This window comes from Nothobranchius furzeri, chromosome 10 (assembly GCF_043380555.1).
Source record: "Nothobranchius furzeri strain GRZ-AD chromosome 10, NfurGRZ-RIMD1, whole genome shotgun sequence".
NCBI classification, from domain to species: domain Eukaryota; kingdom Metazoa; phylum Chordata; class Actinopteri; order Cyprinodontiformes; family Nothobranchiidae; genus Nothobranchius; species Nothobranchius furzeri.
The window spans coordinates 72,838,011-72,982,189 of record NC_091750.1 but is presented as its reverse complement, the minus strand read 5'-3'; the positions used below and the strand labels follow the sequence as shown (position 1 = coordinate 72,982,189).

Genomic DNA, 144,179 nt, shown 5'->3' with positions numbered 1-144,179 from the left:
CGCAGTTTACAGCATTGACAGAAACCAGGGAGGCTGAGGTTCCTGCAGCAGGACGGATCAGCTGTGTCAAAGCCACAAGACCGGAAGTGTTTCCATCACTTTGGAGCTGAAGTTAAAACACAGTTAATGCATTTTTGATGAGCTACCTCATTTGTTGAGCGAGGAAGCGTTGGTGAGCTTTGAGCTGACAGGAAGATTAAAAATAGGAATGCAGTTAGAAGTTAAACATGATAAAAGCTTCAAAAGATCTGAGAGATGGAAAAAAGGACTTGGATAAGAAAGTTAGAAGTTATAATAAATGTGATTACACAAAAAGCTGCTGGGTGAAAAGTAGCAGCAGCTCTGATGGTCCCACTGGGGAATGTTGATGGTTCTACTGGACCTGAGACACGAGGAGGTCCAAACCACCTCACTTCCTGTTTAAAGTTGTGATGGAAGCCAGTGGGAACTGGACTGTAGACTGGAAGAGAGCCTCACATTCCAACACATCTGTGTGACATCATCTTCTGGCAGGTGAACGTTCTACAGGTGAACGTTCGATCTGAAAACTATCAACGAGATCAGAACACCAGTTCAGTCATGGCAAGTCTAGCTTCCTGTGACCCGTTTAGACTCTGGCTGATGGGAAAGTCTACCTGGGCGTGGGCGGGGCTGCCTCACCTGTTGATGTCTAGGGGAACAGTTCCATTATTCACGCGTTTAAACGGAACCAAAAGTCGGAGACCGCCAGCCTTGATTGAGCCTTTTAGCATCAAGCTTAAATGATGGCGTCATTCTTTGCTTGCATGACAACAAGAGAGGAACACGATGACTCGTGGCTCCAATGTGAATCTGTGTGTTCGATTTCCCTCTGGTGTCAGAATGGCTTTGTGAACAAACGTGATCGAATAAACATGAATCCTAAAGTGTGTGGTCCCTGAGAGAGAGCTGCTGCCATTCTGTAATTTGCTCCTGACCTGTTGCTTCTTGGCAGAAAATCTCCCTGACCGTGCCCGGCCAGCACAAGGGTGTGACTTTTTATTCTGCACCCCAATTAGATTTCTCTAATTTCCCTCTGGGATTAATAAAGTATCCTTGAATTGAATTAGATAGATAGATAGATAGATAGATAGATAGATAGATAGATAGATAGATAGATAGATAGATAGATAGATAGATAGATAGATAGATAGATAGATAGATAGATGATAGATAGATGATAGATAGATAGATAGATAGATAGATAGATAGATAGATAGATAGATGATAGATAGATAGATAGATAGATAGATAGATAGATAGATAGATAGATAGATAGATAGATAGATAGATAGATAGATAGATAGATAGATAGATGATAGATAGATAGATAGATAGATAGATAGATAGATAGATAGATAGATAGATAGATAGATAGATAGATAGATGATAGATAGATAGATAGATAGATAGATAGATAGATAGATAGATATTTTTCTCAGTCAACAACAACAATTTATCAATTTTACATAAACGTAATCAAGAACCCAAAAAAAGGAATAGGTTGAAGCCCAGTGGCAAATGCGTAGCCTATCCTTAACTCCCAGAGATAATCAAATCCTTAACCAGGACAAAAGAAAAAGAAAAGTAGGGAGGATATATAAGATGCATAACATTTAAAGAAAAAGCAATGATAAATCAAGAAATCAAATCAACACAAGGTTAGACATCAAACTAAGTTTCTATAACTTTGGAAGATGCAATTCTTTAAAAATTTCTTGAAAAATGACAAAGAATAACACATCTTCAGTTCATCATTAAGTCCATTCCATAACTTCACTCTCAAAACCGACATACATCTATACCTAGCATTAGTTCTCACTTTAGGTGTTTCAAACATATAAGACCCCCTCAAATCATATTTTCCGTCTCTTAGTTTAAACATACTTAAAATACAAATTGGAACATTCTTTGTCACCACTATATCATCATTTCTAAAGTTTTAAGATGTATAATGTCCTTAAATTTTAACGTAGATGATCCTACAAAAAATTGGTTTGTGGACTCCTTGTATCCAGCTTTATTTATTATTCTAATGGCTCTTTTTTGCTATTTAAAAACTGAATCTAAATATATTTTGTATGTTTTCCCCCAAATTTCCACACAATAACTTATATAAGGCAAGCAAAGGGACGTGTACAGTAAATTAAGGCAGCTCTTGTGCAATAAATCTCTTGTTTTATAAAGAATAGAAATAGACTTAGATAATTTCCATTTCACATGATCTATGTGAGACTTCCAACAAAGTTTATCATCAATTTTTACTCCTAAAACTTTATTCTCACATACTCTTTCAATTTCAATCTTTAGATGTGATGTGCTGCTGCTTGGCTCGTGATTGAGACAGATGACCTGGGTGAAGTTTTTCCATAAACATGACAGCGTGGTAAACAAACGCTCATGAGGCTGAAAGCCACCTGGCACTTTATGGGCCACCATCAGACAGTGAGCAGCCTAGCTGGGTGCCTGTACCCATCCTACAGGACCATTCCACGGCAGCAGCCTGAATTCTAGGTACTTCAGTAATGAGGTCAACTATTCTCCTTCTATCTCAACATGTTAACCCCCACAACCCCACAGCAGCGACACGTTTATGTTTGGTCATCACTGTCACGTTGTGGGTGTGGAGATGATGGACCAAGTGTGGTGGAGCAGCTCGGGAGGCAAAGATGCAGGCTCGGATAAAGCAAAAATGATTTTTAATTACAGAACGGGAACTGCAGGAACAAACACAACGGTGACTACAAACAACAATGATCTGACACAGGACATACGAGACGGGAGGTATAAATACACTGGGAAAAATCAGGAACACCTGGGCATGTTAACAAGGGCAGGTGAAACCAATAAACAACTAATCAGGGCAGGAGAGGAACACAGTCAGGAAAGCAGGGGCAGATCATGACAATGACAGCAAAACAATGGCAGAAAGACAAACATCCTGTTTATAAAAATGAAGTTTTCAGTGAATCAAAGTTTTTTTTCAGGTTACCTGCCTCCAGCCAGAGTCCTGTTACTAACTCACATTTGTAGGGACTACTAACCTACTGATTTACATTTTTTAGTATTGATTTACACCTCTATCTTTTAATAGGCAAACTTGTCTCTTCATTGAACTGAAACACAGACCCACGGATATTATTGACAGTTTATCGATGAAAACAACCTTTGAGTTTTCTTAAAACTATAAAATTTGGTTATTAATTTATTAAAATTAATATCTCAAATTAATATGTAGAATGGTTCCTCTTTCATAAAAGAGCATAAACCATTACTCTACATTAATTGGAAGAGCCTACCCAGGTTCACTACACATGCTAACTCCACACATTTACGGAGAGAACATGCTAACTCCACATGTCTGAAAAGAACATGCTAACTCCACACATGCATGACAAGAACATGCTAACTCCACATGTGTGAGAACACGCTAACTGCACACATGCATGAAGAGAACATGCTATCTCCACACATGAATGAGGAGAACATGCTAACACCACACATGCATAAGGAGAACATGCTAACACCACACATGCATGAGGAGAACATGCTAACTCCACAAATGTATGAGGAGAACATGCCAACTCCACACATGCATGAGGAGAACATGCTAACTCCACACATGTATGAGGACAACATGCTAACTCCACACATGCATGAGGAGAACATGCTAACTCCACACATTTACGGAGAGAACATGCTAACTCCACATGTCTGAAAAGAACATGCTAACTCCACACATGCATGACAAGAACATGCTAACTCCACATGTGTGAGAACACACTAACTGCACACATGCATGAAGAGAACATGCTATCTCCACACATGAATGAGGAGAACATGCTAACACCACACATGCATAAGGAGAACATGCTAACACCACACATGCATGAGGAGAACATGCTAACTCCACAAATGTATGAGGAGAACATGCCAACTCCACACATGCATGAGGAGAACATGCTAACTCCACACATGTATGAGGACAACATGCTAACTCCACACATGCATGAGGAGAACATGGTAACTCCACACATGCATGAGGAGAACTTGATAACTCCACACATGTAGGAGGAGAACATGCTAACTCCACACATGCATGAGGAGAACATGCTAATTCCACATGTGTGTGAAAAGAACATGCTAGCTTCACATGTGTGTGAAAAGAACATGCTAACTCCACACATGTATGAGGAGAACAAGCTAACTCCACATGTCTGTGAAAAGAACATGCTAGCTTCACATGTGTGTGAAAAGAACATGCTAACTCCGCACATGCATGAGGAGAACATGCTAACTCCACACAGGCATGAGGAGAACAAGCTAATTCCACACATGTATGAGGAGAACATGCTAACTCCACACACGCATGAGGAGAACATGCAAGCTCCACACATGTATGAGGAGAACATGCTAACTCCACACACGCATGAGGAGAACATGCTAATTCCACACATGCATGAGAACATGCTAACTCCACACATGTATGAGGAGAACATGCTAACTCCACACATGTATGAGGAGAACATGCTAACTCCACACATGCATGAGGAGAACATGCTAACTTCACACATGCATGAGGAGTACATGCTAACTCCACACATGTATGAGGAGAACATGCTAACTCCACACATGCATGAGGAGAACATGCTAACTTCAAACATGCATGAGGAGAACATGCTAACTCCACACATGTATGAGGAGAACACGCTAACTTCACACATGTATGAGGAGAACATGCTAACTCCACACATGTAGGAGGAGAACATGCTAACTCCACACATGCATGAGGAGAACATGCTAACTTAACACATGCATGAGGAGAACATGCTAACTCCACACATGTATGAGGAGAACCTGCTAACTCCACACATGCATGAGGAGAACATGCCAACACCACACATGCATGAGGAGAACATGCTAACTCCACATGTGTGTGAAAAGAACCTTTTAGCTTCACATGTGTGTGAAAAGAACATGCTAACTCCACACATGCATGAGGAGAACATGCTAACTCCACACATGCATGAGGAGAACACGCTAGATCCACACATGTATGAGAACATGCTAACTCCACACATGCATGAGGAGAACATGCAAGCTCCACACATGTATGAGGAGAACATGCTAACTCCACACATGCATGAGGAGAACATGCTAATTCCACACATGCATGAGAACATGCTAACTCCACACATGTATGAGGAGAACATGCTAACTCCACACATGTATGAGGAGAACATGCTAACTCCACACATGCATGAGGAGAACATGCTAACTTCACACATGCATGAGGAGAACATGCTAACTCCACACATGTATGAGGAGAACATGCTAACACCACAAATGTGAAAAGAACATGCTAACTCCACACGTTCATGAGGAGAACTCCACATGTGTGTGAAAAGAACATGCTAGCTTCACATGTGTGTGAAAAGAACATGCTAACTCCACACATGCATGAGGAGAACATGCTAACTCCACACAGGCATGAGGAGAACAAGCTAATTCCACACATGTATGAGGAGAACATGCTAACTCCACACACGCATGAGGAGAACATGCAAGCTCCACACATGTATGAGGAGAACATGCTAACTCCACACACGCATGAGGACAACATGCTAATTCCACACATGCATGAGAACATGCTAACTCCACACATGTATGAGGAGAACATGCTAACTCCACACATGTATGAGGAGAACATGCTAACTCCACACATGCATGAGGAGAACATGCTAACTTCACACATGCATGAGGAGAACATGCTAACTCCACACATGTATGAGGAGAACATGGTAACTCCACACATGCATGAGGAGAACATGCTAACTTCAAACATGCATGAGGAGAACATGCTAACTCCACACATGTATGAGGAGAACACGCTAACTTCACACATGCATGAGGAGAACATGCTAACTCCCCACATGTATGAGGAGAACATGCTAACTCCACACATGCATGAGGAGAACATGCTAACTTAACACATGCATGAGGAGAACATGCTAACTCCACACATGTATGAGGAGAACATGCTAACTCCACACATGCATGAGGAGAACATGCCAACACCACACATGCATGAGGAGAACATGCTAACTCCACATGTGTGTGAAAAGAACATGTTAGCTTCACATGTGTGTGTGAAAAGAACATGCTAACTCCACACATGCATGAGGAGAACATGCTAACTCCACACATGCATGAGGAGAACACGCTAGATCCACACATGTATGAGAACATGCTAACTCCACACTTGCATGAGGAGAACATGCAAGCTCCACACATGTATGAGAAGAACATGCTAACTCCACACATGCATGAGGAGAACATGCTAATTCCACACATGCATGAGAACATGCTAACTCCACACATGTATGAGGAGAACATGCTAACTCCACACATGAATGAGGAGAACATGCTAACTCCACACATGCATGAGGAGAACATGCTAACTTCACACATGCACGAGGAGAACATGCTAACTCCACACATGTATGAGGAGAACATGCTAACTCCACACATGCATGAGGAGAACATGCTAACTTCACACATGCATGAGGAGAACATGCTAACTTCACACATGCATGAGGAGAACATGCTAACTCCACACATGTATGAGGAGAACATGCTAACTCCACACATGCATGAGGATAACACGCTAACTCCACATATGCATGAGGAGAACATGCTAACTCCACACATGTATGCGGAGAACATGCTAACTCCACACATGCATGAGTAGAACACGCTAATTTCACACATGCATGAGGAGAACATGCTATCTCCACACATGTATGAGGAGAACATGCTAACTCCACACATGCATGAGGAGAACATGCCAACTCCATACATGCATGAGGAGAACATGCTAACTTCACACATGCATGAGGAGAACATGCTAACTCCACACATGTATGAGGAGATCATGCTAACTCCACACATGCATGAGTATAACACGCTAACTCCACACATGCATGAGGAGAACATGCTAACTCCACACATGTATGAGGAGAACATGCTAACTCCACACATGTATGAGGAGAACATGCTAACTTCACACATGCATGAGGAGAACATGCTAACTCCACACATGTATGAGGAGAACATGCTAACTCCACACATGCATGAGGAGAACATGCCAACTCCACACATGCATTAGGAGAACATGCTAACACCACAAATGTGAAAAGAACATGCTAACTCCACACGTTCATGAGGAGAACATGCTAACTCCACACATGTATGAGGAGAACATGCTAACTCCACACATGCATGAAGAGAACATGCTAACTCCACACATGCATGAGGAGAACATGCTAACATCACAAATGTGAAAAGAACATGCTAACTCCACACGTTCATGAGGAGAACATGCTAACTCCACACATGTAGGAGGAGAACATGCTAACTCAACATATGCATGAGGAGAACATGCTAACATCACACATGCATGAGGAGAACATGCTAACTACACACATGTATGAGGAGAACATGCTAACTCCACACATGTATGAGGAGAACAGGCTAACTCCACACATGCATGAGGAGAACATGCTAACTTCACACATGCATGAGGAGAACATGCTAACTCCATACATGTATGAGGAGAACATGCTAACTCCACACATGCATGAGGAGAACATGCTAACACCACACATGCATGAGGAGAACGTGCTAACTCCACATACGCATGAGGAGAACATGCTAACTCCATACATGTATGAGGAGAACATGCTAACTCCACACACGCATGAGGAGAACATGCTAACACCACACATGCATGAGGAGAACGTGCTAACTCCACATACGCATGAGGAGAACATACCAACTCCACACACGCATGAGGAGAACATGCTAACACCACACGTGAAAAGAACATGCTAACTTCACACATGCATGAGGAGAACACAGAATGGCCAAAGGTTAACTCGTCATAAAAGCTTATGATGTGAAGACCTTCAGTCATTTTTAACTTCTATATTCAGATTGTTGTTGCATGAGGATATTTTCTTTATGTCTGAATTTATTATCAGTGCCAGTGATTAAAGCAGGTTGTCTCCTTCTCATTTATCACATACTAAAATGTTTTCTTTTTCTAAATGGATAAAAAAACTCACACTGAAATAAAACCTGGGCAGGTTGGGTCTTCAGCACGGGTTGCCATGGTGACGTTGAAGCAAATACCTTAAGAGCTGGAGATTTAATCCTGTTTAATCTCTTAGATTCCTCGGACCAGGAAGTGAGGTGGTTTGTTATTTTTATTTATGTTTATGACTTCTCCAAATGATCACAACCTGTCTAAAATGAAATAATGCACGTGTGTGACATGCACATACACAACCCAGCCCTAATTGTTATATCAGAGCAGAGAAAACCTAAAGCATGACATCAGCGTTTAGTAAGGAGACAAACATTTGGCAGCTGATTTAAAACCAGCAGGAAACGTGCTGAACGGAGACAAAAAGCCACTTGTGTTCACCCCCTCTGGAGCTGCAGCAGAAAGCAGAAGTGAGATAAATCCATGGACGAGTCGGTGGGAGGCGAAAGGCAGAGAAACAGATGTGACATGTCGTGTTATTGTTGTTGTACCCACACGTGTGGCTGTCAGTTCATGTCAAGGCCGCGGATGAGATCCGAGCCACAGAGCTGAATAAAACGCTATGGGCAGCAAATGGAGAGCATCTGTCTTTATCCTTGGAAGGCTTATCCATCTTTTATCATGTCTCATACCTCCTCCACCTGGATTTATTCCGTCTCTTCTCCCAGATTGATCTGGAGTCTGGAGGTGAAAACAAAATGTTTGTTGGAATTTGAACAAGAAATGTAAAACCGAGCAGGACCTCAAAAGGGTTTTTAAAACAAGAGCTGATTAATAATGGACTGAGGAGTGTGTGTGTGCGTGCATAGGCGTAGATCCCAGGGGGGACGGGGGGGAGGCCCCCCCCACACACACACACACAAAGTTGGCCCCCCCACAAAAGTTATTGTAAACACATAAATGCTATCAGTAAACCTGTATTGTCTTCTTAAACCACAACGTAAAAGTTAGTCTGCAAATACAAAACAATGTGTTTTTAATTGTTGAGAAATTATAGTCCACCCCCCACCCCCCCAATTCCTCAAGTTGGTACGGTCGGTCCACACGCGCTGTTTCCAAGGGGCGGGGCTGCCGGCTCTGCCCCGCTCACAGCTTCACAGCAGCCCGCCGGCTCACAGGAGGCGGGAATCAAAAAGTCAGCGGTTTCCAGCAGTAAGTCAATTATCACACGCTTGTTCAACAAACTTAAATATGTATGTCAAATGTGGTCATAAATGTCAAACATAGACACCGATTATCTTTAGATTTTGATCACCGGTCGGAGATCTCTTTATGACAGACCACCACCACCACAGTAAAAAAAAGTTGTCACTTCATGTTCTCTGGTCATTCCAGGATTATTCCGCTATTATTATTCCATTCACTAAGATGATCAAAAGTTCCTTTATCCAGACACGTACGCTTTCACGGTCTGCCCCTGGAATCTGCGGAACATTTATAGATCGATGAAAATGTCCGTGTTTCATCCTATTTAGCTGATGAATATGGTAGAATCAAAACTAACTGGTCCGATGTATGGAAAACCACAATGTTTAACCGCTCTTATCCCGTCTTCCCCAGGCTCTGCAGCTGTTTACAACATGTCAAAGTGCAGGTGCACCGTGCAGCTTAGGGATGAACTGGTTGCAGCAAATGTGTGGTGGAGGCACGTTGCTCAAAGCTCTCAGTGTAAAACATAGAGCCAAAGATCCCGTTGGCCACAGACCCAAAAACAGGCACATGCAGAGGGGGGTGCGGAGGGTGCTTGAGACCCTGCCCCTTTTGTCCGAAGTGCCCAAAGTGCCCTTTTTCCGGTCGTTCGTCAGATTTTACCGTACAAAACTCTTATACTGTGATACATATCGGGCACTAGGACCATGCGGAGGCAGCCGCCTCAAGCTGAAGGCTATTTTCCCTTAGACCCGCCTACAAGCTCACTGATTGGCTCTGCCGCATCATACTAACGTGTGATTGGTTGTCCTTGCTGTCACTCTACCTTGTAGCCATGGAGACGACAGACCGGTGTTTTCCCTGCGGACAGGAGTCTGCGTTCATCTACCTGTAAGTTTTTTTTCTGCCTGCTTCACGTCAGCTGGATAGATTTTAATATCAGAGCTTTTGTTTACGTGTGTTTGAGTCCGTGGTTAGTGTGTGTGGAGCTGAGTCAGGTAGCTGCATGTCTGGGACAGAAAATGAGACATGAGAGAGACTTCTCCTGAAGTGTTGCAGAAACTCACAAAGAATCACGGTCTCACTCTAGATTCTCCGGGTCATAACTTCTGAATTACTATTAGAATAAAAATAATTCAAACGGATTCTAAAAGTACATTAAACGAGCTTTCCAAAAATCGCTATTAGAGGGAAACCAGCTTTGCAGCGTCACAGAAAGAAACGGTGTGGACCGCGACGGGAGAGCGAGAACCGAAGGGAGGAGATGATCTGATCATCTTCATCAGCAGCTTTTATAAAGTTATGGAAACGTCACAAATAAAATCCACCTGGTTGGTCAGGTGTCCCAGAAGGCTGTTTCTGTAGATGGTGACATGAGGAGGGACAGATAACAGTCACACTGGTTTTTATTTGAACACTCAACTGTTTACTAAATGATTCAGCTTCATTCCAGCATTATTTATACGTACAATAAATATTTATTTAGCTGAAAATATAATGTTATCAGTGCAGAATTTTATTAGTTGACTTTTTGTAATGAAATGTTTACATTTAACCTTTTATCTGCTTATTGATCTTCATAATGCTGGTAGAAATGTAGCTACAGCTGTGAAGTAGCCCATGAGTGTTATTTTATGATACCTAGTATTTATTTTACTGTATCCCGTTCTCTGGACCAGAGCGTAGACCTGTGGTCACAGACAGGCTGCAGTCATTAAACTGGTTAACATGAGGTCAGGGGTCATACTGTTTTCTGAGTGTTTGCAACACAGTTCTGAGTTTAAATACCGGTAGTTCTTTTGACATAGTTTGCTCAAGTCATTTTGAAGTTCCTGTTTAGTAATAAATGTAAAGAAAATTCAAATCTGTTTTTTTTTCATTTAAGCTGCAGTTTTACAGACTTTAATAAACATAAACACAAATACAAACCAGACACTGAAAGCTGAGGTTGTTCTGATAAAAGGAGCAGAGTTACAAACATTTTACACTTTTATTACAATTTTAAAGTCATAAAACAAAAACAAAACAAAACAAAACAAAAAACAGTTATATTTATGGTCATAAGAGGGTTAAACGTGATAAATGTTCCACCTCCCACAAAGAGATGGTAAAAGTGAATGTGAGCATAATTATATACGTTTTATTACTTTATTATGTATTTTTTATTATTGACTATTACTCCATAGAGTTCAAATGAAGGCAACTGGACTTCTCTGGTTTCTTTAAAACATTTCACTTCTCCTCTGAGGAGCTTTGTCAGTTCTAACTGGAATATGGGAGTCAAGCTCATAAGCTGTAGCCGTCTGTTGTTATTTAAAGAGCAGAAACTACTCTGAGTACCCCGCCTCTCCATCTCCTGATGAGTCATTAGCCTCTATTGATGGTGAGTCATCGTGTTGATTAGATGCAGGAAGGTGTGACCTAGACTGAAACTGAATGAGATTAAAAAAAAGTTCTAATCTTTTAAACAACGCTGTTGGTCCTCTTGGTCCTTGTTCTGGTTTTCTAAAATCCTGTGTTAAAAACCTTGGTGTGTTTTTAGACGGTTCTTTTAATCTTTACAGACAGGTGAGTGCAGTGGTCCAATCAGGTTTTTATCATTTAAGGCAGATAGCAAAGGTGAAGCCATACCTTCCTGCTAATGTCCTCGAACATGTCATCCACCTGTTCGTGTCTTGCCAATTGGACTACTGCAGCTCCCTGTATTCTGGCCTGGACCAGTCCTCCCCACACCGACATCAGCTGGTCCAAAATGCAGCGGCTCGCTTGCTGACTGGAACCACCAAGTGGGATCACATAACCCCGGTTCTGGCCTATCTCCATTGGCTTCCTGTCTCTTACAGGATCCGTTTCAAAATTTTACTTTTTGTTTTTAAATCCCTTCATGGCCTGGCCCCAGTTTACATCTCTGAGCTGCTATCCGCTTACGTCCCTGCCAGAACCATGAGGTCCAGCTCTCAAGCTCTTTTAACAGTTCCAAAAACCCGCCACAAGACTCGCGGCGACAGAGTGTTCTCTTTGGTTGGGCTCAAACTGTGGAACAAGCTACCTCTCAACATCAGGACCACACAGAATCTAGAGCATTTTAAATCCCTTCTTAAGATGCAATTTTTTGATTTGGCTTTTAATGCAGGTTGACTTGAGCATCTTAATAGTTTTTAACAGTTTTTATCATAGATTGTGACTGCTGTGTGCTCATCTTATTTTAGGTTTTTATTGTTGATTTGCTGTATCTTGATTTGTTTTACCTTGTACAGCGCTTTGGTGTAGCTTTGCTGCTGTAAATGCGCTCTGTAAGTAAACTTGACCTTGACCAAAGCTGCATTATAGGTACTGGAAAGGTGAAATCTAAGCCCCGCCCCTAATTAAAGTGGGGTTTTCACATTTTTACATAGATAGCTTCTTTTACTCCTCTCTCAAATCATCTATCTTCTCTGTCCAGAATGTGGACTTTGTCATCTTCAAAGGTGTGTCCCTTGTCCTTCAGGTGAAGGTGGACTGCAGAGTTTTCACCTGAAGAAGTGGCTCTCCTGTGTTGTGTTATGTTCTTGTGTAATTGTTGTTTAGTTTCTCTAATGTAAACATCTGGACAGTGCTCCTACACTGGACTGCATAAACGACCCCACTGAGCTTCTGTTTGGGTGTTTTGTCTTCTGGATGGACCAGGTTCTGTCTGAGGGTGCTGTTGGGGTTAAAGTTTACCGGGATGTTGTGCTTGGAGAAGATTCTTCTAAGTTTCTCTGCGACTCCTGCCACGTATGTGATGATGGTGCCTTTGCCCAAAGGGTGTTGTTGTTGGGTTGGTAGCAGAGCTCTCATGTTTAGTATGTTTCCTTTTTCTGTTTGCCTCTATGTGTTTTTGTTATCAGTTTCCTTTGTTTCATTCTCGCTGCTCACAGCTTTGCTCTCACTACCAGATTTGCACTTACACTTTCTGGCTTTCTCCTTTGCAATCCCTGAGTTTTTGGTTGCAATTCTGACACAACCCTTTCGGGTGGGTGGGACTTCTGAGAAGTCCTCTCCCATAGGACAGTGGTTTCTCTTGAGTGACTTTTTTTTTCCACCTCGGTCATCAACATGAATTTTGAGCCCTAAACACAATATTTCTGCTGTCTGTGGTGTCTACTGAGGATCTAAAGTGATAATATATTTTATCTTTTCTTAGTTAATCTGTAAGTGAAGCCACTTTTAAGTTGGTTTTAACCAGACGTTAGCTAACTAGCTAGCTGCTAAGCAAGCCATTGTGCTAGCCTCAGGACAATGGTCTATTGTTCCAGAGAGACGCATTAAAAACTCATCTTAATATATTCATTACTGGTTTCAAAGAAATAATTATTGCAGTTTATGTTAATAAGTTTGCTACTTTTTCAGGAACCTGTGGAACATCAGAGACTTTGCAGCTACTGGAGCTAATGTGTGGACTGCTAACTCGCTACAGAGGAAGCAGCAGAAAGCAGAGCTAACAGGCTGTTTTGCAGGTAAATACTCTTTTAGTGGAACTGCAGGATTTTTATGGTATAACTCAGACAGAATCTACATGAGCTATTGTGGGAAGACATTTAAACTACATTTACATACAGATACATGTATTTTTTATTCCATGTTACTTCAACGGGCTAAACAAGTTCATAGTTCTGCCTGTTCCTTTTTCAGTGAAACGAATGGATTATATGATGTAAGTCTGACTGAATAATTATCTATGTGAGTATAGAAAAGGGGCTGGCCTTTGTCACTGGTTCTGTTCATTACCTTTATGGACAGAATTTCTAGACGCAGCCGTGGTGTGGAGTGTGTCGAGTTTGGTGGCAGGAGAATCTCATCTCTGCTTTTTACGGAAGATGTGGTCCTCCTAGCTTCATCCAGCCCTGACCTTCAGCTCTTGCTGGGTAGGTTCGTGGCCAAGTGTGAAGCGGCTGGGATGAGGATCAGCACCTCCAAATCTGAGACCATGGTTCTCGACCGGAAAAGGGTGGCTTGCCAACTCCGGGTCGGGGGAGAGGTCCTACCTCAAGTGGAGGAGTTTAAGTATCTCGGGGTCTTGTTCTCGAGTGAGGGTAGGAGGGATCGGGACATCGACGGGCGGATTGGTTCAGCGTCTGCAGTGATGCGGGCGCTGAGCCGATCTGTCGTGGTGAAGAGGGAGCTGAGCCAGAAAGCCAGGCTCTCGATTTACCGATCGATCTACGTCCCAATCCTCACCTATGGTCATGAGCTTTGGGTAATGACCGAAAGAACGAGATCACGCATACAAGCGGCCGAAATGAGTTTCCTCCGTAGGGTGGCCGGGCTCAGCCTTAGAGATAGGGTGAGGAGGTCGGACATTTGGGAGGGACTCGGAATAGAACTGCTGCTCCTCCGGATCGAAAGGAGCCAGTTGAGGTGGTTTGGGCATCTGGTCAGGATGCCTCCTGGACGCCTCCCTGGGGAGGTGTTTCGGGCATGTCCTGCCGGCAGGAGGCCCACGGGTCGACCCAGGACACGTTGGAGAGGTTACGTCTCCAATCTGGCTCGGGAACACCTTGGGGTCCTGCCGGAGGAGCTGGTGGAGGTGGCTGGGGAGAAGATGGTCTGGAGCTCCCTAGTTGGGATGCTGCCCCCGCGACCCGGACCCGGATAAGCGGAGGAAGATGATGACCACTGCTGTAAGTTTCTGGAAAAGTTTCGAATGTTAACATACATTGATGAAGAAATTCCCGTACCTGGCCGAACTCACCCCGGTAAGTGTCCGATGGAGAGGACTCCGGGACCCGGAAATGCAAACGGGGTGATGTAAGAGCTTGAACCGGAAGTTCTAGAGAGGCTGATGGAGGGACGGGAGGGGTGGACACAGTGAGCTTGTCGTTTAACTGCCGGATAATGGATTCAAGCTGGAATAAATGCTGCTTAGTTTTTGACTGATAATCGAGGAGGGACTGGATGGAATTTTCATGTTTGGACAAGGTCGTGGCGAGGCCAGGCGGAAGAGATTCTTCGAGTGGGCCAGATTTATGGCCGGATGATTCTGTCATGTTGGGTTGTATTTTTTTGACCTACAGCATGCAGAGTCACACAAGAGGCAGAAGGTAAGCAAAAATATTTATTTTTGTTTGGTGGAGGTGTAGATGAAGGTCGGGGTTCGAGTGGTTCCGATGGTGTTCTGAAGCAGAAACAGGAGTGAGTAGTTGCAGATCAGCGGCATAAAGCATAATGAGAATTGGCTTTCGGTTTCCTGGTTGTTGGGGGAAGCTTTGAGAGGAGGGTAAGTCAAGGCTGGCTGAGCTGGTCGGGTGAGAGGCAGAAGTAATGGCTGGGAGCTGAGCACCGGAGTCCAAGATGTCCAGGTTGGCAGGTGGGGGTGGAGAGCAGGCGGTCAGGGCCGAGCGACCGGGCTGGCAGGCAGGGTTGATCCGTGAGTCTATTTCTTTGACGATGGAAGCAGGCTGGTGGACGAGAAGTACCTGAGGAGGTTGGAGGAAACAGGGCAGATAAGTACGGGAAAGCAAGGTACACAGGAGATAAACGAGCTAGAGACAGGCAAGGTACTGGCGAGAATACTACCCAATACTGAGTAATCATCCGGCACTGATGAGTTGTCCCGAAACTCCTTAAATCCCCTGACCACTGATGAGCAGATCTACAGCAGCTGCTCTCCGGGCACACCCACATGCACACAGAAGGACTCGGCGCAAAACAGAAGTTAACTCAGCACAGACCATGACAGCATAGAAGGAACACAGCATTTCAGACAAACAACATCACACCAGCAGTAAAATATGGTGGTGATAGTGTGATGGTCTGGGGTTGTTTTGCTGCTTCAGGAACTGGAAGGCTTGCTGTGATAAATGGAACCATGAATTCATCTATCTACCAAAACATCCTGAAGGAGAATGTCCGGCCATCTGTTCGTCAACTAAAGCTGAAGCGATCTTGGGGGTTGCAGCAGGACAATGACCCAAAACACACCAGCAAATCCACCTCTGAATGGCTGAAGAACAACAAAATGAAGACTTTGGAGTGGCCTAGTCAATGTCCTGACCTGAATCCTATTGAGATGCTATGGCATGACCTTAAAAAGGCGGTTCATGCTAGAAAACCCTCAAATAAAGCTTAAGTACAACAATTCTGCAAAGATGAGTGGGCCAAAATTCCTCCAGAGTACTGTAAAAGACTCGTAGCAAGTTATCGCAAACGCTTGATTGCAGTTATTGCTGCTAAGGGAGGCCCAACCAGTTATTAGGTTCAGGGGGCAATTACTTTTTCACACAGGGCAATGTAGGTTTGTATTTTGGTCTCTCCCTAAATAATAAAAACCATCATTTCAAAACTGCATTTTGTGTTTACTTGTGTTATCTTTGACTAATGGTTCAATGTGTTTGATGATCAGAAACATTTTGTGTGACAAACTTGCAAAAGAATAAGAAATCAGGAAGGGGGCAAATAGTTTTTCACACCACTGTAGTTTTCAAATAAACAATACACATAGCAACTTCTGATCAATCCATATCAATTTCAGACTTAAAGTAATATATTGATGTAAACCACACCCACTTCCAGTTAAATCATGCCCGCTTCTGGGTTATGCCACGCCCACTCCGAGTACAGATACAGATAATTTAGATGGTTAAACAGATACAGATAGTGGTGTACTCACTCGCCTCTAGTCTTCAGGGTCATTTACATGGTGGTCCAAGGGAGGAGAACCAGGTTGGTTGTTGACTGGTCCAATAGAAGATCGTCTAAAGATCACATCAGTGTTGGTGAATGACTGTTGTGTTATAAAGCACCTTGGGGGGGTTCTAGGATGTGCTATATAAAAACAGGTTATTCACCATTCACCTTTTGACCCCCCCAGCGGGAACACCATCCTACAGGTGGAGATAGAGGCGGCAAACCAGAAGTCCACCTGTTTGTTCTGCCTCTCACCAGTACAGAGAAGACCAACCCTCAAGGACTTGGGTTCCATAGCTAAAGATACTGTATGAGTGAGAGAGTCTGATAGGTGGGATCACTCAGCGTTTTCCATCAGCTCCAGTTACTCCCCACCAAAAGGTGATGTTCCGAATCCCAGTCCCCAAGAGGATGATGTCACTCTTACAGACAGATGCTGGACTGTTTCCCAATAGTGCAAGCATCGTCAGAGGTATCGTCCTACTCAAGGCCGGATTATAATATGGGCAAACAGGGCACAGGCCCAGGGGCCCACAGCCACAAGGGGGCCCACGCAAGCAGCAGTCTTTTTTTTTTTTTGTGCAGCAGTCTTAACGTTGGAGAAAAATGTTGAGAAGTAATTAAAATTTTGCCAACATTTTCTAAGTTAACACACATTTCTTTTAACAACGTTAGTGTTTGCATCTTTATTGTTCCTGGTTCAGCCCCCCGCGCAGCGGCCGCAAACTCACTGATGCGCCTGCAGCCACTCAAAGTTCCTGCTGATCTAAACATTGAAAGAATCATTTAATTTTCTGTTCCTCACCTCTGATTACCTTCAATGGTGTCTGTTTGTTGCAACCACCAAAAACTAACTTGTTTTATTTGACTATTTTTCTGTCCTGTCTGTTTATTATCTTCCTGCATCTCCTCTCAGTCCTAAAGAAAAACTGCTACCTGGCTTCATATATATTCACCTTATGAGTTACCTTTGAACTGCAGTTAAAAAAAGATCTACCGACCGCAAATACAGTGGCGTGCGCGCTGCGCGCCGGCCGCTCCCAGGAAGGTTACATCACCGGAGGATGAAACAGGCTATCCGCTCCGCATCAGTAAAACACATTGGGCACAAATAAAAGACAGAAAATATAAAAGGATATGAGCCGACATAAACGATCGCGTGTGCCACATTGTGCCAAGGGGCCCCTGCAATGATGATCCAGCCCTGGTCCTACTTCACATCTATGGTGGACCGTTCTGCTGCTCTACATGTCGCTAGAGTCCTTTTCTGCTGAATACCAGCTCTACAGCCCCACATCCAGAGCCTGAACATCTGATCCGGGCTTCCAGAGCCTGCCCGTGGTTTCTGTGACTGGCAGACACGATTCCACCTTTACCAAACAAAGATGAGGGCTCACGCCTCGGCAGATTAAAAACAAAGACATCTGTGGCCGTCTGGGCATGTTCAGCATGTTTTGCCAGGGGATGCTGTTGTTGCTGCCAGATGTGTCTGAGCTCGGATTTCTCCCGGGAAGACTGGCTGCTGCGGTTTCCATAAATCACGTCGGCTTCAGACGGAGATTAAAGACTGCCTGATTGGCCTGGCCTGTTTGTTTTGACTCAGTCGTGTTTTTGTCCCACGCCAAAAAACAAAACAAACAAAAAAAAAAACGTTTTCTGATCATTTTCTAATATTCCAGATAAAAAATAAGACTAATCAGTTAATTGTCATGTTTTATGGAGTTCAACGTCAATGCCTTATTGATTCTTACAGTCATCCAGCCGGGCTGCACCGTGGTGCTGTGGTTAAAGCTGTTGCCGTGCAGCAAGAAGGTCCTGCGGTCATTCTGGAAGGAGTTTGCATGCTCTCCCTGTGCAGGCATGGGTTCTCTCCGGGTGCTCGGGCTTCCTCCCACAGTCCAGAACAACGTGACTGTCAGGTTGATTCGTCTGTCTGAATCCAAACTTTTCAAGACGAGGGCCGAAATCCTGAAGTTAAAACTCCTCACAGGCAACAAAAAAATTACTTCTTAAAAAAAGCAAACATTATTTTATATTTTTCATTTGTTCTGCTCAAAAAATGCCTAAAATAGATTTATTTGTGCAAATTTGAACTAAATGATTTAAATATATGAATTAATTTCAACAGCCTCTTGGAGAGGCCGTACTTTGGACACACCTGGTCTAAACTGTCCTCAGGTGTGTGTTTGCGTGGTTGGTTGTCCTGTGTGTCTTCATGTTGCCTAGCAACGGACTGGCGACCTGTCCAGGGTGTACCCCTTTTAATCACCATTAGTATTATTTTTCTCATTTTAAACATATTTTAATCATTTTCATACTTAATAAAAATGTTTTTGTTTCTGTGAAGCACATCGTGATTTTTATCCTGAGAGGCGCTTCTGTTTATAAAAGATGGTTTTCTTTCTTACCTCGCCTGTTTGCCCCGAGACTGATGGAGGTGCACCAGCCCCCTGCGTGGATAAGTGGGTACAGAAAATGGATGGGTGGATGTCCATCCAGCTGTCTGTCTAACACCTCCAGGCAGATTCCAAAGCATTCCCAAGGTGGAGAATATTTATGCCCAGAAAACCTCCAGAGGAAATCAGCCAGGATGGATTCTGGTCAGGAGCCCAAACCACCTCCTCTGTCTCTTCTAGGATGAGGAGTAGTGGCTCTACTCTGATTCCATCCCAGTAAAAGTAAACAAGAGGGTCGTCTTCCTCCTTCCTCCCATCATGCAGGAACCTTCTGGAACGTTCCATCGTCCTCAGGTTTGGAGCTGTGGCCTCATAAAACATCCTCTCTGAAGGTTTGAGATTCAGATGAACGTCACATTGTTCTCCCGGTCAGCTAAACGTCCCTCTGGGTGACTGAAGTTAAGAGATGAGCTGCATCAGACCCGGTTCTCTCCAGACTTCCTGTTTAGATGCGATCTGTTGGGTGAAAGTAAAAACATTCACACATCGTGTTGTTTTGCTTTTATCAGCCGGAGACAATTCCTTCCACCGCCCCGCTGTTGTAAACCAGAGCAACGGTGATGAATGTTGTTATCATTTCTGCACAAAGCTGCAGGATAATCGATGTGGAGTCAGGTGAGACGGCCGTTTGCATCCCAGACTCAACGCAGACAAAAGGACCGGAGCGTGGGAACCGCCAGGGGCCTCGTTCGTCAATCAGCAGTGGCAGAAAGAATAAAATCAATCCTGCATCGGTATTTCTCAGGGGGTAATGGTTCTGGAAATAAATGTTCTGACCTTTGTTCAATCAATGCCAGGATGGAAAACTCCTTTCTCGTCAGTAAAACCTTAAGCTGTCTGTTCTGCAGCATCACGGCTGTTTAAAAACCTCCACTGATAACTTAATTGTGTTAAAGCGACGCCTGACTGTGAGTGAACAGAAACAAGATGTTAGGAATCCTTTCTAAAGGGGAAACTCACCAGAAACGTCCACGTTTGATGTACCTGATCAGGAGAAATGTTAATGCAGCTGCCAGTGGCTCATTAGGAACACCATGGTGATAGACAGTGGCCAAAACACAGCTTTTTGGATGAAGTATCTTTGAAGAGAAAAACAAAGTTGTTGTTGTGACCCTCGGAACTCCGGAGGGAAATCTTAACATTCACATCCGAGACGCGGTCGGAGAGATCGGCTGAGAGGAGAGACGTGGACAAGAGCTGAGCTTTACTTTTCGATTAGGAAGCAGCAGAGAGGAAGGAGAAGTTTCACCTCTAATGATGGAGCGTCTCATCCCAAGCTCGCTGCTGATTTTAATTTCACACGGACACCCGGCGGAGCGCCGAGCTTGTTAGTTTAGTCCGCTGTCGGACTGCTCTCCGCTGAGCCGAGATAACAAGGCTGGAGCTGAGAGGGAAGTGAGACGATATAACAACAAACAGCATGGCTTCTCCTGTCTGGATGATTCAGCCCCGCTGAAGAAGCTCTTTTTGTTTGGGTGTGAACCGGGTTTGACTTCACAGACAACAGAACCTCCTCTTGGTTTCTTCGGCTCTTCCTGGGATCAGAAGACTTTCCTCCCTCCAGCCTCCTGAAGGGTTAAAGTCACCTGCAACACCTCCGAAGCTCCGCCTCCGTTTACTGGAGGACCCTGTTGGCCTGCCTGCCGACAGAGAGGATTATGGGAACAATTGGACCGGCTTTCCTTTTTATTGTGGCGCTGATCCTAATAAAGAAACTTAATGGAGACGTTTAAAGGAATGTCGTGCTAATAGCCTGATCCCTGTCCCAGCTACAGCTTGCGAGTCGCTAATTATCTGGTAATTAACCAGAAATAAATCTCAACTGCTGAAAAATAACCTTCTACTGACTCTCCTGCTGCTTATCTGGAAATGTATTAATGCAAATAAGTAAATTAAAGCTCTGTTTAATTATAGCAGAGAGCTAAAGCGGCGTGTTGACTCAGACTGTGTAAAGCTCCGGCAACATGGAGGCTATGGAGCCAACACCCAAACCCAAACCAACAGCAAAAGCAATATCGGTCCTGCAAAAAATAAATGACAGAAAGCCGGGAGAGCTTCAGCGCTGCCGGGGGAACTATGATTATGGGATTAACGTTTTTGGAAAGTGTGTTTTTGCACCATCAGTCGTGGAGGCGGTTAGCGCGATACAAAACGCAACAAGAAGTGACAAGAGGAGAAAATTAGAAAGCTGCAGGCAGCAGACTTATTAAGGAGAGATGATGGAGGCTGGAATGAACAGAGGCATCCTCCACCTGCTGCTCCAGCGTCTCATCAGGAGGTCATCGGGCCTGGTGGCATCACAGAGAAGTCGTAATGAAAAACGTGGTTTTTAATCGTCAAACAGGACAAATCTGAATAATTGTGTTCATTAGTTTTGGAGTGCATGAAACAGGTCTTCCATCTTCAGGTGCAAATGAAAGACCAATGGACTCCAGGTGGCTTGTGATTGGTCCATGACAGTTCAGAACCACCTTAGAGGATTGATGTGGTACCTGAATGGTCCTGTGTGGAGCACGGAGGCAGCATAACCATGAGCTGGGACCTCTACGGTCAGGATTTCTGTTTTCATGCCGTTCTGCATCAAACCTACTAACCGAGCTCACCTGTGCTCCTCACAGCTACAGCTCTATTAAAACCCTTTTATAATAATAATAATAATAATAATAATAATAATAACCTTCATCGTCTCTTTAACAGATGATGTTTCTGTCTTAAACCCACTTTTAGTTCTTAATAAATCACCAAAAAACAGATTTTCATCTAAATATAGAAACTTTTATTTTACAGTTTCAGCAAAAATATCAAACATCTCCAGTTTCATTGCAGTTTGTTAAATACCTAAATACACGTTTACAGCAGCAGTAGAAAATATAGCACATCTGTTTTCAGATACAAAACACACACACACACACACACACACACACACACACACACACACAGAGGCATGGACGCAATTTTCACTTTAGAAGTGGGGATGGGGGGGGGGGGGGGGGTTCTAATGGGAAACCGGCTTCAACACAAACGGTTGTTTTCTGCTTGGTCCTAGAGCTCAACCGGTCTCAATTTAATATAAAGTAATGTTGTTTTTGGATGGTAAAAAGTGCAGGGGTCAAAACTTGACTTTGGAAAAAGTGGGGGGGACATGTTCCCCCCTGCCCCCCCCAAAATTACGTCCGTGCACACAGGATAAACAACACACACACACACACGCGCGCGCGGATGAAACTGAAGACGATGTTAAATGAAAGGATGGCTGTGAGTCGGACCTTCTGACTGAGGAAGCTGACATTTGTGCACTTGGAACATTTTTATGCAATGGGAATTATTTCATGCACCTGGGATGCCAGCCGTCACCATGGAGACCCAGACAGCAGTGAGACGCTCCCATCAGGAAGGAAAAACAGAAACAGCTGCACCTTTAGCATCAGAACGTGAACGCGGCAACGACGCTGAAACACCGTCGCCCCTGTGGTGGTGAAATAGAGAAACGCCTCCTCGGTCGGCTGGAGGATCTGTTTTAGCCACTTAAGTAGAGAAGAGCTTAACAAATGTGCTCGTTGTCCGGTGTGTATCCGTTGTTTAGCTAATCTGTTCCCTCCCAACACGGAGAACACACTCCGCTCCTAAAGCTGTTAAACCTTCCTGCTGCAGGGCCGCCGTGAAGCTCACGCTGGATTTACGAAAGCCGCTTCGTCTGCAGCTTCAGATGAATCCTGAAGCTTTCCTCTGCTGTAATCAACCTCGAAGCTTTCTGCCTTTCAACCTAATTAAAGGTACAATCTGCAGTTTTCCCCGTCAGGAATCAAGTACGACTATTGTAGAAACCTGTAAAAGCGACGCCCCGTCCCGTATGGACGCCAAACACAGAGCCAGCGTGAGCGTTTGAGGACGTACCGAGGCAGATGCTGAGTTGGGCCTTTTTCACAGCCTTCAAAATAAAGCTCTTTTCAAAATAAAAGTGTTTGATAAATAGCTATTGTAGTGATTTAGTATTTTTGCATTGATGACCGCATGAGCGACGTACAGTTCTGTCCCATTTCCCTCATAAAGCTAAAGGAATCCTGTCCGGCTCGGTCCTTCCTCCATGTTTTTGGCTTCTGACCCAGACCTTCTGGGTCTCTGCCCAGTTTGGGAAAAGCTGCAGCGGTTTCAGCGAGAGCTTCCCAAACCAAACGGTGGTTAGCTGGAGGCTTTTACCTGGAGTCTAGCAGTGATTGCACATGAAACAAAGATTTTACTTTTCCTAGAAAAGTCCCTTAATCAAACATTATAACACTTTTCTGATTCACTTATGGGCTTACGAAAGAAAACGTGATTTTATTCATAAGTATTCCTTTTCCTGATGTTAAATCTTTGCGATGCATATCTGGAAAGTTCCTGGACTCTTACAAACAAAGCTCAGAATGAAATATAAAAACAAAACCACCCCTGGAGTAAAGAGGTGGAAGCTGTTATTCCCGTTAATCCCCAAACCCAAAATTAAAATAAAATACAACAAAATCAGTTTAGAGGAGTGATGATCAGCAGTTACTCCTCTTCCTCTGGAGAAAAAAAACAACACGGAGTCAAAGTGCAGACAGGAAGTGACTAAGGGCTGTGTTTAAAGGCAGGAGCAACAATGGTGGAAAAAAATCCTGGATCTTTTAGTCCAGGGGTCTTGGATTCCAGGCCGGGAGGTCTGGTCCAGCACGTTTTGGTTTTAATTCGGTTCCAACACACCTGATTTCACTCAGCAGGTGATAAACCGGCTTCTGTAGAGCCCGATGAGCTGCTGCACAGGTGAGCCAAGTGCTTTGAAGCAGAGAAACCACTAAAACTGGCTTGATACTGAACCTCCAGGCCCGGAAGGGAACACCCCCAATTCAGTCCCTCAGAAAACCGGTGGTGCGTTCGCTGTCCCACCGGACGTCTCGGCTTCAGATCATAAAACTCAGAAAGTCACAGAAAATCTCCAGCAAAGACGATTGGATCCAAGAAAAGAGCTCCAGCAGAAACGCAACATCAGGTCCAACAAGGCACTAAAGGTTCTGTCAGGTTCTGGAGTTACGACCCGACCGCTTCCGTCCAACCAGCTGCTACGGAGGCGAGGCGGCATGGGGCAGTCGGACAGGAAAGCCTCCTCAGGGGGAGGGGTCAGAGGGTTCTCGCTCTGATCAAGATGACCTTTAGAGACGCAACAGGAACCCGGTCCAAGTGCACCAGAACCAGACCAGCATTGGACCGCCTTCGCCTCACAAAGACACAATGTGGCACAGTGACAAGTCTGAGAGCGACTTGTGGATTTGGGGGAGGAGGGGGAGGGTATTGGGTGGAGGTAGGGGGAGGGGGAGGGACACACCGACACCATCTGAGCATGTGCAAAAGGCCGTAGGCTCTTCCCCTCATCAGCCAGCGAGGCCACACCCGGGGAAAGTAGGGAACCCATTTCCTGGTTCTGCCTGGATTCACCGAGCATCACTTTGATTCAAACCCCCCCCAGTCAGAGAGACTTAAGAGGCAGAGAGTGGAAAGAGTGGGTAAAGGCGGTCATGGAGGTGGATAGGAAGGGGCGGGCGGGGGGTGCTCTCACAAAACCAAAAATCCACATCCATCAGAGATGAACCGTCAGCCTCCCACGCCGTATCCCAGCATGACCCTCCCACCTCCCAGGAGCGGCGCCGCCTCAGAGGGCTTCATGGTTGAAGCTGTCCAGGACGGTGGCGTTGGTCCGCTCAAACAGCCACTGCTGGCCGGGGGAGGTGGGGTCACACGTGCTCATGAAGACACGCCTCTCCGTGGGACTGCTGTCTACACAGCTGTTGCTGATGGGGTGGTACAGACTCTTGTCCTGGGGAGGAGGAGATGGGTCAGGGAGTGTGTGTGTGTGATGTGAGGACCCGGTCCAGCTGTGACACGTACCTGTCTGTAGCGCCACAGCTGGTTCCCCTTCATGCCATGACAATCGTACAGCGTGACGGGGCTGCTGTGAGAAACTGCGTCAAAGCAGACCTTCTTGGCGTGCATAGGGTCTCCGACACGGATGTCCTCTCTCCAGCCAAACGTGAACACCTGCAGCAGAGAAGGTCCACATGAGTAAAACCAGAACCGCTCTGATGTTCTGGTCCTGGGTCCTTCAGGAACCCCCCGAGGCCGGACCAAAGAGCACCGACCAAAACAGCAGACGATTAGCAGCAAATCCATTCATCTCTCTGGCGCTAAGGACAGATCGCCACGGCAACACAAATTCAACTCTGAAGCATCATCGGACAAAAGCAATTAAAGTGTTGGCGCTCGGAGACGCGGCGGAGACAAAAGAGGACACTGGATCCAATAAGGTTGTTTTATGAGCTCAACTTAGAGGTCCCTGGTGTGAGCCAGCTAATGAGGGCTGTGTGTGTGAGTGTGTGCCTGTGTGTGTGTGTGAGTGTGTGTGTGTGTGTGACTACACTTACAGGTGAAACAATAAACAGTTAAACCTCCTGAGAAAAACATTCAGGCAAAGTTTAAAATTTACTTTTAGAATAAAAACTTTATTCAAATTTTTTGCCAGATCAAATTTACCATCTGAGCTAAAATGATTATAATGAGTTTTAATAATAATAATAATAATAATAATAATGATGATAATGATAATAATAATAATAAGTATTATTATTATTATTATAACAATAAGGATTATTAGTATATTAATAATAATAATCATTATTATGATAATAATAATGATATTATTATTAATAATAATAATAATAATAGACTATTGACCCCACAGTGGGGAAATTCACTTGTTACAGCAGCATCAACACTTAATGGAATTATCTGAAGATAAATAATAACAAGGTACATGTATTTATACACAGAGGCAGTAGTGTAGTATTGTAACCTTCAACCCCTAAAAACCACGAATAAAAAAAAGAAAAAACTTGGGTTCCAACACTATGCAGCATACTGTAAGTGACACAGACATACTAAGTAAAACTGGTATTGAACACATACTGAGTATTGCATTGGTGGTATTGTGTACCAGGATAATGCCAGTACCAGTTAACCTGAGGAGTTCTACACTCTTACTGCAGAGGGGATGAATGACCTACGGTAGCGTTCTGGATTACATCTGGGATGTCTCAGTCTGCCCCTGAAGGAGCTGTCCATGGTCTCCACAGTGGAATGCAGTGGGTGGTCATCTTCCCCAGCATTAATAATAATAATAATAATGACAATAATAATAAACTGCTCTGGGCTGCAGTCTGGGCTTTAATCCGGACCTCAGTGACGACATCGACCATGAACACCTGGTCAGGTTAAAATTAGAGCTGAGGAAAATAATCAAATAATCGATGCATCAGGATGCGGACATAAACGATTCTGCATCGTAGAAGAGTACGCCATAATCGATTATAGTGGAATGTAGTTTTGTTTTTTAACGGCGGCACCAGCGCAGCATCCAAATCTATCAGTGGGTGTCCTCCACATTTACCAAGTAGTTCCGCCTTAATGTGGTACTGCAGGGCTGAGCGCTGGAGTTGTAACCTGAGACCGAACCGGAACCAAATCAGCCCGACTGGTTCTGTTGGATTTGGGCCGTGAATTATGTTAATTGAGCGGGTTGTCGCACGGCGCGCTCCGCTCACTCGATCAGCGAGCGAGAGAGAGAGAGAGAGAGGATCGGAGGACGCTCCTCCAAACACGCATTATTATTTTCATAATTTAATTATTGTTTCTCCTGGAAGTGCTCAGTCAGACCGAGTGTTGTGATGCTGGGAGATCCGGTCTTGGGGAGGGGGTGGGGTCAATGACGGCAGCTGCAGCGTAATCATCTGTCTCTTTTATTCAGGGACATGGAAAAGTTAAAAGGAGAGAGAAATAGAAGATAGAAGTTCTTGTTCCACTTTATTCTTTTGTTTCATGATGATAAACTGATGTTAAATTCAGCTTAAAGAGAAACTGGGAGGAAGCTTTGGTTCATTTTAGGTTACAGGAAGTCTTGTCTCCTATCTGCCCCTCCAGAGACAGCATGGACATGAGGGTCACATGGACATGAGGGTCACATGGACATGAGGGTTACATGGACATGAGGGTCACATGGACATGAGGGTCACATGGACATGAGGGTTACATGGACATGAGGGTCACATGGACATGAGGGTCACATGGACATGAGGGTCACATGGACATGAGGGTCACATGGACATGAGGGTTACATGGACATGAGGGTCACATGGACATGAGGGTTACATGGACATGAGGGTTACATGGACATGAGGGTCACATGGACATGAGGGTCACATGGACATGAGGGTCACATGGACATGAGGGTTACATGGACATGAGGGTCACATGGACATGAGGGTTACATGGACATGAGGGTCACATGGACATGAGGGTTACATGGACATGAGGGTCACATGGACATGAGGGTTACATGGACATGAGGGTTACATGGACATGAGGGTTACATGGACATGAGGGTCACATGGACATGAGGGTCACATGGACATGAGGGTTACATGGACATGAGGGTCACATGGACATGAGGGTTACATGGACATGAGGGTTACATGGACATGAGGGTTACATGGACATGAGGGTCACATGGACATGAGGGTTACATGGACATGAGGGTCACATGGACATGAGGGTCACATGGACATGAGGGTCACATGGACATGAGGGTCACATGGACATGAGGGTTACATGGACATGAGGGTTACATGGACATGAGGGTTACATGGACATGAGGGTCACATGGACATGAGGGTTACATGGACATGAGGGTCACATGGACATGAGGCTCACATGGACATGAGGGTTACATGGACATGAGGGTCACATGGACATGAGGGTCACATGGACATGAGGGTCACATGGACATGAGGGTTACATGGACATGAGGGTCACATGGACATGAGGGTCACATGGACATGAGGGTCACATGGACATGAGGGTCACATGGACATGAGGGTTACATGGACATGAGGGTTACATGGACATGAGGGTTACATGGACATGAGGGTCACATGGACATGAGGGTTACATGGACATGAGGGTCACATGGACATGAGGCTCACATGGACATGAGGGTTACATGGACATGAGGGTCACATGGACATGAGGGTCACATGGACATGAGGGTCACATGGACATGAGGGTCACATGGACATGAGGGTCACATGGACATGAGGGTCACATGGACATGAGGGTCACATGGACATGAGGGTCACATGGACATGAGGGTTACATGGACATGAGGGTCACATGGACATGAGGGTTACATGGACATGAGGGTCACATGGACATGAGGGTTACATGGACATGAGGGTCACATGGACATGAGGGTCACATGGACATGAGGGTCACATGGACATGAGGGTCACATGGACATGAGGGTCACATGGACATGAGGGTTACATGGACATGAGGGTCACATGGACATGAGGGTTACATGGACATGAGGGTCACATGGACATGAGGGTTACATGGACATGAGGGTCACATGGACATGAGGGTTACATGGACATGAGGGTTACATGGACATGAGGGTTACATGGACATGAGGGTTACATGGACATGAGGGTCACATGGACATGAGGGTCACATGGACATGAGGGTTACATGGACATGAGGGTCACATGGACATGAGGGTTACATGGACATGAGGGTTACATGGACATGAGGGTTACATGGACATGAGGGTCACATGGACATGAGGGTTACATGGACATGAGGGTCACATGGACATGAGGGTCACATGGACATGAGGGTCACATGGACATGAGGGTCACATGGACATGAGGGTTACATGGACATGAGGGTTACATGGACATGAGGGTTACATGGACATGAGGGTCACATGGACATGAGGGTTACATGGACATGAGGGTCACATGGACATGAGGCTCACATGGACATGAGGGTTACATGGACATGAGGGTCACATGGACATGAGGGTCACATGGACATGAGGGTCACATGGACATGAGGGTTACATGGACATGAGGGTCACATGGACATGAGGGTCACATGGACATGAGGGTCACATGGACATGAGGGTTACATGGACATGAGGGTTACATGGACATGAGGGTTACATGGACATGAGGGTCACATGGACATGAGGGTTACATGGACATGAGGGTCACATGGACATGAGGGTCACATGGACATGAGGGTCACACAGGACAGGTTAGTGGAAAGGTTTGTAGTTAGCTGGTTAGTGAAGGAGATCCATCAGCTGGGTAATTTAATCCTAATCCAGCCCACAGCCTTCTGCTGGTGTTATTATCAGAAAGAATAAAACACACATCTTAAATATGATTGGAAGTGTAGAATTTGTTTTATGTTTTATTATTTTCTGCATCAAACAGAACTTGATTCATTCTCCAACATTTCAGAAACGAACCGCTGGGTTCAAATAAACTAAACTAAGTGAACTGGTGTTATTTCTGACACCCTTCAACTGTGGCATAAATATCTGACTCTAGAGCTGCTCAGAGACATTAAACACTCATATATGAACCCATTATGGATTTTATTATTACATTATGTGTCCTGTAGGTTTTCAGTACTTTTTCAGATTTTGTGAGTTTTTGCAAAGCGTGTCTTTCTCAGCCTGAGGCGTTGAACGAGGAAACAGATGTTTTTACTTTGTTAAATCTTCTTAAATGTTTAAAATGTTTTGTCCTAACCTGTTGTTAATGGAGAGATTTTCAGGGATGGCAGGTTGTGTCAATCACGTTTTTGATAAAATAAAATCAAATCAAATAAATAAAAATAAAAAGCAATAATCTTTTTTTTTTTTTTTTTTTTTAATTTTTTGATTTTTTTTTACCGTGTCCTGTCTGGCTGTGAAGCAAGCAGAATTGATGTCTGAATGCTGGTGACAAGCCTTACAGATTTATTCTCAGGTGGAGCATCAAAGCTTTTGCTTTTAATGTCACGCCTGATACTTAAAACTTTATGGTTATTGTTGTTGAATGCTTTGTAATTCTGACCAGACACGGAGACAGAGGTGAAAGAGAAAGGAAAAGAAAAGGTGGGGAGAGAGGGGGGGGGTCCACAAAAATAAACAATAATGAACAAGAGTCTGCTTCTAGACCTGCAGAAAAAGACAAAAAAAAGCAAAAGGGCAAAAAAAAATGGGACACAACAACAATACAACAAGATCTAGCTATCACTGCATCAACTTGATGAAAAAAATATATAATCAATATTGCTTAACTGAAGAATCACGATAATAAATCACAGTGCATTAAGTGCCCACCATAGTCTTAAGACCTGTGTTGAACATGCCCAAGCCCATACTTTTGAGAGCACCATGTGAGCACCTGTGTGTGTACACGCGCTTGTATATGTAAGGTTTCTCTATAGGAGCGTCCAACAGAGAGTGTGAGGGACCACAGATCCGCCCCCCAAAGATGCGCAGGAGACGGAGGGAGCTCCAAGTCCCAGAGATCCAGGCGCTGCCCCAGAACGCAGGAACCCCAAGGAGACTGCAACCAGGAAGGCCCCCGCCCCCCTCGAGAGGCACAGAGGATCGCCCCGGGGGGCCACAACCAGCAGCCGGCAGAGTCCCTGGAGATATCAGCGGCAAGCCCACAGGCCCGCCCGCAGCCTCCCACCCCCTAGCCGGCCGAGCCCGGGACCCAGCAGAGCCCAGGGACCCAGACCCCACCAGGCAGCCACCGGGATCTAACAGGCAGATGCCAAAATCTTAAACCCCCAAACCCGGTTGCCACGAAAAAGCAATAATCTGACATATTCTATTTATTGATAAAAACAAATCAATATGAAATAATCGTGATGCATCTGGATCCATCCATCCATCCATCTTCATCCGCTTATCCGGAGTCGGGTTGTGGGGGCAGTAGCCTAAGGCAAGGGGCTCAGACTTCCCTCTCCCCAGCCACTTGGGCCAGCTCCTCCGGGGGAATCCCAAGGCGTTCCCTGGACAGGTGAGAGACATAGTCCCTCCACCGTGTCCTGGATCTACCTTTAGGCCTCCTCCTGGTTGGACGAGCCCGGAAAACCTCACCAGGGAGGCGTCCAGGAGGCATCCTGACCAGATGCCCGAGCCACCTCAACTGGCTCCTCTCGATGTGGAGGAGTAGCGGCTCTCTTCCAAGCCCCTCCCGAATGGCCGAGCTTCTCACCCTATCTCTAAGGGAGAGTCCAGCCCCCCTGCAGAGAAAACTCATTTCGGCCGCTTGTATCCACGATCTCGTTCTTTCGGTCACTACCCAAAGCTCGTGACCATAGGTGAGGGTAGGAACGTAGATGAACCGGTAAATCGAGAGCTTCGCCTTCTGACTCAGCTCTCTCTTCACCACGACAGACCGGTACAACGCCCGCATCACTGCAGATGCAGCACCAATCCGCCTATCGATCTCACGCTCCAGTTTTCCCTCACTCGTGAACAAGACCCTGAGATACTAAAACTCCTCCACTTGGGGCAGGACCTCATCCCTGACCCGGAGAAGGCGTTCTACCCTTTTCCGAATCAGGACCATGATCTCAGATTTAGAGGAGCTGATTCTCATCCCAGCTGCTTCACACTCGGCTGCAAACTGCTCCAGCGAAAGCTGAAGATCACGTTCTGATGAAGCCAACAGGACCACATCATCTGCAAAAAGCAGAGACCTGATCCTCACGCCACCAAAACGGATGCCCTCCACACCTTGGCTGCACCTAGAAATCCTGTCCATGAAGGTTATGAACAGAATCGGTGACAAAGGGCAGCCTTGGTGGAGTCCAACTGTCACTAGGAAAGAGCCTGACTTACTGCCGGCAATGCGGACCAAGCTCTGACACCGGTCATACAGGGACCTAACAGCCCATATCAGAGGGCCTGGTTCCCCATACTCCCAGAGTACCCCCCACAGGGCCCCCCGAGGTACTCGGTCAAACGCCTTCTCCAAATCCACAAAACACATGTAGACTGGTTGGGCAAATTCCCACGCACCCTCCAGGATCCCCCTAAGGTTATAGAGCTGGTCCAGTGTTCCACGGCCAGGACGAAAACCACTTTGCTCCTCCTGAATCTGAGGTTCAACAATCTGACGGACCCTCCTCTCCAGAACCCCTGAATAGACCTTACCAGGAAGGCTCACGAGTGTGATCCCCCTGTAGTTGGAACACACCCTGCGGTCCCCCTTTTTAAATAAGGGGACCACCACCCCGGTCTGCCAGTCCAATGGGACTGCTCCTGATGCCCACGCGATATTGCAGAGCCGCATCAGCCAACACAGCCCCACAACATCCAGAGCCTTAAGGAACTCCGGGAGGATTTCATCCACCCCAGAAACCTTGCCACAGAGGAGCTTTTCAAGCACCTCAGTGACCTCAGCACCAGAGACTTGAGAGGCCAACCCAAAGTCCCCCGACTCTGCTTCCTCACTGGAAGACGTGTCGGTGGGATTGAGGAGGTCTTCGAAGTATTCTGCCCACCGATCCACGTCCTGAGTAGAGGTCAGCAGCACACCGTCCCCACTATGCATCGGGATATCGAATTGAATCGCTGACCCAATAATCGTAATCGAATCGGGAGACAAGTGAAGATTCCTCTAGTTAAAATGATCCTTCTGAGGGTTTTATTCTAGTTTCAGGAAGCTGATAAAACACACACGTTTACATCATAAAGGGAAATGATGAGTTAAAGCTCCCTTAAGGGTTTGTTCAGGGAAAGAGTCGTGTTCTGACAGAAACTAGGCAAACGCATCCCAGGAACGTTTGGCTGAACTCACTGAACCAAACGCTGCCTGTTTATTATCATTTAAAACCTTTAAGGCTGACATATTCGTTTGTTTTATCTACTGATGTTTTAATCATCGTTCAGCACTTTGTTTTTAAATAAAGTTATTATTGCGTTAGGCCAGGGAACATGAATGACCAGTCGTGTGCTTTTAGAAACAAACCGCTGATCACCTGTCCGTGGCTCCAGCTGACTTCTCCTCGGTTCTTCACGCAGTTTTCCAGCCGGATGGGACTCCCGGACACAAAGTGTTTGCTCTCCATACACAAGCCGTTTCCCACGCTCCGGATCTGAAAAGCAAACATCTGTCTGAGACGTCCGAAGCAGATCGGATCGTCATTACATCATTGTTGTGATTCAGGAGCAGAAGGGAGAGTAAAGCTCGGAATGATCATGGATCTGAATGAAATAACAACAACACAACCGCGGGAGGTTGCGGAATTCTGGGCGGGTCTGATCTGAGCCTACCTCCCCCCACGCGGCGGCAGGAGGCTCCACTGGAGGATAATGTTTGGGCAGATCCCAGGCCACCTCCTTCATGAACCACTTGAAGCTCCTGCAGTTCAGCCGGCTGCGCAGCTCCTTTTGCGTTGTTACGTCTCCCGCTGAGATGTGCCGGTACTCGGGTCGGCGCTGGTAGATGTACTCAGCGTACTCGTCCATCCAGACTTCAGCCACACGCTTCAGGTTCTACAGAGAAAAGAAGGTCATTCTAGGGGTGGAGCTTAAGGAGGGGCGAGAACCGTCGGATGGTGTTTCTACTAGAACAGAGGTGCTACATCCATGTTTGAGCCGATGTGATCAAAGCTAATCGGGTCGGTCCTACAGAACCCACCAGGTCGTCGGGACTTCTCCGCCTTCTCTGGGATCATCAAGGATAAAATAAAACGTTTCCATCTTTGACTTCCTGCTCATGGCACCAGTGTGTGATAGAGGTTGTGTCCACACCCGGGAGCCTCTGACCCGCCCTTTCCCAGGATGCACGTGGCTCCAACGTGAGACCTTAGTTCCTGTAATTACGGCGGCCAAAGCGGGTGTTCCAGTCTTAAACGTTGGCTGGTGTGAAGTTTTATATCATTAGTTGCTAGGCGACAGGACAAATGCTGATGTAGGAGTGGGAACAAAAGGAAGGCCAGATCACCCAAGTTCAAAGCTGCTCACTTCCGGTCGAGGACCGGATAGGAATGTGAGTCTGGACACATCCCGACTTTCCTAAACCTCCTGCTGATGACGAAGGTTCCTCCACACGCTGCACCAAACGTCTGGGTAACAACTTTAACGTAAACACCGAGTGTATTCACCTCTGCGAAGGCACAGAAACAAACTCCTGGTGCTGATGAGACGGAACCACGAACGTTCCTGACTGCAGGAGCAGCTTCTCCGACAGGTGGAGATCCTGCAGGAGTGCAGAAAGGAAGCCCACACCCGTGATGCCTCTGAGGCGTAAAAAGGTAAAACCAGAGTTCTTCTGCTTCTGAAAACACACGTTGGCGCTTGGAGGTACAGATGATGAAAGGAACAAGAATCTGGGTTCAGCAGCACTCCCAGGAAGGAATAAATAATCCCCCGCAGCTATCCCAGGAACAGATGTAGCTGGAAAAGCCTTCCAGCCACACACGCTCGTCCCCGCAGAGCATCGGATCGCCTGCAGCCAAACTCCAGCTCTCAGTCACTCAGTCTCCCAGCTGGATTCACTCGGGAGTTCTGGGATCTCCTGAATCCAGATGGAGCTCTGATCTTATATATTATATATAAATAAGATCTTAGGACCTGCTGAAGGTGAATAAACAAGAGGAAACTGATTAGAGCAGCAAGAATCGGCTGAGATTTGTATAAAAAGATAATTTAGACGAGGAAGTCGTGGGCGTCCAGCAGCAGGTTAACGAGGCTCTACTGAGACAGACGAGGATCCGGAGGAGAGTCCACAAAAAGATCCAGAGGTTCTGGACTCACTCTCACTTTTAAAACATGGCCACAGGTGAGCGTAGCGGGGCGGGAAGTTCAGGACATGTCAAAATAAGAGCATGTGTGAGAAGTAGAATTGTTTTTATGGATGTGAATTTAAAAATATGCTTTCATCTCAAACTTTTTACTTTTCATCATTTTTTTGTCCAGAGCTTTAGAGAATTTACAAAGTAAAAGTGATGCTAAACTTGCTGCTCGTTGGGTCAGAACTCTCTCACATCCACCTGAGCCCAACAGAGCCAGGTGTGAGAACCCGGTCCTGCAGGCCAGCGCTGCGTCTCCGAACACCTGTGCTGGTCACTGATCCTGGATGATTCTGAGGACGAAAACGGGAGGAGCAGGAAGTCTGGTCTTCTTGCAGGAAACACAACCTAAGTGCTGGGAAGCTTTCAAAATAAAGACCACTAAATGTTTGTGCCTCATTGGTTTGTTTTCAGGGCGGTGAATTCTTTACAAATCAGCTTTTCTGGTTTGATTCTGAACAAAAACAGGAGCAAATTCACAGGAAGTGATTCTAACTCACCCTGGCAAGGCTGACACCCCCGGGGACTTTGTAAGGGACGTACTTCCTGTAGATGTGTCCCACCCGAGAGCAGGGGATGTCCTCCATCCGTCCTCCGCACATCCACACCTGCAGAGAGACGAGGCGGAGGAAAACAACCGCGGTTCAGAGGCAGAACTACAGTTTTAACTAGTAGTTCAGGTTTTAATCACCGGTGTTGGTCAACACTACAGTAAAGGAACATTACTGCCTTACATTAGTACTAATCTAAAAATGTTATATCTTATTATATTAAGAGTTTGAAAATATTAGTGCAACCAAACGATGATATTTTATTTCTTCAGTGAATAAAAGCAGACATGACTGAACACATAAAATGAGTTTAAATGACCTTTTTATTCATCCTTTTATCCCTAGGTCTGGAATTAGCTACGAGGAACAAAGCGGATCTGCGTCGGTCCCAACAGGAAGTGAAGGGTTCTGACAGTAAATCAGATTTGTGGAGATTTTTGATCACGATGAATCAGACGGACCGTAAAAAGCAATCAGAGCACGTCCAATCACACGCAGCTCCTGAGCTGCAGCCTTTGTGCCTAACTGAGTGAGACGACAAAAGTCCTTACTCATTCAGGCCAGAATTCAATTACTGAGACGGCCGTCCAGACTCCACATGCGGGCCGAGTCAAGAGCAGTTACAGGAGCGTTGGGACTAATCCGATACGGAGCGCTGAGAGGTGATGTCGACGGAGGAGGAGGAGCGAGTTTTAGCTGTGCAGGGAAACATCTGGGAGCGGATTCATGTCAGACTAGAGATTTAACGTTCTGTTAACGGAACAGAAGAGGATTAGGGCCGCTGGGGAAAAAAGATGTATTTTTCCTCAGAATTCTGGGATTACAGTGAGAAATCCTTCTTTTCCATTACGAGAGTTTTGTTTAAATTTCCTAGTTTCAAATTTTAAAATGAGGAAAAACTAAAACTTGTGCCAAAAGAGCATGGATCAGACGCTAATACTTATGTCACTGTGTTGTGGAAGTTCAGAGCACTTATTCCATAAAAAACGGCTAAATCTGCATTTTTCTTAAATCGAATGATTTGATGTTTCTGATGTTAAGAGGAGCCACTGTAGATGGTCTGAGGTCGGGGTTGTGGCTCCAGAGCTGCAGGTTGCCTCTGAACAAAGAACTAAAGCTGAACTATAACACGTGCCTCCTTTTGGAATACGCTTTAAGCCCCGCCTTCTTATCTGAACAAATGGGACGTTGTCCTAAAAAAGGCGAACCAATCAGAGCTGAGTTTAGCGCAAGGGTTCTCTCCTCCGGGCATGAACATCAACACAGATAAAAACTCAAACGTAGCGCTAAACGACCCCTGGTGGCTGATTCCAGTATATGTCTTAAGCTCCGCCCCCACATCCCACATCCTGACCCTGTTGTGTTTATGCTGCATCGAGGCCTTCATCCCGTTGGAAGGAAAACTCACTAAATGAATCCCAAAACCGAGGCCGAAGAGGAAGTAGAAACTCAGCCACTTCCTTTAGATTTGTGGCGTTGGCACCTTTAACTTCTGCCGCGTTGCAAATCAAACAGAAAACCTCTTCTGGGTTTTCCGCCTCTCCTTTTTAATTTGGCATGGGACCAAAGCCTCTCTGCAGCGGTTTGGATTTACAGCTAACTTCCTGATGTTTACGTCTGCAGACATCCATTAAAACTCAGTCAGTCCAGTCGTATACGTTAAGTGCCTCCAGATAAACACTTGGTGCCAATTAAACTAATTCAGGGGCACAAAAATGTGAACGTCGACACGGACGCAAATAGAAACGCCCCATTTTGGTTAATTCCACCCATTGAATGGAAGCGGTTGTATAAAAAATGATCGCTGCCAGCTCAGATAATTGCTCTCAGCTCTTTATGTAAATTGTAAAAAGCTATGCGACATCATGACTGGTCCAGAATATAGAAACGTGTTCCTCAGCAGGTCAAAGTCAAACCTTTATTATAGAGAATATAAAAATGAGCCCTCTGGAGTGATTTGTTTACCTTGAATGAGATCTCGTACTGTTCTCCTCCCCAGATTTCCAGACCCGTGTCATATCCACCCAGCTCCCAGAACCACTTCCTGTCCACAGCAAACAGACCGCCCGCCATCACCGGAGACCTGAGACACACCAAACATGTCCCATCACCCCAAAAACTCCACTCCATGTTTCATTTAGCCAAACTGCATTTATCCAACACAGGTTTGGAAACGTCCTTTTGATAGAGATGGAGACCACAAAAGTTTAAACGGGTTGGAACAGCTCTCTGGTCCCACATGAAGACATTTCAGCAGCTTTATTGTGGACAGTTTCAGGACCCTCCAGAATGAGCCGTTTCAGAGCTCTTTCACTTTAAGAAAACAAGCTGTTTCTGGCCACACCCACCCCTCCCCTGATTGGCTGCTTTGAGTTAAGGAGCTTGGATATCCAGGAGGGGCTCAGAGTAGAGTTGCTTCTCCAGCATCTTCAGGTAAAAGGGGTTCCATGCTAATTATGTGACATCACAAACGGGGATATTTCAAAACAGCTAGCTTTTGGCACATAATTCCACAAACTAAAAACGGATGTATTTTGTTTAAAAATTTAACTCCCACTAGTTGTCACCAACGTTCTTTTTTTTTGTGAGAAATTAATTTTCATACACTAAAAATGAGAACAACAACAAACAAACAACTATTGACAGACATTTTCATTGACAAATAAGAGAAGAAAAAAATAATTCACAGAAACAAAAATCTAATCAGAAAACAAAAAAGATGGGCGACAGAAAAAAGATCAGCAAAGGGAACAGGCGGGACTAAACCGGCTGTTTGTACAAGCTACTGCTAACCAGACATCTTACCTGATGCTAACGCCCGTAAAAGTTACGGCCAAAGGGAGAAAAAGCAGTAGATGAGACAATCTGAAAAGTATCGGCTTGGTGAGTGCACATCCGAGGTTTCCCCTGGTATAAAAGCGCTACGGTGCTGTTAGCAGCTAGCGGTGGTGAGAGGGTGCAGCGAACTAAACCGAACAATGGAGCAGAGCGGCGTGCATCTTGTCGTCTAAGTCTTTTAGATTTTCGGGGCAGCCTTTGGTCTTCTAGCGGTGATTTGTGAGGAGAAACCTTCAGATGTCCCACCTCAATCAGTCAGTCCAATGAAAATTGTAATAAACACACCTGAAAACAATTCTTGCCTTTATTTACTTTTAGAGTTAAACATTTCAGTTTTGATGGTATGATGTCATTTCCTGTCATGTGATACACAGATCTGTTAATTTTATTAATAATGAGAGGCACATTTTCAAACAGTGTTCATTTAGGTATTTTCCAATAATTATTGCTATAGAAACAATTATGAATGTAGTTTTTTTTATTTTTACAGATTCGAGTAGCTCTAGTTTATTTCGTAAAAGGTAGAAAATTATTGCATCAGAAAAAACCTTATTTTAGTCAACTAAAGTAAGACTTCAGCTGGACGACTAGACGAAACACACACACACACACAGACTCATATACACGCACATGCACACACACACATACACACGCCGCACACACACGCACATACATACGCACACACACACGCATGCACACACACATATACACACGCACACATACGCACATACACACACACACATGCACATGCACACACACACACACACACACACACACACACACACACACACGCACGCACACACACGCACGCACATGCACACACACGCACGCACATGCACACACACACACGCACACACACACGCACATACACACACACACACACACACGCAAGCACACGCACGCACATGCACACACACACACACGCACACATACACGCACATACACACACACACACACGCACACACACACGCACATACACACACACACACACACACACACACACACACACACATGCGCACAGGTAAACGTGTTGTTAGTTTAGCTCCAGCTGGCACCATCCAACATGGTGATATCCACCCATCCAGTTCTATTCCCAACGCTCCCACAGACTTCCAGTTTGGACCCCCCAGGCTCCCGTAGCAGCTCCTCTCTGCTTTTATAGCAGTGCTGTGTTTTTTGACTGATCCATCCAGGAGATTACGTTTTAATAGTCAGTGTTTACGATGGTTTAACCCTCCCACTGTCCTAATGGGGAAAGTTGACCATTGAGCAGGGTTGATGGTTTATCCCTTGAGGTCCACGTGGCAGGGGTGAGGTGGTGCTCACTCCTCACTCCTGCCACATGGACCCAAGGGATAAACCATCAACCCTGCTCAATGGACAACTTTCCTCATTGGAGTCGCACCCATTAGGATGGGGGTGAGGGGGTGGGTGGGTGGGGGGGGGGGGGGTTAAAGAGACAACTGGCAACTTTTCAACTAAGAAAACCATTTTATCGAGGCAGTTTGTGCTAAATGACCCATGGCCAGATTATTCCACTTAAGTCTGTTGAGCTGGCAGACCTGGTGCTGCAGTCTGGATCCACCCAGTTTCCTGAATGTTTTTGATCATAAACACAGCTGATTTGTTCAATTTAGTGATTAATCACTGCTGTAGACACTAATGAAGGCTGGGAGACATGTCAGCTGTTAGATAAAGGTGTTAAAACGACGAATGCACAGCGAGGTGATTTTGGTTTCACTTCTACAAACGGACACTAGGGGGTGCTAAAGCATGCCAAACTACCTAGTCTGCTTTAAAACTAAAACAGTTTGCTTCAGTTTCCTTAAAATGTGAACTCTGGGCACGCGAACAGCTGCTCAGACCCTTAGAGATGAAACCAGTCAACGATCCAAGTAACTTCAAATATGAGGACAGAAAACCTGTGTGGACACAGATCATGATAAACTGAACAAAGCGTTCTGCAGAGAGAAGCTTGTTGTGTATGTGGTGCTCTTATTTTGGCGAGTAACGAGACTCACTCGAAAGGCTCGCTGGGGTCGTTGTTCTGCAGCTCAGAGGGGATGGGGATGCGTTTGTAGTACATCTCCCAGTCGAACGCCCCCCGCATGGCGTCCCCCGCCTGCGTCTCGTAGCCAAAGTTATCGTGGTCGATGACGTCGATCATCGGACACACGATGGTCTTCCTGTTCTGGGCGATCCGGTCTGAGAGACACAGAGAGGAGATGTCTGAAGCATTTTAAATTGAATGGATGCTCTGAGGGAAAAAGGACATACTAAATATTACTGATTTCATTATTTTATTAGCTGCAGTATCTTATTAAACCAAACATACAAACGGATCATTGTTCAACTCACCAGGAAAAAGAACTATAATGGAATGAGAATAAAGTAATAATGAAGAAAGACTTTATTTATATTAAAGCCAAATATTCTTAAACGTATATTTGTCTGTGGTGATGATGAGGATGATGCATCTTCCTCACCCAGCAGAGGAGGAAGCCAGTTGACGTTGGCCTCACAGTGAGAGTCCAGGAAGGTGATGACTTCTCCTTTAGCGGCGGCGGCGCCGAGCAGCCGAGTCCGGATCAGACCTTCCCTCTTCCTGGTCCTCAGGATGCGAACCTTTGGGAGGCGCACCATGTACTCCTCCAGCGCAGCCTTCAGGTGTTCTGGAACGAGAGCAGGAGCGTGATAATGCTTACCTGTTCAGGTGCATTATGAAGCCGGAGCTGCAGAAGAAAACGGTCCTACACAAAGATCCAAATGCACACACACACACACACACACACACACACACACACACACACACACACACACACGCATACACACGCACGCATGCACACACACACACACACACGCACACACACACGCAAACACACACGCATACACACACACGCACACACACACACACACACGCATACACACGCACGCATGCACACGCACACACACACACACACACACGCAGGCGCTGCTGCTTTTGCTGATAATCTCGTCAGTTTTTTGTCTGGAAGAAACAAAAATCACGAGTTTCATAAAAGTTGTTGTTGACTTTCTCCGGTCACACAAACACACCAACAATAAATAAAGTCCTGAATGCACGTCCAGGCAGGCCGGCTCGAGTCCCAGCAACCTTCTACTCCTAACCGTCGCTGGTGGCTGTTGTCATGGTAACACGAAGCAGCATGGAGACGTCCAGGGTGGTTCTCTTTAGAGGGACCAACATGTCAGTCCAAACCTTTTCAGCATAAACACATCTTTACTTGTTTATGCGTCACAGGCTGATGAAACGGGACGGGTTCTGACCCAAACCACAGTGAAAAGAGCTGAATCGGAACTAATCAGAACCAAGCACGATCAATCAAACCAAAACCATCAACAGGGATTTTCTCCATATTTCTTCCCGGCTGCCTCTGACAGATCAATCCCGCCGCAAATGGAGCCTGTAAATCTTTCTGCTCAAATGTCAAAGTCATTCTGACGAGTCAATAAAAGAGAAATTTGGAGTTTTATTCTGGGTCTGACTGCTAAAGTAAATAAAATACGTCATAATCCTTCCACATCAGAGCATATTGTGTGAATCAGAACAATACCACCGATCATCTGCTTTCCAGCCTCCGTCTCCATCCCAGACATCTTGGTGAAATTAATCTGCCTCTAATGCCGTCTTGATTGGAGGAAGTCTAAATAAAACACCATATGGTGCAAAACAAAGAGCCGAGGACGATCCACCAAAACCAGGGCTCCCATTCCCGCTTCCAGCTGACAGACACCTCAGATGTGTGGTTTCATCGTCTGCCTGCAGGAAAACAAACCCTTTGATGGTTGATAAGACCCGGGCCCCATCCTCTACATGAATACGGTTATTTAAGGTGCTCCGGCGTAAACGTGGAGCGGGAGGGAAACGGGACTTCTGGTTTAAAGCACCAAATGTTTAACCAGCAGTGACGGTCGTGGTTCCTTCCCTTCAGCAGCGTTTCTTTTCCCCTGACGTGGTAAAAGTTTCACACACATGCTGAAACTCCAGAGCTTCCAGCAGAATGAATGATAGCTGCAGGGCGGCGGGGTCACCATGAGAGGACACGGAGGGCCTCCAGCTCTTAAACGTGGTAATAAATCAGCCCATTAGCTATTAAGCATCAGGAAATGGATTCAGGCTCAACTTTAGCCCCGCGCCGGTTCATTCTTTCAGAGTTCCTAATGACGGGCGGCAAGATTAAAAAGGGAACATTTGCATTTCATGTACGGCTCATTCATGGAAGCACTGGGCGCGCGGAAAGGTTACGGCGTCTAAATACGGATGGTTAATTCCACCGGGAGAAATGGGAATACGGCGTTCCTGGTTTACAAAAGAAACCACAGAGGCTATAAATCCGTTTAATGAGAGGCGGCAAGTGCCAGAAACAACTTTAGTCTTTATCGGAACGTCACAGATGCCAGGGTCCGTTTGACCGAAAGCCAACAGGAAACACCAGAGAGGGCGGTGAGAAGGACCCAAGTCCTCACAAAGTCCTTAGATCTTCCTGTCAGCCGTTTCTATGGTTACTGAATCAGAATGAAGGCATCTAAGGTTTATGTGGATAGTACCCATCTCCAGAGCTGGACCTGCTGGCCCAGAGCCAGACCGACGGAGCTCGTTCTTCATCACCAGAGTCGACCTCCAGAGGAGGAACCTAAAGTTCTCAATGGGACTAGGTTCTGAGGAGTCTCCTGGACCTGGACCCAACATGCAGGGTAGGACTGCTGGATCAGCTTTAGGACATGGTTCTGGTCCTGGTTCTGGTTCCTCACAGTTCCAGAGGAAAAGGACTTCTTTGGCTCTTTCATGACAAAGAGGGATTTTCTTTCTGATCATTTTGGAGTTTTTGCAAACTGTCATCATGAAACTGAGGCTGAAGAACTTCTATGATTAACCTTCTGTAAATGTTTCAGCGCACCTGTAGATCTCTCCTTCATGTCTTTGCTGACAGAACACAAACATCCATGTCTTCCTGTATTCATGCAGCTCATCAGGCTTTGCAGCAGATTTTTGAGTTGCTGCTGGAGGGACTTTCAATTCAATTAACCTCAAATTACATTGGATCCAATATGGCGTCTGAATCACCTTTCCAAGGTGCTGGATTAGTTCCCAGAAGCTTTGGCGAGTCACCAAGGAGCCAAGCTGCCAACTTTATTTGCTTCAGCTGCTCCACCAAACTCCATCGTGCATCCTGCATGTCGACGAGCACCAGGCTGAGAGCGTGTGAAGACGCTCTGTGTGACGATCAGTGGAAATAAAGAAACAGAAAGCCTTGGTGATGTGTGTGGTAGATTGATGGTTTTTCCTTAAAAGCACACGAAACACACCTTGAGCCGACACGCGGCTGTCCTCTGGGTGATGGATGACACGTGTGGCGTTTTCCAACGCATCAGAAATGATAAATATGATGCAACAGAAGGCAGGACAGATCATTTTCATGCTTTCGACTTTAAACACGTCACATATTGTTGCTTCACAGCAAACAACAACAATAAAAGGGCAGCTGACTGCAATCTGCTTACCAAATAATCTCTGATACATCACGGCTCCAGAAAGCAGGTGTTTTAAAACGTGGGTAAATAAAAAACAAAACAAAAAAAACAACGGTTTACCGACAGCCCTATCTCGACTCCACGAAAAAACAACAAACAAAAATGGGTTTGCTTAAATCAGTCGTCGGTCAACGTTTTTAATAACAGGAAACTGTTCTTTGCGCCTCCATTGAATATATGAAACTTTGTTGGGGCTCACAATGACCCAGGAGCCAGGCCTGATAGATGGCCAAACACATCCCAAAATAAAGCCCTGCAATAAAAGCACTGGTTAACACCGCCCACTCGGCCAGGACAGGAATATTAAATGAGTTGTGTGCTGATTGGTTGGTTTACTTTATGATTCTGCCTCTGTATACAGTCATGTATCCGGATTACTTAACGGGCCCGCTGTGGATCCAGTTTTCCAGTTTTTTCAATGAGACATGCACAACAAAGCGATAATCGCAGGTCTCCCTCCTACTCAGCGAAACGCGAAAAACGTGCGTGTGAAATTTTGCACGTGTTGTGCACAGGTGACCCAGCGACGCAATCCCAGAGAGTTGAAATATGTTCAACTTTTCATCACTGTTGCTCGGACGAGGACCAATCAACGGAGGTTTCATTCACTGACCAATGAGCGGACAGGATGCTCCGTACACCTCCGAGCAAACATGGAGGAGAAGTTGATACTTGCTGTGACGGATTTCCCAAAACTGTACAATATTTCTACCAAAGAATATAGAGATGTTCACAAAAAGGCCGCGGCGTGGGAAATTGTTGGTGCCAGAATGAACACATTGGGATCTTCCTTGAGGTCCCTCATTAAATGATGGTATTCTCAGTTTCTTTCTCTGGTTTGTAATATGGGATGAACCCATTCTCGGTTTTTTTATATAGTAAAATCAGAAGTAAGATTTCACATAACTCTAGCGGCACCTTGTGAAACATCATATCTACCACTTTTTTAACTCTGAACCGCTTAAAATAACCTTAATTCCCTCCAACCTGACACAGCCAATCAAAACAACGGAAGATTTGATTTTGCCATGGAACAGAACGCGTCGACGGCCTTGCCGCTGGCCGCCTCCCGTGTGTCAGGTAATAAAAGCGACAGCGACGAATTTCACTGATCGCGGTCGTTTGTCGCCTCCCGTGAATCGAGCCCATTATTCTTGCCTAAATGAAGACTTTAGTGAAACAACTTAAAGCCCATTTTTGCACATCATGTTTTTGGCTTTCCTGGGCTTTCAGAACAGTTCATTGTGTGACATTATTTTTAGCCATAAATTGAACAAATGAAATTTGATTGTACGTCCTGATACGAATGCTAATCTCTTTAAAAGATGGTGAAAAAGTCTCTTCCAGATGTTAAGGATGTAGCTGTTGCTGCTCCACCCACAACGCCGAAAGCAAACCTTTGTTCTAAACACAAACTTCAGTGTTTTTAGTTTTCGTGCAGAACTCTCTCTGCTGCAGGCCAATAAAAACCTCTGCTTCCCCTGTTTATTGATCGGCTGTAGGAGGCGTTTCTGGTTTGTTTCTCCACGTCCTTCTTTTCCAGCTAATTTTAGTTTAAGACTGAAAACAGAAACAAGCTCACTGCAGGTCTGCTTTGTAAATTAGGACCTTTTGAAATGGAGAAAACAAGCAGAGGAGAAACAACAACGAGGCAAAGCAGAAGGAGGAATAAAGCAGGAGAAAAGTGGCCACGGAGCATTAAAGCCAATTTTCATTCATTATGGCCGTCTTCTGTCTGCGCATCAGCAGACAGCTCATGGAGAACGTGTGACACCAGCATCCATCCTGAAGAATAAAACACCAGCCTCCACACACACACACACACACACACACACACACACACACACACACACACACACACACACACACACACACACACACACACACACACACACACACACACACACACACACACACACACACACACACACACACACTGTTCTGATCCCTAGGTCTAGCTGTCCCGTCCTGCGGAGGTCCAGCGCCCCCCCTGGTCTATTCCGTCTTCTGATTTTACCGCCCGGAGAATCAGCACCCTGGAGAGCAGCGTTTCAGTCATTCGGCTGGTTCAGCACCATGGAGAGCGGCACGCCGTGGATCCTCACCGGCCCAGCTGAAGCGGATCAGCGCTTAATGAACTGCCTTTAAAGACTCGGGCTTGTCACCCGTTTGAGGAGGGTGTCGGATTCTGTCTGGAGCTCTCCATAGATACGCAGAGCGTTAGAGCTCTTTTGGTCCTTAAGAGACTTTGGTGGAAGGTTAAATTCCTTTTGTGACGAGCTTTGATGGGCTGCGCTGAGCTTTAGAGCTCTTGGGTGAAATTCCCCTTTGTTTTAAGCTCTGCCGACCTACATTTAGCTTGAGAAGCTATTTATGAGTCCTTTAGGCTCTCTTTGGAGGGGTTAGGAGTGTTTACTCCTATTTGTCTGTCGCAGGTTACTCCCTGTTGTCTTCCTTTCGCCTAGTTTTAATTCTATCCATGGTCTATTTCAGTTGTGTTTTATAGCAACCTCCTTTAGTTAAATCCCTTATTTTAGATTTAGAACCCGTTTCTACAAGGTTTTGCCCTCTACCTTTTGTAGTGGGGCTCTTTGTGTTAAAAAACATTTTTTAAACAGAGGCTACGCCTGGTTCTCCTTATTTTCCTTAGGTGTAGATTTGTTTTCTTGTGTTACCCTCTTCCAGATCTCCTAGCCTAGAAGGGGGCGTAAAGCTTGGTTTATGCTTGACGCATTCACTTTCCATTTGGTGATGCGGCTCGCGGATGGAACACGCTTCACAACTCGCAGCGTTTATGGTTCATGCGGCTTGTCTCTGCGGTGAGCCAATATTCTCCCAAACTGTAGGGGGCAGCATGGAGCTCTACGGCATGCATCCAACACTACACCATAGTAGAAGTAAAAATTACTGTTGTTTACAACATGGCATTCCAGCATTTTAACAGCGTCCTCGTCTTTTCCGACAGCGCGAGCTATTTCTCTCCAAGAATTATTAACAACATGTTGATCACCGTGATCTCTGAGAGCTGAATCATACAAATGTCTGTATTTACGAACCTCTGCCATACTAGTTCTTGCCGGTCCGCCATGTTTTTCCGCGTCCGACCGTCCGAGTGGTTAGAAAATTTCCTAGGTGCGCGTTGCGGAAATTTTGGGCCGTGCGGAGGCGCGGTGGAGGGGCGTGGTTGTTAAAATGACGCAACTTTTCCGCGCGGAGCTGTGCGGAACTCGCGGACGCGTCAAGCATAAACCAACCTTAACACACACACACACACACACACACACACACACACACACACACACACTCACACACATCTTCTCTAATGATACTTGTAGTGCGTTCGATTTGTCCTCGGAAATCCCCACCTCCGAGAAGGAAAAATCAAATGAAACGCCCCCCCAGTCGGAAACTCGGAAAATTTTCACAAGCCCGACTTTGAGATCCAAAATGGCAGCTCTCCATATCAACAACAGTAGTTTTGAATGAAATGTGTTTATTTTACAAGACACACTTATAAGAGTACGTCTAAATCAATGTCGTCTGTGTTCGTTTTCGAGGGCGTCGCCTTATTGGAATCCCAACTTCTCCGTCTCCGGCAACCAGAACGCTGTTAACTCGGGTGTGACGGCATTCCTAGTTCCGAGTTTCGACTTCAGAGGAAAACCGAACGCACCGTTGCTTTAGCCTGAATTTGCCAAAATGGCCGCTTCTCTCCTCTCCCAGGAGGAAGTTCTTTAAGCGGAATAACGAGGACAAACATCCCTGGGTTGTTTCTGATCATCGGTCTTATTGGTGGCGTCTCACTCTGTTATTTGCTTAACGATTCGCTTGTGTTTGGGCTTGGTTTGCTGAGTTATTTAAACTAAGGCCCTCGGTGAGAAGCTCCAGCTCCAATTTAAACTTCAGACAACAAAAGGAAGTGATCCAAAACTAAGTGGAGCAGAGCATTTATTTTACATGTTGGATTCTAGAAAAAACCAGCAGCTAAAGAAGTTTCTATTGAGTTTGTAAAGTCATTGAATAAATTACAAGCTAATGTGCGTGGACACTTCCAGGTGGTAATGAGTTCCTCCTCCCCGGAGAGCCCAGCTGATCTCCAAAGTGCTCTCTAATTAAAAACACGGAGAAACACTTTCTAACCCCCGGTTTCATTATTGAATGGAGCCACTTTACCTGGAACTTACCAGACTGTTCCTATAAACCAAAGTTTACAGATAAACTTCTTTAAAGGCCTAAAACACTAAAACTCTCCAGAGGTCTAGTCTTCTTAAAGCCTTTATGGGACGAGTCAGCCTGAACCGCGAACAACAATAATCAATTCCATTCCATTCCATCCCATCCATCCATGCCTTTCCTCTTATACGAGGTCGGGTCACGGGGGCAGTAGCCTAAACAGGGAGGCCCAGACTTCCCTCTCCCCAGCCACTTGGGCCAGCTCCTCCGGGGGAATCCCAAGGCGTTCCCTGGCCAGGTAAGAGACATAGTCCCTCCACAGTGTCCTGCATCTTCCTTTAGGTCTCCTACCAATTAGACATGCCTGGAAAACCTCACCAGGGAGGCGTCCAGGAGGCATCCTGACCAGATGCCCGAGCCACCTCAACTGGCTCCTCTCGATGTGGAGGAGCAGAGGGTCTACTCCGAGCCCCTCCCAGATGACCGAGCTATCTCTAAGGGAGAGGCCAGACACCCTGCGGAGTAAACTAATTTCAGCCGCTTGTATCCGTGATCTCGTTCTTTCGGTCACTACCCAAAGCTCGTGACCATAGATGAGGGTGCCATACCATACCACCTTTATTTATATAGCACTTTAAAAACACAGCCATACGGCTGACCAAAGTGCTGAACAGTCGCACAATTATAGAAATAAAAAAACATAAAACAGTACTATAAAATGCAGCCAACAATAAAAAAAGACAAGCCGACAAAAAAAAGTACCAATAAAACCAATGAAACCTTACAATGGATGATAAAATAAGAGTAGTAAAAGCCAAACTAACAGCTAACTGTTAAAAGCAAGGGTAAAATAGTGCGTCTTTAGTCTAGACTTAAAATCTGCCAAGGTGGATGCCAGTCGAACTGTGACTGGAAGTTCGTTCCACAGTTTAGGACCGGCAACAGAGAAAGCTCTTTGTCCACATGATTTGTAACACGCTTTCGGGACCTCAAGGAGCAAGGGGCTGGAGGACCTGAGTGTGCGACCGGGAGTATAAATTGAAAGGTCAGATAAGTACACGGGGGCAAGACCATGGAGGGATTTGAAAACAAAAAGTAGCATTTTATATTGGACCCTCAAAGTGATGGGCAACCAGTGAAGGGATTTGAGAACTGGTGTTATAAGCTGGCGCCTATGAGTACGTGTTAGGAATCTAGCAGCTGCGTTTTGAACGAGTTGAAGTTGGGCAAGGGTTGACTTATTGACACCCAGCAAAACTGCATTTGAGTAGTCGAGCCTAGATGCGATGAAGGCATGAACAACTGATTCCAATTTTTTTCTAGATAAAACAGCTCTTAATTTGGACAGATGGCGGAGTTGGAAAAAACAAGATTTTACAGTGGCATTGACCTGGGTGTCCATCAGAGATGAATCCATCTTCACACCCAGGTTTGTCACAACGGGTTTTAGATTTTGAGAAACAGATGAAAGATCTGGGGTTTGGAATGAGCTAGATCTGACCGGATTAAACAGGATCAGTTCAGTCTTGGAATATTGGGATGCAGAAAATTTGTGGCCAGCCAACATTTCACATCACGTAGGCAGTCTAGAAGAGGCTGGATGGATTGCTGGGCTTTCACCGACATGTAAATCTGACAGTCGTCAGCATATAAGTGATATTGAACAGAGTGTTGTTTTAGGAACGTAGATCGACCGGTAAATCGAGAGCTTTGCCTTCTAGCTCAGCTCTCTCCACCACGACAGACCGATCCAACGCCCGTATCACTGCAGACGCAGCACCAATCCTCCTATCGATCTCATGCTCCATCTTTCCCTCACTCGTGAACGTCCCAGCTGCTTCACAATGATCTAGTAGTGGTGAGCTCCAAGGAGGAAAATTCAACATAAAAATATACAATAAAATATTAACAAAGTCAATTTATTTATGTTTTATAGGAAACTTTCTCAGAAAAGTGGTTTTGAGGTGGAAATCCTGAGTCACTCAACAGGATAACAGCCTGAAGCAATAACTCACAAACGGAATAATCCCGCTGATTCCCAGGATAAACAAGTCTGTCCTCCTTCATCTGAGACTCGGGGATGCTCCAGGTCTCTGGCTGAGTCACGCCCACGCTGTGTTATCGGGGCCAGCTGGCCTTCTGCACCACTCATCTGTCCTCCATCTCAGCAGCACCACATAATGACGCATGTACCTGCTCACCTACATGGTCCAACATGCAGATGACAGATGGTGAGCGTAGAAATCCACAGAGGCAGCAGTCCATTAGCTGAGCTAACCTTGAAACTATCAGGGACGTTGGAAAGCCGGAGCGAGCCAGTTCTTCCCTGCAGGGAGAGCGAGAGCCGAACATCCTCCCTGCATGGGCTTTGGAAATTCAATTACAGTCTAATGAAGAGTGAGCTGACCTCACTGCGCCATCCCCCCATCCTTCTCACCCAGCTGAAGCTCATTATTTACTGTAGCTGGGCAAGCTAGCACAGCTACCTGAGGCACAAGCATCCACAGAGCATCTGCACCTCGTGACCCGGCCCCGTTTCAGCGGGTCCACATTCATCTCTGTTTCCAGCTCACAAACCTCTTTTATCTAGCGGGCTTGTCGGAGACTCCGATACACAAACCGGACCTGAATCAGCTGTTTCACCAGCAGAGTCACAATAAATAACTTCTCAAGACTCAACCGCTCCAGGTGACTGCATAAAGTCCAGTCTCTACCCAAACAGGACATCCATGAAGAGAGAGAAATCATTCAGACGGAGAAGAAGATCAGATTAGCTCCAACTTCCCAACTGAACAACGGTTCTGCTCTCCTGAGTGTTTAGGTTGTTTATTTTAAAAAATGCAACATATTCCAAAAATAAGTAAGACATACGCCGGTGCCGAAGTCATTCCTCTCAGTCCTGTTTTAGGTCCTGAAAAGTGTAAGTTTATTCCTCTGCAGAGACAGCTAATTCCCATGTTCCGGCTCTTTTTGCTGCCTACGGAACATTCCTGCGCTGCTACATCTGGGTGGAAGGGCTTGGCAGCACGCAGCTGTGTCCACCCATCACACCAATATACCACAAAAACAAGACCTCCACACAAAAGCCGCCAGCGCAGCAGCTTCCAACAAGGCCCTGTGACGTAGTGGATGAGTTTCTGCTTCGGAATGCTGCTGGAAAACTTTTTGTTCCTACATCATTGTTCTGATTTATTACCGGCAACCAGGAGCTCTACGCTTGACACTCCTAAAAGAAATCTTAATCACTGAAGGTCCTGTTCCCACACAAACCACGAGTTTCACAAGCATGCTGAACATGTCGGGTCAGAAAAGGCCAGCCTCGTTAGTATTCATGGACCCGCCCACTTAGGCTTGGGACCGCCCACAGGAAGGAGAGAACAGAGAACGTCTCAGCTAGTAGATGCTAACCTTTAGCATAAGCAACTCCACAGCATGGTGGAACTCCTTCAGGCTTGTGTTATCAGTGGAGATCAGAATGTCGGACTCACGTTCCAGGATGTAGTGGGAACATCCAAACTACGAATGAATGCCAGATAGATCCGCAGCTTGCGGTCCTGGTCACTTCCACACTGTACACCTTGGTCTTCAGTGAGAAAAACTGTTTTCAGCCCTTTACTTTACCCAACCAACAACACAAACACTGATGTTTCATTCAGTTTCTAAATGTTTCGGTTGATTTTGAGAATTGAGGCTTTCAATAAGGGTCATAATGTAATAATGTTTTAACGTGTCAATCAAACATTCTCATACTTATTCATTTTTAAAACTGGCGTTCGTGTTTTATTGACCCACAGGGACTAAAAGGTGCTCCACAGAGGTTTACGGCTCATTCACGGGGGAAGAGCCCACAGAGGAGATAGACCAGAGCAGCGCAGTTCGACTACGCAGAGAAAAAAATCAACTCTATTTTGATTCGTTCTCCTCACTGAGGGTAATCTTTCTCTGTATTTTGATGTCCCTAATGTAGATGCTACCACCACCTAGTGGCATGTTGGGGTATTTCACCATTTATTATAGCAAACAGAAATGTGACTAAAGAAAAGAAACACCAAGGTGGAGCGGATGGGACCATAATCTAACTTGTTCTATCCAACCCTAACCCTCTGCACCACAGCAAAGCTTCGTAGGGTTAGAAACCGATGAGTCTGACCCTCTAAAGCACGAAGGTCGATCCTGAAGGACGAGGAAACTAAACACACTAATAATGGTTCTGATAAAAGGCTTATTCACTGTTTGTTTGGACCTCCGCTCTAATCAGTTTCATTTATGAAAGTGTGAAGCTGCCTTTTTCATTTCTGTTTATCAGACTTCAAAGTCAGCGTTATTACAGTGCGGGAAAATGAATTATACCTTTATTTTACTACCGCCTTTCACCGCTTTCAGCCTCTTTTTAATGTTTTAACATCATTTAATGCTTCTTAGTTGTTTCTCATGAGTAAATTAATTTCCTGTTCCCCGTTTATCCTCTTCCTACTTGAAATGAAAAACATTCACTGCAAAAACACGATAAAACCATCATTACTGTGTCCTGGCAGCCAAGAACGCGGGCTTAATTAAGGCATCAACACCAATGAAACCATTCCAGTCCTCCAACACAGGATGCATTTTTCATATCTGTTCAACGATCAAACTCCAGTCAGCTAAAAGTCTTTCCTTGATGCTGCAGCGGGGTTCTAGTGACGGAGCTGAGCCCAGCGTCTCATGAGCCGGGGTTAAAATGTTTAAAGTAGCTTAAAAATGCTTAAATGTGACAATCGGACCCTGTTTGATGTTATAAAGTAATGCCTCATCATTTCCCTTATGTCCCTCCTCTGGCCATTCGTGTACATGAGCCTAGAGCGTTGACCAATAGAATTGCACATCCACAAGAGGGAGCTGTCAATCAACGATAGTACACCCCAGTTAGCTTAGCGCACCAACGAAGAAGAAGCCGGAGGTTTGCATTAATGGATCAAAAATAAATCAGTATCGAAGTGACTGCTTCCTTCGACTGACCTCTGCTCCTCAAAGACAACATAAACAGACCAAAAGTCCTTCTGCAAAACTCGCCGTGAGACGTTTACGACAGTCAAGCAGAATTTACACTTTTAGAAAAAGGAGGGAGCGTCGGGCTCCAAACTGATGACGAGTTGACAACATTTCTTTTGGAAAGGCGAACACTGAGAAAGTTGTATTTGAGAGAACTGTAACCACATTTGTATTCAGTAGTGCAGATAATCCTTGTATTTAAAACAGGCTAATATGTTGCTAGCTTGAATGCAAACACAACCTGCATCGAATGAATGCCCGTCAGTAAACTTCAAGCTAAAGCAGGGAAACAAAAGGGGATTCATCTTTTGTTTACTGGAGCTAAATGGTTAGCCTTAAGCTACATCCAACTATTAACTTGGTCACCATAGTAACCAACAGCCTCTCATGAGCTACAGAAGGGGCGGGGCAACATCAGCAGGTTTAACTCACTTTTCTGTAGTGTTTATGTTTTACATGTTTTCTGTTGAAATGCAGGAAGTTCAAACTGGTGAAAGGAGCTGTAACAACCCTGCAGGGTTCCTCCGGGAAGCTGCAGCATCAGTTAAGAACAAAACGGGTTCACCACAGTGAGCTGCAGCTTTCCCTTCCATGCATTAAGTCATCCATTTTTAATACAGATTCAATGATTAGTGCCGCCCTGAGAACGTAAAGACGGTCCGTTTTAGCATTAATAATTTAACAATCTTACAGAGAAACTAAATAGTTACGAGATCATGTTTTTATGAGTTTATTGTCTTTGTTTTTTTTCTCTGTAGCCTCACAGCAGCCACTTCCCACAGATTTATCAGCAATAAAAAGAAATAATGTGTGACATTTTCATACGTTTCCAGCGGACTCTCCTTAGCAATAAACTGGATCATTTGATTTGTCCTTTTAGCAGAAGAAACGTTCCAGTCTGGACCAAAAGCAGCACGTTTCAGCTGCAGACACCATCTCCACAGCTTTTACTCGTAATCAAAACCCAGTGGGGGCTAAAACTACATTATATCTTCTTTACTGAGGCTGTCGTTGGAGGAAAAATGTTCCAGTTGCTTTTTTTATGATTGATTTCCTGCTTCATGACCGGCGACTGGTGCCGGGACAGAAAGCACGGTCAGGGCTGGAAGGAGGAACAAATGCTGGGACCTGACGTTTAATGTGCCAAAGCCATTCCCATTCAGTAAAAGCAGAGATTAGCAGCGAGTTGGGTCACTAACCAGGCAGGCCGGTTAAGCCAGAACCAGACTCTGTAGCTTCTGAACCATCAAATCCCACACAGCTGCACGGGTGGGGTAGGAGGGTGGTGGACAAGAGCCTTCACATGATACCAGGAGTGCTGTTCTGAGACGGCTGCTCATGGTGAAGGAACGCTCAGGTGGTTTGGACACGTCCACCTGTCAGATTCGCCCCCCCCCCCCCCCCCCCCCGCCCCCACATCGGGGCATGGCTCTCTCTCTCTCTCTCTCTCTCTCTCTCTCTCTCTCTCTCTCTCCTCTCTCTCTCTCTCTCTCTCTCTCTCTCTCTCTCTCTCTCTATCTATCTATCTATCTCTATATATATATATATAATCAGATGTCAAGCTAAACAGACAGGGTTAAAAAAATTCCCCATCACTTTCATTTTTTAAATAGTAATTAATAAACATTCGATACCATTACAATTTCCTTTGATTTCATTTTAAATAAATATTTAGAGTGCCCAGGTAGCACATGAACAATGCAATTTAACGGTTTTCTTAAAGTAGGAACGTTTAACCTGTGCGGCCAGAGCGCTCTCCTTCCTTCTGCTCTGCGTAAACCTGAGCTGATCACCTGCTTGTGCGTAATCAAATGTCAATAGGGGACAAGATATAGCCATGATGTTCACTTTTACCTCAGACCGACTTATTGCTGTTTTATGGTGTGGCTGAAACTGCGATCCGCTGTCATGCGGACTGGAATAACAAATGCTGCAGTAACAGGACTTGTGGTCAGGTTCATGAGGAGTCACTGGCTGGAGCGGACCCGACTCATCCCAGAAGCTGATATCTTAATTTGACCTTGAATGAAAAATAACCTCTTAAAAGTTTTTATCACGGTGGAGGCAGCGTTCATTTCTGCCTTCAGTCTGACAGCACCGGAGTTAAAGCAGCGTGTGCGCTTATTGTATCTGTGTGTGTGTGTGTGTGTGTGTGTGCATGCGCGCGGCACAGCCGCTCAAGTCACCGCGTCTCGTAATTGGCACTATTTAAACCAATGTTGTAAAATTCCTTCTGCCCAGCCCAGATGTACTCACTTGTGCACCCGTGAGCCGTGGTTCGGCTGGATCGCGTCTGACCTCTGACAGATGCACTCTGAACTTCTGATCTTCAGCGCGCTGTCAATAGCCTGAATGGGAATCATTTCTTGTTATTTTGTTACATCCACAATGTTCTGTGTGTGAGGTTTACAACGTCAGAACACCTGCATGAGACAGGTGTTAATGACAATCTGCCAGAATGACTCACCACCTTCTGATTTCTCCAACACCGTTAAAAATGATCAAATACGGAACATATCGGCGTGTGCAGGCCAGAGTGCTGAAGCTCGGCGCATTGTTATTATGAAGCTAGGACACATGTGGAGGACATGCGCGCAAAAATATACTTGTTTTCACTTACATTTATTGTGCCCACTTACTTTTTCTTTGGCCCACCCACAAATGAGTTTCTACAATAATGGTGACACATGACAGACTTCTCTGAGCTCCGCAGCCATTACACTTTTCACCTCGCGCACCCCCTTTGGGAATCCCTGTGTTACAGTATCTTCCCGCTATGACCCAGAGGAACGTAGAAAAGCTGAAACCTATGAAATGTTGTTTGAGGGAAGATTTTGAATGTAGACATGTTGGTAAATGAATTAGTGTGATTGGATCAGTTGGGCGGCGGCATATCGATTAAATCCAGGTAATTTTTTTTATGTCTTTCTACCAGTAAAATACGGGTTGGTAACTATTAGATAACCATACAGAAGGCAGGTTTGTTTCTTCTGGTATCAGTTTGACAAAAAAAGAGTGTTAAGAGATCGGCTGAGAAGCTCAGTCATCAGGGAGTGGCTCTGAGTATATCTGCAGTTGTGGTGGCTGGGATATCTGGTTTGGATACCTCCTGGATGCCTCCTTGGTTAGCTTTTCTGGGCACATCCAACCGGGAACAGACCCAAAGGAAGACCCAGGATAGATAGATAGATGGTTGAATGGATGATGGATGAATGGATGAAGGAAAGATGGATGAATAGATGATAGATGGATGGATGGATGGATGGATGGATGGATGGATGGATGAATGGATGATGGAAAGATGGATGAATAGATGATAGATGGATGGATGATGGATTGATAAATGGATGGGTGGATGGATGAATGGATGGATGGATGAATGGATGATGGAAAGATGGATGAATAGATGATAGATGGATGGATGATGGATTGATAAATGGATGGGTGGATGGATGAATGGATGGATGGATGATGGACAGATGACAGATGGATGGACAGATGATGGATGGATGAATGATGGATGGATGGATGGATAGATGATCGATGGATGATAAATGGATGAATGATGGATGGATGGATGGATGAATGAATGAATGAAAGAATGAATGAATGAACGAACGGACGGATGATGGATGATAGATGGATAATGGATGAATGAACAGATGAATGATGGATGGATGGATGGATGGAAGGATGGATGGATGAATGAATGATAGATGGATGATGGATGGATGGGTGGATGATGACTGGATGGATGGATGGATGGATGATAGATGTATGCTAGATGGATGATGGACAGGTGACAGATGATGGATGGTTGGATGGATGGATAGATGATAGATGGATGGATGAATGATGGATGGGTGGATGGATAAGATGATGGATGGATGGATGGATGGATGATAGATGGATGGATGAATGGTGGATGGATGGATAGATGATGGATGGATGATAGATGGATGATGGATGGATGAATGAATGAATGAATGGGTGGTTGGATGGATGGGTGGATGATGACTGGATGGACGAATGATGGATGGATAGATGATGGATGGATGATAGATGGATGATGGATGGATGGATGAATGAATAGATGGATGATGGATGGATGATAGCTGGATGATGGATGAATGAATGGATGAATGCATGGATGAATGATGGATGGATGGATGGATGGATGGATGAATGGATGATGGACAGATGGATGGAAGGACAGATGACGGATGGTTGGATGGATGGAAAGATGATGGATGGAATATATATGGATGGATGAATGATGGATGGGTGGATGGATAAGATGATGGATGGATGGATGGATGGATGATAGATGGATGGATGGATGAATGGTGGATGGATGGATAGATGATGGATGGATGATAGATGGATGATGGATGGATGAATGAATGAATGAATGAATGGGTGGTTGGATGGATGGGTGGATGATGACTGGATGGACGAATGATGGATGGATAGATGATGGATGGATGATAGATGGATGATGGATGGATGGATGAATGAATGGATGAATGATGGATGGATGATAGCTGGATGATGGATGAATGAATGGATGAATGCATGGATGAATGATGGATGGATGGATGGATGGATGGATGAATGGATGATGGACAGATGGATGGAAGGACAGATGACGGATGGTTGGATGGATGGAAAGATGATGGATGGAATATATATGGATGGATGAATGATGTATGGATGGATAGATGATGGATGGATGATAGATGGATGATGGATGGATGGATGATAGATGGATGGAGGGATGGATAGGTGATAGATGGATGATGGATGGATGATAGATGGATGATGGATGGATGAATGAATGGATAGATGATAGATGGATAATGGATGGATAATAGATGGATGATGGATGGATGAATGAATGGATGGATGATGGATGGATGGATGGAAGGAAGGATAGATGGATGATAAATGGATGGATGATAGATGAATGATGGATGGATGGAGACTTCTCAGACTGGGACGTTACTCGAGGTGAATCGTAAGCTGGAGATCCCAGACCCCCCCCCCCCCCGCCTTCCTATTGGAGTCTCATGTTATGTTGTGTTGTCTGAAGTCTGTTGCACATCTGTTAAGGTGGTTTTTTTGCAGAGCAAAGCTGCCCTCCTGGTGGAGGGTAACTCTGAAGTGCCTTTTTTTCCCTCCACCTGAACCAATCCTCACGTAACCCTCTGATCTCTATTAAGGTAGCGCGACTCGGGTTGCGAATGACCACAGATGATAGATGGATGATGGATGGATGGATGGATGGATGGATGGATGGATGGATGGTGGATGGATGGATGGATGGATGGATGGAAGGATGGTGGATGGATGGATGGATGGAAGGATGATGGACATTTACAACAGAAATCTAAAATCATGTTATTTTACTTCTGTTTTGAGAGAAGACGTTTAGAAAACAAAAGACGAGGTTTCCAGGTTTCAATTTTCCAGTTTTAACAGCAAAGATTTAAATCTGACATCCAGACATTTCCACAGGAATCCAGCATCAGGAACTGGACTGGGACGCAAATGGCCCTTCAGAAGAGAGGGAGGAGGTGTTATTAATCACACGTTTAACAGCTTGTTCATCTACACTTTTCATTCTGCATCGATAAAGCAAGATGTCTCCAACAGCAGTTGAATATCGATATCGCAGCTTGTGTATCAGACTGGTGGAGTGTCCCGATAGCCTCATGTTGTGATGTGAGACGTGTCGTATTGGCCCAGAGCGGGTGCTCATCATTCAGGAGGGTTTAACCCAACCCAGACACAAAAACAAGGAGCATCCAGGAGATCTGGTCCTGTTGACTCCACGACTTTATGTGTCTTTATTTCCACTGCTCAGAACAACGGACTGAGGCATTTAGGGGCTTCTGTAAATCCTAGCTCCACGCTGCAGTAAGGACCCTTAAGGAGAAAGTTGTGTCAGTGTTGGCAGGTTCTGTGTGAGTCAGGTTTCTGCCTGAATAAACTCCACCAGCAGCGGGGAGGTAAGGCGTGGGCGAGGTGAAGTAACGCGAGGCAAAGAGCAAGGATGATGGCATCGCTTTACGCCTATACGGTGACAACTAACAAAAACATGAGCGTGAGCACAAATAAAGGTCAGTTCATGCATTCCTGAGGGTGGGAAAGGAAATATGCATCAATATAACAATTATGTTGAGTTCAGGTGACGTTTTCTGTGAGACTTCGTCTGAACAGAGAAAGATTTTCTCTTTAATCTCAGATTAACTCACAAAAGCCAAACATTCAACTAGGGGAGGGCAATAGAAACGATATAAGGTAGAAACCATATAAAATTGGGTAATGATAGAGTTTTTGGCTATATCGCAATACCGCGATATCGCAACAACACATGACGTCACTAAAGGTGCTTTCATAGGACGCACCGTGCTGGCACGTCGGCGTAATATTACCGCAATGGTAAGTCTATAAACGCGCCATGCCGGCAGACCGTAAAACTAGGGTTGTCACGGTAACCGGTATAGCGGTAAACCCCGGTAAAAAAGTTGACAATAAAAATAACCGTCCAGTTTTTAAAAAACTATATTATCTCGGTGGGTTTACCGTGGCCGCGGTTTCGGCGCGATGACCCTTACCAGCCACCGTCGCTTCAGCTGAAGTTCCCGCTGCACGCACACGCACTTTTTAATTTGCAACGGCACCAAAACTTTGAAGCTGAAATAATGGCCGAAGGAGGAGACGGCAGCGCCCAGGACATCCATCAGCCCTCAAAGAAGACTAAATCGGAAGTATGGGCATATTTTGGATTTCTGAAAAACGCTGAGGGACAGTTAATAGAAGACGGCTATCCCGTTTGCAGAACGTGCAGGAAACAAGTGTCTGCAAAAGGCAGCAACACTTCGAATCTCATGGCACATCTGCGTGACGATCACCCACGTCTCCACAGCCAGTGCAAGGTAGGTTAACATTAGCATTTTAGCTTAAATGCATGACGTGAGGACTTTTGGTTGAGGGAGAATGCAACGAGTCACTATATGCTGCAGCCGCATTGTCCTCTGCCAGCATTTAAACCGTGTCACGGACACCCTGTTGCTGGATGAAGCATCTTATTTGTTGATGATGAAGAGAAATATACAATTAGTTCCTTGTCATTGATTTGTTTACTTATTCAATGCCATTTATACTTGAACATTTGGATTTGATGACATAGTGTAGTAGTTATTTTAGTAATTTGTTTAAAGTGGCTATTTATTTTAAATACATATTTTTTTAAGGTTGACTTGTACAGTGCTCAAGTCAAGTGTGGACTGGAGTTTTAGATTTTCATTTTGATAATGAAGAAAACAAGTATATGAGAAAACAAGTGGTGTTTCTTTGATTTGTTTACATATTGTTTATGTTTTGAATGTTTGGATTTGTATAATTTAAACCTGCACTGACTACTGTAACAAGTTCCAGAAAAATAAGCTATTTGTTCCTTTACTTGTGAAAAGTTGCACTTTTGCTAAGGCTTTGTGTTATTTTAGGTTTAATAAACACTGTTAAACATTTTCAGAACTATTTCAGTTTGTGTAGAACAGGACTATCAATGCTTTCTGAACATATGCAACACCGTTTAAAAAATACCGCGATAATACCGAAAACCGTGATAATTTTGGTCACAATAACCGTGAGGTTAAATTTTCATACCGTGACAACCCTACGTAAAACTGCTACTGTTAGTCAGTTTTAACAAAATGCTAAAAATTTTAAATGCCGTATTTGAATTTTTTTTTCGTAAACTGATAAAAGAAAAGTTCAGAGAATAAAGAAGAAAAAAAAAGCTTGAAGATGTAGAAAATCTGTTTAAAATGTCTGAATGTTCCTCCTCAGTCAGAAGCTCAACGGACGGTTTTGGTTCTCAACAGGAAAATCCAGCTGGAATAAAAAATCAATCACTGATATTCAAAGTCCTGAAATCATGAACTGCAGGAACGTTTCCTCTCTCTCTCTTTTTCCCTGTCCCCCACTCTCTCTCTCTTCTTCTCTCCCTCCTCGCTCTCTCTCTCTCCTTCTCCCCCCTTCTCACTCTCTCTCATTCTGTCTCTCTTTCTCTCCTTCTCCCCCCCTTCTCACTCTCTCTCTCTCTTTCCCTGTCCCCCACTCTCTCTCCACCTTCTCCCCCCTCTCTCTCTATTTCCCCCACTCTCGCTCTGTCACTCTCTCTCTCCCCCCCCCCCCCCCCCCCCCCCCCACCTAACCCCACCAGCCTGAGCTGTGATGCGACAGGAGGACCATCTAGCACTCGGACTTCAGCCAGACAGCGTTCCTGTGAATCTGAACATTTCCACTAATGATGACATTAATGCAGCAGAGCTGTAATTATACAACACGGAGCAGGAAGTGCTCACTGATCATCACCTCAGAAACTAAAACAGCAATTAGAAAACATTTATCAGCTGTTTATCAACCGGCGTCAGCGACGAGGAACGGAACCGAGACAGTGTCGGATCGGATCGGTGTTTCTGATTTAACCTGTAATTATCCAGGTGAACCGTTTGAGAACCACTTTTCATTTACTGAAGGTGAGATGTTTCGTCACCATGACAGGACGTGAACCTCCCCCTGTCACCACTGCCGGTTCACTCCCAACACTGAAACCCTCCGTCTAACGTTCCTGCATCAGTCCTGTAGGAAAATAGAGGACGGGATATCGTGCATCTCCGCGGCCACCAACCCCAGCTTCCTGATGAATATCTTCTTCTTGCCTCCACTCAGAGCGGCGCTGATATCGCTGCGCTTGTTCCTTGAGTTATTATGCAAAAGTTCAAAGCTGCAGCTTGGCTCCAAAGTTCAAACCGATTAGGCTGCCGGTGCAGAGAATGGGTATTATTCTCCTGCTAACCTCGCTAGCACCAGCAGGGTTGCGTCACCGCCATCCAGTCTCGCCTTGGCCCGAGGCGCTAAGCCAGGAAACCCGACCCAACGACTGGAGGTTATCACATGACATTCTCTCCAAATCAAAAGTGAGTAATGATGGTGACTTCCAGAAGATAAAAGGTTGATGTAACTAAGAGCAACAAAATCAGGAGCAGAGGAAGTTCAGCCACTGAAACTGGTCTGAAAGCTGGTGTTTTATAACGTTGCCACCAGGATTTCTGTCACGTTCATTTAGTCACTCTTTGTTTCCTTTCAGGTTGGAGACACGTCCTCTTGTCGTGACCTGCTCTACGGCTCTCTGATCAGCGTTCTCTCTGTTCCAGATGATTATGATGGAAAGCTGCTCCATGTGGCACCAGGAGGAGCAACAAAGACGTCCCAGAACCTTCAGGTTTTACTTTGGATCAGTAGCTTTAGCATTTAGCGTGAAATTAGCAGGTCTTACGTCTGTCGTGGTTGCTGAGCAACATCATCATTCTGCAGAAAAGCTGCTGCTGGGACTCAAACCATGGAACTAAACACCTGAACGTAACCTCTGACCTTTCAGGGGCCACAAATACAATCAGTACCGACTGTATTATGAGGAGGTTGTTGGTCCCAGTGGTACTGGTGTGGTTGAGAGCATCCAGAACAGTCTGGTATCATAACTGGTTTGAAGCTGACTAGAAAGTTCTGCAGAGTGTTTGGATCGGTCCACACCACGACCCACAGAAGCCTCCTCAAAGCTCAGAGAACAACTTCCTTTTCTGAAGCCCTTGACCTCTGACCCTCGAGCAGCTACATTATTGTAGACATTTACTAGTGACACATTTATGTGTCTCGTGTCTCTGACCTGAATGATACATGACTCTGAGGACTCGTCTACATCCACACCGGCACCAAACCCGTGGAACCGGCCGTGTTCGCCGAGCGCCGCAGCTCAGAGCGTTAAGCGCTCCTCTGATCTGGCATTTTCATCTGAACCAGTGGGATCTGAATGGGTGACTCACGCTTCTGTGCGTGCTGATTTCATCCCTGGTTTGTTTGTAAAACTCATCCACAAGAGTCCTGAGAGCGCGTTTGTGCTCCTGCGGAAGTCGACTGATGCTTTCATTTCAGAGCAGATCTTTATTTGTGCAACAGTCAACAAACCGTGCAAACGAGTCCGTGTGTGTGAGCAGCTGTTATTATGCAGAGAAACAAAAGCTCGGCCTGCCCAGACGACAAATATTAGCTGCAGATCCCAGCGACTGCAGCTGTGGGAATGAGCGTGTGCGTGTTTGTGCACCAGAGCAGGCGTGTTTCCAACACTTCCCACGTACCTTTGTCGCTGAAGTCGTCCACCAGGATGATCTCTGCGATGAGCTGCGGAGGAGAGCGGTTGAGCACGCTGTGAACCGTCCTCAGCAGCGACGACCAGCCCTCGTTGTGAAACGGGATGATGACGCTGGTGTTGGGAAGCTTCTCTGCATACAGCTTCTGCTTACAGCTGCACAAACACGAACGCTTCGGTTACTTTTTGTTTTAATATCTGAGAAAAGTTTCTGGCTGAGGCTGCGAAGGCGGTCGAATGCAGCCTCTCTCCCTGATCCTTCTGTCATTGCTCCACAAAGAAAAACAGGAAAACCCTGTTTGACTGTAGCTCCGAGAGCAGCTCAGCGGTCGCCTCTCCTAATGAGAACCAGAAGAATGACTCCCAGCTGCTCGCAGCCTCCCACCAACTTTATCATTTCACCGTTTCCAAACAAAACATCCAGATCCAAAACCGTTAGAACAGGTTTCACTTTCATTCTGTCGGACGGCATCCGTCCTGTTGTCCCGCTCTGCTTTACCGAGCTTGTCCTAGATGTGGACACAAACCAGAGGAAGGGACAAAAGGACAAGAGGAGCTGTGAGGAAACTATAAAACAATGAAATATGAAAACTTTTTAGGTTTGATCTCAAAACAGTCTGCATGAATCAGGTTCACCAACTGGTTTATTTTAGTCACATTAGAGGAGTACTTTAGATACACTAACTAGTCTGGGTGAGGCAGTAAACTACTCTGGTTTGGGGAGTTAACTAGTCTAAGTCAGGCAGTTAATTAGTCTTTTTAGGGATTTAACTCATTTTACATTGTACACTACTCTGGTTTATGTAGTTAACTAGTGTAGTTTAGAGTGCAACTAGCCTGGTTTAGGCTCTTACAACTTAGGAGTAGGTAGTTAATTGGTTCACGTTGTAACTGGTCTGAATTATGGCAGAATTAGTTTGATTTAGGGTATAACTAGTCTGGCTGAGAAGATAAAGTGCTCTGGTTTAGGAAGTGAACTGGGCTGGTACTAGTCTGTTTTAGATGTAATAGTCTGGATTAGTCTGGTTAATGATGCAACTGGTCTGGTTTAGGCTCTAACTAGTCTGGTTTAGGTTCAAACTAATCTGGTTTATGAAGTGACTGGTCTGGTTTAACGTATAACTAGTCTGATTTAGGCTCTAACTAGTCTGGATTAGGTAGTTAACTGGTTTACGGTGTAACCAGTCTGGTTTAGGCTCTAACTAGTCAGGATTAGGTAGGTAATTGGTTTATGGGGTAACCAGTCTGGTTTAGGCTCTAACTAGTCTGGTTTATGATGCAACTGGTCTGGTTTAGGCTCTAACTCGTCTGGATTAGGTAGTTAATTGGTTTAAGGTGTAACCCGTCTGGTTTAGGCTCTAACTAGTCTGGTTTATGATGCAACTGGTCTGGTTTAGGCTCTATCTAGTCAGGATTAGGTAGGTAACTGGTTTATGGGGTAACCAGTCTGATTTAGGCTCTAACTAGTCAGGATTAGGTAGTTAACTGGTTTACGGTGTAACCAGTCTGGTTTAGACTCTAACTAGTCTGGTTTATGATGCAACTGGTCTGGTTTAGGCTCTAACTCGTCTGGATTAGGTAGTTAATTGGTTTATGGTGTAACCAGTCTGGTTTAGGCTCAAATGGGCCATTCCCATCTGTACCGGGTCGGCCCGGGCCGGGTAGCCCCAGTCGGCCCCAGCCTGGCCCGATTGATTCCACACATCCTTGCCTTAAGCCCATGTGGGCTGATTCTACCCACCAATCACAGGCTTGCTCTAATGGAAGGTGTGAATTTGCTGTCAGCAGTGGGTGTGTTGGCCCTGGTCGGCCCGAAGCAGACCCCCTCGAGAAGAGGGCTGAGAATGAGCCTTGGTTGGCCCGGAAAAATACCAGGCCACCCAGATATGTAAACAACCTATGCTACCCGGCCCGGGCCGACCCGGTACAGATGGGAATGGCCCATAACTAGTCTGGTTTATGATGCAACTGGTCTGGTTTAGGCTCTAACTAGTCAGGATTAGGTAGGTAACTGGTTTATGGGGTAACCAGTCTGATTTAGGCTCTAACTAGTCAGAATTAGGTAGTTAACTGGGTTACGGTGTAACCAGTCTGGTTTAGGCTCTAACTAGTCTGGTTTATGATGCAACTGGTCTGGTTTAGGCTCTAACTCGTCTGGATTAGGTAGTTAATTGGTTTATGGTGTAACCAGTCTGGTTTAGGCTCTAACTAGTCTGGTTTATGATGCAACTGGTCTGGTTTAGGCTCTAACTAGTCTGGATTAGGTAGGTAACTGGTTTATGGAGTAACCAGTCTGATATAGGCTCTAACTAGTCAGGATTAGGTAGTTAACTGGTTTACGGTGTAACCAGTCTGGTTTAGGCTCTAACTCGTCTGGATTAGGTAGTTAATTGGTTTATGGTGTAACCAGTCTGGTTTAGGCTCTAACTAGTCTGGTTTATGATGCAACTGGTCTGGTTTAGGCTCTAACTAGTCTGGATTAGGTAGATAACTGGTTTATGGGGTTACCAGTCTGATTTAGGCTCTAACTAGCCAGGATTAGGTAGTTAACTGGTTTACGGTGTAACCGGTCTGGTTTAGGCTCTAACTAGTCTGGTTTATGATGCAACTGGTCTGGTTTAGGCTCTAACTCGTCTGGATTAGGTAGTTAATTGGTTTATGGTGTAACCAGTCTGGTTTAGGCTCTAACTAGTCTGGTTTATGATGCAACTGGTCTGGTTTAGGCTCTAACTAGTCTGGATTAGGTAGGTAACTGGTTTATGGGGTACCCAGTCTGATTTAGGCTCTAACCAGTCAGGATTAGGTAGTTAACTGGTTTACGGTGTAACCAGTCTGGTTTAGGCTCTAGTCTGGTTTATGATGCAACTGGTCTGGTTTAGGCTCTAACTAGTTAGGATTAGGTAGTTAACTGGTTTACGGTGTAACCAGTCTGGTTTAGGCTCTAACTAGTCTGGTTTATGATGCAACTGGTCTGGTTTAGGCTCTAACTCGTCTGGATTAGGTAGTTAATTGGTTTATGGTGTAACCAGTCTGGTTTAGGCTCTAACTAGCCTGGTTTATGATGCAACTGGTCTGGTTAAGGCTCTAACTAGTCTGGATTAGGTAGGTAACTGGTTTACGGGGTAACCAGCCTGGTTTAGGCTGTAACTAGTCAGGATTAGGAATGTAACTGGTTTAGGGTGTAGTAATATGTTCCCACGGCTAAAAGCCTAATGAAAAGATTCTTGTTCTGACAGATTCTAGCTGCCAGCTGTAAAGTCTGACTAACAGTGTCTCTGCTGTGAGACGTTATTTTTCTTAACGGCAAAGAGATGAAGTCTTCCATAACCTGAGACGCTGTCCTTTAGCTCACAGGACCGCTGCTCTCTGCTGCAGTCCAGCCTGAACAATGTGCTGCTCTTTTAATGTGATTAATGAAGCACACCTTCTGCCTTGCCCTTCAGTTGCTTTCTCTTATTTCCTTTGTCTCCAGCTTTTGTGGGATCAGATCAGGAATCTGCAGAGACTAATTATCTTGGAGGCTCTCGGGCTTGTCTGACTTTCTTAGTGTCTCCATCACGTCATTCAGTGAGTGAAGAAGGGTAGATGAACCAAGGAGAGCTGCCGGGAACCGGGACAGCACATGCTTGTCGGACACCTGTCACTCTTCTGTCACTTTGAGTGGTCAAGCAGATGCCGGCGGGTCCAAATACCTGACAACTCGATTCTGTGATTCAGCTGAAAAGATTTCAGTCTCAAACAAAAGTACAATTTCTGTTCAGTTTGAAGTTTTTACACGTGGATGGGAATAACAAAGTTCTGAAGGAAAACTTGATTTGAACAACTTCAGAAAAACAAGGTTTTAATCATAAACACAAAAGCAGCCAGGTGAGGGAGAAACTCCAGAATCACACCTGAAATTACTTCTTCACTAGGAGATACACACTTCCACCTGGGCAAAGTTTTCACCGGGATGCTTTTCATTTATCCTTACGAGAGTTTTTCTCAATACAACATTACTTCTGCTGCTTCAAAGCTGCAGGTCTGAACTTCGGTCCCTTGATGGCTGAGTGTGGCAATGTTAAAAGAAGTTTCTGCGTTTGATAGGGCGTGCTACAGCGAATCCACACCGGCACCGGAGCGTAGGATGGAAAGCATGTTTGATGGTGAATGTCTCATAAGGTCACGGGATGTGGGAGATTCATAAATCGGAGGCTAAAAATGAAAAAAGGACCTAAAACGTAAAGTACAGACCTTGAGAGAGAAACCATTAACAACATTTTTCCACATGAAAGTGACAGCGGGGTCAGGGAGAGGTACATATCAGGTGGAGGAAAACGCTGAAGGCGGACTGGTGACGAATCAGGTCAGCCGGGCCAGAGCTGTTTAGAAGATTGTATTTATAGAGTTGTTGGTGAGTTTATTTCAGTATTTCTTCTTTAATGAGTCAGAGGACAGCAGGAAGTGGACTGGATCACATGTCCACATGTCTCATCGTATCTGCAGCATCTGCTTTAATGCCTCATACGGCTGAGAGGACAGCTATCAGCCTGATGTAGGTAAAAGGCCAGGAGACGAGTCTGGGGTGGAGATGTGTAAAGACTAAAGGAAGACATTACTGACAGCCACAGGTATGTTTACCATCAACGTCTCCATTCACAAACGGGTCCCTGTGTGTGCCAGTGTCCACTCTAAATATTCCTATCAGCCTAAAAGTTTAAATTTTTCTTTACTGTGGTCGACCCTCCAGCCATGCACCAATTTGAAATATGGTAGCTGTTTAGGGACATACAGTTGTGGTCAGAAGTTTACATACACTTGTAAAAAATATAATATAATGGCTCTACTGAGTGTCCTGTTATTTCTAAAACTCTGATTTTTCTCTGATAGAGTGATTGGAACAGATACTTCTTTGTCACAAAAAACATTCATGAAGTTTGGTTCTTTAATGTCTTTATTATGGGTTAACAGAGAAAAGTGATCACATTTGCTGGGTCACAAATATACATACAGCAACATGAACTAGCAATTTAGGTGACTTAGAAACGTGTCAGTGAACTGAGCTTCATAGCATGGCCTCTTAACTTCTTGTGAGTGATTATGAGTGACTACAGCTAGTGACTTCTCTTAGGTCAGGTAAATAGGGCTCATTGGATACAAACGCCCACAAACGCTACAATGGGAAAGTCAAAGGAGCTCAGCATGGATCTGAAAAAGCGAATTATTGACTTGAACAAGTCAGGAAAGTCACTTGGGGTCATTTCAAAGCAGCTGCAGGTCCCAAGAGCAACAGTGCAAACAATTGTTTGTAAGTATAAGGTGCATGGCACTGTTTCATCACTGCCAAGATCAGGAAGAAAACACAAGCTATCACCTGCTGCTGAGAGAAAATTGGTCAGGAGGGTAAAGAGTGAACCAAGAATCACCAAAAAGCAGATCTGCCAAGAATTAGAAGCTGCTGGAACACAGGTGTCATTGTCCACAGTCAAACGTGTTTTGCATCTCCATGGACTGAGAGGCTGCCGTGCAAGAAGGAAGCCCTTGCTCCAAAAGCGGCACCTTAAGGCTCGACTGAAGTTTGCTGCTGATCACATGGACAAAGATAAGACCTTCTGGAGGAAAGTTCTGTGGTCAGACGAAACAAAAATCGAGCTTTTTGGCCACAATGCCCAGCAATATGTTTGGAGGAGAAAAGGTGAGGCCTTTAACCCCAAGAACACCATGCCTACAGTCAAGCATGGTGGTGGGAATATTATGCTGTGGGGCTGTTTTGCTGCCAATGGAACTGGTGCTTTACAGAGAGTAAATGGGATAATGAAGAAGGAGGATTACCTTCACATTCTTCAACATAACCTAAAATCATCAGCACGAAGGTTGGGTCTTGGGCGCAGTTGGGTGTTCCAACAGGACAATGACCCCAAACACACATCAAAAGTGGTAAAGGAATGGCTAAATCAGGCTAGAATAAGGGTTTTAGAATGGCCTTCCCAAAGTCCTGACTTAAAACCCATTGAAAACATGTGGACAGTGCTGAAGAAACAAGTCTGTGTCAGAAAGCCATCAAATTTAACTGAACTTCACCAATTCTGTCAAGAGGAGTGGTCAAAGATTCAACCAGAAGCTTGCCAGAAGCTTGTGGATGGCTACCAAAAGCGCCTGATTGAAGTGAAAATGGCTAAGGGACATGTAACCAAATATTAGCACTGCTGTATGTATATTTGTGACCCAGCAAATGTGATCACTTTTCTCTGTTAACCCATAATAAAGACATTAAAGAACCAAACTTCATGAATGTTTTTTGTGACAAAGAAGTATCTGTTCCAATCACTCTATCAGAGAAAAATCAGAGTTTTAGAAATAACTGGACACTCAGAAGAGCCATTATATTATATTTTTTACAAGTGTATGTAAACTTCTGACCACAACTGTACAAGGTATAGGGATGGGGTTGCTGGCCCTGCTCCAACCGCGTGTGACACACCTCTGTCTCTGGGCTCTACCTCTGCCTCTCTGCTCTACCTCTGCTCTACTTCTGTCTCTCTGCTCTACCTCTGTCTCTCTGCTCTACTTCTGTCTCTCTGCTCTACCTCTGCATATGCTCTACCTCTTCCTCTCGACTACCTCTGCCTCTCTGCTGCCTCTCTGCTCTACCTCTCGACTCTAGATTCCGTTCATCTCCAAGATCTTGGAAAAGGTTGTGGCTAAACAACTCACAGCTGCTCTTGATGAACATAGCATCTATGATAGCTTCCAGTCAGGTTTTCATAGAGCTCATTCTACTGAAACAGCTCTTCTTAGGGTCTCTAATGACCTTCTGACTCACAGTGATGCAGGGGACTGTTCTGTTCTGGTCCTGCTGGACCTGACTTCAGCCTATGACACTGTTGACCATCACCTGCTACTGGAGAGGCTGAGAGACTGGGTCGGCCTATCAGGATCTGCACTGGAGTTGTTCTCCTCTTATCTCTCTAAGCGTTCCTTCTCTGTGGCCGTCTCCAAGTTTAGGCCCTCCACCACCTCCCTTACCCATGGTGTCCCACAAGGTTCTGTGCTGGGGCCTCTGCTCTTCCTCCTCTATCTGCTTCCTCTTCAGCACATCCTGAGCTCCTTCAAGGAAAACTCCTACCATCTTTATGCAGATGACATCCAACTGTGCATCTCCTTTAAGCCCCATGAGATGTCTAAGCTGCAGCTGTTACACACCTGCTTAGACTCTATCAAAACCTGGATGGCTGGGAGCTTTCTACAGCTGAATGAAGATAAGACTGAGATCCTCATCTGTGCCCCAGACAAGCTGGTTCCCAAAGTCAGAGACTCTCTTGGTCAGCTTGCTTCTCACACCAAACCCTCTGTCAGGAATCTTGGCGTGACCTTTGACCCAGCTCTCACCCTGGATTCTCTTGTTGGCTCCTCCTTCTTCCATCTCAGGAACATTGCTAAGCTGAGTCCCATTCTGTCCTGCTCTGAACTTGAGACTGTTATCCACACCTTCATCTCCTCACGCTTAGACTACTGTAACTCTCTTTTCACGTGTCTGAGCAGAACCTCCCTGAACCGTCTACAGGTGGTTCAGAACGCCTGTGCTCGGCTTCTGACCAAGTCCTCCAAACACACCCACATCACCCCGCTTCTCCTCCAGCTTCACTGGCTGCCAGTCAACTTCAGGATTCATTTCAAGATCCTGGTTCTGGTCTATAGGGCCTTACATGGACAAGCACCATCTTACATTGGTGATCTTCTTAGTCCCTACACCCCCAGCAGGTCCCTGAGGTCCAGTGATCAAAGCCTACTGGTTGTGCAGCACCAGGCTAAAGGTCAAAGGTGACAGATCATCTGCTGCTGTGGCCCCCAGACTCTGGAACTCTCTCCCCCTGAGCCTGAGATCAGTGGACTCAGTGGTCTCCTTTAAAAAGCAGCTGAAGACTCACTTGTTCAAGCTGGCTTTTGTATGACCTTCTTCACCACTCTCTCTTTATTCGGCTCCCCCACCTATTCCACCGTCCTCAGGATCCACTGATTTCCCTCTTTCCTGTTCACTCTCTCTCTTTCTTAACATTTTTTTTAATCACAATTGTCTATTTTTTGCTCATTTTAAATAAATTTTTAACCATTTTATAGATTCTTTTTTATATTTTTACATTTTTTGCTTTTGTGAAGCGTCTCGTGATTTTTATCTTGAGAGGCGAAATAGAAAAGATTTCTTCTTCTTCTTCTTCTCTGCTCTACCTCTGCCTCTCGGCTGTAGCTCGCTGTCCTCGCAGCACATATTTAAATAAAGTTTAAAAACAAATGAAAAGAAGGAACCGGATCGCTGGATTGAAAGCTGAAGTTGTTGATGACATACAGCCTTTTTGATGCATTTGGGCTACCATAGAAGCTATACTTACTCTTGACTATGCAGTGATAGAGTAGAAGTCTTTTACACACTGGGACTTTAAATAAAATAATTGCTCTTTAGTTGTTTTGGTCAAATCTTGAACTTAATGTTATGATTCATCTCACTCTGAATCTCTGGGCTGTGAATGAACATCAGCTAACAAACCAGCAACTGACCTTTGACCCCAGTAGATGATTTAAGCACCATTAGGTGATGCAACACGTTTCTTCTTTTTGCACCAATCTGTGAGAGCAGCATGTTTCTCAACAGTTCCCTGGGTTGTAAACGGACAACCTTTGAACCCAACAGATAATTTAATATTTATTTATGTGGAAGACCTCACCCATCCTCACCCACACTCACGATGGACGGAGTGTCTCAGGTTTTCAGTCCACCTAAAACACCTAATTCACTTCTTCTTCTGTATCTGATGGCGTCTGAGAAATAGGCTCCTGATATGTTGACTGTAATGAAACCTGCAGGTGTGTGTGTGTGTGTGTGTGTGTGTGTGTTGTTGTTGCTTCACAGACTGATGACATATTAAGCTGAATATCAACACTGTGCACCAATTAAAAGAGCTCCTCCCATTAAAAATGTGGCAGGATGTGTCCCTCGTGAGGAGGAACATCAGGTTGTTTCTATTGCATTACATGAAGATGAAACGTCGGTGAAATGAATATTTTCAGTATTTATAATCTGGACTTTTGGAAGGGTGCCAGAACTTCACAAATTTATGCAGCACAATATTAATTTGTGTTCAAACTGAGTTTGAAACAAGGAGATCAGTAAATTCCCCGTTGTTTGGTTTCTACACATGCCAGAATTCCCATCCCTAACTCACTTGGGATGGCGGATGTCTGGGACAGAGCGGTTTAAGGAGATGCGATCGCTGACGTAGATGTTGAAGCCGTTCTCCCTGTAGGCCTGGTCCACCCGGTCCGCATCCGTTAGAGGGAATGCTTTCCCCTGCTCTCCATTTCCTACAGAAAACAAGAAAAACAACATCAGACACTCAGCTGCTCCTCTGCCTCCCTGATCGCCACTAGGGGGCACCACTGAGGACTGCGTTTAAACCATATTTGCATAAAACGAGAACAATTTCTCGCACAAACAAAAAGTCAAACGTTTGCTCCAGAACAACACAGAGGAAGTACGAGAGTTACCGGATCGAGAGGCGTCTCTCCTGATGGCCTCGTAGTCATGCCAGTCTCTCCTCTGAACACCACCTCTGCCCACCTGAGGTTCCTTCCCGACCCGGTTCACCTATAGAGAATCAGAAGCACACAGCTGATAAACAGCTGACTCAACCATCAAGCAGCCACGTTTCTGGCTGGCATCTGTAACTTTTGAGTTATTTATGTATGAGTGAAACTCGAAAAGTGATGGCCCCAAAGTTCATTTAGGGTCCCTAGTTGGAACTAAAAGGTTAAACTAATCGATGAGACAGACTCGTTCCAAACAAATCCAGATATTTAAGCCTGTATCGGATGTCTTACAGCTGATGAAAACAACACATTCAGAATATCGGAAACTGTAAAAAGGTTCAATATTCTAGACTCAAAGCGTCACGCTCTCATCAGCTGATGAATCCAGGACACCTGCAGGGACTTCTGAGCCTTTAGATGGTCTCTCGGTTTTAGGGGCAAAACTTGCTGAGCTTTTACCACCGTCCATAAATCCAGAATTGTAAAACCTGATGGATAAAAAGAACACAACAGACTTTTTTATTTTCCAATGAGCTACAAGTTCCCTGGTTCTACAAGTGTTCAGCTCACACAATGAGATTTATTTTCCCTCGGCCCTCAGTCAGAATCTGTTTCAGGAACATCATTTCTCCAGAGCTTCAGCTCTCACTATCTAACAGCGCTCTGCCGAGAGTTCATCCACAGAAAGTGTACTCTTCTATTTCATGCTTGACAAGCCTGTGAGGAGAATACCAATGCCACGACAATCAACTCTGCAGAGGGTTTCAAAACACAACCACACACATACAGACAGATGTGCTGCAGCTCAGAATACAAAGATGCTTTTTGCTCTCAGTCATTCTGCACAGCCACTGATCTTCGGTGACTCTGCAACGTCAGTTACCACATCACAGCACAATGGGGAAATAATCAGCTCGATGGGGGTGCTAATTAGTCAGAGCCTTTAAATGCGCTGGCCGACTGCACGGACTTTCTCCTCGGAGCATCTTCCTGTTGCACCTGATCTGTGCTGCAGAGACCCTGATATTTAGATTCACCTCATCCAGACATGAGTGCTTAAAAGTAAAATGAACAAGCTGTAAAAATACAGATGAGTGCAACGCTTTGTTTATGATGGAGCAGCATTCCAGGTCACTGGGAACCAAAGTTGAAAGAAAACATAATAATGTGAATGAATAAATGTGTTCTGATCACACTCAGGTCTTTTGTTAACCTACTTTCTACACTAGCTGAACAAATAGCCACTTCCATCAGGAGAGAGTTGGGCTTAAAGAGACCAACGATCTCTGACTTAGTTTCCCTTTCCCTCTGATTATTGGAGGAAAACGTATCGTCCACTTCAATGTGATAAAACTTGAGAAGAGCAGGAAAAACACCATCTGGTTGGCTCCAAGTGTCGTTTACGTGTCACCTGTCACGTAGTTGAAGCAGGTCGGAACGGCGTCTGCTAAAGAATTCTTAAACACGGTTTAAAAACGCTGTCTGCTCTTTTATAGCAGCGGTTTATAGATCCTGGTAATAAGATGACAAATACCAATCAGGGATTAAAAAAGGAGCGTTCACAACACCAGCTACTGTTTAACAACGTTCATTAGGCTGTGGACTTTTTACTTCTGAATAGCATGTCCAACCGTTGTCACTGGCTGCATGGAGGTGGTTAGCTAACCTTCATCTGACTGAAGATGGTCTTCTAATCATCATCATCTCCAGTCAGATGAACCCAGACCACCTCCAAGAAGGTCTTCTGATCTTTAGCTAGTTAGAGAAGGTCTTCTGGCCTTTCCCTTTAACATGCTGATATGTAATAATCTCGGTAGGAAGCTACGTTGTCAGCCATCTGTGGTCCATCTCCAGGTTGGTACACACCCAGATACCAAACATTACTATGACTACTTTGGTAAAATCCAGATTCTTCTTATTGAAAGAACGTAATCATCAAACTGTGCAGATCATCAAAAAGCATCGTAGAACATCAGGATGCTGCTGGTGGAAGACAAACCAATCAGATCTCTCCAGCTTTGCCCCATTTCCCCTTTTCTCCATCTTCTTTCCTCAACCTCATGTTCCCTCCTCGGTCACGAGCAGACACCCTCAGTGCATCGAATACGGACCTGACAAGCAGCAGGAGTCCATCTGTGCAAATTTATACTAAAGAGAAACAAGACAGTGCCGCCCCATTTCCTCCTGATTAAAATTTCATCACACGTCGCCGTGATATTCCTCTGGGGCGTTTCTCGCTGCTCGACAAGACCTTGAAAAACAAGACAAGGAGAAAGGGAAAGTTTCCAGCTAATGTGTGCACTTGTTTGGTTTGGTGGAAGTAGAATGTAGGCGGGTTCGGAGAGGAAGGATGGAAATCGAGACAGACAGAAAAAGGGCAAGCATGGAACAGAATCATCTTGGGGAACAGATGGAGGATAAAATCCCACGAGTGCATAAACCACTGATCAGCATTAAGAATCGCTTGTTTAGACTTCACTCATTAAAATCTAAAGGCTTCACCTCTCAAATTATTTTAATTTTATGCTTTCAGCTTTGTCGGACACAGAGGAAAAATATTTAGATCTAAGATTTTACATGTTTTAGAAAGAAATCAGGCTCCAGAAGGACCTTTGGGTAAAACTTTATAAAGCAGTCTGGTTAATCCTGCAGAGCAGACGTGTGAAACTAATTCACGCTTCTATTAACGATAGAAAAGGGGCTTTCTGAGCTTCTGACCAGGTCCTGCTGACCTCTTCAAAATAAAAGCCAGCTGCCAGGTTGCAATCAAACTTTTAGTGTGAAAACCCAGTACAGGTAAAGGGTGCCATTTATGCTAATTAATCTAAAATCTTACCAGAATTATCTTGGATCAGTTTAAGCGTTTGATACAAAGCTTCCAACATACAAAGCAAAACTCTTTTTTTTACCTGTAAGGAAGTAAAATTAGATAAATCTGTCTAAGTCTGAGGACACTTTGATAGCAAGTATCACGAGTGCGTCCATGTTTAGCCTGCTAGCAGCTAACAGATGAAATCCACATGTTTTGTAACACGAATATCATATTAGTGCTCTTTGAAGAGACATTTAATTCATTTAAAAAAGTAGTTATATCAGTTATCTACAGTGGCTCAAAATGGGTGGAGTCTCTACAAACAGGAAGAAGTCCATTGACTGGAGCAATCTTCGTGGCTAGCCAGACTGCTAACAAGTGTTTAACTTCCGGTATTTAAACTACTGTTGCTGTGTTAGAACACGATGTTAGCATTTTTCCTGCCTCTACATTGTAACGCTACCTTGTTTGTTGGGTTCTGTTTGTTTTATCTAAACAGCGTCTTATTACCACGCTACTGCACATGTGGTACCAATATCTTAAAGTACTTTTTATTTATTTTGTTGCTAAGCACGCCCCCGCCCTGTAAATCTCCATGCAATAGGAAACTGAGCGCCGACCAGAACTAACCAATAGCATTAGACTACGACTCAGATGCTTCAAATTTAAGGAATACCTCGGCTGATGCAGAGTTGATGAACTTTTCACGGACAAGTGTCTAAAATATAAATATAGAGAACAAAATATGACATGAGAATAATACTCGTAAAACAACGTGTTTTAGCTGTTTGTCGCCTACAGAAGCACATTTATAAACAGAAATGTGAAGTCGCCATCTTAAAGGGCAGGTCAAGCGTGCCTCAGAGTCCTTCTCCACCCATGTATCAATTTAAAAAACTGCAACATTAGTAGGCGTTGCCTGGCGGACCAAGAAGGCGGAGCCGCGGCAGTGACGAAGATGGATGGGTAACGAGATGATGCTAGCTCCCTTCACTCTGAGCAGTTATTAGAAGTGGAGGACGTTTCTCCCCCTCCTTACCCAGACACTTGAGAAGAAAGGGACCAAGTCTATTTGGAGGAGACAAGCAGACCTGAGCCTTATTGTTTTGAGCCTGTGAGTTGCCTGAAACTACCGGAACCGACCCAACAGAACCAGCTCTGAATGGTAAGTAGCCGTTAGCCATAGCATTAGATTAGCTGCAGGGTTTGGCTCCACGGCCCGAGAGAGCTAGTATTCAGCATGTTTAAGAGATTTATCTGCTTCAACACACCTGGTTTTAATCAGCAACAAATAGCTGAGCTGCTTAACAGCTAATCTAACCTGTTAAAGCAGGAAAACCACTGAAACGTGCTGGACAGCAGCTCTCCAGGTAGAGCCCTGCACTGAAGCCCTAGGCCCTCGGCACGGCCGGAGTAGTGGAACAGCTCTGATTGACTACAACGGGACCGATTTTGCTGCGGAGTTCGTGCCAGAGCGGAGCGCAGCGGAGGTAGTGGAATTCTGGGGTAAGTCTCTGGGCGACGCCATATTGGATGCCATGTTTCCTTCTACGGAAGCCCGTGAGGATAACAAGCATTTTCTGATTTGTAACAAATGATTACAAAACGTTCATCATTAATAAACAGTGTTTCACACATTTACCTCTTCACTCATTGCCAGTGATGAAAGGCAATCTGACGTTCTTGTTCATTTGCAGGGATTTTTGTCCCTAATGGCCATCCGTTGGTAAGGTCTTATTTGAACACAAAAGTAATGTTTGCTTGCAGTGATTTTGGTGAGTACTGCCCCCTATCGCCACATTGTCACTTTAACAATCAGGTTAGACATGAGAATTGCTCCAGTTGTGGCGCATTTACACTTTGGTCAGCTCAGCGTGGGCCAGGTTGTGTTTACAGCCCATTCAGGAAGGCAGACGTAGACGAGCATGAGAGCGAGTCCACTAAAGGGGCGTGGAGAAGTCCATGATGTCATTCTTAAGGTAGTAAACGTTTGTGAGCAGTGTTGCTTTTGACACAGCTTCCTACTCTCTCACTGAGCAGCCGTGGCCTCCTCTCTCATCCAAGAGTGCTCACGGCAGACGATCAACCATTGCGCTACAGCTCCGCCCAGTCTGAGCTGCAGTCAAAGATGTTAACCCCACAGCGTCTACCTGCACCAATCAGAGGCTCCCACCAGTAGGTAGACAGCCACTCAGTTTCTAAGTGTATGTGTTGGGTCGGCTCAGCATGAAACCAACCGTAGGGAAGCAGGGATGGCTCAACACGAACAACGCCCACCCAGCCCAGACCGCGCTGACCGTAGTGTAAACCTTAATTAAACAAGTTATAATCAACATTAGTTACAGGCAGGTACAGAAACAACACCTACACCAGCGGTTAGCTAGACAGCTTTGTTTTCATTTTGACAGACAGTTTAAAAAACGGTCCTGATCGTTTCCTCCCATCATTTTCATTCATATTTAGTCTAAAGAAGCTGACCAGCGTGTCCGGCTTCATATTAATGTTACAATTAAACAATTTCACTTAAAGTAGGAACATTTTACTTGCTGGGTTCTGGTTCTGGTGCTGGGCCGTGACCCACAGATGCTCAGATGTTCTGATGGGAATCTGTTCTTGAATGATTTTGTTACCTCCGTGATGTTCTCTTTAAAATGTCTGCACACCTGTACGCGTCGGGGTAATTCCCGTCTGTCAGGATGACCAACAGCCTTGAGATTTCTCCGTCAAAATAAACGGTCAAAAATAGAAAATATCCGGTTAACGCGACTCCTGCCTACATTTGTCACGTTGAGGGGATGGTTAGGACCCAAAGTGTTGATTACTCAGACGACAAGAGGCAGGAGTTGGTATAAAGTAAAAATCCTTTATTTAGGAGGAGAACCAAAAATCCAAGGGGGCGAATGCAAAAAACCCAATAACTAAACTAAGATAAAAATCCAAAAGCTCACCTTCTGAGCAGAGAACTAAAGACTGAGACTAGAGACTAAAGACTGGAGACAAAACAACGCTGTCCAAGAAATACAATGGACCGACAACAACACAGAGTCAAGACAGGGCTTAAATAGACTGGGAGGAACAATTAGGGAAACAGGAAGCAGGTGTGTGGAGTGAGGGCTGGAGGGAAGACAGGTGATAACAATTATCTAAATGGGGAAGCAGAACCAAAGGAGGGCAGATAAACACAAAACTGAACTAAAAGACTGAGGGAAGGACTCACACACACACACAATCACACCCAAATACACTCACACACACTGAATTGGGGAATGGACACACACACACACACACACACACACACACACACAAACAAACACACACATACACTCACACACACACACACACACTGAGTTGGGGAATGGACACGCACACACCCACACAGACACAGAGCTGGGGACAAAGAGGCTGGAGCTACAACTGGAGGGGATGGGGATGATCGAATGCCTACAAACAGAAAACACATAAATGAGACGCAGACAAAGGACACATGAGGGCACTATGAGACACAAAAGGGAATCTAGAGAGGGATGGAGGACACCAGGAGGCACATGAAGGAAGGGGCAGACGCAGACCATGACAACATTTAACTTTTTGTGAAGGCAGCATGGCAGCCCTTCACACAACAGCCGTGCACCATTTCCTGCAAGTTTATCAGCTCACAAGACACAAACCAACCAGTGCTTCCTTTGTTTACACTCCTAGCTATCCCATCATGCAACGTGCTCCAGCACCCGATAAGTCACCTGACCAGATCAGATCTTCTGATATTGTGTATCTACTATTTATCATCCCTTTAATGAAAGTGCAGTGAAGCCAAAAAATATGAACAAGTTGATTTTGGAGTCATCTCAGCCAGCCTATAAAGACACACACACACACACACACACACACACACACACACACACACACACACACACACACACACACACACACACACACACACTGAAACGGAGCTGAAAATAAGGCCAAACACTCTTCGTTTCCTCTGCTGTGCTGCTCAACAGAGGATTGCCTTCCTCTGTTCTCAGAGTCACTATCAACACAAAGCCGAGGCTCCGGGCCGACACAGACTCATTCCACTCTGGGCTCTTTTCTGCTCGGTTAATATTCGAGACGCAGCACAAAAAACACTGATAGGACACCAAAGCAGCGACCACACCGTCCACACTGGCTGTTCTGTCTCCATTCAACACTGTGGCCGTAACCGACAGCAACGTAAAGAGGCACAAACACGCTGGCCTGCTGCTGAAGGAAGGGAGGCAGGAGGAAGAGCTGGAAGGATGGGGATATAACTCCCGTCAGCAGGCAGCATGAGGCCTCATTAAATTTAATGTAGCCTTTTAGTGCTCTATTTAACTGATGACAAAAGGCCACATGTCAGTCAGTGTTTGAATATAGATTCATAAAAGGGAGACTGGGAGTCTCAATTCACACCGTTTCTGTGCATATTTGCATAAAACATGCACACACGCATGCACACACACGCACACACACACACACACACACACACACACACACACACACACACACACACACACACACACACACACACACACACACACTTGCCAACGTTAACTGAAACAGTATATGAGCTTGGTTGGACCGTATTCAATCTAAAGCAAGACGGAAGAAACATCTTCTGATTAAAACTAACCAAATGATCCTGTTTACAGGAGTGGGCGTGTTTGTTTGTTCTCTTTTCAAAACAAGTCTGACACTCAGAATGAGGAGGTGACAGCACCGCCTACTCACCTGTGCACAAGCATGGTGTTTCCTAATTATCTTGGGTGTCAATGCCAAGCAACCTTGATGTCTTGGCCCTGCCCCAGTTGCCTAGGAGATACGTCATCAGGAGCCGCCAAGATGTGTTCCAATATTCATGTTCTACCGAGGCGTGTGTTCTCTGTTTGTTAGCCGTTTAGCTAGCTGTGCAAGGATACACGGGGGGTGTCTTGTAGCCTAGCCTTGGTCAAACATTACCCAGAATACACCGCAATATTTTCAAAAGGATGCTGGATCAGAAGCCGGCAGCTACTTCGGGGGCAAATTTCAAGTTTAATTCTACGATTGTTGGGTGGGTTTAAGGCTAGAGCTGCAACGGAGAAAACTACAAAAATGGGGTTTGCTCAAACGGTGCTTGTTTGAAACGGCATCAGCTTTGAACAATTAGGACGTTGATTCTTCTTCTCTGACGGTGTATGGCGAGCTGCCCTGCTGATTTGTCTGTAGCGATGAGCAGCTCACATTGTGCATTGCTCTGATTGGTCCTAGCCAGGAAGCAGAGGTGTGGACTCGAGTCACATGACTTGGACTCGAGTCAGACTTAAGTCACTATTTTAATGACTTCTAACTTGGCTTGATAAAATCTATAAAGACTTGTGACTTGACTAGGACTTGAACGCCAATGACTTGCGACTTGAATTGACTTGCATCCGTTGACTTGACGATGACTTGAGCATATTTGATATTTTAGCACAAAAGTGGCACGACACGGACAAAAGTCATGAATGATTCTTTGTTCTGGGTTTGATTTGCTGCTAAATGCACTTTGTTTATAATCAGTTTCAGTTTCTGCTGTTTGAGCAAATAAACAAAGCTTTAATTCTGGAATTTATTTATTATCATTGTCATTAAATTAAAGTTGTACAGATGACTTGATAATGACTTGTTAAGGACTTGGACTTGACTTTGACTTCCACATCACTGACTTTGGACTCGACTTGGACTTGGTTGTCTTTGACTTGACTGGAACAACTTGTGACTTACTTGTGACTTGCAAAGCAGTGACTTGGTCACACCTCTGCTAGGAAGACGACCGTAGATGCCGTGCCACGACTGGGTAGTTTCACTTTATGTTCACATGCTGCATAGGAAGCCTGGCTATCCCTGATCTAGATGTCCAGATAAACAGGAATCGAGTCAGAAAATAGTCTGAGGGGCATTTTTATTTTTTACATTAAATAAAAAGAAAAGACGTGGATGTTAACTGTAAACGGGGGACTCATTAAAACGTTTCAAACGCCACTGGGTGAGTCTTCTGTAGAATATCTGCTTTGGTAAATTTCTTTATGAGAGAAACAATCGACAGAAGAAAGTGATGCAGGATGAAATTAAAGTAAAGGAGCGAATATCACTCGTTTCCATGACGATAAAACAGTTTTAGCTGTTTTGGTCCAATATGAAACGAGACGTTTGTGAACAGAGATGACTACAGTCTCTGTGGCCGTCAGACCTCAGCAGACGTGATGTGAAAACTCAGCCTCTGACTGAATTAGAGGCACAAATCGTATCACCTGCTTTAGCTTCTATTGAACAGCAAATCTTACAGATTAAACTCCAACGTGGTTAAATCATCTCACACCAAACATCAACGTTCTACCCCCGAGCCGATCGCTGAAGAAGTTTGATCAGGAACTAGAGGGAGAACGGTTTAGTGCACGGCTGCAGCCCCACGATGACATCCCGGTGTTTTTCAGAGCAGTGAAATCAGAGTCCCGGTCCAGCGGTTTTCCTCCTGCTGACCTCGATAGCGGGATTTTCAGATTACAGGAAGTCTGGGTGAATCGCCGGCTGCCTAACCTCATTTCCATGCTGCTGTGGTCCTCTGTTAATCTGGCCAGCAGCAGATTATGTCTGTTATTTGGTCAGATGGAGGCAGGTCTGTACCAGCTCCTCCGCTGCCCCCGGCCCGAAGCTCAGCTGAAGGTGTTTTTATTCATGGAGGACGGAAGAATATCTCTACTGAGTTTATTTCACATAAGAGGGAAAAGTCCTTGGATTTAAAAAAAGGTGTTTTCAGTCCCAGAAACCCGGGTCAGGGTTTGGATCGGACCGGGCTTTTTACACGGGCCTCAGTCTTCAGAACCACCGCTTTATTTAGCAGCGCCGGTGTCAGACCATCAGTAGAGTTATCTGTTATTAATCTATTAGTCATAATTCATCATAAACTTTTATGGGTCGGTTATAAAAATCCTAAAACATCAAGTATCAACACTTCAGTGTTACTGGCTGATGCTGAAATATGTCTTTCTAATTTTACAGTTTATTTCTCTTGCTTTTCATAATTATTAAACATGTTTGTTTGCTTTTTTACATCTTTTAAGACTTTTGAAAACTAATGAAGAAAATAGGTTTGTGGTTTAAGCTGCACACGACGACCCAAAGTGAACTAATGCTGGTTCTCCATCTGGATGCTTTTGGGACTGAAGTGGTTTGATGTGGATCTGAAACTTAGAGTTTTAACTGAACACGATTCAAGACTTTATTTGGAATATTTGGATTTGTTTCAGACACTCGAAGGCCTGAAAATGGAGATGGGGTTCTGGATAAATCTTTCATAAAATAACGAAACTCTTGTTTCTGGGCTGAAGTGCGAGGCTGGAACAGCAGCATGTCGGTTCAGATGAGAACGGATGAGTCCGTTCCGACCCTTTAAGGACAAATCGGACCACCTCGAGTCAATGACTCTCCTCTTCTGTTCTCCATCCTCCTGCTGAGAAGAAACAAGAACTCAGAGACAAAGCCACTTTAGTCCTTTTCTTCTTCAGATCAGATGCAGCTCCACCTCATCGTCTGCTCCTCCTCCTCTCCTCGGACTCAGAACAGATCTTAAAAACCTCCGGATCTCTTGCCGCCATCTCCTCGCTTCTTTTAGACACTCCAAAGTTTAAAAACTGAGGAAATTTCACCAGCGTACCCATTAAAACCAGCTTGATCCCTGCGGCTGTCAGGGCTGAGGTGTCCTCAGGTGACCTCCACCCATCAAAGCTCCCACCACAGGTACCCAGATGTAAACCAGACTTCCTGACTTTTGTGTCACGACTTGTTGAAGATGTAAAAATGTAGAAGAGAAATGAGGAGAACCCACGAAACAACCCAACAGGAACAGAGCTGCAGGCCGCGGCTCTGCTGCTGGAGCTGCTGAAGCTGCTGGAGCTGCTGGAGCTGTTGAAGCTGCTGGAGCTGCTGAAGCTGCTGGAGCTGCTGGAGCTGTTGGCTGTTTCTCATCAGACAAAAATAAAAACAAGAACAAAAAACTAAAACAGAAAGCCAGTTGGGAGTTTTCACTGTTGATCTTTTCCAAAGCTCTGCCCCCTTTGCTCCAGGTTCCAGCCCCACTGCTTAAGCTGAGGATCTGTGGGCAGAGATTGAGGCACTGAGACCTCCATGGAAGAGAGAGCCCGGGAACTCTGCCTCGGAGAGGCTCTCATCTCCCAACAGGAGGTTATTCTCATCTTGGCTGCACACGGAGGGGCCAAGCCGAGGACTTGATCAGGGCCACGCCGCTGCGTGGTGCACGACTCTTAGATGTAAGAACAGAAGAAAACATTTTTATGTCCACACTGAGGCTGGTGTGTTGTTTGGACGGTTCCATAAACCCAAGAATGTTTGTTCTGGACAAAAAATGGGGAGTTAAAGTAAGAATCTCTCTGTGAAGAAGCTGTAAACGACAAATATCGAACGGTAATCTAAACCGCCTCAAAAAGCTTGTGAAGGTTCTCTGTTTAATCACAGGAGTCAGCGTCTCACTCTCATGTTGCTGGAATTGAACACATTTCTCTCAAAGTAGTCCCAAAGTCATCCCAAATGTCTGGATCTGGGCTGAAAATATGAAACATCTTTGGGAGGAGTTCAGACCAACTGCAAATATTCAAGACATACTTAAAATGTGACAAGAAATATCAATATCTCACCTGGTTTCAACTGTTAGCAACACATTCGAGATAATTTGGAGATTTAAGTGTGAATTTTCAGATGGAATCCCATTGAACTGGTTTACACCACATTTTCAACCTGACTGGGTCACGTGGGGCTTACAAATAGCAACTTTCCTCTATCGTGTCTCACTTATGTCTCAGTTTGATCTTCAACTCCTCCCAAAGTCGTTTCACATTTCTTGCACGTAGGGTTGGGCGAAATGGAAAACAATCCTATAACAATATAAATTTTCATATCGGTCAATATCGACATCACATTATTTCAATTCTGCAACAGCTACATCGGCTGCCAATAGAAACCAGGATTACTCTTAAAGTTTTTCTTCTCACATTCGAGTGTATTCATAGCCTTGCCCCGTCTTATCTGTGTGACCTGCTCACCATCGCCACTCCTTCCAGTTCCCTACCATCATCATCAGCTCAGACACTCCCTCGGGCTTGTGTTACCACAATGGGGAGCAGTGCAGTCGCTCTGCGCCCCGGCTCTGGGACTCACGTCCTCCACTGACTAGGAACACTGACTTCTTTATTTGCGACACAAATGAAAACACATCTCTTCAAGCAGGCATATACAATATTGAATATTTGCAGTTGGTCTGAACTCCTCCCAAAGATGTCTCATTATTTCAGCGCAGATCCAGACATTTGGGATGGCATAGGGACTACTTTGGGAGAAACGTGTTCAAATCGTATTTAAATGTTTCAAATTCCAGCAACATGAGAGTGAGACGTTGACTCCTGTGAATAAATGGAGAACCTTCACAAGCGTTATCATTATATCGCCCAGCGTTACTTGTGCGTCACCTCTGGATATGTTTTGTAAGTTCTACACGTGGCCCGGCCAAGTGGGCCAAAGTAAAACGTTCCAGAGTCTGAATTATCTATGAATGAGTGTCTAATTAACCTTTTCTTATTCGTGATTTGCTCTCCAACTCTTCTCAAAGTCGTCTCACCCTTTCTGGTTCCAGATGCCTGCAGGGACTCTGCAATTGTGTCATGGATTTTATCAATACGCTTATCAATAACCCATTTCCTATAGTCGAAGAGAAAAAGGAGACAATGAACAGACAAGTCAAACAGTTATAACTGTGGCAAGATGCACGAGGCAAAATGCCCCGAGCATCTGGTCACAGAGTTTATTTATACCAAAAGATAAGAAAGGAATGAAAGTGAGATCGTGTGTGTGTGTGTGTGTGTGTGTGTGTGTTTGTGTGTGTGTGTGAGAGAGAGAGAGAGAGAGAGAGAGAGAGAGAGAGAGGGAGAGAGAGAGAGAGAGAGAGAGAGAGAAAATGTGTGTGTGAGTGGCTTGTGTGGGTGTGTCTGAATAAGTGAGCATGCAAAGAGGCTTAGAACAATACATTTACATTCAGTTGATTGAATCAATGATCAAGAATTAATAAACAACATCTCTATAACAAATTGTTTGGGAAGAAAGTTTGTCTTGCAGGTTATTTTTAACAAATTCAAGAATCCAGGGATTAAAATGCAGGACCCTGGGATTCACACCAGCAACCCTCAGAGAACACCTGGACATGCCGTAGCCGGCAGTCGTATTCCAGTAAGGTACTGGTATTACTGAAGCCACCCTAATCCAGTCTTCGGCCAAATAAGGGTAAATACTTCACTGAATGTTTAAGGAGGACTCGTGGTTCAGGGAAACATTTATCTCCAATAAACATGGAGTATAAAATCCTATCATCACTAAACGAAGAGGCTCTGAGGGGAAGAAGAGTTCTTTGTGGAGCAGAACTCTGAAAATGTGAATGACAGAGCATATGTTACAGCGCTGGAGGCACTGCAGCCAGCATTACGCAACAGAGATTACCCCACGGCACTTAGGATGAAGCTCTGTGGGATTGATGTTTAAGAGGCTTCAGTGGTAACTTGCTGGCACGACCATGATGGCTGCCTCTGCTGATCCAGACCCTTCTGAGAAAACCGTTGGGATGGAAGAACAAACAGACCGGGTTTATTATCTGATGCATCGTTGGTCCTGAAGTGTCAGGCACGACTAACTGGCTTCACCGACTCCTGGCCCAGTAGAGGTCACCGTTCAAACTGGTACTGGTGATGGACGACGAGTGAAGTGTCTTCTGTCAGCTCGCCTCCCAAAGGCCAGAGAAAGCAGATGTCAGACCGTTTTAAATAGGTTGAGTTGAACGAACTGAAGGGAAACTTTAATATAACAGAAACTCAACCAGTACTGATCGAATCTGCGGAAATGCTGTAGCCAGGCCCTGGATTCAGCAGGAACGTCGATCAGCGTTCCAGACTACTTCATGAGAATTCCAGACTAATCCTGATGGACGACAGGGGTCTTACAGCTCCTGGTCCAAAACAAACGTGATTACCAGTTTCTGTTTGTGGGTTTTGTTTTGGATTTGAGGGAATCTGGCTCATCCATCTATCTGCCAGTGTTGTTTTAATCAGCGATGATTTCGTTGGCCCCCCTTTTTTCTCATAACGAAAACGAAACGCTGACGAGCTAAAAATAGGTCTTTGGTGACCAAAACATGACGAGACATGCAGGAGTTTGTGTTTACAAGAGACTGGGCAAAAATGATGCTCGAATACAAATTTCTGTCTGACTCACAAAAGGTAAGCGACCCCTTCTTTCCACGCTAAAGCATCGCAAAACGGCCGTGAAAGTGAATACGTCGCAATTAGCCGCCGTTGGTGGATGTGTTCCGTTCCACCGGCAGCGAAGTGTGACGTTTCGGACACGCCCCAGAAGCAAGGGCACGCTATCATTACATTTTGAGACAAATTTTTACACACTACAATTCCAAAACACGTCAAACTCCGCAGTTTAGATGGCGCCAGACAGGAAGTCAAACACAAAGCTGCGTAGAACACATCTGGACACTTCAAAATGAAAGTGACATGCAGGTAAACATACGTCATTTCCTGTTAACCCCGGAGCAGATGTTAACAACTGAAAATAAACCACAGACCTTTTATTGTGTGTGGACTTCTGAAGTGTGGTGCTGCAATTCTCGCGTGATTTTGTGACGTCACGGGATCGGCTGTGTGGAAAGCCTTCACTCCCGTTTTGCATCAGAATTTCTCCCGGTTGGGAATGAGCTTGTGGGTGAAATGCCGCTATTACGTTATGCGACCGCTTTTAAGACAGTGGTTGCCGGGGTAACAGCGCTGCTAGCTACAGCAACAGCGCGCATTCTGCTCACGGACCTGCTCAGAGCTTCCTGCCGCAGGACTGCGCAACACTCAGCCGCTTACTGAGGAAGTAAATAATTAGCATTATGAGTGACGTCATTTTAACACACTTCTCATCCGTGTGCTTCCTGAAAAAAATCTTTATTTTGATCAGATAAATGAAATAAATGACGTTTTTTAGGATCCATGTTTTTACTTTGGTGTCAGGATTATTTTCTCTGGTTCCTAATGATGGGTCCGATTCCTGCTTTTTTAACCAACAGCATCTAAATGTTTATGAGCAGAACTGGGTTATTTATATTAATTCTGTGGGTTCATGAAAACAAAAACATTAATGCATTTAAGTAGATGGATGTGGCCAAAATAAACATTTAAAGACTCTACGCCGTAGGTCTGAGAACTCAAATAATAAATAAATTAAACAAAGGTTTTTGGTATTTTTATTGAAATGTTGTGTACGCTCCCTAAGAGTGAATTCACAGATCTGCATCATTACATTTATTATATACAGTATAGTACTATCAATACAGTACAAAAGGGATTATTGTTTTACGGGTAAAATCTGGGGTGGCGGCTAGGATTGAGTCCCAAATTATGTTGGAATGAACTTCATCCAGTAGCTCAGAGTACACGGCTGAGCCATAAATCCATTCGTTAGAGAAAAATACTTTGTTTATTTTTTGTAAAACAAAACAAAAAATATTTGGCGACTAAAGCCTGATTCATGCTTCTCCTTCTGCGTCAGTGCGGAGACATGCAACGTCCCTGCTGGCCTGCCGGAGAGCTCCGCAAGGACGGACGGAGTTGAGCTCTCTTTTCTAAACATCCGTCAGTCGAGACGGACAACGCAAGCTTGTGATTGGTCAGGACACCGCTGTCGTCTACACCGCCGCCATTGCGCCCTCAAAAACATAAAGAGAGCCGAGGATAACTAGCGGCAGACACGGAGAAGCTTGAAGAATACCTCGCGAAAAAACTCTAAAAACATGAACGTTTAATTCCACCGTGACTGGAGGAGTGAAAGATGTGCAGCAAGCGTTTTATCTGTGGGTGGAAATGACAGGAAACGTGGGTTTAGAGGTGTTGAGCGCATGAAGAGGTGGAGGAGGACGAGAGACAAATATGTCTGTGTTAAAAAGTCTCTTATATACAAAAACACAATATAAACACTCTATCTTGGACCGCATGCATGACAGGATACCACAGAACAGCGCTACGCCCTCTGCTGTCCTGCTTTGCAACACTCTCCAGGAGACGGTGAAGTGTGAGAGCAAAACGCTTCCGTCAATCCGTGCGTGTCTGTCCCTTGCGGAGCTGACGGAGAAGCATGAACCAGGCTTAAGATGGCTGCCAAAACCACCCTGATCTGCCACCACACAAACATGTTCCACTCGCACCTCCTTTACCATGTCGCTCATGACGGCGGGCCCGGCTCCCGCCGAGGGGACGGGTGTGGCTTACAGAAACAAATCCGTCACTCCGGCGGTCCCAATCCCGGTCAGATCCCTGATCAGGCTGAGCTGAATGCCGCCATGTCGAGTCAAAGAGCTCCAGGCGAGGCGAGGCGAGGCGCTCTGGCCCAACGCTGCTGGGACGGTAATTGAACATGGCCTGTATCTGATATATATAGTCTCCAGCCCTGGTCCTCAAGGGCCCCTATCCAGCCCCAACACAACTGATCCAATCACCTGCTGAGCTGCTCTTCGGGCTCTGCAGCAGCCTGATGAGCTGCTCCAGACTAAAATCAGCTGTTGGAGCTGAGAAACCTCTAGAACCTGCAGGATAGTGGTCCAGGAGGGCTAGGTTTGGAAACCACTGATCTAAACGCTGCAGCGGCATCCCGCCTCAGATCAAACTCCTCGGCTGAGACCTCTTCCGTCTCCATGACGCTCCGCCAGTTTACCTGTCATCTCTGTCGTTTGGCTTATAGACTATCTGTACCCATGTGTAGCCAGCAGGTGATCTGAAAAAGCTGCACACACACACACACACACACACACACACACACACACACACACACTCACACACACACACACACACACACACACACACACACACAGCTTTAATCTTGTAGGTAAAAAGCCCACAGAGGAGAGCCTCGAACAGCCGTGGACTCCAGTCGAAGACGCCAGACTAAGACTCGTGTTTCTCACATCAAAAGCAGAAACCTGAAAGGCGGCGAACACGATGAGCAGAGAGGAGAAAAGCAGCTCTGGCGAGTTTCAATGGAGAGAGAGGGGAACTCAGCACAGGTCAAGTGGCAAGAGCCCGCTGAGGAAACACTTCCTTCATGCTAATACATTTATGGGAACTCCACACAACAAAAACGGGTCGATGTGAAGAGGAGGTCGGCTAGTTTCACCATCCAGGAGTTAATAACGGACTCAACACTGTGAGTTCATCAGGCGCCTTTTGCTGCTCAGGAACTCATCTGATGAACAAGCGTAATGACTGCAGCGGGAGGGCTGGGACTCCTGCTCCGTCACCTGATGGAGGGGAGTTTAACGACCAGACCCAGAGTCCATCACAAAGTTCACACGAGTTCAAAAACTTTGTGAAGAGAAACACGAAAACCGTGAAAACGCCGAACCAGAGATGCAGCCACGCTGGTCCAAGGCCGATACCGATTTCTGATATACAAGAAATGATGGTGATTTCAGAACAATCCTGGAGGTTAAATGGTAAAATGGCCTGTATTTGATGTAGCGCCTTCTAGAGTCCTGTATCCCCCCAAGGCACTTTACAACACAATCAGCCAGTTGGGATTAGCCCCCCAATTGTGAAGCGGCCATGCTGAGTATCGGCCGATTCCATTCAGCAGATGATTTCTTTTTTTGGTGCTTCTTACTTCAAACATTAACCGATTGTTTTCACTTCTTAAGTTGTTCCTCAGCTGCAGGAGCAGATGTCGGTGCTGTCGAAGTCTGACGCTAACATGGAGGTGCTAACGGAGGTTATGATGACAACTTTGTAAGAAAGATGCACGTGAAGGACGTTTAAAAGGTTTTCTGTGGTTTATGGTGGACATAAGACATGTGGACCAACTATTTTATTAAAGGACATGAGTTGGACCCTTGTGGAAGATCCTTTTTGTTTGAGATGGACCCGTTCTGTCGGTGATGTGAGGCTTTGAACGGCGAGTTATTTTGTATTTCCGAATGCTTGACAGAAGGGTTTACTGCTCTACAGTCAGGGCTGAGTCTGACCTGGAAGAGCATCACCAACACCACCGAGTGCAGCATGACGTAAGCAGCTAAAGGTTTATCGAGCAGCCCTAGTCCCAGCTTAACTGACCAGTTTACTTCATATTCAGAACGTCTGCCTGTTATCTAAAGCAAGCTGCCCATCCCCGTAGGGTGCTTCAGCATCTCCCAACAACCGTACAGGAGGATCTGTAGATGTTATGGTTTCTGGACTTTCTGAGACACGCTGTGATTCTGCATTACTGCCTCACCTCCCTCCCCATCAGCCAGAGCAGAGTCAGCTCCAAATTAGCATCTTGGGATTGGCCTAATCATCTCAGAAAGGGGGGAAAAAGAAAAGGAATCAACCTGGTAACCCACGAGTCTGTAATTAAAAGTGCGACTCCTCGCTCCATATCCCCAGGCTGCCTGCTGCACCTGTCCCTCATTTGGCTCCCTGCACTGATCTGGGGCAGCAAACTCCTGACAGGCATACAGAGCAGCTTCTGCACACGCTCGGTCTGTGCCGCAGCCAGCAGCAAGTCAACGTCTGCCTTGTGTGAGGAACCCGGGGAGGAAACCGTCTCCAACAAAGTAGGCCTGTGAACAAACACCTCTTTTACCCGCTCGCTCTGCACGGTCCCCCCGAGGTTCTCTCTTCCTCCCTTCATTCAGCAGCTCCCAGTGATAAAACTCAACAACTTCACTCTGCGGCGAGTAGCTCCACTTGTCTTTGCAAATGACTTTCACCCCTCGGACTCCCTCGCTTCCAGAGGCTTAACACATTAAAGATACAATCTCATTTCCTAGTCTAGCAGCATCGCTAGCCCACAGCTCAGGTGCCGACACCAGCAGCTGAACATCTGCTGCTTTCTGCCTCTTTAAACAATCCGACTGCCTTTAAACTCACATTCACCTCCTCTTTCACATATTTGTGTTGCCAAACACCTCTGAAGGGTGTTTGTTATTTCAGTATGAGCTGACAAGATTCATTTGACCCTCAGGCCAAAGACTTAAATAAAATCATAAAGAGGTTATTTATTCATTCATTTATTTATAGGAAACAAGAAACTTTACAATCAAAAAATAAGACAAGAAAGAGGAAAAAACTTCAGTATTAAATAAAAACAGTTAAATGAGTTGATTTCTAAATAATGAACAATGCTACTAACATCAGGAGTTATGGAGCAGGAGGAAGCAGGGAAGAATAAACTTCTGAAGGACTTGATCACAGAAATAGCAGAACAGAGAACGTGTTTCCACCAGGACAGATTTAGATGTGAAACCCTGAACCTGATCTGTATTCACGGGAATAATAAAGACGTCTTTAACAGTTTTACGGGCTCGATACACGGGAGGCGACATCGCCTCTCCTCCATTCATTTTCAATGAGACATGCGTTACAAAGCGATAATCACGGGTCTCCCTCCTACTAAGAGAAACGCGAAAAATGTGCGTGTGAAATTTTGCGCTCGTGCACGTGCCGTGCACAGGCGGCCCAGCGACGCGATCCCAGAAAGTTGAAATATTTTCAACTTTTCGTCGCTGCCGCTCGGACGAGGACCAATCAATGGGCGGACAGGATGCTCCGTATGTCTCCGAGCAAACATGGAGGAGAAGTTGATACTTGCTGTGACGGATTTCCCAGAACTGTACAATGTTTCTACCAAAGAATACAGAGATGTTCACAAAAGGGAAATTGTTGGTGCCAGAATAAACACATCAGGTAACGCAAAACGTTTTTGTAAGTTTATCAAGTGCAATAGCAAACCTAACCAAAAACGTTTATGTACTTTACAATTTTACAATCTAATCATTGAAAACGTCTTTTTTTTTTTTAGACAAAAAAATCTCATCAATAATTGTGTTTATATACGCGTCGACCGCTTTGCCGCTGGCCGCTGCCGTGGGTCGCCTCCCGTGTGTCGGGTAATAAAAGCGACAGCGACGAATTTCGCTGATCGCGGTCGTTTGTCATCTCCCAAAAGTCTGTCCACTCACTATGAATTAAATAAGTTAGTTACCAGCTGTGGTTCATGTTAGCATACGGAAACTTTGCTTTCACCTTAAACTTCCTCTAGGTGTCTCACACACCCACCCACACACACACACACACACACACACACACACACACACACACACACACACACACACACACACACACACACCATTGTGTGGCATTTGTTCTCCGCACCTGACCCATCCCCGTAGGGAGCAGTGAGCTGCAGCAGTGGCTGCACTCAGGAACTATTTGGTGGGTTAACCCCCCACTGCAACCCCTTAAAGCTGAGTGTCCAGCAGGGAGGCGTTGGGGCCCATCGTTAAGGTCTCTGGTAGACCCGACTGGGATTTGAACCCTGATCTCCCAGGGTGGACGCTACCACTAGGCCACTGAACTGGTCTGTTTTAGTACAATTATTGAATTTATTGCTGCAATACAAGTGGATCCCAATAACTCCACACCAATCAGTCAGCACGTTTACTTTAACACCATAAATCAGGTTTTCCACATTTAAAACTTGTGAAACGTAAATGATCGTTCCTACTTGGGTGTTTGTGAGCCGGCTTTGTTCAGGTAGAAACTCACAACCAAAGGACTTTGGTCAGCTTCTGCTGATTTGAACGAGATAAAGACCTGAATGTGGCCTTTGCTTCACCAGATAAAGCTACCTGGACTCCCTACAGACATGAGTCTACCTCTGATCCACCATGTCTAACAAATGTACCTGAGACTGCTTCACATCAGCTGGTCCGGAGTAAGTAAACCAGACTGTGTGACGTCATCGGCCCTTTTACTTAAACAAGTATTATTACTGGCTCCTCTCACTGAAATAGTGCATCTAGAGCTGAAACGATTCCTCGAGTACCTCGAATAATTCGAGTACAAAAAATCCTCGAGTCAAATTCTCTGCCTCGAGGCTTCGTTTAATTCATATTTAATTAATTCATGGCTTTGCAATCGCCCGGGGTCATGTTTCACCCGGACCGAAATAAGTGACGCACATGGCCACTGGACTGAATGCACACGCGAGTAGCGAATATAACTTAACTTTCTCTTAACAACGTGGACCCCGGTGGAGTGCGAAAAAGACAGAAAAAGTCAAAGTTGTGGGACCATCTTTCACGTCGTAAGACGGAAAACGTAGTCCAGTATAAATACAGTAAAACGGATTTAGCCTACCACAACACCACATCCTCCGTGCTGCAGCACCTGTAAATGTCACTTCTGCAAGCGGACTCAGAGCCTCTACAAGATAATGCATTTTAGCCTGTTTTTCTATATATTCTGCGGACACTGCGACGTTTTCGTTTGTAGCATTCAGTTTCAGCTCACACCGTACGTCTGGTAGCAACACGTCGGTCTTAAAATGTGCTAAAAATAGCAGTTTTTACACAACACGTCGGACTTTCTATTGTGTTATTGATGTCTGTTGTCCCTCGGGGTTTCTGCAGGAGGACACGTATGGCGTTTAAAGCGTGCCACAACCCGTGCACGCGCATTGGGTCCACAGCGCGCATGTGAACGGGACTCGCGAGCGCAAATATACATGGCAGCGCGCGTGTGAACGGGACTCGCGCGCGTGTGAACGGGACTCGCGAGCGAAAATATACATGGCGAGAGGTCATTTGTGCACAGAGAGGGAGCAAACTGTGTCTGTGAGCGCACAAGGATGTGCACAAGTGACAAACCTGCGTGCGCGCGTTGTCAACGAGCACACGGCAGAGGAAAACGTGCGCGCGCGGCAGCCTCTGTGCGCGCTCGGCAGCCTCTGTGCGCGCTCGGTTTCTGACTCCTGCTCGCTCGGCTGTAAGGGCTTTTGGCACTCTGGAGGCGTGGCCTGTGGCAGATCTTGTCTGTCCTCTGATTGGTTAGTTCACCCCGCACTTTACCCTCTATCTATATAAAAAAGTCTGATGTTCAGTAGTTGCTGGCATAGCTCAGCTGGGAGAGCGGGTGACTCTCGCCCCGGAGGATCCAGGTTCGAGTCCGGGCAAGGAAAATGTAGTAGATGTCATGTTAATTTTTCTTAATTTCAGGTATTTTACAGTTGTGACCGTTCAACTGTCATTAAACGTCCGAATGTTTGCTGGGCAGTGTTTTAAAAAGTGCACATAAGCTAGATGGTTTTAACCATATAAAATTACATTTTTTGTGATACTGGAAAAATACATACTGAAATAAAACTACTGGTTGAAAACTTTATGACTGTGGTTGTACAATATATGACTCACTAATACACTGCAAACTCCCTTCGAGTGGGGCTTCCAGAGAGAGAGAGAGAGAGAGAGAGAGAGAGAGAAAGAGAGAGAGAGAGAGAGAGAGAGAGAGAGAGAGAGAGAGAGAGAGAGAGAGAAGTTCTTGCCTCATTAATGAATTGTTTATTTTTTTCAGTATTTAATTGACAAATTATCCTTTCAAATAATTAATTGATGAGTTACATAATTGTCCATTTAGAATTGTTGAATGGACTGAGTCAAGTTTGGTGCACTTTATATATTTCAAAACATGTTTTTTTTTTATTTTAATGATGCATATAAATAATTTAAATGTTAATTTAATGAAATATTTCTATTTTTTCATTACCTCACCCTTGTTTTGACAAAAACGGGACCTTGCTGGATAATATCATGGAGAAACTATTTGTTCACAGTACATGGCTCAGTGAGGATCTGTATACCAAAGGAGGAGATACTCAGAAATCTGTCTGCAGATTGTTACAACCCAGACTGGAAGTGGTGGGCTGTAATAAGAAAGGAGACCAAACAGAGGAGTGGGGGTTCAACAACTGATTTATTTAACAAAAGTAAGGATTTACTAAAGCAAGTTAGTGAACAGAAAATGGCCATCTCAAGGTTTTACTCGGATGTCCCTCAGCAGGGTGCAGCACTGTTGAAGGTCATCTGAATGAAAGCTTGATATGCAGTTTCTTTATGAAATGGACAATTATGTAACTCATCAATTAATTATTTGAAAGGATAATTTGTCAATTAAATACTGAAAAAAATAAACAATTCATTAATGAGGCAAGAACTTTTCTCTCTCTCTCTCTCTCTGGAAGCCCCACTCTAAGGGCGTTTGCAGTGTATTAGTGAGTCATATATTGTACAACCACAGTCATAAAGTTTTCAACCAGTAGTTTTATTTCAGTATGTATTTTTCCAGTATCACAAAAAATGTAATTTTATATGGTTAAAACCATCTAGCTTATGTGCACTTTTTAAAACACTGCCCAGCAAACATTCTGACATTTAATGACAGTTGAACGGTCACAACTGTAAAATACCTGAAATTAAGAAAAATTAACATGACATCTACTACATTTTCCTTGCCCGGACTCGAACCTGGATCCTCCGGGGCGAGAGTCACCCACTCTCCCAGCTGAGCTATGCCAGCAACTACTGAACATCAGACTTTTTTATATAAATAGAGGGTAAAGTGCGGGGTACACTAACCAATCAGAGGACAGACAAGATCTGCCACAGGCCACGCCTCCAGAGTGCCAAAAGCCCTTACAGCCGAGCGAGCAGGAGTCAGAAACCGAGCGCGCAGAGAGGCTGCCGAGCGCGCAGAGAGGCTGCCGCGCGCGCAGAGAGGCTGCCGCGCGCGCACGTTTTCCTCTGCCGTGTGCTCGTTGACAACGCGCGCACGCAGGTTTGTCACTTGTGCACATCCTTGTGCGCTCACAGACACAGTTTGCTCCCTCTCTGTGCACAAATGACCTCTCGCCATGTATATTTTCGCTCGCGAGTCCCGTTCACACGCGCGCTGTGGACCCAATGCGCGTGCACGGGTTGTGACACGGGTATGACGCGATAGACACGGGTATTTATGAGTGGCGGAGGAAAACGAAAGAAAGTAAATAAATGTTTTGTGATCAGTATAATTTGACAAAATCACAGCAAACATGCTTTTGGCAATCCTTGTTAGTGTGAGACAAAAAGTGTAGAAATTAAAACGGACGTGTGTTAATAGGGAAACAGCCGGCGAGCTGTTTGCGCCGTGAGCGGTTCTGGTTCTGTTTGGGCCGCAGCCGCTCGCAGCGCTACTTCAGCAGTTATCCTCCTAGTTTTTGTCTGGCTTGCAGGCTAGCAGATTCTCGCACGAGGGGAAAATCGGCTCAGGTTTACTTATTTTTTGCACAGGCATTTGTTTACTGTGAAGTAAAGTTGAAGTGCTGAAGTTATGCAAACTAATTTTGAAAAAAACTTGAATAACTGGCAATTGCTTGCTCATTTTAAGAGGTCTTTCATAATTATAACATGCTATTTGATATCAAATCACTTTTATTGTCACGTCACATGTGCAGGTACACTGGTACAGTACATGCGAGTGAAATTCTTGTGTGCGAGCTTCACAGCAACAGAGTTGTGCAAAAATACAGCTTGTAAAAACAAGTAAAATATAAAAATGGCTAATCTAAGTATACAAATGAATAAAGTAAACAATAAGATAAGAGATGTAAAATGTACAGAGGTTGGTATGTGCAAAACAGTGGCATTAATGTACAGTATGGAGCGTGCAATGTTGGAACTTGGTGGAGCTCGCGACGAGGCAGCCATACTCGGCGCCATCTTGGCTCATCAATATATGATATAAAGGTTTACAAACACAAAAGGGTAATTTATTAGAGTACTCGATTAATCGAAAAAAAGATTCGATAGAGTACTCGATTACAAAAATATTCGATAGCTGCAGCCCTAAATGCATCTATTATTGGTTTATTCAGTGCTCTTTAACATGGTTTTCAGTAAAACTTGAAGAGCCGATTTCACCCTGAACTAAAGCCAGCCACAAGCTTCCTTCAGAAGGTTGATGACACAGCAGCAATCAGAACAGGACCGTGAAAACAGAAATATGTAAAAACGAAGGATGAAGACATGTTTACACCACTAAACACCAACAAGTGGATCCTACACAGCCAGGTGTGTTTAACCCCCTAATCCTCCTCACACACCCTCTCTAACTGCTCTTAACCCTCTCAGGAGGTACCTTTCTTATTTGCAGTAAACCTGTTTCCAGACACTTGCTTGCTGCTGTCTGATCTCTCCTGCCTGAAACCCATGTCTCAACGGGCCTGACAGATCCCAGACCAGCGCGTGGTTTCTCTGATTCAGGTTTGCTGTAGGCGCTGCCCACCTCGCTGCCCGCTGTTGGTGTAAAATATCACTCCCCCACCAACAAATGAGGTCAATGGAGCAGAAAGGAGAAATTTTTCAACTTAAATGTTTCACAGAATAGCAACAGAAGGAAGGCGGTTCACTTCGGGTCAAACTCTGTGACTCTGAAGAGGAACCGGTTTCTCACAACAGCTGTTTACCACGGCGCTGGTTTCTAGAGCCTTTAAAGACTCCGTAGCTGGCCCAGTTCCTGGAGGTTAGTTCTGGTGATGACAAACGTGTCACTTTTGGCCCATTCCCATCGGTACCGGGTCGGCCCGGGCCGGGCTGGGTAGCCCCAGTCGGCCCCAGCCTGGCCCGGTTGATTCCACACATCCTTGTCTTAAGCCCATGTGGGCTGATTCTACCCACCAATCAGAGGCTTGCTCTAATGGAAGGTGTGAATTTGCTGTCAGCAGTGGGTGTGTTGGCCCTGGTCGGCCTGAAGCAGACCCCCTCGAGAAGAGGGCTGAGAATGAGCCTTGGTTGGCCCGGAAAAATACCAGGCCACCCAGATATGTAAACAACCTACGCTACCCGGCCCGGGCCGACCCAGATGGGAATGGCCCATATGTACCCCGACTTCTTCTTATAAAGTCAGATTTTACTCCACAGACCAGATCCTTCACAGCAGTCTGGTTTCAGGCTGACTGGCCCCAGAACAGAGACAAATGTCTTCAGGTTGGCCAAGTGTCTTTAGGGCTGAACCAAAAACACACATTTACCCAGAAGCCAAATAAAAACCTGGCTGACTGGATACAACCACCTGAAGTCCTGGTTTCTGGAATCATAACCATCAAAAAGAGGTTCTTTTGGATCTCCACTGATGTCTCTGGTACAAGCTTTTACTGTACTTTAAAGGTAATGTTCACTGAAAAAGCATTTTTAATGATTATGTCTGATTCTAAGGTATGCTTCGTGTATGCTGTCCAGATAAGACGATGGCCAAAGACTTTTTTCACCTGTTGAGTTTCCCTACAATCTGGAATGAGCTCCCTCTGGCAGTGAAGCAAGCTCCTTCTCTAAAAGTCACCTTCATCTACTAGCTTTCCCCCAACACCGTTGACCCTGGCTTTTGTATTTTTACATTTTGTACTTTATGGTATTTAAAAACTTTTACTTGTACTTTTATATTTAATTTTTTTATCAGTTTTACTCTCTTTTATCTACTATGTTGTTTTTATCCTTGTTTTTATGTGTTGTTCAGCAACTTGGGCCTCCAATAAGGTGTTATGTGCTATATAAAAAAATCTAATTGATTTATTTTAATGATCAATTAATGTGTCACTCTGAGTGTTTCATGCAGGCTGAACATGAAAATAGTCTCCTACACCTACCTCCGGCATTAGCTTCCGATAGAAAACAGACGGTGAAGCTCTAGGATTAGAAAATCCTGACAGATCTACGTCACACTGTCACTAACATTCATGGACTCACTCATTTTGACTCACAACGGGGAAGGCTGTTGTTGGTTTAGCGTCCAGGAAACAGCAGAGAAAGTCTCAGCTAGTAGAAGCTAATTGTTAGCATTAGCAACTCCACCACACAGCAGAACTCCTCCAGGCTTGTGTTGTTAGTGGAGATAAAACATTAATGCTGCAGAGCAAACAGAGTCAGTGGTAGAGTCTTGTTGCTGTTAGCCAATCAGCGGACAGATGTTTAGATATCAACTGTTGTCTGAAGCTATTTCTCCTCCGGCTGACTCCTCTACTCAAAAAGGCACACCGGAACCTCACTGTGAATCTCTGGAAGGTTCTGGAACTGACCCATTCCCCAAACAGCTCAGGAAAAATGAACACAACTCCGGACATAAATAAGTTTGACTTTGCAGAAGCTTATTGAATGAAGTCTCTGATCAAAGACGCCCAACAAAACAGTAGAGTGACTCTTCTGAGACGAGTATTGAGTTTTTAGTAAAAGACATCTAGAACACTTTTGTCTGCAGAGGAATGTTAGAATAAAGCAAACAGCCAGGCCGATGCCTCGGTGGACCCACTGGTACAAGGCGTTGTTATAAAACCATCACTTTAATGCTTATTTTGGCTGATTTTCTAACTTTATGCATGAATGCATCTCAGTGTGAGAGTCAAGGATTTTAAAGTGCGTGTCAGAGGAGAAGAGTGCGAGATCCTGCAGTGATAAATGAACAGCCTCTTGTGGGCAGCTCATAAACGTAGCCTCCAATATACAGGAGCTCGTATGATTCTCATTTCTCTGTGACATGGCCGTGAATCTTGGCCAACTTTCCTCTCAAGAGCACACCTCATCTCACAGACGTGTCAGAACTAATCACACGGACCGATCGGGAGGAAAACGGCCCCCAAATGGAGCTAACCTGGAATACAAAACAAATATGAGCTGGAATCGGAAACTTTTAGCTCCAACTTCAATTACCTTCTGATGCAACCACCTGATAAATAACCTCGTAAAGCGCCTCTCAGAGTCAGGACTCCAAAGCGCTTTACACTACAGTGTATCATTTGTCCATTCACACATAATTATCATCAATGGGGAGACGGTGGCACAGGAGTTACGTGCTCGCCCCGTAATCGAAAGGTTGCAGGTTTGAGCCTCACTAGTCTGTCGCTGTCGTGTCCTTGGGCAAGACACTTAACCCCTCTTGCCTGCTGGTGGTGGTCGGAGGCACCAGTGGCGCCAGTGCTCAGCAGCCTTGCCTCTATCAGTGTGCCCCAGGGCTATTTTTGAAACGCCACCGGTACCTGCCTTTAAACCTGTATTATAAGGTGTTTCAAACACACCAACATGCATTCTGCGCGCTCGAAAATGCACGACAAGAAAATAAGTTCTAAACTCAGGAGTGAAAATTACACAGCCATGGTGTATTTCTGAACTGTGAAGAAAAAAACAGAAGCACGCGTGAGTGTCAATCAAACAATGTACGCAACAGTGGTGATGAATGCAGTCAGTCGAATCGGATCAGAGATGTCCGACAAAACCATCAAAACCATGCAGGACATAACTTGGTCCTGTTAGGCTATAAAGAAACACATATGACTTTAAGCAGCAATTCAACAAAGTCATGAAAAAATTATGTCATTAATAATATTAAGTAATTTCTAAAAATGATTTTTACATAATTAATTTGCAATAAAATGAGGCATAAATTGACATTTGTTTATTTTAACCTTAATTAATTAATCTATAAATTATTTATTTTATCCTTTTAATCCCATTACATAATTATTTTTATTTATTTCCTTATTTACATGTAAATATATATTTTATATTTAAGATTTATTGTCCATTTTTCCATTTATTTTTGGTTAAACCATTTAGAAATTTCTTGATTTAAACAAACATGTTTTTTAACTCTTATTGCTTGAAGATTTATTATCTTCTCTGTTATTTCCCTTTCTTATATTGTACCTTAGTTTTTTCTCCCATTTTATTTACTCACCATTGTTGAACCTTTCTTTGCTTTTTTTAATATTTTGCCCCGCATTTGATGAATGAAAAATATGAAAATGAATGAAAAACAAAATAAAATAGTGAATAATTAATAAATAAATGTCTTTTGAAATGAAAACTCAAACACCCTATGTATTTCTGTTTCTTTCATGGCACTGTACAACAGTATTATCTGACATCTTTAATCCAAATTGCCAAAGTATGGGTATCATGATGAACTATTTTTCTGTGATTTAAAGACCAAGTTTAGATTAAATAAAAATGCTAAATTTGCAATTGAGAAAAAGAGGGAAGAAGACTCATTACATTAAGTAACTTTAATCAGAGATTTTATCACTTTTGTCTTACCAACTACTGTTTAACAAACATTTTAAAATCTAAACTGAAGTGATTTGAGTAGCTAGTCTGACATTAGTCTTTGCTAATGTCCTAATTTTTGTAAGTTAATTATAAATAAACACTAACACAGACATGACATTGAATAGAATGAAATGACCTGTTTTGAAATCTAGCAAACATTTAGAAATGCAAAAATAGTGTTATTTCATGTCATTCTGTCACCATATTGATACAGAAACTGGGGCCTAACCCCTTTCTAATTTCATCAAGCATTTCACTGTATTGTGTCTAAACCTTTAATATTTAGGTATAATTCAGATTTACTCAATCTGTACATGAGTGTCAAATTTTGTTCCTGTTGATGTAATATTTCTTTCTTTTTAGTTGCTGGAGGAGCCCTTGATTCACCTGATTGGTATGTAGACTTTAAATTTTAAAATTCATACTATGTTGTATTTGATCAAACATTTACTTCTGAGATTGAAGCAGAAGAACATTGCTGAGTTGACCCTTGTTAATTTGACTTATTTATCTTTGTAGTAGTTAAGTAGAATGACATTTCTTGTTTATAATTTTTTTATCTCAACATCTGATGTGCTCAGATGTCCATGCCCCTACATTCGTTATGAGAAATTATTTGGATTCTTTGATATGTATTTTTCCAGGCGGACTGCAGGTGAATGGGATGGCAGTGTAAGATATGCAAATATTTTTCCACTACAAAGGGGACTCTACTATGTCATTACAGATTACAACATGCAACATTTGGTCAATGTCAGCTTCCAACCATGTGTTCATGCTGGCTGTCCTGTCCTTGCACATTTAAACCCCACGGAGCCCTTCGCACACATTTGTCCAGATACCATGCAACTGAAGAAAGTCCAAGGCCAGGAGTGATCACTGCTTTCAAGTATTTGACGTGCACGGTCTTTTGCACAACTCAGAAAGACTGTTTTCAGTATATTGGAAACCATATGAAGAAATATGAAACTGTATTTTGCATTTTTAATGGACGTGACTTTTGCACAAATATATACATTTCTAAAGCATAAAGGTAGAAAACACAAATCCTATTCTTTAACAGATTTGAAGAAAGACGTCTTTGAAAGTCAACCTAGTCCGACTGCTAACCATTCTGACATCTTAGAAGTGAACTAGGGCTGAAACGATTCCTCGAGTACCTCGAGTAATTCGAGTACAAAAAATCCTCGAGTCAAATTCTCTGCCTCGAGGCTTCGTTTAATTCATGTTTAATTAATTCATGGCACATGCACACTGCACTGAATGCACATGCGAGTAGCGAATGTAACTTAACTTTCTCTTAAGTCATGGCAGACAACGTGGACCCCGGTGGAGTGCGAAAAAGACAGAAAATGTCAAAGGTGTGGGACCATTTTTCATGTCGTAAGGCGGTAAACGTAGTCCAGTGTAAATACTGTAAAATGGATTTAGCCTACCACACCATATTCCTCGATGCTGCAACCTGACCAGGAAACATCCACATGTAAATGTCACTTCTGCAAGCGGACTCTGAGCCTCTACAAGATAATGCATTTTAGCCTGTATTTCTATATGTTCTGCGGACACTGTGCAACTTTTTCATTTGTAGCACTCAGTTTCAGCTCACACCGTACGTCTGGTAGCAACACGTCGGACTTAAAATGTGCTAAAAATAGCAGTTTTTACAACATGTCAGACTTTTTACTGTGTTGTTATTGATGTCCGTTGTCCCTCAGGATTGCTGCAGGAGGACACGGGTATTTATGAGTGGTGGGGGAAAACGAAAGGAAGTAAATAAATGTTTTGTGATCTGTATAATTTGACATAACCACGGCAAACATGCTTTCGACAATCCTTGTTAGTGTGAGACATAAAAAAGTGTAGAAATTAAAACGGACGTGTGTTAATAGGGAAACAGCTGGCAAGCCATGTTTGTGCATGCGCCGTGAACGTTTCTGGTTCTGTTTGGGCCGCAGCCGCTCGTATTTGTTTACTGTGAAGTAAAGTAGAAGTGCTGAAGTTTTGAAAACTAAATTTGAATAAAACTTGAAGAATAACTGGCAATTGCTTGCTCATTTCAAGAGGTCTTTCATATTTTATAACATGCTGTTTGATATAAGGGTTTACAAACACAAAAGAGTAATTTATTAGAGTACTCGATTAATCGATAAAAGATTCGATAGAGTACTCGATTACAAAAATGTTCGATAGCTGCAGCCCTAAAGTGAACAATGAGGAAGACTTGTAATTTTGATGAAGGAAGTCCATGTTGTACTGTTCTTCAAGGACCTGGCTTACTTCTTAAGTTAGAAAGCAATCATAATGTTTCAGCAAGTTGCATCGATGCATTGGTTGATGATGTTTTTTGTATTTCTTCTTCAGCATCTGTGGCAGGAGTCAAAAATATAATAGATTCAGCACTAACTTCTAACAAGTGCACTGTGGACCAAACTATCATAAAGGACTTGACTGAACAGTTGTGCACCTCTCATCCCATTAGCAGAGCTCTTGGAGCAGACGGACCACTTGGCTCAGCTTTTAAGAGAAGAAAGTATTTTAAGGAGCATTTCCAGTTTGTAACTCCTGTCGAATATATTCTAGATGCTGACCAAAATAAGAGCTTTCTATGTGTCAGTTCTCAAAATTTTACAAGTACTGAAGAACAAAGATATTGCAGGGGAAGCTTTGTTGAGGTGTTCAAGTTGTACTGGATAGTTTGTTTTTGATGTTACATGTTTTAAGGACAACAACGTTTATGCTGGAGAGGAAACAAGACTTTCTGTAATTCTTTATGTTGATGAATTCGAGGTGTGTAACCCACCAGGAACCTCTCGGAAAAAAAAACACAAGATAACAGCAGTTTATTGGATTTTGGCTAACTTGCCTTTGAGGTTGCAATCTGCATTAACATCAGTACACCTAGCTTTACTTTCCAAAGCTATTGATGTCAAACTGTTTGGATACAAAGCAGTTTTGGATCCACTTTTGAATGATCTAGTCACTCTTGAACAGGAAGGGGGTTTTATTTCATGTGTAGGGAGAAATATTAAAGGCACACTACACTGTGTTATAGCAGATAATCTTGGTGCTCATTCAATTAGTGGACTAGTTGAAAGTTTTAATGGGCCATACATTTGCAGATTTTGCTTGGGACATTCTTCAGAGTACCAGACATGTGAAGTATGGTCTGGTGTGCTCCCACTTCAGAAAAAGGATGACCATGATTTACACGTAGAAACTGTCAGAGAAAATCCTAATCTAGCACCTTACTTTGGCATAAAGCGTCATGTCCATTAACTGATCACCTTAATCATTTTCATTTTGTCTCTGGATACCCACCAGATATCCTTCATGACCTTTTTGAGGGAATTGTGCCAAGAGTGTTGGCATTGTATTTTCAAGTTTTTTTGAAAAAGAAGTATTTCACTTTGACTGTAATGCATGATATAATCAAATGTTTTCCATATAAGGGCTCGGCCAAAGTGAACAGTCCACAAGGAATCCCATCTAATTTTGCTGGTTGCAAATCTATAGGTGGAGATGCACAAGAAAATAAGGCCCTAATACGTTTGTTGCCTCTGATTGTTGGTTCACGTGTACCTGAAGGGGATCCAGTTTGGGACCCTGTTTTGACTTTGAAGGACGTTGTTGAACTAGTGGTTGCCCCTGTTCACACAGCAGAAAGTATAGGCTACCTTGAATTTAACATATCTGAACATCGTGCAAGATATTTTGAAGTATTTCCTAAAGACTGACACCAAAACATCATCTTTTGGAGCACTACCCTGCATTAATAGAAAAATGTGGGCCTTTAGTTGGTGTATGGACAATGTAATTTGAGGCGAAACACCGACTTTTTAAGCAAGTTGTGAGACACACCAATCATTTTAAAAATGTGTTGCTGACCCTTTCTACAAGACATCAAATGATGATGGCATATCACATGCAATCAACAGAGGTGAAACCTGCTCTGCTCCTCACAAAAATATCCAGAATGCCTGTTGATATGCTGCATCCAGACAGACATACAGGAAGAATTGAGAGCAAGGTCACCATCTCTTTCTTCTGCGCAGCTTGCCAGCACCATCAGCTACAGAGGAACAAGATACACCACTGGGATGATCTTGTTTTATGGTTCAACATGTGGATTACAAGACTTTGCTGAGATTACACAGATAGTTGTTTTGGACGATTGTGTTTATTTCATTGTAAAGTTACTTGCTGCCTGGTATGTGGAACACCTGAGATCTTTTCAACTGGAGCACAATGGCAAGATCACTCTTTTGGAGCAGCAGAAACTTGGTGACGTTTGGCCCTTGGCTTCATACATTGTGGGAGGAAAACGCTTGGTTACACTGAAACGTTACATCTGCGGTGATTTTTAGGTAAATTAACTTGATAGCATGTACATTTACAAGTATATTTTTGGAGTACTTGTTGCATTGAAATCGGCTTTTCTTTTGATAATGTGATCTCATCTGGAAATGTGCTCAAGAGCCTTGTTTTTTCCCTGTTCTCCGTTATTCTTGATGTATGGCTTATCTTCAAATACTGTTATAAACTGACTAAATTAAATTATGTTTACATTTTTCTAAAGGGATAGAGAAATTTAACCCTGACCATTAATTTGTTTTTTTAGTTTGAGAGTAGAGCCCTGCACGGGCCTAAAATCTGAGCCCGTGTTCGGCCCGGCCCGAGGGGGTGGAGCCCCAGCCCGACCCGGTCCGAAAAGGTTTTCAGGATTCTCGGCCCAGCCCGAGCCCAACTTTTTTTAACCAAGTAAATGTAAACAAAGTGCATCAATCCTGACCAATGTGTTAAAAGATGAGCAGGATCCGATCAATTTGTTTTTCCCTCGTTTACCGTCACGGAGATAACGGCGCACTGGCTCTGGTGGTAATCAAGTTAAATTTGATCTCTTTCCAACAACTTTCACAAGAAAACAAAACAGTCAAAAGCAGGGCTTGTGTTGTGTTGACCGGATAGTTCCCGTATTTGACCGTTTATTTTGACGGAGAAAGAATAGAAAGAATTACCCCGACGCATGCAGACGAACTGACATTTTATTCTACGCACATCGCAGATGTAGCTAAATCGCTCAAGAAAAGATTCCCATCTGAACATCTGAGCTGCTCAGTGCACATGTGCACAGCGTGCTGAAGTTGTGGAGATTGGCTTGGAGCGCGTCGCAGAACCAGAACGCATGCGGGAAGGTTCTTCCCACTGAAGCGAGTGTTTTCCAAACCCTGTCGCTCAGAGAGACTTGTCACTTAGAAAATGTTCCCTGATTATGAAACTTTGGCTGAATAGCGCTTGTTCCTGTCTCCAATGTGGCGACACATCCAGGAGCCGTCTGAGGAGAAGCCCAGAATCTCACATCTTCTTCAGCTCAGAAAGCGCCTTTGATTACGCACAAGCGTGACCCGTCAACCCGGTCTCACAGTAAGACTGGGTTGGACCTGTTCAGGTTTACGCAGACAATCTTTACATAGAATTGACTTACAGATATAAAATTAATTCAGTAAAATATAAAGCATTTTATTTAAATATCCATTCATTATTTTACAAGCACAGAGAGCCGCATCAGATCAGATCTTCCCGCATGCACTCTGGTTCTGCGACGCGCTGCAAGCCCCTCTCCACATCTTAAGCTCGCTGTGGACCTTATGTAGTGCATGCTGACAGTGAGCTGCGCTGAGCAGTGTCCAGCTGGGAATCTTTTCTTGAGTGATTTAGCTACATCTGCGATGTGCGTAGAATAAAATGTCAGTTCGTCTGCATGCGTCAGGGTAATTATTTCTATTCTTTCTCCTTCAAAATAAACGGTCAAATACGGGAACTATCCGGTCAACACAAGCCCTGCTTTTGACTGTTTGTTTTCTTGAAAACCTTCTTAAAGAAGACGTTACAGGTCTGTGAGAGCCAGAGATTTTCCTTGTTTGAAGTGACCAAATACTTACTGTATTTTCCACCCTGATTTACAAATAAATTCTTTAAAAATCCTGCCATGTGATTTCATGGATTTTTTTTTCACATTCTGACTCTCACAGTTGAAGTGTACCTATGATGAAAATTACTGACCTCTGTCATCATCAAGTCGGAGAACTTGCACAATCGGTGGCTGACTAAATACTTTTTTGCCCCACTGTACCTCATACACTTAAAAATATTTGTTCTGCAGTTACTTTGTGTTTCTGAAGGAAAAAAAAACTTTGTAAGATATTCATTAAGAAGAATATTATTCAAGCTTATTCAAGTAATATTCAAGCTTAAAGTTGATGCAAAAGTTGAAGTTGTTTTTATAAAATGTATATTTTTGCTAAAGTGAATCAATGCTGCTTCACAAATTCTAAACATTTTTATGTGAGCCCAAACACCTGCCATATTTCTCTGGTGTAGTTTGTTGTTGATGTACTTTGCCTCTTGGAGTAAACAAAATTCTTTTTCATGGAATACAGGTTCATCTTATGCACCATTTATGATGACTTGTTTTGGGGAGATTGCAAGTTTACTAAAGGAGTTGTTATTGCTACGAATTTAATATATACAAGTTAAATTGAGCAGAATTCCATTCAAACATTTTTCATGTTTTATTTTCCACAGTAAAAACAATTAATATTGGTTTATGTATTTAGCAGACGCTTTTGTCCAAAGTGACTTACAGTGATAATCGGCATATTGCCCTTGAGGCTAACAACAACAATAACAACAACAACTTGACATCAGTCATGGAGAGAAGGGCACAAGGAGTGGACAGTAGAGAGGGGGGACGGGTGCAGGGAGGGTGCTAGTTAAAGCCTGATTTATGCTTCTCCGTCTGCGTCAGTGCGGAGACACGCAACACCATTATCCGTCCTTGCGTAGGGCTCCGGCAGGCACGCAAGTACGTACGGAGTCGAGCCCACTTTTTTAAACATCCGTCGAACAAGACGGATTATGCAAGCTTGTGATTGGTCAGGACGCCGCTGTTGTTTACAGCGCCGCCATTGCAAAGAGAGCCGAGGATAACTAGCGGCAGACACGGAGAAGCTTGAAGAATACCTCGCGAAAAAACTAAAAATGTGAACGTTTAATTCTCCCGTGACTGGAGGAGTGAAAAGATGCGCAGCAAGCGTTTTATTTGTGGACGAAAATGACAGGAAACGTGGGTTTAGAGGTGGGGAGCGCATGAAGAGGTGGAGAATGAGAGACAAATATGTCCGTGTTAAAAGTCTCTTATATACACAAAAAACACAATATAAACACACGTTTGGACCGATACATGACAGGATACCACAGAACAGCGCTACGCCCTCTGTTGTCCTGCCGGGAAATTGCTTTGCACCACTCTCCAGGAGACGGAGAAGTATGAGAGCAAAACGCTTCCGTCAATCCGTGCGTTTGTGTCCCTTGCGGAGCTGACGGAGAAGCATAAACCAGGCTTAAGAAGATGCTCTCTGAAGAGCAGGGTCTTCAAGAGTTTCTTGAAAATTGAAAAGGAAGCTCCTGTTCTGGTAGTGCTTGGAAGGTCATCCCACTTTTGTGGAACAATGCATGAGAAGAGTCTGGATTGTCCTAAGCGTGGTGTAGGCACTGCTAGCCGACGATCCTGTGATGACCGGAGCGGCCGGGCCGAGACGTAAGCCTTTGCAAGAGGATTCACGTAGATGGGAGCCGTACCATCTCGGACTTTGTATGCTAGTGTTAGCAATTTGAATTTTATGTGTGCTGCTAGCGGTAGCCAGTGGAGCTCAATGAACAGAGGGGTGACGTGTGCTCTTTTTGGCTGATTGAAGACCACACGCGCCGCTGCGTTCTGCACCATTTGAAGAGGTCTCACAGTACAGGCTGGAAGACCAGTTAGAAGGGCATTGCAGTAATCGAGGTGGGAGATGACAGTAGATTGCACCAGGAGCTGGGTGGCATGTTGTGTTAGGTATGGTCTGATCTTTCGTATGTTATACAGCGCAAAGCGGCATGAACGAGCAACAGAGGCAACATGATCTTTAAAGGTCAGGTGTTCATCAATCACAACACCAAGATTTTGAACTGCCTTTGAAGGAGCTAGAGATAGGAAGTCATTTTGGATTGAAATACTGTGCTGTATGGATGGTTTTTGCTGGGATGACAAGTAGATCAGTTTTAGTGAGGTTGAGTTGGAGATGGTGGGATTTCATCCATTTTGATATGTCAGAGAAACAGTTTGATATTCATGCAGAGGTGTGGTCGTCCGGTGGAAATGACAGATAGAACTAGGTATCATCTGCATAGCAGTGGTAGGAGACGCCATGTGATCGAATGATCTCATCCAGTGAGGTGGTGTATATGGCAAAGAGAAGAGGTCCTAGTAAAGAGCCCTGGGGGACTCCTGTGGCAAGATGGTGCACGGTAGAGGATTGTCCAAGCCAAGATACACTGAATGATTGTCCTGTGAGGTACGATTGGTGCCTAACTCCAGCGGTCAATGGGCAATCAGGCGGGGTACACCCTGGACAGAGAGCCAGTCAATCGCAGGGCAACACAGAGACACACAGGACAAACAATCATGCACACACACTCACACCTAAGGACAATTTGGACAGACCAATTAACCTAACAGTAGGGCTGCACAATATATCGAAAGATTATCATCATCGCGATAACAGGACGTGCGATAGGCCCATCGCAAAGCACGTCAAAAACGGCGATAAATGTTTGGTTCAAACATTTCCATCCGTGTCATACATCAACTTTTTGTTAAACCAGCTCTATTTTTTACACGGAAGTATTATTTGACCAATCAAATGTAGCCCTTCTGATATGCGGCCAATCAGATGGGTCCATTCACGTAATACGCCCGCCCCCTACGAGCTGCCCTGCACTGCTCGGCTGTCTCCATCCGAAGGTTGAGATGTTTGCCAGCCAACATAACCACTCTTGTTTTCGGCACCACCACTTCCACCCCGCGCTGACACCGGAGCGTCGGAAACGGTGCTGCCGAGCGGAGCTTCCCGGGCTGCGCTTACTTTGGGCCACCGTGCCACCACCTGGTTCACTCGCTCCAGCACAGACTGCATCCCCAAAATTCCACTGTCTCCGCTCCGCTCCCGCTTTCCGCTGCCGCTCGCTTCCCTTGTTCGTCATGCTGGCTCAGATTAACGAACGCACTTTGTGCTGAGGTTTCTGGCTCCGGTTAGCTTCCAGCTAAAAGGCTACAGCACTCTCCTCCCAGTCCCACCCTGCTAAAGAGGGCCTGGAAAAGTTCCCCCACACATCAAAGTGATTTTTCCTTTATGAGCTTTTATAACCTTGTTAATCAGGATAGTTGATTTTCTGCTGCACATAAACCGTCAGTCAGAAGCTCTGCTAGCCGGTTATTTTAGAGGAGCTAGTTCAATTTGTTAGCTTGTTATCAGAATCATAGTTGCAGTTTCATCAACTGAGCTGCTTTTTAAGATTTAGGTAAACTTGTTCAATTTGGGGTTAAAAACAAACGTTTTCACATATTTTCCATGTAGGTTTTTTTTGCCAGTTCCTCTTCTGAAAGGTAGACAATTGTTTTTCTATTTCCCTCAGAAAATCTTAATATTCTCCTAGTTTGGCCCAGCACAGTTCACTTCCCAATAGCAGCAACAGCCTTATATCATAACCACATAAGTGGAGAAAATTCTCAGTAGCAACGAGAGAATTTGCTGTTGCATTTAAGTGATGTTAACTATTATTTAACATTTAAACTTATTTTCTGTTTTTTTTTTATTTATTCAAAAAACCATGGTAAGGGATGTTTTTCTGTGTTTGGAGCGTCAGAAAAAGTTTTATGGTGGAGGTGATGTTTTAAAGTCACTGAGAAACTGCATGCATGCAGTTTGTTGTTTTGCTGCTAATACAGTAGCAGGTGCAGCTGCATATTTTTGCAATAAAAATGTTATGCTGTAATGGAATTCATGCATTAGTTTTTGTTTGCTTTGAACCCAGAGCAGACGTCACACGCCAGACATCAACACTGCATACTTTAGTATTTGTTCATTTATCGTGAGTAATATCGATATCGCAATATTAAGCACTGTTATCGAATATCGTAGGTTTTCCTAATATCGTGCGGCCCTACCTAACAGTCATATTTTTAGACTGTGGGAGGAAGCCGGAGTACCCAGAGAGAACCCACGCATGCACAGAGAGAACATGCAAACTCCATGCAGAAAGATCCTAGGCCGGGAAGTGAACCCAGGACCTTCTTGCTGCAAGCCAACAGCTCTAACCACTGCGTAGCCCCAGTAAATATTTATAAAGTTTAATTAGAAAATTGGAAATTGTAATTAGTAATTTTTACTTAAAAACAAAAAATATTAATATATTATGTATGGATATTTAGGTAGATTTTACTCAACTTTTCCCAGAATTTTAATAAAATCAAAGTCCTTTTCAAAGAAATCTATTTAATTCAAATGTATTATTTTTTTGTTTAAATTAGGCTATTTTAACGGTCATTTAGAGGTTTTGTCACTAAATGCAACATGCATTTAGTGTTTACTTTTATCAATGTCCACTTTTGGTTATATTTAATTAACTTTTCCTGTAGATTTTACTTAATGTTTTTACAATTTAAATCTACTTAACTTTATTACGTGCCACTTTGTTGCCTTAATTTTTCTAAGTAACCCCAATTCACAGTTTTAACAGTGCACCAGTGTGTGAATGGGTGAATGACTGATTGTGTTATAAAGCGCCTTGGGGGGTTCCAGGACTCTAGAAGGCACTATTTACCACACCAACTCTTGTTGGTAAAGCATAGTTTAGTGCACCAAAACAACTTTAAACAAACAAAAATACTTTAGATGTAGTTGTTGTTTGTATGATGCGGGTTCCAGTTTGGTGAAAGTGAATCGAGTTCAGTAACTGAAACATAAAAAAGCACTAGGAACTAGAAAAGCAGCACCTCCTCGTGTCTGAGATGCTGTAACCTAAAGAATTCATTATTCATGAACTTTCATAATTCATGCACAGCTTCATCATCGATGCTTCAAACCCCAAAGCGCCAGCTTCTTCTCAGAGCCTGCCTGGCTTTGACACGCACGGTGTGAAGCAGGTCAGCTGATTAAAGTTGACAAGAATAACTCCCTTTTCCAAGATTTCACCAAAACAAATATAATTTACAAAAAATACAGTAAAACGCTAATTCTCTATGTTAGACACTAGCTGTACCTGATAATTAGCTTCTTATGCTAGCATGTGCTACAGCTGGTGATTACACTAATCTGTGTAAATCACAAAGTCACTTGTGCTAAAAGACTAAAGCTAAAAATCACCAATGACTAAACGCATCTTTAGTTTTAGCTTTCTGCTTCATGGACACACACCCCCGGCGATCGGGCTCAGAGTGTGTCACATCTAAAGCGGTCCGGGCAGAAACGGCTCTCTTTATCAAATCCTTCATGACTTCACATCCCCGTATGGCCTGCCCTGTACAGCTAATGCACTAAACTCACTGGGACAAACACCATGTTATATACACACATAATACAAAGATTGTGTACAGTTAAATATAAAAGTGTCACTTTCAAGAGGAAAAATCAGATTTCAAGCTTCTACGTGTTTAGAAGAGGATGCTGAAGTAATGACTGTATTTTATGTAGCGGAGTATTCTCTCACACGTTTCCATTTTTTTTAGCAGCACATTTCCTTGTTTCTCATAACTAGGGTTGTCACGGTAACCGGTGTAGCGGTAAACCCCGGTAAAAAAGTTGACAATAATAATAACGTCTTGTTTAGGGCTGCAACTAACGATTATTTTCATAATCGATTAATCTGTCGATTATTTTTTCGATTAATCGATTAATCGGTTTGTTATTGTTTAGCTATTTAACCTATACAAGTGATGGATGCATTTCAGTTAAGAACAAAAAAACATAAGAGAATTGTGCAGTTGACTGCAATCTATTTTATTGCACATGAACACAGTCAGCAGTATAAAATGAGCTAAACAGTGCAAAATATCAGTCCAGAATAATTTTTAGCATTAGCTGGAAGCCTGCTCCTTCCACCATGGATAGTGGCCTCATGTCTTTTACCAGCATGTTTAGAATAGAGTTTGTAAGTGGTATGAATTGCTGGGGGGTGAGTGTCTTCTTCCCCATGTAGTTGTCCATCGTTGCTTGTTTTTTTCTGCATAAGAAACACAAATAGACTGAAATAAGTACACATATAAAATAAAGCAGCACACACACTACAACACTAAATCAATATTATATTATTTGAATTAATTAACAATATACAGTGATCATTTATTTTGAGGGTTACGTTCTACAAAATAGCCCGCAACAGGAGATATTCAGAAAAAAAGTAAAACATTTTTACTATTAAAAAGCTCTAAGTAAGAAGCTCATGAGGTTTTTACTTTGAGTCGGGAGTGTTTAAATTAGCCAGAGAAATGTGAAAAATGTTTATTTTGTGTAATACTGTTTAAGAAACATGATAAAAATGTGTTGTGAGGCGTTTTACAGCGTTAGATAGTAAAACAGCCTTTTAATAGTAAAAAAATGACTTTTTCTGAATTTCTCCTGTATTTAAAAATTGAAAGTGTACAACTATGCCGCGTTATATTCACCTGGACACAGCTTGTCTGTATATTTTTCTCCGCGGAGTTGTCCTTTTTTGAATGAGGAACATAGTTATGGGTTTGTGCCGTTTTTCTCTTAACGAGAACATTCTTATAAACAGACGTGCTAAATTTGGCAAGCGCATGATACACAACACGGAGGAGATTCACGATTGCATCTAGTCAATCAGAAGTAGAACACCGCAGACTGACGCGGCAAAAAAACATGTTTAACATCCACTATAACGAACTCAGCTAAAACACTAAGTCCAGCTTGTTTATTTTCTGTTACTTACCGGGCTGGCTCTTCCAAATGACGGCTCACTTGACCGCGGTGCTCTTCCTCTGCTGCATCAGCCCCCACATGCTTTCGTCTCAAATGTGCTCCCATACTCGTGAGGTTTTTGTCCGGGGTTTCTCTTCAGTTTTGTCGCTTCTATTTTTCTTCCGTATTTCCTCTTGTTCCGCCATCTCTCACAGCAAGATGAGCGTCAGTAACGTGATACGTCATGAAAACCGAGGGCACCCATTGGCTCATTTCTTCTTCTACGGCTCCACTGGTAGATCAGTGGCTCATTACTGCCACACACTGGCGGCAAATTTAACAGCTTGTAACCGATGTCAGATTGTGGTAAAAAATAGACTTTATGCGGTAAAATATGATTATTAAACAACTAATCGATGACTAAAAAAGTTGTTAACTATTTTAATAATCGATTATAATCGATTAAATCGATTAGTTGTTTCAGCTCTAGTCTTGTTTTTTAAAAACTATATTATCTCGGTGGATTACTGTGGCTGCGGTGTAGGCGCGGTGACCCTTACCAGCCACCGTATCATCTGCTGAAGTTGCCGGCGGCACATGCGCACTTTGTTGTTTAAGACCAAAACTTTCTTGAAGCTAAAGCTGAAATAATGGCCAAAGGAGGAGACGGCAGCGCTCAGGACATTTATTATCCCTCAAAGAAGACAAAGTGGGAAGTATGGGCATCTTTTGGATTTCTGAAGAATGCCGAGGGACAGTTGATAGAAGACGGCTATCCTGTTTGCAGCACGTGCAGAAAAAGTGTCTGTGAAAGGCAGCAACGCTTCAAATCTCATGACACATCTGCGTGACCATCACCCACAACTCTACAGTCAACGCAAGGCAAGCTAACGTTAGCGCTTTAGCTAAAATGCGTGATCCGAGGATTTGGGTTGAGGGAGAATGCAACGAGTCGCTATATAAAGCAGCCGCAGCGCCGCTACCTGCATATAAACCGTGTCGCGGACACCCCCATGTTGAAATGACGCTATGCATTACGGGGCTCCCAGGGGCAGATAAGAGTTGGTCTCTCTCCGAGAATAATTATGAATTTAACAATGATTACTGCCTGATGACATTTTCCCACATCTGCAAAGCTCACTGGAAGGACACAAACCGAGGATGATATTTTCCTGATATAGGGTTTATGTAGTTGTCTGAAAATGCAACATGTTCAAAAAAATACAGCGATAATACCGAAAACTGTGATAATTTTGGTCACAATAACCGTGAGGTTACATTTTCACACGTGACAACCCTACTCATAACTAAGCATCTTCTGGTGAAACGTGTGAAGTTTAAATAAGGGCTGTTATTCACCATTAAATGTTTAAACTTCCTCCTTCTGCTGGACAGGAAAAGATGGCAGAAACACATTTTCAGCTTGTTCAGTCAATCAGGCAGCTAGCTGGGCAGCACAGCAGGCAGCAGGTCGAAGCACACAGCCTCCTTTCAGCTCCACTCTCCGCTCTCGTCTCCTCCAAGCTGCACTTAACCTGAGCTGCTGGAGCTGGCGGGACGACGCTGAGCCACCTCTGCCTCCACGCGACGCCTTAATGAGAGACTGCAAATGTGCAAATGACCTTTCCATCACTGTCGCAGCGGGGATGCTTGGAGATAGCTTGTGTTTGCTCGTGCAACATGAAATACTCATCGCACGAGCAAAAGATCACAGCTCAGATGTTTGTGTTTGCAGAAAAATGGTGGTCGAAGCCTTGGAGAAACTCTGTTATCTGGAGTAGCTTCAGGAGGTCTGCTGCCTTTTTCTAATCAGCACCTCGGTCTGAAACACTCCTCATTGAACTGGTTTCAACTCTCTGGCCCCTTTAAATCTTCTGCTATTGGCAACAGTTGGCCTCATTTCTCAGATGGACCCGTGGTTCTCTTATCAAACCTCTGTGGAGGCCGACAGCTACTATCTCACAGTCTGCTAATAAGTTACAGGCTTTCCTGCTGCGCCCATGTCCCTTAATCTCCATTTATAGCATCTCCTTGTCATTTAGGATATCAAATAAAGGGGGGGTGGGGGGGGGGTGCCAATAGTTAGAGCCGATGTGTGCTGAGTCAGCTGCCTTTATCGTCCCAACCGCTCTAGTATTCCAAGATAAGACGTAGAAGATGTCATCTGAGGATTTTGGTGGGAATTTATCAGCAGCCTAACAATTAAATGATAATGAATTAACTGTTTACAACATCTCTACTCCAGAAGCTGAGTGCCTCTCATCAACTCAAGCTTGTTATTCAGCAACTTTCATATGAATCAGTATTTTTTTGGTGTTAAGATGGTTTTGGTTTGGTCGTCCAGTCCAACGCTGAGCCGATACCAACTAACCTGTAGTGATCTGAATCCAGAACAGACCAGGTTTATCAGAAAAGCAAATAAATACTTCAATCAATGTCTGGACTCAGAATGAGCTCGTTTTCCACCTGTGACACTCTCCGAGCCTGATCACATTAGTGTGTTTCATAAAAAGTCAAGTTCATCTATAAAGCATGTTCATACGCCGGACTGCGAGGCCCAAGTGACGGACACACAAGCATAGGACACACAGTAGGACCAACATGGAAACAGTGATGCTCAAAACAGTAAAACAGCACAAAAAAGACGAAAAACCAGTAAAAGTAATTAAATATCTACACCAAAAGCTAAAGAAGAATTATGTTCTTAATGTTGACTTAAAAGTCGCAAGAGCAGGAACCTGCCTAATGTTCAAAGGCTAAATATTCACAATGCTGGAGCAGTAACAGGAAACGCACAATGTCCCCGAGATTTCAGTTCAACCGAAGGGAAATTAGTGGATTTCATCTTTGTCCCGTGATGTTGTCAAAGGTCTTAACTTATTCACTGCCGATGACAACTAAAGTCATCATTTGCATGTTTTTACTGTGTGGGCGTCGGAACGAGCCCCCGCACCATGAGAACAAACATCTCAGCTCTAAAGCCGATCTTCATACGCGTACATCACATGTCACATGATCAGTAAGCAGAACATCCATGTGTTAGGAGATCGTTTTGGGCTGTTGCTGTAAAAGAGTGGGCCCAAACCAGAAAAGCGTCTGCCGACCACAATTCAACAACAGATTATGAAAGAACGGATAACGCTCGAAACACGCGGATTCTTCCTGATGTAAGAGGTGAGTCTCTGCTTTGTTTTTGTTGTTTTGGCCATGACATCATCCTAGCGCGTAACGTTCTGTGACTCTTAAAAAAACAGTAAAATGGTGAGAAACGCTGGCAGCGAATGAGTTAAAGTTCTTTAAAGCAAGGATGTGTTTCCTTGGCGATTTGTAGCTTCTGTCTGTCAGCATGACTTAGGGTGCTTATGAGTATGGGTCCTCGCCGGTCTAGCAAGACCGCGTCCTTGAAGACCGCTAAAACCGGAAGTCAGCGGCTCTGAATTCGGACAGTCTAGCCTTCACCACAGTACTCGTCGCTGTGCTGTGACGTCATCGCACTCTTACAAGCATCCTTCCCGTGGATTCGGACACACCCTTAGAGTGAGTTGGTGATTTATGCCATGATTTGCTGTGGCAACATGTTAGCATTACTAGCACATGCTAGCCTAAAGCACCTACTTACTGGCTATGGGGAGCCATAAGCCACGCCCATCTACTTCTGGTCCGTGGATCCCCTATTGCTCCAAAAATAAATGGGAGTCTATGAGCCGATTGTTGTATGGAGTATAATCAGACAAACAGCATGTAGAGAAGAGGAAGAGGAGAAGAGGAAGGCCTGCAGGAGGCGCTGAGAAGAAGGAACAAGCGGACGGATGAAGACTGGGAGAAGAAAAGGTGACGTCATGACATCCAAGATGTATGGTCTCTTCGGGGCGCTGGAGAAGTAACAAGAAGAAGAGGAAGATCATGTGACCAGACGTGGAGTCCCAGAAGCGGGGGGGGGGGGATGTTGCCATGGAGATGACACCTGAAGAGTTAGTTGCCGAGTCTGTGAAGGAGATGGCCTTTGATGGGAAGAGTGTGTGAGGTAGAGAGATGGGAGAAAGCTTTTGCTTTGAGATTTTTGTCTGTGACAGTCTGACCTAGTGGCATTTTTGGAGAGCTTATTCACTTTTTAACCCGCTGTGTCGAGGTTTCATTTGGGTTATTATTCTTTTTTCATCTGTGTGAAATAAAACCTAGTTCCTCGGATTCGAGGAACGAAAAAGGGATTTACGAGTTGAGTCTCCTCCTGTCGGTAACCGAGCAAAGGTGAGATGCTGGTTGTAAATGCCATCCCTAGGTGTTATTGACATAAGTCGTTTCCTCCATCCTAGGCTACAGGTAAAGTCAGATGTCTCCTCAGCATAAAAGGAACAGCTGGCAAGAGTCTTAACCTGAAGTGTACATAAGCTTCATGGACTGAGGGTGTGTGTAGGTGTGTTTGTGGCTCCTTATTTCTACTTAAAGATATATTGGTCAGAATTAGAAGCCTTGGGTAATTTGGTGATTGCTAATCAACTAGGGCTGCAACAAACGATTATTTGGATAATCGATGAATCGGATGGGGTCTCGACACGATTAATCGATTAATCGGATTACATGGGGAAATTTTTTAAAACTGCTAGGGAAACGTTATTTCTCTCCTTCCTTCACTTTATTTAACACAACATTATTAGAAAACAGTTCAATAGCAGAAAAACAACATGCCATCACCTAAATTGTCTTATAAGGTGTATAGACAGAGACCCTAAGCTACATCTATCTGTGACCTAAAATGCTTGGTCCAATTAAACAGCTTAAGGGCAATTCTCATCTGTTTTGTTTGATCTCATCTGTTGACATTTATTATAACTGGGGATGTCAAACAACTAATTTTTAAATGTAATTAAACATAGGCTGTGAATTAATCAAAATTGATCACTATTTCCAAAAATGACTGAAAAAATAAGTTGTCCCACACTCCATGGAAACTTTCAGAGAATCCACAAATAGTGGCTTTCAAATGGTTTTGTTACTTTCTGCAAGTTTAGAAAAGAAGCAGATGAGACAGCATGTCTGATAATTTAGTTTTTCATCTGATAATATTAGAACATGTCAGTAATGCCTGAGGGGCTTTTATAAACACTGTATAACTAACACTACTGGAGAGGGTATGAATTACACAGAGGCTTCTGGGGAGCCCAGTTATGGGAGGGGGGGTGGGCATTTTGCCTTGGCCCCCAAAATGTCTTGAAACGGCCCTGGGTGTGTGACTGAGTGTTGAAGGTGACCTGAATAGTATCAAATTTATAAATATTACGTGTGTAACTTATTGTTTTATAGGTAAAAACGTGTAGTGGAGATAAATCTACCTACATTTTACTTTTCAACACTTTGTTTAGTTTTGTTGTTTTTATTGAACTATTTTCCTGTCCTGTCTGTCTCTCATCTTCCTGCATCTCCTCTTAATTCTCCAGAAAAACTGCTGCCTGGATTCTTACTTTTTCACCTCATCAGTTACTTCTGAGCAGCTCAAAGGGATCTCCTGACTGCAAAGCGCAGAGCGCGTTTTCGATGCTGCGTGAGGTGACATCACCAAAGCACAGGTGATGAGCTCCGCAGTAGCAGAGCGCTTCAGGCACAAATAAGACAGAAAATAGACAACATGTGCAGACATGAACGATCGTGTGCTAATTATAGTTTTTTGGTTGCGCCACTTTGAGAATGGACCGTGCGCTGGAAGCAGCTGCCTGGATCGCTGCGCAACAATGCGCTGTGCCGCTCTCTGTGCTCTCTGCTCAGAAGAGTCCAAAAATGATATAATATAGAAAACTTTTTTCCGGCTCCCCTACTGGATGTGTAGGATATACAGCTCCCCCATAATTCGATCCCTGCTCCTGGATGAAAAGCTGGACATTTTCATCAATACAAGAACCCGCAGTCCGGACGCGCCTGTCAGAGAGTGAAAAGTGGACACGTCCGGGGAAAACGGAACGTACGGTCGCCATAGTCCTCATAAAGCGGGAAATTATAGATACAGTATTTTGCTTGTGCCCTGGGCCCTTTAGAGTTCGTGGGCCCTGGGCAATTGCCCAGTTAATCCGGCCTTGGGCGGAACCGGTTCGCAGCAGCGCGAGTCCCCCCCCCACCCCCGCTCATCTAATAAGCGTCGCGCTCACGACTTTAGACTCTTTTGTTACGAGCTTAGGGCATGTCTAGCCTGTGTAATAATCCGGGACTTGGATGAATCACTTTTGAAAAGTTTTTAATTTACCCGGACACAGAGTTCTCTCCTTCCTCGCTGATGATCCCGACATGCTTGCGTTTAAGACGCTGCATCATCCCGTGCCATGCTAAGTCTGACCTAAACGTTGCAGGTAACGCATGTCTTCGCCTGATTTAACTGAAAATGCTCCCAAACTTAAAAAGGTTTTACTTTTTTGGCTGCTTCTGCCATGTTCCTCTTCCAAACAACTGCCGGTTCTCCCTCGCGCTGATCTGTATGCGCGCAACAGCTGGCGGGAAGGGGGGGCGCTTTTGGAAGAGTTGTGCGACAACGAATCGATGACGCAATTCGTTGCCAACGCTTTTAGTAATCGATTTTAATCGAATTTATCGATTCGTTGTTGCAGCCCTATAATCAACTCTCTACAAAGTAAGGGTGTTTGTTGGTAACTGATGCCACGCTCACTATACCAATTACAAGCCAAACCTTGAGATTTTAATAACATCTAGAAAAGTGGAGCTAGCCCGATAAATTGGCTTGTAACACCGATAAAAGTATTTTCTAATAATTTAACGTTATTCTAATAATTTCTAATCCTGTTTGATATGCGACATGTATTTAACACGTGATGTTCGGGAATTTTAAAGACAAGAAAGTGCATATTTTAGACGGGTGGCAAACGACTGCAAACACTAATTTAATTTAAGCATTTAAACACTAATGCTCTGTTTGAGGAATTTCAGTCTGGTTTTAGAGAGTATCACAGCACTGAAACTGCATTAGTGAGAGTTACAAATTATATTCTCATGGCCTCAGATAAGAATATTGTGTCTGTTCTAGTCTTGTTAGATCTCAGTGCTGCCTTTGACACAGTTGATCACAATGTTCTTTTAGAAAGACTTGAACATGTTGTAGGGATCAAAGGAACAGGGTTAGGCTGGTTTAAATCCTACCTGTCTGACAGATTTCATTTTGTAAATGTACATGACAAATCTTCTTCATACTCCAGGTTTACTTGCGGAGTACCACAGGGTTCAGTGCTTGGACCAATTCTTTTTACTATATATATATGCTCCCAATTGGTAAAATCATTAGACAACATGGGATAAACTTCCACTGTTATGCTGACGATACTCAGTTATATTTATCCATTAACCCTGATGAACCTAATCGGTTGGGTAGATTACAGGCTTGTCTTGAGGACATAAAAAATTGGATGACTCTAAACTTTTTGCTTTTAAATCAAGACAAGACGGAAGTTCTCATTTTTTGACCAGAAATCCAGAAAAGGAAATTGCTTAGCCAATCGCCTGACCTGAATGGCATTACATTAACCTCCGAGAACAAAGTAAGGAACCTTGGTGTTATCTTTGACCAGGACATGTCACTCAAATCCCAGGTTTCACAAGTTTGTAGGATTTCCTTTTTCCACCTTCGGAATATTGCTAAGATTAGAAGCATACTTTCCAGGAGTGATGCTGAAAAACTAGTTCATGCATTTATTACATCAAGACTGGATTACTGTAATTCATTACTCTCAGGAAGTCCACAGAATGTAGTTAAAAGTCTTCAGCTTGTCCAAAATGCTGCAGCTAGAGTTCTGATGAGAATTAAAAAGAGAGATCATATCTCTCCTGTCTTAGCTTCCCTACATTGGCTACCTGTTAAATTCAGAATAGAGTTTAAGATCCTTCTTCTCACATATAAAGCTCTTAATAATCAAGCCCCATCATACATCAATGATCTGATTGTTCCATACGTTCCTAACCGAGCATTTCGCTCTCAGACTGCAGGTCTACTGGTGGTTCCCAGAATATCTAAAATTAGGATGGGAGGCAGATCTTTTATGGGCCACTCCCATCTGTACCGGGTCGGCCCGGGCCGGGTAGTGTAGGTTGTTTACATATCTGGGTGGCCTGGTATTTTTCCGGGCCAACCAAGGCTCATTCTCAGCCCTCTTCTCGAGGGGGTCTGCTTCAGGCCGACCAGGGCCAACACAGCCACTGCTGACAGCAAATTCACACCTTCCATTAGAGCAAGCCTCTGATTGGTGGGTAGAATCAGCCCACATGGGCTTAAGACAAGGATGTGTGGAATCAACCGGGCCAGGCTGGGGCCGACTGGGGCTACCCGGCCCGGGCCGACCCGGTACAGATGGGAATGGCCCATAAGTTATCAGGCTCCTCTCCTGTGGAACCAGCTCCCGGCTTTAGTCCGTGAGGCAGACACCTTGTCTACTTTTAAGAATAGGCTCAAAACATTTTATTTGATAGGGCCTATGGTTAAAATCTGATGTTAGCCTAGATCTGGACAAGTGGGGGAGTAGAAGGAGGTGGCGTGTACAGTCGGTAAAGATGGCTCTCCCTTGCCCTGCCTCCAACATGCCTCCATCTAAATAGGATAGATTATCCAGAGTTATCTCTGTAGTTATGCTGCTATAGGCTTAGACTGCTGGAGGACACACTGACCACTTTTCACACTCTACTACTTTCTTCTACAATCTGCTCTTTAACTGTATTATTTTCTGCAATTTCAGCTGTTAACTTTATTTTCTCTCTAAGTGTTTTTCTCCCCAGAAGAAGCTACAACGACATTCTGCAGAGCTGTGGTGGCCTCATGGAGGGGGCCATCGTCTAGCACACTGCTGCTAACCACTAAAACATTCTCCCTCTCCTGATAATAACTTTTTGCTTTCCTTGACGTTTGATGTGCTAATACTAGTTTATCCGTTTATTATAGATCCACTAGGAAGAATACAATAGTTTATCTTTCACCAAATAGAATATTTACTAAGACATCACAATGTAACTATAGACACATTACTTGTCTGTGTGCGTGCGCGTGCGTGCGTGTGTGTGTGCGCGCGCTCTGTCTTCTCGATCCCCAGTGAGTCGTGGAGGATGGCTGCTTATACTGAGCCGGGATCCTCTGGAGGTTTCTTCCTGTTAAAAGGGAGTTTTCCTCTCCACTGTCGCTTTATGCTTGCTTAGTATGAGGATTGCTGTATAGTCACTGACACTAGTCAGTGACTTGATACAATTTGCTGGGTTCCTTATATAGGAAACATTATTTCTGATTGGCTTAATGAACTGTCCTTAATTGGAATGTTTATTATGTGAAGTGCCTTGAGACGACTCTTGTCGTGATTTGGCGCTATTTAAATAAACTTGAATTGAATTGAACACACGTCTCACCAAACTGACGTCATCCAACCCGACATGTAGAAGAGAAGATTCGTTTAGCTAGATTTGAATCCTTCTTCCAGGATGACAGAAGGAGAAAACCACCATAGATCAGGTCATGTGGTCCGTAGCAGTTACGCTGGGGGAGAAAAGACTCGCTGTGACGTCATACGTGACACGTCTGATTTGTAGTCATGCTAATTATGAACTTTAACAAGCTAATAAATCTCATATTACATGACAGACATGGTCGAAACTCACAGCACTCTTTATCATTTAAAGCAGGGATTCCCAAAGTGTGGTGCTCGCGCCCCTGGGGGTGCGCGAGCTGCCATTAGGGGGTGCGCGAGGTGAAAAGTGTAATGGCTGCGGAGCTCAGAGAAGTCTGTCATATGTCACCATTAGCGTAGAAACTCATTTGTGGGTGGGCCAAAGAAAAACTAAGTGGGCCCAATAAATGTAAGTGAAAACAAGTATATTTTTGCGCGCGTGCGCGTGTCCTCCACATGTGTCCTAGCTTCATAATAATAATAATGCACCGAGCTTCAGCACTCTGGCCTGCGCACGCCGATATGTTCCGTATTTGATCATTTTTAACGGTGTTGGAGAAATCAGAAGGTGGCGAGTCATTCTGGCAGATTGTCATTAACACCTGTCTCATGCAGGTGTTCTGACGTTGTAAACCTCACACACAGAACATTGTGGATGTAACAAAATAACAAGAAATGATTCCCATTCAGGCTATTGACAGCGCGCTGAAGATCAGAAGTTCAGAGTGCGTCTGTCAGAGGTCAGACGCGATCCAGCCGAACCACGGCTCACGGGTGCACAAGTGAGCACATCTGGGCTGGGCAGAAGTCATTTTACAACATTGGTTTAAATAGTGCGAGACGCGGTGACTTGAGCGGCTGTGCCGCGCGCGCGCACACACACACACACACAGTTTCAATAAGCGCGCACGCTGCTTTAACTCCGGCCCGCCGTCAGACTGAAGGCAGAAATGAACGCTGCCTCCACCGTGATAAAAACTTTTAAGAGGCTATTTTTCATTCAAGGTCAAATTAAGATATCAGCTTCTGGGATGAGTCGGGTCCGCTCCAGCCAGTGACTCCTCATGAACCTGACCACAAGTCCTGTTACTGCAGCATTTGTTATTCCAGTCCGCATGACAGCGGATCGCAGTTTCAGCCACACCATAAAACAGCAATAAGTCGGTCTGAGGTAAAAGTGAACCTCATGGCTATATCTTGTCCCCTATTGACATTTGATTACGCACAAGCAGGTGATCAGCTCAGGTTTACGCAGAGCAGAAGGAAGGAGAGCGCTCTGGCCGCACAGGTTAAACGTTTCAACTTTAAGAAAACTGTTAAATTGCATTGTTGATGTGCTACCTGGGCACTCTAAATATTTATTTAAAATGAAATCAAAGGAAATTGCAATGGTATCGAATGTTTATTAATTACTATTTAAAAAATGAAAGTGATGGGGAATTTTTTTAACCCTGTCTGTTTAGCTTGACATCTGATATATATATATATATATATATATATATATATATATATATATATATATATACATGGTCGGGACATAGAAGGGGGTGCGCGGCTAAATAAGTTTGGGAACCACTGATTTAAAGTGGAGAACAACATATGTGTGATTCAGGGACCAGAAAAAAACTTTTGCTGCCCCGTTCAGGGAATCGTGTGCCGACCGGAAGGGGAGCAGCCTTAGGCTCCGTGTTGCTATTTACTCTTCCAGGTCTTTTTTAATAGGAAACTCCTCAGGTTGCACTGCTTATTGACAAAAATGAGCAAATAATCTTGATAAAATTAAAGGATTTTTTCCCATTTTGCCCACTGTGTAACCATGACGACAATAACAGCATTTTAATTTTAGCAGGTCGGCTAAAAGTTAAGCATACTCATGGTGGCGTTATGACGAGTCACCATTTATTTCACCCTGTAAGTCTAATGTACTCTGCATGGGGTCAAAGGTCACCTCAACTGAAAGTTTTGGTTCTTCTGAACATAAACATCCCACTTAATCATCATCTAACAAGATGAGGCTCTAGGCAGCTGACTGGAGCTAGACACCAGTTAGACCTCCATGACTGACTTAGGGGGTCCACATCGGGGACCTGGCCCCAGCTTTTGGGAACACCTCATGTAAAAGTAGTGACTTTGTCCACAAATCGTTCTAATCAAAATAAAACGTGAATTCAACTTCAGGATGTTTTAAGTGACTGGGAGGTAAACAGGTGGTGACTGTTCCTGACTAAACCCTGTCAGCCACCATGCTTGCTGCTTGTTCTCTCCTGCACCTCCTGCAGAAGCACCTCATGTAGCAACACCTCCTGCAGAAGCACCTCATGTAGCAACACCTCCTGCAGAAGACCCTCATGTAGCAACACCTCCTGCAGAAGCACCTCATGTAGCAACACCTCCTGCAGAAGCACCTCATGTAGCAACACCTCCTGCAGAAGCACCTCATGTAGCAACACCTCCTGCAGAAGCACCTCATGTAGCAACACCTCCTGCAGAAGCACCTCATGTAGCAACACCTCCTGCAGAAGCACCTCATGTAGCAACACCTCCTGCAGAAGCACCTCATGTAGCAACACCTCCTGTAGAAACACATCCTGCAGAAGGAGCACCTCCCGTAGAAGCACCTCCTGTAGCAACACATCCTGTAGCAACACCTCCTGTAGAAGGAGCACCTCATGTAGCAACACCTCCTGCAGAAGACCCTCATGTAGCAACACCTCCTGCAGAAGCACCTCATGTAGCAACACCTCCTGCAGAAGCACCTCCTGTAGCAACACCTCCTGCAGAAGCACATCATGTAGCAACACCTCCTGCAGAAGCACCTCATGTAGCAACACCTCCTGCAGAAGACCCTCATGTAGCAACACCTCCTGCAGAAGCACCTCATGTAGCAACACCTCCTGCAGAAGCACCTCGTGTAGCAACACCTCCTGCAGAAGCACCTCATGTAGCAACACCTCCTGCAGAAGTAGCACCTCCCGTAGAAGCACCTCCCGTAGCAACACCTCCTGTAGCAACACATCCTGTAGAAGGAGCACCTCCTGTAGAAGCACTTCCTGTAGCAATACATCCTGTAGCAACACCTCCTGTAGCAACACATCCCATAGAAGGAGCACCTCCTGTAGCAACACATCCTGTAGCAACACCTCCTGTAGCAACACATCCCATAGAAGGAGCACCTCCTGTAGCAACACATCCTGCAGAAGAAGCACCTCCCGTAGAAGCACCTTCTGCTGCAGCACCTCCCGTAGAAGCACCCTCTGCTGCAGCACCTCCTGCAGAAGAAGCACCTCCTGCAGCAACACATCCTGCAGAAGAAGCCCCTCCTGTAGAGGGAGCACCTCCTGCAGCAACACCTCCTGCAGAAAAAGCACCTCCTGCAGCAACACATCCTGCAGAAAAAGCACCTCCTGCAGCAACACATCCTGCAGAAGAAGCCCCTCCTGTAGAGGGAGCACCTCCTGCAGCAACACCTCCTGCAGAAAAAGCACCTCCTGCAGCAACACATCCTGTAGAAGGAGCACCTCTCGTAGAAGCACCTTCTGCTGCAGCACCTCCTGCATCAGCACCTCCTGTAGAAGCACAGCCTGCAGAAGAAGCACCTCCTGTAGAGGGAGCACCTCCTGCAGCAACACCTCATGTAACAACACCTCCTGCAGAAGAAGCACCTCTTGCTTCACGTGTAAACAACTTCCTGAAGTTTCCGTGAGCGTGAGTCAGCGTCACGCCTAGCTCCGGTGAGACACGTGGCTGATCCTGGTCTGTGACGCTGGTACCGGGCGGGTCAGACCGGGTAAATCCCGCTCCGTGAGTGTAGGAATGGAGCCTAAATGACGTCCAAAGCAGCAACTACCGGGTGTGTTTGTTTCCAGTCTCCAGAACACACCGAGCGGAGCCAAACTAAACACCGAACTCTTCACCCAGCGCCATTACACCGACAACCCGCCGAGCCCAGATCCCCACATACCTGTACCAGAGGGATGTCCGCCGCGTCGGGCGAGGAGTTGTCGAACACTCGGTCCCGGTAGAGCGACCAGAGCCCGACGTTCGGGAGGAAGAGCAGAGCCGCCACGAGCAGCCCGGCGACCTGCAGCAGCCGCTTCTGTTTCCGCCTCATGTCTGCGTGTGGAGCGGCGGCGGCGGAGCTTCGAACCAGCGAATCCCGGGAGCTCGCGTCTCCGAGCGGACTCAACTTTCACTCCGGCTCGGGGGACGGACACCGGCGCTGTGACGCTCCGCGGCTCGGCTGGAGGCTCCCCGCTAGGGGGCGCAGCGCGGTCACACCGGGTGGGGGTGGTGGGGGTTGAAGCCTATAACAACCATGATAATAACAACAAACATTTTCATCAATAATAAACATTAAAGCGTGTTTAAAGGAAACCACGCGACCACTTTTTACTTTGTGGAATAAATATGAAAATTATTTATGACTTTGTGGGAAACTCATAATTATGACGTTCATTCGTGGACAGGTGAGTCGTCTCTTAGCAGCAGGACAGCCGTGGACAGGTGAATTGTCTCTTATGAGCAGGACAGCCGTGGACAGGTGAGTCGTCTCTTAGGAGCAGGACAGCCCTGGACAGGTGAGTTGTCTCTTAGCAGCAGGACAGCCGTGGACAGGTGAATTGTCTCTTATGAGCAGGACAGCCGTGGACAGGTGAGTCGTCTCTTAGCAGCAGGACAGCCGTGGACAGGTGAATTGTCTCTTATGAGCAGGACAGCCGTGGACAGGTGAGTTGTCTCTTAGGAGCAGGACAGCCGTGGACAGGTGAGTTGTCTCTTAGGAGCAGGACAGCCGTGGACAGGTGAGGCGTCTCTTAGCAGCAGGACAGCCGTGGACAGGTGAGTTGTCTCTTAGGAGCAGGACAGCCGTGGACAGGTGAGGCGTCTCTTAGCAGCAGGACAGCCGTGGACAGGTGAGTTGTCTCTTATGAGCAGGACAGCCGTGGACAGGTGAGTTGTCTTAGGAGCAGGACAGCGCTGGACAGGTGAGTCGTCTCTTAGGACCAGGACAGCCATGGACAGGTGAGTCGTCTCTTAGGATCAGGACAGCCATGGACAGGTGAGTCATCTCTTAGCAGCAGGACAGCCGTGGACAGGTGAGCCGTCTCTTATGAGCAGGACAGCCGTGGACAGGTGAGTTGTCTCTTATGAGCAGGACAGCCGTGGACAGGTGAGTCGTCTCTTAGGAGCAGGACAGCGCTGGACAGGTGAGTCGTCTCCTATGAGCAGGACAGCCGTGGACAGGTGAGTCATCTCTTATGAGCAGGACAGCCGTGGACAGGTGAGTCGTCTCAGGATTGTTGATTTTGGTGACATCTGCACCGGTGAGGGAGTAGCTGCTCATATCTTGTAGAAAAACGACAACAAAGGTGATTCTGATTATCTTTTCCTTTTAACGGATGAATCTGTGTCTGTAAACGGATTCTTTTCTTCTCTAACGGCTAACGGACTGAATTCTTTGCTACAAGAGGAGGTTCATCTCTGAACTGCTGTGAAATCACCACTGCTGGATTTGTTTCATTATTCCTCCTGCTGGAATATTTATTCCCCACTCAGATGCAGGGCTGCTGCTTCTGCAGGTGTTTAAACGTTTGGCCGTTTGGCTGCTGTGCTGGGCTGTTGTTAGCTCAGTAAACCCATTGATTCATTTGATGGTTTTTCTCTGCTGAGGGTTGAGGCTGTGTCAGCGAGATGTTGCTGAGAGAATGAGGCTCAATTTGGACGTTTCAGGCTTTTTTTTCTGCAATTTTCTCCTTGTTTTCTGTCTGTTTTCACTGGTGCATGAAAGAGCTGCTCAGGGGAAACGGGACAGGTTTCCACAGGAAACAAACCGCATCTAAGACTGCTGAATGTGTTTTCCGCAGTGGACTTCCCAGAAAGTTCAGCCCAAGGTCAGAGGTCAAAGGAGTGACCAAAACCAGAAGAGCTCCATCTCCAGAGGCTTCAGCTGCTGAGTTAACAGAGCGACCAACAACCACCGACATTCCAACATGAAGATAAAATCCCTCCAGAAATGATCCTTATCTGTGGTCAACCCTAGAGAGGAGGTGGAGAGCTCTGAGCTCAAGGTAGAGCTCCTGCTGCTCATCATCATCATCTTCTGGATGATTTCTGAGCGTGACCCACGGGCGGAGGCCCATTGAGTCCTTCCTGACCCCATAAGGGAATCAGCCCATTTGTGGGAATTATCCGAGGCCTTTCCGTTTCTGAATCGTGGCCAAAAATCTCATCGACAACCCTCTGCAGTCTGGTTCAGTCATTCGTGTTTTTATCACAGCGTGCTCAAATGAAACATTCTCTAATTGAAAGGCATCGCTGAGACATAAAAACACATTTTCACAAATCAATGGCTTTCATTCACCTGGCTCCATGGAAGCATGGTCCATCAGAACGGACTCATAGTTCATCAGAGGAGCCGGATGCTGCGGCGAACGCTGTTAACGGCTTTCAGCTCAGCAGATAATCATCAGTGTGTCTCTGAGGGAATTCCAGCGCGCTGACAGGATGCTCGGCAAATTACCTCGACTTTTCTTTCTGCGACCTCTTTCAAATCCACACTGAGGCCGCGATGCAAACAGGAGGAGTTTTAAAGTGGAGCGCTGCTCAATCAACATGAATCCCACCATGCAGGAGTCATCCGTGATTCATGCTGGAAGACGCTGAACAGATTGACTTGTCACAACTGAGGCGGCAGCAGACGAGAGGAACGAGCTCTCATCTGTCCCAGTCCTGACCAGGAGCAGAGGAAGGCAGGATGAGTTCATCCGGAGCTGAGTACGTTTGTTCAGGCGTCTGACCTTCCACCGAGGCGAGTGTCGACGTGTCTGCTCGTCAAACAGCGACGAGCAGACACGGGTGGTGTTTTCTCATACTAACGACAGAAGAGTCTGACGTATCAGAACACATCAGTAATACGCCTTCCTGCATGACGTCTGGTACCAAACGAAGCTGGAGAACCACAGCTGGACTCGGGAGGATCCGACCACGAACATCTGCTCCAAACTAAAGACACAGAAGCAGAAAAAGAAGTAAAGTCTGTGAACGGCAGGTTTGGTGATCCTGGACAAAGGTCCAACCCTGTCTCTCCAGGCTGTGCTCATAAGCCCCCCTCCCAAAGAAAACAATGAATAAAACCACAGGAGAGTGCCAGACCCAGCAGATGCCACAATCTGCTGAAGGCTCTCAGGCATCCAGGTCATGGTACATCATGGTGGTGTGGAGGGGGAGGGCCGATCAGAGGGCAGCGTGATGGAAGGATCCGGATCCAGTCGTTAAGAACGGGACATTCACAATGGTCGAGTGAGGGTTTTCCAGGATTGTACGTTTCAGAAACAATTAAAAATCTTTTTTTTTGTGACAAAAATATAATTTGAATCGGTGTGTGACGAGCATTTCAAGCAACCTTCAACAACCCGCAGAACCCTCTGATATTTTCTGTAATTTGTTCTATTTACCTCTGATTAAATATTAAAATAAAACCACACAAAATAAAAGGGAAGGGAGCCTGAAAGCTTTGTGGTCTTGCCCTACTCACCCTAATGTTTGTATTTTCATAAACCTGCTCACACACACACACACACCCATCTACTCTACGTGAGCTCATAAACTCTCTCCTAAAAGCGTCTTATAATTAAAACACGTGGAGTAAAAGTCTTTTAGAGAAAGGATAGAATTAAAGTCTTGACCATCGTAAAGCTCTTTAACGATCTACGTTATCCGTTTATAATCCCGTTAAACTCCCGCAGCGCTCCCTGAATGCTCGCACACCGTCTTTGTGATGATTGTGTGTGTGTGCACTAGTGCACCGTTATCGGCTACAGTCCAGTGTGCTGCACCGCTGTGGAAAGTGTGTAAAACACACGTCTAACCCGACACCGTGTTTCGTGTTTGGTTTTAATCCGCTCATGTGGAGCAGAATTCCCTCCCGCCGTGAAACTAATCAATGATAACCGGATGTCTCTCAGGAGCAGTGCAGTAAAATGTTAAGTGTGTTGCTGACTCCGCATGTCAAACATGTTCCTGCAAACAGCAACAGCACCCATCAACGCTGCAGCTGTTTGTCTAAATGCAGGATAAATGTTATGGTAAAGCTGTCTGATGCGTGAATTATTAAAGCCCGGGGGCCATTTTCTTTCTTGTTTAAGCATGAAAACGTTTAGATGGTTTTTCAGAGGTACGTGCATGTTTAGTAGTTGTGTTGGGTTCAAATGAATGCTTCAATAAGAAGAAGAATGAATGATTTTTAAAGTGTTAGAAGATTTTCTAAAGATCAGAAACCACTGGCATGTTGATAAAATATCTCAGACTTACCGATGTTGGTCCTAAGGGGTGTGGTGTGCACCAAATACACAACCCCACACACGATCCAGCTTCACGCACCAACATTCCTCGGTCAGACAGGAAATCTCACCAAACCTCTGGAGATCAAACGTGAGGAGCAGCCTGCACCGTGCTTCCATCCCCTCGCTTTTCGATTGGCTACACATCACCATCAGCAGGGAACACACTTGTTGGTCCTTCATGTTGGACCAAGACAATCCAACATGTTGAATATCCCAGATGTATGATCTGCCTCTGAACAGGATTGGGTCAAAAACTGTAAAAATGGCATAAATATCAGGCTGAGTGAACCCAACTTTAACCTTTGCATCTCCAAAGGAACGTGTGGTCCCCGCTGTGAGTCTGATGATAGAAATCAAACTGTGCGACTCACAGCTGCAGCAGAAATAAAAGACCAACATCTGAAAGAGACCAAGAGAGATTTCATTGTTAAACTCCAAAGCAAAGGCCAGGAGAAGGATGAAGGACGTCTCCGGGTGTCCTCATGGTTGGATGGTCGTAGCAGCAGTCAGGCTGCACGACTTTCCAGGGAACATCTGGAACACCTTGGAATTTGAGAGTTGACTCGTTGGAGTCATCATGAAGGTCCGGAGACGGTGAAGTTTGTTTGGATGTGCTGGCAGATCACAAACCTTTTTAAACCTTAAACTTCAGGTTTTTTTTCACAACTTCTCGTTTTCTGGAAATAAAACGCATTTTTAGCAAAAAAACAATCAGTTGTTAAAGAATAACTGCCAACTCTGTTTCTGCTTTTCTAAATGAATTCACTTTCTCAGACTCACAAAGTTATAATGGTCTCATTACATTTAACATTATGTCACATCGAGTGAACCCGTCCTAAGGTCCTGAAGTACGGGAGCACTAGCCTGACTGAAGGAGGTGGTCTGCACAGCCGTTGCTCCGGATCTGGAAGGTTTTTGTCTCCCAACGATGCTTCTCTAACTACCCCATGGTAATCTGAAACCAAACCAAGACTCGTCTAAAGTAATCTGAACATTAAACCTAAATCCAGAGATCAGGGATCTACTTTGTTTTGTTTGTTTGTTCGATTCTTTTACAGGCAGAAAAAGCTCAAAAGGTTCTTTTGTCCCCCAAAAAACAAAACTCCAATGCTGAAAAGCCACAACTGTCACTGGGATCACGTCTGAAGATGGTTACAGCTTTTTATACAAACTGAAAGATGGTGTCCTATGAAGCATCTGCACCCCCCAGACTTCTTCACGAGTTAAAAAGCAACATTCACCTGTAGAGTGAATCCAGTTTAAGGAATTAATCCTAAATCATTGCTTTGGTGGAAGCTGAGGAGTTTATTTTTATCCTCTACACGTTCTTCCCTGAAGCCAGCTGTTCATTAAACCTTAATAATCTGATGGATGTCGGTCCAGTGAAAACGCTTTAGGGGAAACACCTGATAACATCACTGCTGGGGGCGGAGCACCTGGTAGGGAAGCAGATTCTAGTCTGAGGGTTCTAGACCTGACCTGTGTGGAAGGGTTCAAGGATGGATGGATGGATTAAAGAATTAAGACCATTAGTCATCATCACACACTGGTGAAAGTTGTTCTCCACATTTGACCCATCCCCTGGGGGAGCAATGAGCTTCAGACACGGCCACACATGGGAACTATTTGGCGGTTTAACCCCACAATCCAACCCCTTAAAGCTGACTATCAAGCAGGGAGGCGTTGGGTCCCATTTGTAAAGTCTTTGGGATAACCCAACTGGGATTTGATCCCACATCCTCACAGTCTAAGGCTGGACACATACCATAGGCCACTGAGCTGGATGGATGGATGGATGATAGATGGAAGGATGATAGATGGATGGATGATGGATGATAGATGGATGGATGATGGATAATAGATGACAGATGGATAGATGATGGATAACTGAATGGTAGATGGATGGATGATGGATGAATGATAAATGGATGGATGACTGGATTATACATGGATGGATGATGGGTGGATGGATGGATGGTGGATAATAGATGACAGATGGATGATGGGTGACTGGATGGTAGATGGAAGGATGAATGATAAATGGTTGGATGACTGGATGATACATGGATGGATGACGGGTGGATGGATGGAGGATAATAGATGATAGATGGAAGGATGATAGATGGATGGATGATGGATGGATGATGGATGGATGGATGATGCATAATAGATGACAGATGGATGGATGATGGATGAATGATAAATGGATGGATGACTGGATGATACATGGATGGATGATGGGTGGATGGACGGATGGATGGATGGATGGTGGATAATAGATGATAGATGGATGATGGATGGATAATAAATGGATGGGTGATGGATACTAGATGCTAGATGGATGGATGGATGATAAATGGATGGGTGATGGATAATAGATGATAGATGGATGGATGATGGATGAATGATAAATGGATGGATGACTGGATGATACATGGATGGATGACGGGTGGATGGATGGAGGATAATAGATGATAGATGGATGGATGATGGATGATAGATGGATGGATGATGGATGATATATGGATGGATAATAGATGATAAATGGATGGATGACTGGATGATACATGGATGGATGATGGGTGGATGGATGGAGGATAATAGATGATAGATGGATGGATGATGAATGAATGATAAATGGATGGATGGCTGGATGATACATGGATGGATGATGGTTGGATGGACGGATGGATGGATGGGTGGTGGTGGATGATACATGGATGGATGATGGTTGGATGGATGGATAATAGATGATAGATGGATGATGGATGGATGATAAATGGATGGGTGATGGATAATAGATGATAAATGGATGGATGATGGATGGATGATAAATGGATGGGTGATGGATAATAGATGATAGATGGATGGATGATGGATGATAGATGGATGGATGGATAATAGATGGATGGATGATGGATGATAGATGGATGGATAATAGATGGATGGATGATGGATGATAGATGGATGGATAATAGATGATAAATGGATGGATGATGGATGATAGATGGATGGATGGATGGATGATGGATGGATAATAAATGATAGATGGATGGATGATGGATGATGGATGATAGATGGAAGGATAATAGATGATAGATGGATGGATGATGGATGATAGATGGATGGATGATGGATGATAGATGGATGGATGACTGGATGATAGATGGATGGATGATGGATGATAGATGGAAGGATAATAGATGATAGATGGATGGATGATGGATGATAGATGGATGGATGATGGATGATAGATGGATGGATGATGGATGATAGATGGAAGGATAATAGATGATAGATGGATGGATGATGGATGATAGATGGATGGATGATGGATGATAGATGGAAGGATAATAGATGATAGATGGATGGATGATGGATGATAGATGGATGGATGATGGATGATAGATGGAAGGATAATAGATGATAGATGGATGGATGATGGATGATAGATGGATGGATGGATAATAGATGATAGATGGATGGATGATGGATGATAGATGGATGGATAATAGATGATAAATGGATGGATGATGGATGGATAATAGATGATAGATGGATGGATGATGGATGATAGATGGAAGGATGATGGATGATGGATGGATAATAGATGATAGATGGATGGATGATGGATGATGGATGGATAATAGATGATAGATGGATGGATGATGGATGATAGATGGAAGGATAATAGATGATAGATGGATGGATGATGGATGATAGATGGATGGATGGATGATGGATGATGGATGGATAATAGATGATAGATGGATGGATGATGGATGATAGATGGAAGGATAATAGATGATAAATGGATGGATGATGGATGACAGATGGATGGATAATAGATGATAAATGGATGGATGATGGATGATAGATGGATGGATGGATGATGGATGATGGATGGATAATAGATGATAGATGGATGGATGATGGATGATAGATGGATGGATAATAGATGATAAATGGATGGATGATAGATGGATGGATGGATGGATGGATGATGGATGATGGATGGATAATAGATGATAGATGGATGGATGATGGATGATAGATGGAAGTATAATAGATGATAGATTGATGGATGATGGATGATAGATGGATGGATGATGGATGATAGATGGAAGGATAATAGATGATAGATGGATGGATGATGGATGATAGATGGAAGGATAATAGATGATAGATGGATGGATGACTGGATGATACATGGATGGATGATGGGTGGATGGATGGATGGTGGATAATAGATGACAGATGGATGATGGGTGACTGGATGGTAGATGGAAGGATGAATGATAAATGGTTGGATGACTGGATGATACATGGATGGATGACGGGTGGATGGATGGAGGATAATAGATGATAGATGGAAGGATGATAGATGGATGGATGATGGATGGATGATGGATGGATGGATGATGCATAATAGATGACAGATGGATGGATGATGGATGAATGATAAATGGATGGATGACTGGATGATACATGGATGGATGATGGGTGGATGGACGGATGGATGGATGGATGGTGGATAATAGATGATAGATGGATGATGGATGGATAATAAATGGATGGGTGATGGATACTAGATGCTAGATGGATGGATGGATGATAAATGGATGGGTGATGGATAAAAGATGCTAGATGGATGGATGGATGGTGGATAATAGAGATGGATGGATGATAAATGGATGGGTGATGGATAATAGATGATAGATGGATGATGGATGAATGATAAATGGATGGATGACTGGATGATACATGGATGGATGATGGGTGGATGGATGGAGGATAATAGATGATAGATGGATGGATGATAAATGGATGGGTGATGGATAATAGATGATAGATGGATGGATGATGGATGAATGATAAATGGATGGATGACTGGATGATACATGGATGGATGACGGGTGGATGGATGGAGGATAATAGATGATAGATGGATGGATGATGGATGGATGATAAATGGATGGGTGATGGATAATAGATGATAGATGGATGGATGATGGATGATAGATGGATGGATGATGGATGATATATGGATGGATAATAGATGATAAATGGATGGATGACTGGATGATACATGGATGGATGATGGGTGGATGGATGGAGGATAATAGATGATAGATGGATGGATGATGAATGAATGATAAATGGATGGATGGCTGGATGATACATGGATGGATGATGGTTGGATGGACGGATGGATGGATGGGTGGTGGTGGATGATACATGGATGGATGATGGTTGGATGGATGGATAATAGATGATAGATGGATGATGGATGGATGATAAATGGATGGGTGATGGATAATAGATGATAAATGGATGGATGATGGATGGATGATAAATGGATGGGTGATGGATAATAGATGATAGATGGATGGATGATGGATGATAGATGGATGGATGGATAATAGATGGATGGATGATGGATGATAGATGGATGGATAGTAGATGATAAATGGATGGATGATGGATGATAGATGGATGGATGGATGATGGATGGATAATAAATGATAGATGGATGGATGATGGATGATGGATGATAGATGGAAGGATAATAGATGATAGATGGATGGATGATGGATGATAGATGGATGGATGATGGATGATAGATGGAAGGATAATAGATGATAGATGGATGGATGATGGATGATAGATGGATGGATGGATAATAGATGATAGATGGATGGATGATGGATGATAGATGGATGGATAATAGATGATAAATGGATGGATGATGGATGATGGATGGATAATAGATGATAGATGGATGGATGATGGATGATAGATGGAAGGATGATGGATGATGGATGGATAATAGATGATAGATGGATGGATGATGGATGATGGATGGATAATAGATGATAGATGGATGGATGATGGATGATAGATGGAAGGATAATAGATGATAGATGGATGGATGATGGATGATAGATGGATGGATGGATGATGGATGATGGATGGATAATAGATGATAGCTGGATGGATGATGGATGATAGATGGAAGGATAATAGATGATAAATGGATGGATGATGGATGATAGATGGATGGATAATAGATGATAAATGGATGGATGATGGATGATAGATGGATGGATGGATGATGGATGATGGATGGATAATAGATGATAGATGGATGGATGATGGATGATAGATGGATGGATAATAGATGATAAATGGATGGATGATGGATGATAGATGGATGGATGGATGATGGATGATGGATGGATAATAGATGATAGATGGATGGATGATGGATGATAGATGGAAGTATAATAGATGATAGATGGATGGATGATTGATGATAGATGGATGGATGATGGATGATAGATGGAAGGATAATAGATGATAGATGGATGGATGATGGATGATAGATGGAAGGATAATAGATGATAGATGGATGGATGATGGATGATAGATGGAAGTATAATAGATGATAGATGGATGGATGATTGATGATAGATGGATGGATGATGGATGATAGATGGAAGGATAATAGATGATAGATGGATGGATGATGGATGATAGATGGAAGGATAATAGATGATAGATGGATGGATGATGGATGATAGATGGATGGATGATGGATGATAGATGGAAGGATAATAGATGATAGATGGATGGATGATGGATGATAGATGGATGGGTGATGGATGATAGATGGAAGGATAATAGATGATAGATGGATGGATGATGGATGATAGATGGATGGATGATGGATGATGGATGATAGATGGAAGTATAATAGATGATAGATGGATGGATGATGGATGATAGATGGATGGATGATGGATGATAGATGGAAGGATAATAGATGATAGATGGATGGATGATGGATGATAGATGGAAGGATAATAGATGATAGATGGATGGATGATGGATGATAGATGGAAGGATAATAGATGATAGATGGATGGATGATGGATGATAGATGGATGGGTGATGGATGATAGATGGAAGGATAACAGATGATAGATGGATGGATGATGGATGATAGATGGATGGGTGATGGATGATAGATGGATGGGTGATGGATGATAGATGGAAGGATAATAGATGATAGATGGATGGATGATGGATGATAGATGGATGGATGATGGATGATAGATGGAAGGATAATAGATGATAGATGGATGGATGATGGATGATAGATGGATGGATGATGGATGATAGATGGAAGGATAATAGATGATAGATGGATGGATGATGGATGATAGATGGATGGATGATGGATGATAGATGGAAGGATAATAGATGATAGATGGATGGATGATGGATGATAGATGGATGGATGATGGATGATAGATGGAAGGATAATAGATGATAGATGGATGGATGATGGATGATAGATGGATGGATGATGGATGATAGATGGATGGATGATGGATGATAGATGGATGGATGATGGATGATAGATGGATGGATGATGGATGATAGATGGAAGGATAATAGATGATAGATGGATGGATGATGGATGATAGATGGATGGATGATGGATGATAGATGGAAGGATAATAGATGATAGATGGATGGATGATGGATGATAGATGGAAGGATAATAGATGATAGATGGATGGATGATGGATGATAGATGGATGGATGATGGATGATAGATGGAAGGATAATAGATGATAGATGGATGGATGATGGATGATAGATGGATGGATGATGGATGATAGATGGATGGGTGATGGATGATAGATGGATGGATGTGTAGTGGTCACACTTTATAGCGTGACAACTGCAATTTAATTATGACCAATAAGATGTGATGATTCCGTATAAATATGAAATATCAGCCTGACTGATCTTTGAATGTTTAACCAGAAGATTATAGTTACTTTTACTTGTTCAGGGACCATAAACACACTTCGTATTTATTCAGACAGAGTCAGTATTTAGTTAAAAAGGAATTTTATTCTTTTCTAAACTAATGATTATACATGACAAGATATGAATAATGAGATATGATGGAGTGGATATGTGGTGATGGAGTGTGATGTGTAGGTGGTGTGATGTAAGCTAGATGTTTATCAGAATCTTTGTATCTGAAAGAAATTGTGAAATCTGGGTGTAAAAGAATTTGTTGTCTGCTATAAACTGAAGAGTTAATTATTAATAAAACAGCATCAGATGCCATCTGGTGCGTCTACAAATCGTGGCGGAGACCCCCAGTAGTTCCGGACGGTCAGAAGTCGGGTGGACCTCACGGCACGGATTTCATAGATTAAACTCCGATATTACCCGTCCAGTCTTGAGATGTCTCCAGGTCACAACAGTAGCTGGAATGCTTGTCTGCGTCCAAAGTGGATGTGGCTCTTAAGGAGCCGTCTGGCTGTGTCAGCTTGCAGCGTGCAAACAGTTTGACTGTATGTCAAAAGAGAAGTTTCAAGGATGCTTGTTCCGAATTGGCCGATTCAGAACTCAGCTCGAAACTGAATTACTCAGGAAGTAATTCCTGTTTTATTAAACTACTTTGTTATGATTTCTGGCCATTCTGGCAAATCAGAGTTTGACAAGTTTCTGGGTATTTACCAACATCCCTCAGAAAGCCACGCCCTCCTTCAGAGACAAGCTTCTTAATTCTGTGAATAAAGAATCTTTAAACGTTATGTGAGGTGAACCTTAACCGTAATTTGTATCTTATGAAGATGTGTATGAGTGTAGATAATTAGGCCCTAGGCCTTTTTTCTTTGGGCCCTGGCGCCTCCCAGTTGGGGCCTTTGGAGTTTCATGTCTCAAGTGTCAGTGATTGTTTGCATTCCTCGAGCACAGCTACAGCTACAATCAAAACAGTTTAGATTGTAAACAAAACAATTTTTGGTTTTTCAAATCAAATCAAATCAAATCAACTTTATTTATAAAGCGCTTTCACATGCCTAAAGCGGACAAACAAAGCGCTGTACACCAATAAAAACACAGCAATAAAACAGACATATATAACCATTATAATACAATAAAAATTCCCAAGTACAGTTTCGCAATCCATATCAGCCCTGTTTCCAGAATCAGATCCAGAAACATTCAAAGTGATGCTGCACACCCAATCCCAACTTCAATGTCCAAACGCCAACGAGAACAGATGGGTGTTTAGTCAGCTTTTAAAGCTCTCAAGTGATTGGGCCTGCTTCACATTGGCTGGCAGCTTTTGATACATTAAGGTAAAATAATACTTGAACTTTATTTTAGAAGAGCTGCCCGTGCTGACAGGATGGAGGTTGAGTTCAAATTCCATTTAGGAAATTTAGTAAGTTGTTTTATTTATTCCAGGGGTCCTCACCTAAATTTCTTCAAGGTTATTTTTGTTTCCAGAAGACACCAGAGAAGGTCAAATGCGCTTCTAAAATAAAGTTCAAATATCATTGTATCTTAATGTATTACAATTTAAAATGGCCTTGTTTCCCATCTAAACTGTTTGATTGTGGGTTTAGTTGTGTTTGGAGAATGTGGACAGTTGTGGATGTTTGGGACATGAAACTGAAAAGGCCCCCGATTGGGGTTGTTAGGGTTAAACAGGTTAACGTGTTAAATCAACCACATAGTGATTTGTGATATAAATGGATCATTGTAAGAGCAATATTCATTTCAACTTCATTGGTTTAAGCACAGATTACTCAACCATTTAATTTAAACATCTTGTTCATTCATCACATATGATTAATGAACCCATAAGTTGTGAAGCCTTGTAGGATTCGTGTGGATTCACTTTTATTCAGAGTGAGGAATCCAGCAGTTTGACTTTTAGCAGAGAGAAGGGTTATTTGTGTCTGCGTTGAAGAACAAGAAGTGAGCAAAAGGCTGATCTGTGCATCTGGTTCCTCCAGCTGGCGTAACCTTGGCTTTGCAGCTCTGGCGTGTATGAAAGCTTATTCTGTGTCAATCCGAAGGTGAAAATTGACCCTTTTGATTCATTACAGATGATAGATGATGGATGGATGGATGATGGATGACTGGATGATGGGTGGGAATTAAATTATTAATTTTTTGTATGTTTCATGTTTAGAATAACTTTTTACAAGTCGTTTTTTTCTTTTTCTTCCTTCTTATTGTTTTTCTCGAGCCTACTTCCAGCCCTGTTTTAAAATGTTGACCCTTTAACCTTCATATTGATGAACGTCTGAATCAGATCTCCTGATAAAATAAAACATAAACTTTACTAAGATAATAAACGTGGTTTTTGTTAGTTTGATGTTAATAACGAAAAACATCACGATGATGTCACACCAGGAGCTTTTAGACATTTGTTTTTCACACTTCCTGTTTTCTGCTGTATTTCATGTCTTCCACGCTTCGTGCTGCTGGGCTCCTCCTACAGAGGGAAGATGAGGAACTCGCTGAAGGTGCTGAGTCGACTCTGATCAGCGATGGTCTTGTTGACCCACATCTGGAGGCAGACCTCGTCTCCTGCTTCCAGTTCCAGGACCACGCTGTTGGAGGCACTGGCATCTCTTCCTGCTTCATGGTAGATCGCTACTTTGTTCACACCATTCTTTCACAGGCCCGCGTTCAATTCCCCGGAGCTGCCGACCACGCCGGTGAATCGGAAGTAGTAGACTCCTTTCACCGGAGTCGTGAAAAGTCTTGCCAGGAGAATGTGAGAAGGTCAGTCAGCAGGTGAGAAGTTGGAACACAGATGGGTTCCTGGAATTCTGTGGTTTGATAAAACATCTAATAAGTGTTAATTTGGGTAAAGAGAGGTACCGTCTCTGGGTTGTAGGCTTTTCTGATGTTTGTCACCACGGTCTTGAACTTCAAGGTCTTCTGGGTGTCATAGGGACCCAGGACGGTCCATGTCTGAGTGCCCACCAGTGCTGCAGAGAATGCCGCTCTGGCTTTAGCTGCAAAGAGCCAGAAGGTTATCAGTGAAAATCAGAAGCTGCACAGAACCATGAGTCCAGAGATCCCACTCACCTCTCTGCTCGCGCTCCTGCTCAAGTGTCTCTAACCGGACCGCGAGCGGACACAGCTGAATTTCTACGCAGTCCTGAGCCAAAACCAGACCACCGACCATCAGCACCACAAGCAAGCTGGACTTCATCTTCAGAGGAGAACTAACTCGTCTGCAGGAGAACTGTTGAGGAACACATACGGATCCAGCTTTTTACCTGTGTCGGAGTCAGATCTGTGGACCGGGTCAACATTTCATTCCAACAAGAAAAACAACGAACGGTTTAATATTTATCAGAAATATCAGATAGAATCCTACAGATGTTTAACTGAAATCAATGGTTCTTCACCGCCATCCTGATGCAGCAGGTCCATGTGGAATTTGACATGGACACATGAAGGTGTGAGAATGAACCCTGCAGGTTCAAACAGAGCAAATCAAACAACAGCAGGTTGGTCTTTCCTGGCAGAGCAAATCCATGTTTGTACAGTTCCACTGGCAGCTGATGGACCATGAAGTTCTAATGTTCAAAGGTCTGCAAACATGACCAAACATTCAGTGTTGCTGATGGACTGGTGAATGAATCCTTCACACATCTGTGAAGATGCATGCACCCCTCCACCTCTCACCGAGGCTCGTTCCTAACCAAACTACCGGTTCTGAGTGAAAACTCAAGATCCTTTATCGTGAATACCGAGGCCTCGGTGAGAGGTAGCCGGGCCGCTGTAACCAGAGCGTCCGGCTGGGCTCGGCCTGAACGGCACACAGAACCACTCTCCTGGAAAACTGGTGATTTGTAGACCGGGTCTGAGGCTTTGGCAGTAGGATCCTCGGAGTTTATCATCCTAGTGATCAGGTTTGTTTTGGTG

At 44.3% G+C, this 144,179-nt stretch overlaps 1 protein-coding gene across 1 annotated transcript; it reads right to left on the bottom strand.

Annotated features, from left to right (window-relative positions):
- Positions 1-23,679: 23,679 nt before the first annotated feature.
- Positions 23,680-128,340, bottom strand: LOC107397200 (polypeptide N-acetylgalactosaminyltransferase 10). The gene is made up of 12 exons (XM_015977125.3): positions 128,033-128,340; positions 72,985-73,084; positions 72,663-72,801; positions 63,455-63,621; positions 40,964-41,149; positions 40,499-40,682; positions 37,605-37,722; positions 35,589-35,696; positions 33,569-33,790; positions 33,274-33,390; positions 25,276-25,425; positions 23,680-25,204 (listed from the first exon to the last, which is right to left on the bottom strand). The coding sequence occupies exons 1-12, from the start codon at positions 128,180-128,182 to the stop codon at positions 25,040-25,042; spliced, it is 1,806 nt and encodes a 601-aa protein (XP_015832611.1). The 5' UTR covers positions 128,183-128,340; the 3' UTR covers positions 23,680-25,039.
- Between the last annotated feature and the right edge of the window lie 15,839 nt (positions 128,341-144,179).

Bases quoted from the DNA above. Each gene is read 5' to 3' on its own strand.
- LOC107397200 (XM_015977125.3), bottom strand. From the start codon at position 128,182: ATGAGGCGGAAACAGAAGCGGCTGCTGCAGGTCGCCGGGCTGCTCGTG. The intron at 37,723-40,498 runs GTGAGTCTCGTT...GGTGTGTCTCAG, and splicing joins GACCCCAGCGAGCCTTTCGA to GTCTCCGGTGATGGCGGGCG. The intron at 33,391-33,568 runs GTAGGCTCAGAT...TTTGCTTTTCAG, and splicing joins CTGCCGCCGCGTGGGGGGAG to ATCCGGAGCGTGGGAAACGG.